The 144,179-nt window shown below is 46.2% G+C and overlaps 1 protein-coding gene across 1 annotated transcript; it reads right to left on the bottom strand.

Annotated features, from left to right (window-relative positions):
• Positions 1 to 72,946: 72,946 nt before the first annotated feature.
• Positions 72,947 to 136,199, bottom strand: LOC147712125 (sulfotransferase 1 family member D1-like). The gene is made up of 8 exons (XM_086922910.1): positions 136,062 to 136,199; positions 122,134 to 122,282; positions 121,725 to 121,850; positions 120,890 to 120,987; positions 98,386 to 98,512; positions 95,920 to 96,014; positions 75,288 to 75,468; positions 72,947 to 73,760 (listed from the first exon to the last, which is right to left on the bottom strand). The coding sequence occupies exons 2-8, from the start codon at positions 122,279 to 122,281 to the stop codon at positions 73,648 to 73,650; spliced, it is 888 nt and encodes a 295-aa protein (XP_086779036.1). The 5' UTR covers position 122,282; positions 136,062 to 136,199; the 3' UTR covers positions 72,947 to 73,647.
• Positions 136,200 to 144,179: the final 7,980 nt, after the last annotated feature.

The raw sequence follows: 144,179 nt of genomic DNA, 5'->3' as shown, positions 1-144,179 counted from the left end.
AACGGCCCTCCTGATACAGAGGCGCGATTTGGCCTTCCTTGAATATCTCTTCTATACAAATTGATACTTTAAGCAGAATGAAGTCTGTTCTTTTACAGACACTCCGTGCCTTTAACGTCATCAAAAGAAACGTATGATCTTCAAGTTGCAAGGACAACAGCAGAGATACATACACTTTTATCAACTAATTGCCCCGTGCATTTCGTAGAAATGCAAAGCCAAATTCTAAATATGTCAGATACCAGTGGCATCGCACATATATTTAAGACAATTTTTTCGGGACTATTAACACCCTTCGAAGCAGTCCTGGGGATCTTTCCCAATTTTGTCCATTCTGTCTTTGGCGGCCTACCACTACTTTTGGGACTCTAGCAGGAATTTAATTTTGACTCTTCTGCTCCGATATGTCAAGCCAAACCACAGACAAGACTCCAGCAACAATGGAAGAAACGATCCTAGCTATACGCTATCGGGACCGCATAACTAAAGTCCTTGGATTAGCCCGGCTAAGAGATCTGAATATGACCTGGTTTCTTTCATTCAGACCTATATGGCAGAATTGCATCTTACCTGTGCTTCGATGTATGCTATGCCGAGAAGAATGCGTGTTGGACACCTGTCTTACACTACAATCAGCAGCACCAATGGATATCGATACTTTGCTAAATCCTGTAACGGCTCATGCATCGTGTTGTCCCCAACGGTTACCAATCCTGATGACGGCATTCGTTGAAACTTCACCACTACGATTAGGTGGCAGTGAAGCACGAGATGAGAGCAACATCACCCAGGTACGACCTTCTGTGAGCATTGCTGATCCTGACATCGATGATAGCAATCATTCTCACGACTGCCCGGTTACAGCATTTTCAACCATGGTTGAACTTTCACCTGAAGCTGTAGACTGTTTTTTTGCACATCTGTTTGAAGTAATGTTCTCCCCTGAACAGAAAGAATAACTTTTTAAGCAAACCGGCACACAGCGTTCCCCTGAACTCTGAATTCGGCCTTCAGCTTTGATAAACAAAAGCTACTGAAAACATTTGGAACTAATTTTCCTCTGAAAACTAAATTATTTTTTTGTCAAAATTCCAAAATATTTACCCTTTTTTCTGTCACATGTACTCTGCTTAAAGTAGAACTATTCTTAAAGAACAGAGCTTCTATTTTTAGTAAATCTAGAGACAAAATATTACCTCAGCCTCTAGCACAAGCACAAGCAATTTCATTTATATGTGATGAAATAGTCTCGACCTTCTTTTCTGTATTAAGAGACATTTCATGTGTAATTTCGCAAATCGTTCAGCTAAATATATATGCATTCCTTTTTTACTGAATGATTACACTGCTTGAAAAACGTACAGTACCAATAATCTTTCGTGTATTTCGCATACACCATTTCAAATGCAAAAATTTATTTTGGGGTGGGTTGGAATACACATGCACCTTTACATGCTTACTATTGCTTAGTTTTTAGTAATGATGGACATTAGATCGTGGAGTGGGTATTGTGTTTTTATCTAGGAACCTGAATCAATATTGCTATTCTATGCCCTTGTACGGATATAATCAATAATATCCCGGCATTTTGACACCCTCTATTAGGGTAATGAGGGGTACGCGTCAGGGATGCCCTATTTCTCCATTATTATTTAATTTGTATATAGAGCCACTTGCTTGTAGGATTAGAGCTATGGATACAATAGCCCCTTTTAGGGCAGGTGAATGGAATAAGAAGATTGGTCTTTACGCGGACAATATTATTTTTCACTTCAAACTTGAAAGAGTCAATGGGAAACTTATTTAAGCTCACTAAAGAATTTGGCAAGGTTTCAGGGTATGAAATCAATGAGAGCAAAACAGAGCTAATGGCATGGAACTTGGATAATGAAGACATTAAATGTAAGAAGGAGATGAGATACCTAGGCGTGAGAATAACGCAGAATATAGCGGACTTAACAAAAACTAATTTTTTTAGGGTGAAGAAAGAAATAGGGACTACATTGCGAAATTGGAGTCATCTACCTCTCACTCTGTTTGGTCGTACTAACCTGATTAAAATGGTGATTTTACCAAAACTTACTTTTCTGTTTGAAACAATTCCCTGGGACTTTGACAAGAATGGGTCTAAGAGATTACAAAGCGAGATGTGTTCTTTCATTTGGGCCTCTAAGGGATCTCGCCTATCTTGGAAGAAAATTAGAAGAAGATGGGACAAGGGCGGGCTGGCAGCCCCAGACTTTTTGTTATATGACTGGGCTTTTCGTTTAAAAAATTTGAGAGAGCTTATGGGAGTACCGAAGGCTACACCCAACGTGTATATCTTTTTGGCTATGTTAAGCTTGAGTAATTATGATGAGGACGGATTCATGTATACATTTTCAGACCCAAAATCTTTCAAAAAGGTGAAACTGAAAACTTTACGGGAAGCGGCAGAGCTCTGGTATAAAATCAGGAAACAAGCAAAGTTGAGTTATTATGGGTATAGGTCGTCTATTTGGGATACACCAGGATCACTGTCTTGGGCAGAGGATGCATTGGCTATCCCGTTGAGAATAGCAGGCTTAAAAACTTGGGGAAACCTATTTCCAGAGGGAAAGCTGATTGGCTGGATACAAGGGGCACAGGTGTGGGGTAAAGGGTTATCTAAATTTAAATACCTGCAGATGCAAAGTTGGGCAAACAAGTCGGACACTGTTATCGGTATCCAGAATGACTTTGAAGACAAAATATTTCTACCACAACCATTTAAGAAGGAAGTTGCGATATGGTACTGGGCAATGGTGGAGATGGAAGATGGCCCGTTCACAATGCCGGAACTGCTATGGGGAGATTGCTTGCCGGACATCGCTACAGAAAACCAATGGCAAATAATGATGACTATACTTTATAAAACTGTAAAATCTGCAAATTTAAGGCGAAATGTTCTGTTTACTATCCATAGAGCCTATTGGACTCCCTGTAGACTATCGAAGTTTAAAGCCGGCGGACGGGTTGAGTGCCCAAAGTGCAGAAATATAAATGTGGACGACCTGCACATGTTCGTGGAATGCTTGAACATCAGGGAATTTTGGGAGGCGGTAAGCAACTGTTTGTCACAATCAATTGGCTGCACGATATAGGTAAGCCCTGAATTAATTATTACTGGGAGACACGATCTACAGGATAATAGAATAAATGATAAAGCAAAGTTAGTTTTCTATGGGGTTCTGCTAGCTCGCAGGGAAATCTGTAAGGTATGGGTAGAAGCTATGACACCGACACTTATGGACTGGTTAAAGAGCATGAGATACTTTGCGACACTAGACTCCAAGGGTCGGATGAACAAGAAGCACAGATTTTGGTCACTTTTTTTGCAACATTTTGGGTAAGGAGTGGGCCTTCGCCTTGCCATATTGTAAGAGATTAGGACACAAAAAGAAAAAATTCTATGATTAAGGCCTTGGCCTATCTCGCAGGCGTGTTGAGCAGGTCCGTCCTTCGTGAAGGCGGAGTCGGAGACCGGGCTCCGGCCTCCAGTAAGGCTGTGCCATTGGTTTACAGGGCGGTATTGAGGGTTTTGGCCCATGCAGGCTGGAGAACCGCATATGCCCGAGTCTATAGCCAGCATATGAGATAAAAGCCCAGGGCGGAAACAATCGAACATTGGGTGGCGTAAAGGCTAATGAGGATTAAAAAAAAAAGAAAAAAAATAATATCCCTATAATGGCATAAGAATCAAACCCATATTTCAGTAAATCGCCCTTGCAGTCCAAGGCACAGCAAAAGCTACTTCATTGGATTCCTAGAAAGCACAACAAGTTCTTTCGACACACCAAACCTCCAGCAACCTGGGAAATCCCCACTTGCGTTGTTTTGATTTGTTATAAAACTCCTGCGAGCACTGTAAGAACGGCCAGTTCTTAGTGACATCTTTATTGACGTCTTATGTCCAAACCTTACGTCAAACTCGGCACCTTTCAGGTATAAATATACCAACGTTGCCTTAAGCAAACACACGGTCGTGGTTTTGGTGCAGAGCAGCTATCTACTTTCCGAGAGCCCAGCTGATGCGAAAAGCCCACGGACGCTGCCCCTCCTCTTTGATGCGCTAAGAAAGACGCTGTCTTTTCTCCTGCCGAGAAAATCCAGCTCAGGCGTTTCCAGCCTACCCTTGCGGGTGACTGGGATATCGAGTCCTGAGAGAGAGATACCAGACCTCCTACATTCTATTCCCAAGGTACAGTGCTGACTAAACCCTTAGAGAGAATTCTTGAATCAGATTCTTGGCAAAACCAACTTAACTTAAACTGCTACTTACTTACTCCTTCCCACGTATTAGGCTTAGGTCAGGTACACCGGGGTAGGCGTATTTTAGAAGCACCAGTTGAGCATGTTAGTCAATGTATATATGTATGTATATATTTTATCCATTTTAAAGTGTCTTATGGCTAAGAAACCATATCAATGCTTTTACAGTATTATTTCATAATACTCCTTTTACTGTACGTACTTTACTTTATATTAAGTATTGCAATTGTGGCAATTCATTTCTCTTGCATGAGAAGGAAGACTGCTCAATAAATAATATCTTTTATTGAAAACACCCGTCTGTCTCTTCTCTGCACTCTGGTGAAACTAAGAACGCACTTCTGACTGAGTGAAATAGCTGTCTATTGTTTTCACACAATTCTAGAGATTTACTCTTATTCTGGGGGAGCAAAGTTGTCATGTTATATGGTTGTCGGAAGCTGAATCCCTTCTTGTCTGAGCCAGGGAATCTTATCCCTTCCTATTCATTCAAGAAAGTTTCCAGTGACCTCTGAGCTAGCTGGCGCAAACCTAAATTAAGTTCAACATAGTCAGTAGAGACCTAGAAGACCTCAGTCCTACGTCTACACTGCTGTTTATGTTATTCCAATGCGCAGAGCCTATTGGGAAAATAGGAACTACACTACACTTTCTCCAAGTTCTTAGTCCAGCTTGTCAGCTGGTTATATTTGAACCTTGTAGTTTCCCATCCGTGCTTTTTTCAAGAGATTCCCAACTGACCAATATCCCTGCTTGTATCAGCTGACCCCATTTTGTTATACTTGCTTGTTTAATGGGAATCGCTAATGTGTCTTTCAAGCATTCTGGTGTGCCTGGCGATTCCCAAATTAGTGCAAAGGTGCTGGAGTAAGGTATTTATAATATTCTTCTAATCTGATGCCAGCTAACGCAAGCGGTGCCTAGGACCTTCAACTTAACTTTTTTTAAAGATTTTGGGGACCAAATTTGTATAAGTAGAAATTGCCTCCTAAAATTGATTTGTAATAGGAGGGATAGGAATGATGTTCTTTAAGTAAGACTCTAAGGTTTTTTAATTGGAAGGCTCTGAAGTAAAACAAAAGGTCTGGACTGGCTATGCCCAGTGTTCTTTTTTCCTGCGTAGTTCTTTCCATGCTATTCGTACACCTTTTGATGCCCAAATTATACTATTCTCCTCGCTTTGTATTTTCTTGACCCATTTTATCTTGGATTTCAGAGGGATAGTGTTAAAGATAAAAGTTAATTTTGGTAGGATCATCATTTTTATCGCAGTAGATATTCCCATAAAGGACAATGGTAGTCCACTCCAAGTTTTCAAGAGTTTCCTAGCCTCTTTCACCTTTCTGTCAAAATTTGTTTGTGCAATCTCGTCAATATCCTGTAAGATCTCTATTCCTAGATATCGAACTCTGTTTTTGTTGAGGGGTGTGGGAGTGGGCAGTCCCATTCAATGATTTCAGGTTTTAGGTGGTTAACTTGGTACACCGAGACTCACCCAAAGTCATCTAATAGTTTAGAAATATTGGGTCAAGATATTGTGAGTTTGTTTGTAAAGACCATTAGGTCATCTGCGTATAACACCACTTTTTTCTCCCATGCATGAGAACTAAATGGAACAACTCCCTGTGATGTTCTTATGGAGTAGGCCAACATCTCAATATATAAATTGAATAAAGACGGAGAAAGTGGGCATCTTTGACGCGTGCCTCTTTCAATCCTGATTTCTTTGGTCAGGGTTCCATTTACAAGTATTTTTGCCACTGGAGACTCATAGATATTCATAATCGCATTCAGAAATTTGTCACCTTGATTGTATTTGCTAATTACCTTACAAAGGAAGACCCAGTTCACTCAGTCGAAGGCCTTAGGGGTATCAAAGTGAGGATTGCAAGGGGGGTGTTCTCTTGCGTGGCTATACCAATTGTTTCTATCAGTTCCTGTGTTCATTCATGTAATTGCCTGCCCTTAATAAAACCTTTTTGATCATTGTGGGCAAGCTTATTTGACACCTGCCCCAGTCTTGTTGCTAAAATTTGTGAATAGATTTTATAATCATTATGCAAGAGGGAAATGGGTCTGTACGATTCACATATGAAAGGGTTTTTCCCTGGTTTCAAGAGTATGCTAATAGTGACATCATTCCAAGATTCAGGTAACTTGAAACCATTATAAAAGATCTCATTCAGCATAGTCACAAATATAGGGCCCAGTAGGTCCTTCAGGTAAACGTACAACTCATTCGGGAGGGCATCTGGACTGGTTGCCTTCCCTTTATTTAACCTCAACCAAGCCCTGTTAACCTCTTTGATTGTTACTTCTGCATTGATTAATTCCCTGTCTTCTTCTTCTAGGCTAGGGACCTTTATTTTCCTTAGGTAGGTCTCCACCTGATCCTCCGAAGACTCTAGGTCTTCTGCATTTAAAGACTGAAAGAAATCAGCGAAGGCATTCTCAATCTCCTCCTTGTCTACTATTTGCTCTGCTTGGTTTCCTGTCTGTATTGCTGGTATTCTATTTCTATTCTGTTTAGTCTTGAGTTTCCAAGCAAGCAGTTTACCACTGCCTTCTCCATATTCGTAATTAGACAGCTTGCTAGCTTCCTACTTTTTCCGGATTTTGGAGTTTAGTATGTTGGTTAACTCAGCTTTCTTATTCAATATTTCTTTCTCAATTATTTCCTGAGCTTGATTAGGCTCAACCACCTCCAATTTCTTGATCTGGTCTAATATTTCCGATTCTAGCTAGCTGATTTTTGTTTTTTGTGATTTTGTTCCTAAACACGGATAGATTAATTAAGGCCCCCCTAATTACAGCTTTATTAGCATCCCAAACTATCAAAATCGGTGTTTCCTTATTACTATTATCCTTAAAGTATTCCTCCGTAATTAGTTTAAGCTTATCTACAACCTCCTGGTCTAAGAGAAAGAGAAGTGTACGATCTAGAGTCCATCTGGGTGTTGCCTGGTGCCTATCAATTTTTAATGCCAATGTGACTGGGGAATGGTCTGACAGATGGGCTAGGATGTAGTCTACACTGACTATGCTGTTGCTTAAAGTCTTGTCTAACAGGTGAAAATCAATTTTGGATGCATGTCCATATGTTTTGTTTCTCTAGGTGAACCTATTCCCTGATTTACTTTTCTTCTTACTCTTCCATATATCCACAATCTCCAGGTCTTCTATGTATCTATCCTGTCAAGGATCAATCAGTATATTAAAATCTCTACCCAGTATAATTGGGGATAACGCTTCTATTAACTGGGAATACTGTGCCTGAAGGGGAGGTGGGTCATCTGTATTTGGACCATAATATCCCACAATTGTGTAGTAATTCTTTTCTATTTTTATTGTTGCTATTGCCCACCTTCCCCCTAGATCTGTTAGCTCTTCTATAATCGTCACTTTTGCAAATTTTTGTAATATGATTGCCTCTCCCTTAACACAACAAGACTGGTGTGTGCAAACATAGCTACCCACCCATTTTAGATGTTTCATGATTTTATCCCACTCTTGTTACAAAAGGTGTGTTTCTTGTAAAATGATCACATTGCTATTAATAACTTTTAAGTATTCTAGAATCTCCTCACTTTTCTTTACTCTGAGACCATTCACGTTCCAGGAAGTGAAGTTCATTTTATTATTTATCATCCCTTTATCATCTCAACAAGGATCCTGTTACCTCCCAGGTTCAAGAGTTCGGACCAGTCTTCCTATGCATGATGCATGATGGACAAAATTCCTTTTTCTTCACTTTTTACCCGTATGCTCCCACACCTCGTGTACTTGTTTATGCTGCATGCCCCCCTCCCCACCCTGAAGAACCCTCCCTGTTCCTGTTGGGCAGATCGGATTTGCCCTTTTTGAGAGTCACCCACTCCGAGCTGAGCCAAAATCAACTTATTTTGTGTTTCCCCTGAATGTCTCATTACTTCTGTGCTGATTTAAACTGATCTATCAGTTTTACGACCTCATTAGGATCCCGAATATTATGCATTTGGTTTGCCCACATGATTTTAAGTGAGGCCAGGAATCTCATCTGGACTGTTGCCACCAGAATCTAAGTTCTTGCGTATGGTTCCCGAGCTCCCATTGCCTGTCCTGCGTAGCTTTTGATATATCCGAGCAAATTCTTAATTTGTAATCTCCTCTGGTGAATACTCCAGATTTCACGGCTTCCTTCAAAATCTTCTCCTTGATTGTATAGGTCTTAAAATTAATTATAATTCTCCTCTGGTTATTCCTGGGTTTCCCTGATTTAAAAGCGGCTCTTTGAACCCTTCGGCTCCTCTTCTAATGTCTTAACATTCATTCCAGGGATGAAGTCTTTGAAAAGGTTAATCACAAAGTTCTTGGTATTTTGTCCTTCCTCTCCGTCAGGTATATTTAAGATTCGAAGATTATTGCGCCTTGCGTTATTGTCTAACGACTCAATTTTATCGTTAAGTGTAGGAAAGACTGGAGGACTCAGGGAGTTGAAAGTAGCAGGAGTTTATTGGGAACACGTCTTAGTAAGTCCAGTGCATCAGTTCATAATGGCATAGTTCTAAACCACAGATCTCAGCATGCACATTCAAAAGATGCAGTCAAAGGCATGTGCACAACAGCCAGAGACTGCCACGAGATGTCACAGGAAAAGCCACGTGCCATCTCGTGGTCACAGATAACAACAGTATGTGCAGTATACAACACAAAGCTCCCTCTCATTTGCTCTCAAAGTGCGGATCTCCACTTGATTCTCGATTGTGTCTCTTTCGAGTTTTTCTATTGTTACTTCCACTGCTTGTACACGATCCATCAGGGAGTTCACTTTCAATTCAAGAGCCCCGCAAGTTGCTTGAATCTTCTCCTTTTTTTTTGACTTGGCAAAATTAGCTCTCATTTCAACAATTAGAGTGCCCATAAGTTTCCCCATCTCTGACTGAGTGGATTGATCTGGGGGCTAACTTAGTCCAACCTCTCTGTACTCTTCTATCACTGGGCCTTTCCTTGACACTCTTCCTGAACATGACATACCTACTTCAGTGGCTTCTGTGGCTAAGGCTTGGTAACAATCTCCCTTCTCTTGGGGGTATGGGCATCTCCTTGCATTTATGTTTTGTTGCTTTGCTTAACCCCTACCTACTTATTTGACTCTCCAAGGGATAGATTTGGAGGTGATTATTTATTTTGGATCTTGAAATAGGAGCGAAGACTCCTGTTTACCTTGACTCGGGTTAGGCAGTGAGGAGGTGGTATCCCCACCCCCCGGCTTTGGTTTATCCCTTTTTTCCCCTCCTTATTGCTACTTTTAAGGATTGTAGGTGTTCTGATCAGGTTTTTATGTGTGTTGCCAAAACTGGGATTTTCTATGTCAAAATGCCTGCTTCTAAGGCAATAGCTGGCCCCATAAACTGTTGCCTCTCACCTAATTAAACGTGTGGGCTGATATTGTCCCTTCCATCCCTTCTGTGCAAACTTCTCCGGTGTTGAAGTAATTTTAGGGTCTCTGGGGGTTTTTCTACTACTCTTACCCCTCCCCTGCCTCTTACCGGTGTCATACAGGGACTCCTGCTCTCCTTCTCTGCTTTGTTCTGATTCCTGTTGTCTTCTGTGCCATCTGTTCCTTTTAGCCTTCACCCAGAGCAGCCTGCTGCTCCTCTGTGCCAAATTCTGGCAGCTGCCATCTGCGAAGGCCGCAGCCCAACCGCTGCATCCGCCCACACATTGCAGCCAGGAGTGCGCACTCCCCCCTATCTCAGTATTCTGCTCGCTGGACTGCTCTTGGCCCCAGGGACTCGTCCTCCACAGAACCATTGGGTGCGGCCAAACTCTCCTGCGACAAACAGAGAGGAAACAACTTTCTTCCTCAGGTCAGTGGGACGTTTCTGTCATACTTTTATTCCATGTGATTATGGCCCATGCATTGTTGCCAAACAGTGGGGGGAGATCTAATAATGAGTCATGGGTCTCTCTCGCTCACTCTGGCGGGTGAACGCTCCAGACCGGATGCTTCAGTCAGCCGGCTGCCATGTTCTTCCCGCCTAGCCCAAGAAACAGTCCAACGGGCCAAGCTTATGCAGATTTTAGTGGGTCAGGCACTCTGCAAAATACTAAGAGAATACCAAAACACCCAACACAGTTCCGCAGGGCGATCCTCAGCAAAACTGGTGTTGGAAAGGACAAGCAGGACGAGATTGCTCCAGATGGTGGCAAAAGTGCCACCAGAGCACAACACCATTGTCGCACAAGATCAAGAGGCTAAGAAACAAATGAAACAATACGCAGATGCACTGTAACATGCCACGCCATAAACCTGAAGCAAGGAGACTCAGTTCTGGTGCCTCAATGAAAAAAAGGAAGTCAGACAGCATCGTCTCCAATGAACTGCTAACAATAACAAATGTTAAAGGGCCCTTGATAACAGCAGCAGCAGGTCCCTACAGGATCACCAGAAACAGCTCACACACTTCAAGGAAGTAAGGACATCAGATGAGGAAGAAGGAGAGGCAGCTCATAGGAGCTGCACAAAACCCGTCAAAGAGGAAGTAATAGACAGCATGGAAGGGACAGCACACCGCAATGAGAGATGGGACCAGGTTGAAAGGATACTGAATGAAGGAGCTGAAATATCCTGCCCAAAGAGAGTGAGCAGAAAACAAAAGAGACTGATCGAAGAAATATAGTGATGGAGGTAGCAAGTAAGCATCACCAGCAGCAAAGAAAACAAGGATGACAGTGCTTTCTGTCTTGTGACCTGCCAGTGTGTTTCTTTTCGCTCTCTATCTCTCTCTCCATTTCTTCTTTTTTTCCACAAAAGGGGGATGTTAAGAAGTACTCTGCAGACTGAAGTAGTGTGAAGTAGGATTTATTATAACAGCCCCACACGGTGGTGATGCGTGGGTGAACGGAACATCAATAATGACAGTTGGTGTCAACGTAATCAGCTGGGGTTAGGAATGGAATGTGGGGGAACCAATGGGAGGGGGAGAAGCTGGGAAGGTTCACGCGCAGGGGAAAGGAAGGTACCATGCGCATGGGTGCAGGGGGGGTGGCATGGGTAAGATACAACACATCTTCCTCTCTATAGAGTATTGGCAACAGCGCCACAGGAAGGGGTGGCAAATAAACAGGAGGTGCAAAAACAGTAGGGTAGTTAGTCACACTCATAATCATCCAAACGTTTAGGTCTGCGGATGGTCCTACCAAACCTTCCAGAGGTCGCTGGTAAGTGTGGCGCACATTCGGTGTCCGAATGAGAGTCAACGTTGGATCTGCCGAACCTGCCACTGAATCTGTGACCATCAGACACCACTTCAGAATCCGAATGAGGGTCATCCTGACAACTCCGATTACAAGTCGAAGTGCTGGGATGGACACCTGCAGACCGATCTGTCGATTGGCCATCATCAGAGTCAGAGTCGGGTTGGAGGTCACGTGTGCTGTTGTTTCTGGGCCAATTATCCTCATCAGTACTAGATCTATCAACATCTACCCACAAATCATTGCTAACGGTAACATGCTGCTGGTGACCCTGGGCCTTGTCACTGGGATGATAGTTCGCCAGTCTGCTCATGTGCCAGACCTTCCCATCACTGAGTCTTGCCGCATTGTTAAACAGTTCGTCAATGTGAAGTGGGGCGGTAAATCTGCTTTCTCCTTTCTTTACTTTTTTCTCCAAACGAACTTTCACCAGATCGCCAACCTTGAATGAATGATCTTTTGCACTGTGTCTAGAATCATACCATTCTTTGTAGTACTTCTGTGCTTTGATGATGTTCTTTCTTATGTTTTCCGGTGACCATTCAATTTGTTTTGATTCAGACATCCATCCTAGATCAACGCTCATGGGCTGTCTGCTTCTCATGAGAATGAATGGTGCAGTGCGAGTGCTTGCACAAGGAGCAATCCTGAATGCCCAGATGAGTTTGTATATTTCCTCTTCCCAGTTTAAGTTTGCATTTCTGGATAGTTGAATGTGTCCCTTCAAGACACGGTTAAAGCGTTCAGTGAGGCCGTTTCCTTCAGGGTGATAAATTGACGTGGTGTGGTGGGTGATGCAGTTCCTAGCAAGGAATGACTTGAATGCTTCGGAACAGAATTGCCGGCCATTATCGGTGAGGACGGATTTTGGTAAACCTTCACTGAGAAAGAGCTTGTCCAAGAAGTCTATACATTTGAAGCTGTCAATTTCCTCTACAATCTTAATTTCTGGCCACTTGGAGAAGTGATCTATTGCCACCAAGATGTACTTGATTGCTCCATCATGTCCTTCTACAGGCCCCACGATGTCCAAACCTAATTTCTCCCATGCCATTTGCGGGGGTTGAATCGGAGAGAGACTGACTTTTGACATCTATTGCCACCAGCTTCGGAACAGACTCTGCATCGATCTCAGGGACCTCAATAAGAACATTATTGTTGATCAGTATCCCCTACCACGTATTTGCGAAATGTTTAGTGCCACCAATGATATGTGTGTATTTTCCATAATTGACTTAAAATCTGCATATCACCAAATACCCCTGCACGCAGACAGTAAAAAATTCACTACCTTTATCTCACCCTTTGGTTGCTATCGGTTTACCAGAGTACCATTTGGTTTAGCCTCTGCCGCAGCACTTTTCCAGAGGGTCATGACATCCATTCTGGAAGGTGTTGAAGGTATCAGGTTTTTCCAGGACGATATCCTGGTCATGGGCAGCAACCAATCGGAACATGACACACGCCTTAGACAAGTGTTTTGCAAACTGAAAATGCATGGGTTAACAGTAGAACTAGACAAATGTAAAATTTCACAGGACAAAGTGGTTTACCTTGGGCACACTATCAGCCGTGATGGGATCAAACCCAAACAGGGTTTGGTGGATGCCATCCTCAATGCTCCATGTCCCTCAAGCAAAGAGGATGTAAGAGCCTTTCTCGGCTTGACGGAGTATTACTCCAAATTCATAAGAAACTTCTCTGAAAAAACCTACAGCATAAGACAACTATTGAAAAACAAAACCAAATTCGTCTGGTCATCGGACTGTCAGAACACTTTTGTTACCATCAAGAAAGAAATCAGCGAGGCGCCCTTCCTCAAAGGTTTTGACCCCAAAGCAGATATTTACCTGATGCGTGGGTGAACGGAACATCAATAATGACAGTTGGTGTCAACGTAATCAGCTGGGGTTAGGAATGGAATGTGGGGGAACCAATGGGAGGGGGAGAAGCTGGGAAGGTTCACGCGCAGGGGAAAGGAAGGTACCATGCGCATGGGTGCAGGGGGGGTGGCATGGGTAAGATACAACAGGGGACATATTGTGATGTGATGCAGAGGGCACGAGGGCCCTGCACCCGGGTGAATGGAGGGGCCAGCCACCGAATACCAGTTCCGGTCAGGGAAGGGGCTGGGGGCAGTGCCAAGCAAGCAGGGAGGAAGTAGGACTTGCCTGCGAGCACACAAGCAATAAGGAAAAAGAAAGAAACTTAAGACCATAACTATGTCCTGGTAATACTTGGGGGCTCAGGTATATGTGAGACACGACATATAAGAAGAGTGGTCTATCGAAATTGATTGATTTTGCAATAAGACAATGAAAAAAATCCAATGCTACTGGGAGTATGCTACTGAAAACCTAGTCAGCCTTATGCCAATATGGCCGCCTTATTTTAAGTAAATAAAGGCTGAGGGCATTGAGCATTAATTTTACCTGTTACTTTTTTTGCATTGCCCACAAGGAACTCCACAACATACTCAAAGAAAAATAAAAAATATTGATGCATTCTCAAGCCTGGCTGCGGTTGGTAATGAGGTTTAGAGTCCACACCCTCCCACCGCAATAAGAGCAATGCAAAAGAAAGCTGTGTTCAGATTCTCCGGGCTATTAATAAAACTAGCTGGGTGGTGCTGTGGAAGGATATTGCTGTAAAGGCTGCTTCTCCGAGCAATTTATAATGAGGCGAGTATGCAAAGATGAAGAGAAAGATGTCCTACTCAATTTTTGCAGCAAGATATACTTGCACTGCAAATGTCTTTTTGTAACACCAGACTTTGCACTGATTTGGGAATTCATGATGTTCACTTTCACTCAAAGAAGCCAAAGTTTGACATTCTGCTGTGCTCTGGAACTCTACTGTTGCACTTGTAGAACTAGCAAACCCCACCCCCCCCCCCCTAGTCTTTGCGGGTGCGGCAATGCTGGAACAGCACTGAAAATAGATGAGTTGGACAAGCCACGCACAACAATATGAGTGCCTACAATTATTTCAGAAGTAAAAAAAAACAGAACAAGGAGTTTTGTGAGCCATGCCCAACAAGACGCGTGGCTGTCATTATTTCAGTTGTAAAAAGAACAATTGATGGACAGAATGCAGAACAATGTCATACATTCACCCCAGTACAGAGATCTGGGCCTAATCCATTGTTTTTTTGCTCAGCATGCCATTCCAATTTGGACCCAGCCATTTGCAAATCAGTCTTGACACAGGCTGACCCTAATGATCTTAACAGCCTCAGACCTATCTCTAACCTCCCATTCCTTGCAAAAACATTAGAGAAATGTGTTCTCCTTCAACTCAATAATCACATTAATAAGTTCAACCTGCTTGATGCCTTTCAATCTAGTTTCAGAAAAGGCTGTAGCACGGGAACAGCTATGCTCAACGTCACTGATGACATTCACAAGGCCCTAGACGAAGGAGATGCCTGCCTACTCATCCTTATTGACCTATCTGTGGCATTGGACACGGTAAACCATCCAGCCCTTTTGGAGACCCTGCCGAAATGGTCCGGCATCAATGGCACGGTACTAAAATGGTTCACCTCTTTCCTTCAACACCGCTGGCAACAAATTAAAATTAACTCCTGTCTCTCAAAACCAACTAAAGTTACACTTGGGGTCCCGCAAGGCTCGATCCTCTCCCCGTCCCTCTTCAATCTCATCATATTGAAAAAAGCCTGAGTGAATTACCACCTTTAACCTTACGACTCCAAAATCTATTTCAAGATCAAGTCTCCCAGCGACATCCGACTCCTCAATACCAACATAACCGAGATCCAAACTTGGTTCTATGTTAACCAATTAAAGCTCAACCCAGACAAAACGGAACTAATCCTATTCTCTCCAAAAGTAACCATCGCCCAATCCAAGAGTGACTCAAGAAGCTGGTTGCCCTAAACTGCCCCTTTAGCCTATTCGACTCAGTTAAGTCTCTAGGCATCACCCTTGACAAGAACTTATCAATGGAGGCCCACATCAAAAACTCTGCAAAAAGTGCACTTTTCTCTCTAAAATACCTCAAGAAACTGAAAACTTTTCTACCCCATGATGACCTCAAGACAGTAGTCCAATCTCTAGTTCTCTCCAAAATCGACTATGGGAACGCCATCCTTACAGGGACTCCGAAAGCTCACCTAGCCGCTCTTGGAGCAGTGCTGAACATTTCCGCTCAACTTGTATCTGGAGTTAAAAGATTTCAACACATCACTCCAGCCCCCAACAGCCTCAATTGGCTTCCCATTGAAGGGAGAAGTATCTATAAATTGGCCTGCATCACACACAAAACCCTTCACTCTCCTGCCCCCAACTACTTAAACAACAAACTGATTAGAGCAGGCCTATCCAGAACACTTAAGAAAGTCCAACTCACTCCTTCTTATTCCTCCAAAAGTGAAAAAGAAAAAAACCCAATACCGATCGTTCTCTGGCAACGCTCGCAGGATATGGAACGCTCTCCCTGGAGTCCTCAGATGCAACCCCTCCTTCTCCTGGTTCAAAAAGGACCTGAAACTCCATCTCCTAAACAAATACTTTCATGACCAACGTCAACTACCCTAGTCTTCTTTATCCAAGTTGTCTCCCCTCTCCCTGGACTTTTAAGAATAGTGGGTGACCGGACTATGTCTTTCTCGCCCTTTCTTTTTGCTTTCTCCCCCTCCGCTGCACTGCTTATTTATTCCCATGCTGTATTTTGGTCTGTGGTTTGCTTCCTTACTGCCGGCCTACTATGTAATGTATTGTCCTTCTGCTGTTTTACTGTGTGTATGTAAAGCGCTCTGATACATAAGGTTCGAGCTAAACTTTTAAAATAAATAAAAAACAAATAAATAAAATGTACTAGGGGCGCGTTTTCACAGTGGTGAAGGGAAGGGACGGGGTCTGGCATAGCAAGTGTGCAAACAAACCTCCAGTCACATTATAAATTGGGGTATTAAGTCCCCTTCAATCCTGAGGGTCCCTAGGGGCAAACTAGCCCACTAGGTACGTTCAGTGTGCGCCAGGGAGCTGTGTTACAGAGAGGTATTGGGAGGCCACATCCCTTTTTATACCACTCTGCAATGCAGCTCTGTGGCGCTTACTGGAGGTAGTTGGTGGGCTAGTTGGTCCCTAGGGACCCTCAGGACTCAGGGGGATTTAATCCCCCATTTACAACACTCCAGGGGGCGCGATTACACAGTGGTGCAGGGAGAGGGCGTGGCCTGATGTGACAAGTGTGCAAATGTGTGGTCCTTTTAAGTTGGGGGATTAAGTCCCCTTGAGTTCTAAGGGTCCCTGAGGGCAAACTAGCCCACCAGGTACCTCCAGCAAGCACCGGGGAGTTGAGTTGCGGAGAGGTGTTAAGTGGCAACACCCCTTTTTACACCTCTCAGCAAAGCAGCTGTGTGGCGCTTACTGGAGGTAGATGGTGGGCAAGTTGGCCCCTAGGGACCCTGAGTATTCAGGGGAATTTTATCCCCCAATTTACAGGGCTCCATGGGGCTTGCTTGCACAGTTTTGCAGGGAGGGTGCGTGGCCTGATGTGACAAGTATGCAAACAGGCCCTTGGGTGTGTTTTAAGTTGGAGGAGTGTGGTGCCTTTTAAGTTAGGGGATTAAGTCCCCTTGAATCCTGTGGGTCCCTGGGGGCCAATTAGCCCACCAGGTACCTCAAGTATGCGCCAGGGAGCTGTGTTGCAGAGAGGTGTTCAGAGGCATTGCCCCTTTTACACCTCATTGCAACGCAGCTCTGTGGAGCTTACTGGAGGTACCTGGTGGGCTAGTTGGCCCCCAGGGATGATCAGGACTCAAGTGGAGTTAATCCCCCAAATTAAACAGCACCAGGGAGCACGTTTGCACAGTGGTGAAGGGAGGGGGCGGAGCCTAACATAGCAATTGTGCAAACACACCCTCTGGCACATTGTAAATTCGGCGATTTGTTCCCTTTCAATCCTGAGGGTCCCTGGGGGCAAACCAGCCCACTAAGTACTTCCAGTATGTGCCAGGGAGCTGCGTTGCAGTAAGATTCTGGGAGGCCATGCCCCTTTTTACACCTCTCTGCAATGCAGCTCTTAGGCACTTACTGGAGGTAGCTGGTGGGCTAGTTGGCCCCCAGGGACGCACAGGACTCAAGGAGATTTAATCCCCCAATTTACAATGCTCCAGGGGACGTGTTTGCACAGTGGTGCAGGAAGGGGGCGGGGCCTGATGTGACAAGTGAGCTAAGTGTGGCACATTTTAAATTGGGGGATTAAGTCCCCTTGAATATGAGGGTCCCTTGGGGCAAACTAGCCCACTAGGTACCTCCAGTAAGTGCCAGGGAGCTGTGTTGTAGAGAGGTGTTCAGAGGCCACACCCCTTTTTATATCTCTCAACAACGTAGCTCTGTGGTGCTTACTGGACGTACATTGTGCATTAGTTGGCCCCCAGGGACCATCAGGATCAAGGGGAATTAATCCCCCAACTTAAAATGCACCAGGAGGGGCGTTCGCACAGTGGTGAATGGAGGGGGCGGGGCCTGACATAGCAAGTGTGCAAACCCATCCCCTGGCACATTGAAAATTAGGGGATAAGTCCCCTTCAATCCTGAGGGTCCCTAGGGCTGAACTAGCCCACTAGGTACTTCCAGTTTGTGCCAGGGAGCTGCGTTCTAGAGAGGTGTTGAGAGGCCACGCCCCTTTATGCATCTCTTTGCAACGCATGTCTCTGGCGCTTACTGGAGGTAGCTGGTGGGCTAGTTGGCCCATAGGGACCCTCAGGACTCTAGAGGATTTAATCCCCCAATCTCCAACACTCCAGGGGGAGCGTTTGCACAGTGGTGCAGGGAGGGGGCGTGGCCTGATGAAACAAGTGTGCAAACAAGCCATGTGGCGTGTATAAGTTGGGGATTAAGTCCCCTTGAATCCTGAGGGTCCCTGGAAGCCAACTAGCCCACCAGGTACTTCCAGTAAGCGCCACAGAGTTGCGTTGCAGAGAGATATAAAAAGAGGAGTTGCCTCGAACCACCTCTCTGCATCGCAGATCTGTGGCTCTTACTGGAGGTACCTGGTGTACTAGTTGGCCCCCAAGGTGCCTCGGGATTCAAAGGGAATTAATCCCCCAATTTAAAACCCACCAGGGGGCACATTTGCAAAGTGGTGTATTGTGTACTTATGCAATCATCAAACTCAAACACTTATAAATTCACCATGTACTCTCCTTGCAGCACTCTAATCATCCAGTCACTACCCATGCACTCATGCACTAACTCAGGCACTGCTACAATACCCTGAGCCGTACCCATGCAGTACAGCCATTTCCCTGTCACTACCCATGGACTCCTCCAATCACCCAGCGAGCACCATGTACTTATCCAATCACTCTTCCAAGACCCAGGCACTTATAAATTTACCATGCATTGTCCTTGCAGGACACTAATCCTCCAACCAGTACCCAGGTACTTATGCAATGACCCCAGCACTAACACATGCACTGCTACAATCCTCCGAGCACTACCCATGCAGTGCACACATCGCCCTGTCAGTACCCATGCACTCTTTCAATCACCCAGCTAGCACCATGTACTTATCCAATCACTCCACCAAAACCCAAGCACTTATAAATTCACCATGCACTCTCCGTGCAGTACTCTAATCTTCAAGTCAGTACCCATGTACTCATGGAATGACCGAGGTACTAACACATGCACTGCTACAATCCCGTGTGCAGTAACCATGCAGAGTTCTAAAAACCTACACAGTAGTGATTCACTCCTCCAATTATCCAGGTCGTACCCATGCACTCCAGAAATCCATCTGTCACTACCCATGCACTCCTCAAACCAGCCATCCAGCATCATGTACTTATCCAATCACTCTGCTAAAACCCAAGCAGTTATAAAATCACCATGCACTGTCCTTGCAGCACTCTAATCATCCACTCACTACCCCTGTACTCATGCAATGACCCAGGCACTAACTCTTGGCAAATACAGAGGAGGTCATGCTAATCACAGGGGTACCACACAGCATTGTGTTCCCTAGTGTTGTAAGTGTTTTCACTGTATACTAAGTGTCTTTTAGCATATTACTGGCTCCGGTCCTGGTTAGTCAGAGTCAGTTACCACCAGTACCTGTCAGTAAAAAAATGGGGGCACAGGAGGACCGTTTGCTCCTCTTTTGGCGCCCCCTCAATGCACTGCTGATGACGTCACATATTACATCATTCATGACATCATCAATGACATCACTGATGACGTCATCCAGTGACTGTGTGTTCCTGTAAAGTTTAAATATGTTTTATATATATATCGGCCAAGGTGTATTGAAGAATGAGTGGTTGTATGAGTGTCTGAATGTATGATTTAATAGGTGCGTGACTGACTGTATAAGTGAGAGATTAAGTCTGTCTTAATGATTGAATGGGTTAGTGACTGATACAGACATTCACACAGTTTAGTTTGTCAGTTGGTGTATAAATGGTTGCAAGGGTTTGTGAGTAGCTAAATGAGGGTCTTTATGTGTTATTGATTGGTTGTCTGAGTATCTGTATGGGTGCCTGAGTGGTTGTGTGGGTGGGTGGGGGGGTGTGACTCTGTGCATAGATGTGTGAGTGAGTGATTCACTGGGTGTATGGGTTCAATAGTGCATCTGTGAAGGGATGTATGGGTAGGTGAGTGTGTATATGGGTGTGTTGGTGAGTGAATGGATGACTCAGTGGTACATGTGTGAGTAACTGCATATGTGAAAGGCAGAATATGTGAGCTTTGGAGTATATCAACGACTATATGTGAGAGTGAGTGATTGTGAGAGTGGCTGTATGGATGAGTGTGTGCTTGTATTAGTTATTGTATGAGAGTGTAAGTATGTATTAGTATATGTTTGAATAAGAGAGGTGGAGTGCGTATAACTGTAGAGGTGAGTAAATAGGAGTGCAATTGATTCTTTGGATAACTGAGTAGGTGTGTGAGTCTCTCTATGGATGAGTGGCGGTGTGTGAGTGTCTCTGTATAGATATGTGAGTGCGTATGATAGTGCCGTATTGATGGTTGACTGCATGTATGAGTGACTGTATGGGTGAATAAGTGGATGTGTGTGTAGACCTAGAAATTAGTGAGTGGGTATATACTAACTGGTATTGGTGTGTCTATGGTTTCAAAAATTGTAGTCTGTGTTTTAGAGTGGGTGTATCAAAGGTTATATTAGGGTATGAGGAGGTGAATCAGAATATCACATGGATGATGTCAACAGTGATGTCATTTGAGATGTCATCAGTGATGTCATATGTGATGTCACTGACAATGTCATGAATGATGTAATATGTGATGTCATCAGCAGTGCATTACGGGGGCGCGAGTTATAGTGGGCTGACCTAACTATAATGTCTGAATTTCTCTGGTTTTGTACAAGTGAAATGTCCAACTAACTAGTGAGGTCCCTGAAACCTGTGTTTTTTTCAGTGAATGTCTAAGGTTTTTTAAATGCTAATTTATAACTGTAACCTCCCTGAAACCTATGTTTTTTTCAGTGAATTTCAAAGGATTTTTAAATACTAATTTCTAATTATAACTTCCCTGAAACCTGTGGTTTTTTTCAGTGAATTTCTAACTGTGCCTACAAAGGTAGGACATGTGCAGAAAGAGAAAGAAAGGTGCAGAAAGAAGCAAGAGAAATGCAGAAAGAGGCAACATAAGTCCAGAAATACGAAGAAAGGGGCAGAAAGAAGGAAGAGATGTGCACAAAGAACAACAGAGGAGCAGAAAGAGGCCTGGTTGCAAAGTCATCCTGTGCCCCCAACTTTTTGCTGGCGGGTATTGGTGGTAATTGACTTTGACTAACCAGGCCTGGAGCCAGTGTTGTGCTGAAAGACACTTAGAATACAGTGAAGATACCTTCATACACAGTGGTACACTATGGGTTGGGGTACCCCTATGATTGGCATGACGTCCCCTGTAAGCCCCTAGTACATAATAGGGCAGGGGATTAAACCCACCTCTAACTAAGAGGTGCAGAAGGAGGCAAGAGAAGTGCAGAAAGAAGTAACACGGGTGCCGAAAGAGGCAAGTGAGGTGCAGATAAAAGCAAGAGCAATGCAGAAATAACCAACAGAGAAATACAAAGAGGCAAAAGGGGTGCAGAAAGGGGTAGAAAGGTGCACAAAGATGCAAGAGAGCTACAGAAAGAGGTAGGAGGGGTGCTGTGATGACCGGATTTTCAGACCAGATAGAATCAGCTCACCAGAGCACCACCAACCCAGCCGAAACACAACCACCGCCTTCCTCAGGACCCATCTATCCAGGCACCTGGGTACCTACCTGAGGATGGGGAACTCGCAATATACAAGCTCATATCATCAGAAACACCACTAAATCTATAGGGATTACTAGGAATACTCACTGATTACTAAGGACGTCCATGCCCTACACCACACTCATACAATATAGTCTCACAGCAACTCAGGCCCAGACTAATCTACCCTAGGGCAGTTCTGATTAGCTACCATTACACACTGACCACAATCAGTGCCCTCCCAAGCCACGATCCTGTGGGATATATGCACCAGTTTCCTCTCTGGTGTTCTCTTACTTACATCCCAAGCCGCAATCCTGCGGGTATATGCATCAGTTTCCTCCCTGGTGTTCTCTTACTTACATCCCAAGCCGCAATCCTGCTGGTATAACGCCGCTTACAACGACGATCACTTTCCTATGAATACCTTCAGCTCTCTCTCTCTCTCTCTATGTTGGGAAGTTTCTCTCACTATTCACTAGGGGTACAATAATATTATGGAATGGCCAAATTACTTAGTCTATAACTTATTCTCTTAGCTCAAGGGCTCCTAATTATTCAGTTGTTACTTACCTGATCAGGGATAGCATCTGTTCCGGTTGTAACACCTGACTAGAAGAACAGGTTACCTTGTCATATAAGAACAAGAGGCAGACACTGTATGCAAAAGTTATTCCCTGATTTAAGCGCTCCTATTCCCTTTTGATCCATCAGTTACTATACAGCATCTGGTTAGAAGAAAGGTTAGCTCTATCATAAGAACAACACATGCACACTGGTTCACTAAGAACTGGGGTATCTTTATTACAATAACAATAAAATGGGAATAGACACATACACAGATCTGCGGGGTCTCTGTAAAGCTTTAATACTATACCACATCCACATGTAACTAACAGGGACTGTAAATAGACTGACCACATCCACATGTAACTAACAGGGACTGTAAATAGACTGACCACATCCACATGTAACTATCAGGGACTGTAAATAGACTGCACACCGCTGAAAGAAAAAGGATTAGCAATACAGTAGGGGGCTCTAGCCTAGGAAATAAAAGACAAGATTAAGGTGTAAGTGTAAAGCAAACTAGTTTAGAATACCTCACCCTATTAGAAGGAATGTTTCTCTCTCTCTCTGGTGGAATCAGGGCTCTCTCTCTCCCTCCGTCACCACAGCTTCACTCCTCTGGCTCAACTGCTCCAGCTGGCAGCTTCAACTCCTCCATCTGACTGGTAACTGCTTTAATGCATTCTGATAAACTGGCAGCTCCAGCTGACAGTTCCAACTTTGTTCATCTGACTGCTCTCTCCAGCTTCAGCAATTATCTGCCTTCTCTCTCCATTCCAGAAAACCAATTGAACTGAACTGTTCTCTTCAGCTCCAAAAAACCATCTTACTTCTCTCTCTCCAAGAACCAAACTGACACACCTCCTCTCCTGCACTTCGCTAATCTGGAATCCTCTCCCCTCATGGAAATTTCCAACAGAGGGCTGCCACGAACCGAATTCCTGTGCCAGCTCCAGGGCTCCCCGCGCAACCGCAGTGCGCATCTGCATGTTACGTCTGGGCCCAGGAGACAAACACATTCTTCCGATAAGAACCAGTCTCGGCTGGTTTTCCCCTAGCGAGCAACACCTTATAACTAAAACATTACCTTTACCCTGCAAGCATCTCAGTTCTGCAGGGACAGAAAGCAAAATGGAGTCTCTCTAGTTCTGGGCCTTGTAGGCCTAAGAAGGATGAAATAACACTTAGCTCTGTCAGAGTACATACACAAACCATACCAATATGTAATATAAAGTCAGGACTACAGGATCCACCCTCTACTATAGGTAGGATGATGAAAGGACACATAATTATGTCAAAGCCAATAGGCAATAGATGGATTAGAGTCAAGAATAAGGGATCTATCATCATATAAAGCAGCTATCCTCTAGTTTATGCTTCTAGGTCTGGAAAAGGGCCTTAAAAGGACCAACACAAAGCAAGAATAGAGATTCAAGATGGTAGCAAGCTTAAAGTCACCATCACTCAGAAATAGAGCCAAAAACCATGTCAGCACAGGTGCAAAAAGAAGGAAGAGAAGTGCAGAAAAAGGCAAGAAATTGCTGAAAGAAGCAACAGAGGTGTAAAAAGAAGCAAGAGTAGCTCAGAAAGAGGCAAGTAAGGTGCGGATAGAAGCAACAGAGGTACAGAAAGGGGGAAGAGGGGTGGAGAGAGAGACATGAAGGGTACAAACATGGTAGGATGGATGCACAAAGAGGCATGTGAAGAAAGAAGCATGGAACGTGCAGAATGAAGCAACAGGGATGCAGAAATAGGCAAGAGAAGGGTAGAAAGGAGCAATTGCGGTGCAGAAAGAGCCAACAGAGCTGCAAAAAGAGGCAAGAGAGGTGCAGAAACAGGAAAGAGAAGTGCACAAAGAGGCAAGCGAATTGCTGAAAGAAGCCACAGAGGTGTAGAAAGAATCAAGAAAAGTACAGAAAGAGGCAAGTGAGCTCCAAAAACAGGCAGGAATGGTACAGAAAGAGGGAAGACGAGTACAGAAAGAGACAACAGAGGTGCAGAAAGAAGCAAATGAGGTGCAGAAAAAGGCAACATACGTGCAGAAAGAGGGAAGAGAGATGCAGGAAATGCCCAGAAAAGTACAGAAAGAGGCAAAAGAGGTACATAAAGAAACAACAGGGGTGCAGAAAGAAGCAAGACAGGTGCAGAAAGTAGCATGAAAGTGCAGAAAGAAGCCACATGGGTGCAGAAAGAGGAAAGAGAAGTGTAGAAAGGAGCAAGTGAGGTGCAGAAAGATCCATCAGAGGTGCAAAAAGAGGCAAGAGAGGTGCAGAAACAGGCAAGAGAAGTACACACAATTTCTGAAAAAAGCAACAGAGGTCTAGAAAGAAGCAAGAATAGTGCAGAAAGAGGTAAGTGGGATGCGAGAACAGGCAGGAAAGGTACAGAGAGTGGGAAGACGAGTGCAGAAAAAGACAACTGTGTGCAGAAAGAAGCAAATGAGGTGCAGAAGAGGCTAACGCCGTGCAGAACGAGCGAACAGACATACAGAAAAAGGCAAAAAAGGTGCATAAAGAGGCAAAAAAGATACATAAAGAGACAACAGGGGTGCAGAAAGAAGCAAGACAGGTGCAAAAAAAGCATGTAAAGTGCCGAATGAAGATACAGAGGTGCACAAAAGAGGCAAGAGAAGTGTAGAAAGGAGCAAGGAAGGTGCAGAAAGAGCCAACAGAAGTGCAAAAAGAGGCAAAAGAGGTGCAGAAACAGGCAACAGAAGTGCACAAAGAGGCAAGAGAATTGCTGAAAGAAGCAACAGAGGTGTAGAATGATTAAAGAAAAGTACAGAAAGAGGTAAGTGAGATGTAAAAACAGGCAGGAATGGTACAGAAAGAGGGAAGTCGAGTGCAGAAAGAGACAACGGGGTGCCGCAAGAAGCAAATGAGGTGCAGAAAGAGGCAACCGACATGCAGAACGAGCGAACACAGTTACAGAAAAGGCAAAAACAGGGCATAAAGAGGCAAAAAAGGTGCATAAATAGGCAAGAGAAGTGCAGAAAGAGGATAGAGAATTTGCTGTAAGAAGCAACAGAGTTATAGAAACAAACAAAAAAGTACAGAAAGAGGCAAGTGAGATGCAAAAACAGGCAGGAATGGTACAGAAAGATGGAAGACGAGTACAGAAAGAAGCAACAGAGGTGCAGCAAGAAGCAAATGAGGTGCAGAAAAAGGCAACATGCGTGCAGAAAGAGGGAAGAGAGGTGCAGGAAATGCCCAGAAAAGTGCAGAAAGAGGCAAAAGATGTACATAAAGAAACAACAGGGTCGCAGAAAGAAGCAAGACAGGTGCAGAAAGTAGCATGAAAGTGCAGAATGAAGCCACAAGGGTGCAGAAAGAGGAAAGAGAAGTGTAGAAAGGAGCAAGTGAGGTGCAGAAAGAGCCATCAGAGGTGCAATAAGAGGCAAGAGAGGTGCAGAAACAGGCAGGAGAAGCACACAAAGAGGCAAGAGAATTGCTGAAAGAAGCAACTGAGGTGTAGAAAGAATCAAGAATAGTGCAGAAAGAGGTAAGTGGGATGCAAAAACAGGCAGGAAAGGTACAGAGAGTGTCATATGGTTACTGCATTTCTATATATTGTGTTAAGTTAGCATGAGTTTATTCAATGTTTAAACACCATATTTTCCTTCGGCTTCAGTTTGCACACGACACCTAATTGTTATTGTAGCTTTCAACCTAGACGAAAGATGTGATTTATTTGAGAATAATATGTTATTACTCTGATATCAGTCGTGCTTGGTACACTTGGTACAAATGTCTGCACACTGAGAACTGCACCCTCTAAGAATAACCTAACACAAGGTTGCTGAAGGCCTGATCCTCGCACCACATTAGACATAACACAAATAATGTTGCTGCCAACATGGGGCTCTACTCGGGTTTAAGATAGAGTTACACGGAATGAATCAACACACTTGATGCTTCGCATGCAGAGAGCTGGTAGCTGTTGATGTGATCTGCTCCTACTGACCATTAGAGGTATAGGCCCGCCCTGCTAGAACCCAAATGAGACCTTCTTAGATATAATATAATATGCTAAATAGGGTGCGCGAAATATAGGTGATACAGAATTCTATAGATTTTTGCATCATAACATGCTATCACCTTTTGCTTACTATGGATTAGTGACTATGCTGCTAACTCTGATTTTTATAATATGTATGTTGATATTATATAAGATACTGCGTTTGAGAACTTTGCATTGAAAAATAAACATTTCAAACTTGCACGTGTGTTCTTTGCCTCCCAGTTTCGGTTTGTAATGATTATATAACGAAAGAGTGTTCATGTGTTCCACGATACCTGAGGTACCCTAAGTTCATGTTCTGGATTGTCTAAGTCATTGGGAAGTTATTACTACCGATGAGACACTGTAGCTAGCTTGGTAAGGGGATTTCTGAAACTAAGGTGAGTTTTGGGTCACCCTAACTCACCCGGGTTCTAGATCTCTGTGCACAGTTCTGTGGGAGAACGGAAACCCTGCTACATGGCGCCCATACGTTGTTGGCCTTATATCATGACACTCGAGTAGTATATCATTCAAACCTTAACACCTTCATTCCCGTTTCCGGAAAACGGCAGTGTCGGAAAAACCTACCTATTTTTGAAATAGGTCTTTTTCAAGCTTGAATCTATCTGAAAACGGTTTCCTTGAATTACTACCCAGTTGTGCTACAAAGTAATCTTTGTTTTTTTCACTTTCCTGTGCTGACATGGCACAAGCCGTGGACATCCCGCAGCATAGTCGCATTGCGGTGCGTGACCATTTGCGGGCTTATAATGTACCTGTGGAAGGCTTGGCTGTTGTTCTTGTGGTGAGTGCGGAACATGCTTACCCGTACGAATTGTTTTATTCGTGGGTGACATTTCCAGCGGTGAACGCTAATTCTGGTGTTTTCCACTCCTACACTGCTACGGCTGTACCGGCTGCGTATGCTCCGTACAGAGCACTGGAGGTTCCTATTGATGCTTGGCAGCATGGAGTTTGGTTTGGTGGCGCCCTACCACACGCTTTAACCGCTCCGAGGTTGGGTCCTTTGTCCATACCGGGCACACCTTGGCCCGCTTTGGCTGGATTCACTCCTCACCCTAATCGAGCCACTTGTGGCACAGCTGATCTGCGGCAACTTCATGAAGTCGCAGTGGCAGTGGTTAGAGCGCTTGTTCTTTACACAAGCCGTAATGTTCAAGACGTAGCCCCTAGGGGTGCACAGCTTCGTGCAGAACAGGCTGGTTTGAAGATTAATCCTGTCATGGTGAATTCCGTGATGGGCAAGAAGCCACAGGACAAGGATGATTTTCCGTTCTGGCTTGCAGAGAAATTCGGCCAGCTGGAGGCTGTGTTTCCTAATACGAATCCAGGTGATAAGCACAGGATTCTTACACTGAGTTTACCGAAAGATTTGGCACCTGAGCTTGTTGACTGTGAGACCTGGGGTAAGACTTTTGCAGCGGTCTATTCGAGGTGCTATGGCACCCCGTCTGTGACCAATCTGGGTGCGGTCCTTAAACGTGTTCAGGACGAACACGGACCGGAGTCGGCGGTTGAATTGGGTATGCGCCTGTGTGGCACTTTTGATGTAGTTTGCGATCTGATCCTTGCAAATGTCAAGGGAGATGCAGTGAACTTTCAGGTTGCTAACGCTTTAGCGTTGATTCCCGAGGCCGAGAGACCCCGTCAGTTGGCAAGGATTATTGTGGCTGCTTATAAAACGGTTGGCCGCAATGCAAAGGGGCTTAAGGCTTTTCCTGATAAAGAGAAAAAGCAGCCCCAGGGTCAGTCTTCGGTAAGTATGGGCGGAAAATCCGTTCCGCTCGCGGATTTTGCGGATTTTCGGTAAATTCACAATCCGTGAGATTCGCGAATTTCCCGCAAAATCCGCAAATCCGCGAGCAGCGGATTTTATGGCTTGCTCGCACTGTTCGCGTGAGTTCGCGGCTTCCCAGTTCAACTTCGCGCCCCGCGAATAAGCGCTAAATTGCAGAAATACGATCTTAGCAAAACTGAAACTACTTACCAGGTTCAAAAGTTCAAGCTCATCATTAGTAGCCATTTCCTGTAGTGCTTCCTGAGGGGCCCCTCCAGAGTTCAGTTGCCTACTTGCAACTATTATGTGACCCTGCTCTGACCCTCAGAATAGTTACACAAAGGTCCTGAATTACAGCTAAGGCAGACAAGCAGGAGCCAGGCTGGAAGTTCAAATCCAGTGACACATTAATCAGCCCCTAATTCATTATTGTCAGTTGGGGCAGGGCAGGTGTTGTAACTAATTTTGCAACAATGAAAGCACTTAGAAGGTGCCAGCTAAAAAAATATTCTGTGACACATTAATCAGCCCCAAATTAATTCAGGTCACTTGAGGCAGGGAAGGTGTGCTTTGCTTTGCCACAATAATGTACACTGGACAACCAGAGGGTGCTGTGATGAAACAGAGGGTGGCATGGGTGGGCCAGAGGGTGGCATGAGTAGTCAGAGAGTGGCAGTGGTGACAGAGAATGGCAGTGATGAAGAAGAGTGTCCCAAACAGGCTGGACACGTAGAAACAACAAGTTCGCAAAACTTGCGACCCGACAGGTAAGTTCGCGTTTGCAAAATTGTACAAAACCCTCGCGAACTGGCAGAAACCCGCGCAAACACAAAAAAAAAATCTGCAAATTCGCGAGAATTCGCGGATTTTGCGGATTGCGAGTTCGCAAATCCGCAAAATTCGCGAACGCGAGATTCGCAAAATTCGCCCATGCTTAGTCTTCGGAAACTAGTGGTCAACCTAAGTCCAAGAAACAGAATTGGCCTAAAAAGCAGAATCAGGGTAAGCAACAACAACAACAAACACAGGTTTCTGCTCCTGCGTCTCCGTTGCCTGCGCAGTCGGATCGTGTTTATGATTTGCGCGACCGCGCGATGATTAAATCGCCTGAGAGGTTTCCGGCTTCTGACCAACGCTCTCCTCATTCCTTTCAGGACTCATCGGCTCCGTCAACCGGTGGTGGAGGGGGCGGCAGGGGCCGGGGTGGCCAGCAAGGATGTGGTCAGCCCCGCCCGCGTAACGGTGGAGAGCAGCAGGAAGGCGCTACGCCCAATAGACCACAGTTTGCCACGAAGAAAGTCGCCGCCCTGACAGCGCATCGATATGCCCCGGATAGTGAGAACGCGGCTTCGGAATCTGACGTGGGCTCTGACCTTGCTGGACAGCGCGGCAGAGATTACCATAGTGAGAGAGGCCCTCCGTCCACTGTTGAAGGTGACAGCGACTGACACTTATGTTGTTATTGAAACAGCTGATACGCATGTTGCTCCCCCTGAACGTCTGTTTGAAACTGTCCTGTTAATTGAAGGTGACATGCAGCGAACTGTAAAAGGGGTATTTTGGGAAAATCTCTCGTCTACGTATGACATTTTGCTTTCGGAGGCTGACTGACCCCCACCTTTTGTTCTCGCAGCTCCGCGAGGGGAGGAGGTGATCCTCCCCAGTTTCGCGCACACTGTATCGAGAGTGGAAGCGCTGCATTTTGCAGAAGAGTGGGCTCTGGCGCTTGCGCCGGCTGTGTACCGTAATCAGTGTGGCTGGGATAAATTGTCTCCAAGCCACGAGATTCCTTTACGGTCTCAGCCGCAGCCTCAACCTCAATATCCCATACGGCGTGAAGCCAAAGCTTCAGTCGCGGCTATCCTTGAACAATTGGAATATCAAGGTGTAATTGAAACGTGTGTGTCACCAATGAATAACCCCCTTTTTACTGTAAACAAGCCGGACGGCTCATATCGTTTGGTTTTGGATTATAGGCATTTGAACTCGCATTGCCGTAACTGCGCAGTACAAAATACTCATGGCTCTGCTTTAGTGAATAGTCTTGAGCGTAAACGGTTCAAAACCACGCTTGACATTTCCAATGGTTTTTATGCCCATAGATTAGACGGTCTAAGTTCCCAATGGACCAGTTTTACATGCGGCGGTGTGCAAAAAATGTTTCGGCGTCTCCCAATGGGCTATAAGAATAGTCCTGGAGTATTCTCCGCCCGCATTGTCTCTCTTCTGGAGGGCATCGACCCAGTTGCTTGTTCGTATGTGGATGACATTTATCTCACAGACGACGATCTTTGGGAGCATCTGTGTCGAGTAAATAGCATAATTTGTAACTTTGCAGACATAGGTTACAAGTTTAACTTTGCAAAGTCGCACATTGCAGAGTACACAGTGTTGTTTCTCGGCTACGAGCTTAACAACGAGGGAAAGGGGTTAGCACCTCACTTCCTGGAGAAATGCGCACAGTTGCGCTCTCCGACAACACTGAAAAAATTACAATCTTTGCTGGGCTTTTTGAATTTCGGGAGAACTTACATTCCGGAATATGCCCAGCGTATCAAGCCATTGTATGCTTTGATACAACCATCTTTTTCCAAATCATGCTGGCTGCCTGAGCATTCAGCCATTCTGCAGTCTTTGCAGGCTGATTTGCTCGCTTCTGAATACTTACAGACTCGTGATAACCAGACCAACCTGGTGATAAGAATTATCCCTGGGGCGGTGGGTTTCACGTACCTGACTTTTAATGAAGGTGATACAGTACCTATTGCTTACAAGTCACACTTGTACACTTCGGCTGAATTGCAGTTTTCCACTGTGGAGAAAGTTTTAACTGCTGTACAGATGGCAATTCTTAAAGAACGTGCCCTGTCACAAGGAAAACGCATGTTGGTTGTTACCCCGTGTCCTGCCTTGGAGGCAGTTACGAAAGCCAGTGTACCTAATTCCAAAGCTTTGCACCCTAGGTGGATTCAGTGGGCTGCATCCTTGACATCCCGGGATGTCACGTTTATTTTTGACGGCACTTTACGGTCGCAGGGGTTTTTACTGTATGAATTTGTTCATCCTGCTCCTTTAGCAATGCGGCCGTTGGAGGATTCCCATTGCATCATTTACACTGATGGTTCGGCGCAGGTTGCGCATGGCTCTGAACATGCCTACGTTTCCGCTTGCCATTGTGGTCGGTGCCATGGTGAACAATGAGTTCAAGTCCAGTGTCGTGCACACGCAGACGCTTGGGGACTGCACCGCACAATTAGCAGAGCTTCGTGCTCTGATGCTTGCATTGGAGTACGCAGATCCTAGTGTGACGACTTTGATCGTAAGTGACTCTTATTACTGTGTCCAGTCTTACAATGAAAACTTGTTCTTTTGGATTCAGAATGAATTTCGTGATTCCAAGGGTAGCACAATAAAACATAAAATGATCTGGGTCCGAGTAGCGGAACTTAAAGAGAAGTTGCCACTCGTGTTTGTGATTCATACTCTCGGTCATCAGCGCGTGGGGGTCCACGCTGTTGGCAATTCGCTTGCTGATGAAGCAGCAAAGTCAGCGGTATCGAAATACTTAGTTGCAGCAGTCACGAGGTCCAAAAGCAAAATAGATGATGACATCTTGGCAGCTGTTGCTGCAACCGAGAAGGGAGGTAAATATCCTGCGGGGTTCCCTTCTAAGTACACATACCACTTAAGTCCCGATAAGGTTCCTTATGTGAAAATTCCTGATGTTGGCGAACGGCTAGTTCCCAACTCGGATCGCAGGGCTGCTTTGATTACAGCGGCTCATGAAGGTGTGGCGTCTGCGCATGCGGGCGTCCCAGCCACTGTAACTCAGCTACAACAGAGGTTCTGGTGGCGGGGACTGTACAAACAGACGCGCGATTATGTCCTTCAATGTGACATTTGCCAGCAGATTAAACCTTCGACTGCTGCACGTCCACCTCAGACACAGTTGTACATCTCTAATAAACCGCTTGGATGCGTTTATTTGGATCACTGCGGTCCATTTTCTTCTGATACTGCATACAAGTACATCTTGGTAGCAGTTGATTCATGCACACGCTTTGTGTGGGTATGGCCACATCGGAGCGCTGATTCACGGACTGTCATCAAGGATTTGCGAGTCTTTATAGGGATTTTTGCCTGTGGTACCTTCCATTCGGATCAGGGTCCGGCTTTCGCCTCTAAGGCGTATAAGGATGCTATGGTTTCGTTGGGGGTCCAAGTCAAGTTTTCAAGTCCGTACAGACCCGAGGGTAACAGTGTAGTGGAACGAATGAACCGTGACTTAAAGCAATCTTTGACAGCCCGAGTTATAGGCACTGGCAGAAACTGGTTAGCCCACCTCAATGGCGTGCAGTGTGCACTTAATAATCTCCCTAGAAGGTCTCTGGGTGGCGGACCCCGTACGAAATGTTCTTTGGTATCAAGATGTACGTCCCTGACCTCGATGGTTTAGACTGCAAGGCCCAGGCCTCGGCCTTTGACGTAGATGAACATTGCAATGTTTTACAGGATCTACAAAAGACCAGAGACAGTCTAGCAAAGGAAAATTTGCCCTCCACATCGGATGATGCGTTGCAGATCCCGGTAGTTGGCTGGCTACCCCAAGTTGGAGAACTGGTTTGAGAGAAGATCGATAACAAGAAAGAGTTTGGTCCCTCATATCGTGCACCGGTTCGAGTTCTTGGAGTGAAGGGCACAAGAACAGTCATTTTACCACCACTTCCAGGTCGTAAGGAAAACAGATTTTTTTCTATTGACAATGTCAAGACACACAGGGTGGCCGATTCTTCATAGCATGACACCGGCTGTATCCTGTCCTTCCATGGTGAGGCACTCTGTGCTGGCTATTACATCTGGTGCAGAACAGGAGGTGTACCTCGAGATGCCTGCCATATCCAGTCCTTTATTAAATACTATTCCTGTTACTAACATTGATGAGCTGAACTACACCTATCCTGCTGATTTATCGATGCCTGATTTGCAGACTCGTTTGGCCGACCAGTCCAGATTCTCTTTTGACTCTGTTTCGGAACTTTCAAAGAAACCCTCAATTATTGCAAAATATGCCACGTTGTTTAAAAAACATTTTTTAATTCCCCCTTGGACATACGTTTGGTTGATCCTATTTTCATTTTACCTTTTTATGTCAATTGGTTTTGTGTTTTACTTTTTCCGCGTGATCGATGGTCACTACGTTAAAGAAAGAACAGGAATTCGGTACCTTAATGGAACATTGGCCCCTCTTTCCTCTTCACATTCAGCACACAGACTGAAACGAAACTTGAATACAGTTAACATTACTGCTTGGCCTGTCCTTGATGGGATTGTGTGGGATGCGGTTAGATTTCAAATACATGGGCCCACTGAAGTGATTAATGTTCCGAATGTGCTTAGAGTAAACATGGGAGATGTGATTAAACAAAATATACGTTCTGATGATTGGGATATTCAGGCCGTAGAAGCATTATTTTCTGATTTGAAATACTATGGGGCTTTTGATGCTGAAGACTTATATTTAGATTCTATTAATTATGGTGATTTATTTTGCTTCCAACATTATGGTAATCATTTTCTCCATAAGACAAATTCCAGGAGGGTTGCTGTGAATTACACGCAATGGGAACATTGCCCAGCTCCTATAATTGGAAGCTCCAGTACATTTCTGAAAAAATACAGTTATTTTACAGATTTCAATCAATCAAATCCTGAATCCTTTTATTTCAGAATGACAGAAAAATCCATGTCCAAAGTTAGACTTACCGATTCGAAGTCCTTTCTAGACAAATTGGCTTTAGATGGCTACGAGATCTGGAAGGGAATTATTGACCTTAAATCGGTTTGGGGCACCAAAGATTGGCAGGTACAAGGCACTGAGGCTTTGCACCGTGCATGTCTCATCCCAAATCACATGTTGTTTCTAAATTCTACTATTTCCCAGACAACATGCTTTGGATTGGCTACTTCTAAAAAATTAAATACACCAATAATCCCCGAATTAGAAGAATATTCAGGATGGGGTAATTTTTCTGATTTGTCTATTCATGAGATACAGTCTCTAATACACAATTCGTCCTTTAATGTGTCCAGCTTGGATCCAAAAGGTTGGCTGTTGTGGCAAAAGAGTTCTGATTCTTGCCAACGTCGATTTCTGGGGTTGGCTGAAGGGTTCACACAAGTGCGACCAGATCCCCGTTTTGAAACTGATTATACTGTCACCACTTACTCTGTAGGGAAACTGTGTCAGAATTGGTTACAACATTCCACGTTAGCTGCAGTTAAACTACATCTGTCTCAGTTAACTGAAAATGTGGATTTGAATGATTTTATAAAAGGCCCAGCTAAGGGTAGATCTAAACGGTGGATTTATGCTGTTTACAATGAAATTCGGAAAGTGCCTCAAATTGAGGCTGCTAAGCGCCTAAGGGCAATTGACCAAGCAAATTTGGAAAAAGTACTTGCAGTGGTCGATAACAGTATTAACACGCTTTCTTCCCGAATTTACACATTAAACAATATTGTTTCTTCTGTTGTTGACATTGTGCATGATGAAGTGTCCGTATTATATCATGGTCAAAATCAATTGCGTTCTGTTATGCAGTTTGCCTGGACACTACAGACTCTGAAGGCTGGTCGAGTGCCTGGAAGTTATATGAACGTCTCATCACTATTTGCCCCATTTAATTTGACTGACAAGCAGCGCATGCTTTCCATGCGAGATGCATCATTTTCTATGTTACACATTGAGAAGTTAGAATCTTTGCCCTTCTCTGTGGCTGCGGCGGCTGCTGCTACATGGCTTATCCATGGTATTATTACTTTACCATTTGCTCTGTATAAATTTACAAATTGTATGAGATATATTGCTATAGGGCGATATGAACCACTGGGAAGTGTTTTCCTACATGAGACATGGTCTTTACCATATACATACAGATGTCTGAAAGAAGGAAAGGAAGTGAATCTGAATGGTGAAGAATGCACACAGTCACCTGACCATTCACTGATATGCAGGCACATCCAATTACATGGTTCTTGTAATCAGGACAGACCAAATTTAGCCTGTGTTTTAAAAGGCACACCGGTTCCTGCAATATTTCCCACATTCACTTTGTTGTCTAACTGTAGTTATTTACTTTTGAACAACGAACTGTGTTGTGGGTTAATGGTCGGTATCGCATATGTGGTTACTGTATCAGAACGTGTGGTGTGTTGCAAGAACGTGTTATATCCACCCACGCATGGGAATTCAGATGTTTCCATTTGGCCAAGAATACCAACCTTGAGAGCGGAGTTCAATGGTTTGAGCCGAATAAGAGCCCTATTGTCTCAAAAAGAAGTGGCCCTGAGCTCGGCCCATGAAACTTATGTCCTTCACATAGCTAACACACGCACAGAGGTGCAGGCGCTTTTAAATACTGATTTGCCGTTTCATTTCTGCGAGCTGGTTCATCAAATCTTTAATGCCTCCTCCACAACTGGCCTAGCACATTTTTTTAAATTGGTTAGCAGTGGTCTCGTGACTACGTTTGAAAAAGTATTTGGTATTATCCCTGCGTTTTTTCATTCTATATTCGCAAGCTTGTTTGGCGGATTCCCTGTTTTGCTGGCTTTGGCTGCAGGCGTGCTGGTGATATTTTGCTTTATTAAACATGGATGCCCATCCTGCGCAAGAAAACGCTCAGCCCCTACTGATGCTGTTTCGCAACCGGATGCTTGATTACTATGGCTCCTTGCCGCTTGCGACTTTAAGCACGGCTTTTGGATTATCATTTCGATTTTCCTATTTCACATGTGTCCAGCCTGTGTTTCATTGCCTGAGCTGTGATTTCGACTGGGCCATTGATTTGTGTCTCTGCTTACCGACTTCTCCTGAAGTCGATTTTGATCAGCTGATGAGCCCCGTAGTTGCTCACGAGTTGGTTTGTTCTGGCGAAAGGGTTATGGCCTTGGCAGCGATGCATGGACTAATGGGTCAGTGGGACATATTCGCAGCGGCGCATGACTTTCTGGCACATAGCGTTCTCGAGAACCCACTGAGTTGTCCTCTGATGTTGCTAGAGGATTCGGTGCTGGAGGAGCACGTATGTTCTTTCCCATTGCTTAATTGGATGGCTGAACTGTTTTCGGATGATGACAGTGATTTCATGTTGGAAGCTGTGGCTACCTATTTTGCATATTCTATCCACCCATGAGTGGCTTTGGAGACTTTCACTATAATGGCACGTGACTTTTTAGTAATTCTGAATGGTGCCTTTTATATTAAGAACATTGGACTTTGATATGTTCTGGGCCTATGATTTTATAAATGGCCTTGAGTTCAAGTTTTTTTATATATATATATATTTTTGTGTGGCCACTATAGGCATTCATACATATTTTGTATTATTGATTTTTATATACATTTACATACATTTAGCTTGGCTCAATATTATTGAACTCTGCTTTCATGTTTTGCCTTTCTTACAGTATTGGCTTAATTTTTCCTTTTTTGACCGTCCTCGGATCATTGGGGGGGTGTCATATGGTTACTGCGTTTCTATATATTGTGTTAAGTTAGCATGACTTTATTAAATGTTTAAACACCATATTTTCCTTCGGCTTCAGTTTGCACACGACACCTAATTGTTATTGTAGCTTTCAACCTAGACGAAAGATGTGATTTATTTGAGAATAATATGTTATTGCTCTGATATCAGTCGTGCTTGGTACACTTGGTACAAATGTCTGCACACTGAGAACTGCACCCTCTAAGAATAACCTAACACAAGGTTGCTGAAGGCCTGATCCTCGCACCACATTAGACATAACACAAATAATGTTGCTGCCAACATTGGGCTCTACTCGGGTTTAAGATAGGGTTACACGGAATGAATCAACACACTTGATGCTTCGCATGCAGAGAGCTGGTAGCTATTGATGTGATCTGCTCCTACTGACCATTAGAGGTATGGGCCCGCCCTGCTAGAACCCAAATGAGACCTTCTTAGATATAATATAATATGCTAAATAGGGTGCGCGAAATATAGGTGATACAGAATTCTATAGATTTTTGCATCATAACATGCTATCACCTTTTGCTTACTATGGATTAGTGACTATGCTGCTAACTCTGATTTTTATAATATGTATGTTGATATTATATAAGATACTGCGTTTGAGAACTTTGCATTGAAAAATAAACATTTCAAACTTGCACGTGTGTTCTTTGCCTCCCAGTTTCGGTTTATAATGATTATATAACGAAAGAGTGTTCATGTGTTCCACGATACCTGAGGTACCCTAAGTTCATGTTCTGGATTGTCTAAGTCATTGGGAAGTTATTACTACCGATGAGACACTATAGCTAGCTTGGTAAGGGGATTTCTGAAACTAAGGTGAGTTTTGGGTCACCCTAACTCACCCGGGTTCTAGATCTCTGTGCACAGTTCTGTGGGAGAACGGAAACCCTGCTACAAGAGAAGGGAAACGAGTGCAGAAAGAGACAACTGTGTGCAGACAGAAGCAAATGAAGTGCAGAAAGAGGCAAACGACGTGCAGAACGCGCGAATAGACGTATATGAAAAAGGCAAGAAAAGTCCATAAAGAGGCAAAAAATAAATATAAAGAGGCAACAGGGATGCAGAAATAAGCAAGACAGGTGCAGAAAGAAGCATGTAAAGTGCCAAATGAAGCAACAGGGGTGCTGAAAGAGGAAAGAAACATGTAGAAAAGTGCAAGTGAGGTACAGAAAGAGCCAACAGAGGTGCAAAAAGAGGCAAGAGAGGTGCTGAAAGAAGCAACAGAGGTGTGGAAAGAAGCAAGAAAAGTGCAGAAAGAGGCAACTGAGATGAAAAAACAGACAGGAAAGGTACAGAAAGAGGGAAGACGAGTGCAGAAAGAGACAAGAGGGGTGCAAAAAGAGGGAAGAGATGTGCAGAAACAGGCAAGAGAAGTGCACAAAGAGGCAAGAGAATTGCTGAAAGAAGCAACAGAGGTTTAGAAAGAAGCAGGACAATTGCAGAAAGAGGCAAAAGAGGTACATAAACAGACAACACGGGTGCAGAAAGAGGCAAGAGAAGTATATTAAGCAGCAAGTGGTGTGCAGAAAGAGCCAACAGAGGTGCAAGAAGAGGAAAGAAAGGTGCAGAAAGAGGCAAGAGAAGTGCACAAAGAGACAAGAGAATTGCTTAGAGAAGCAACAGGGGTGTATAAAGAAGCAAGAAAAGTGCAGGAAGAGGCAAGTGAGATGCAAAAACAGGCAGGAAAGGTATAGAAAGAGGGGAGACAGGTGCAGAAAGAGACAATGGGGTGCTGAAAGAGGGAAGAGATGTGCAGAAAAAGGCAAGAAGCATGTAGAAAGAGGCAAAGGAGGGACATAAAGAGACGGGTGCAGAACAAAGCAAGACAGGTGCAGACAGAAGGATGGAAAGTACAGAATGAAGCAACAGGGGCGCAGAAAGAGGCAAGAGAAGTGTAGAAAAGAGCATGTGAGGTACAGAAAGAGCCAACAGAGGTGCTAAAAGAGGCAAGAGAGTTGCTGAAAGAAGCAACAAAGGTGTAGGAAGAAGCAAGAAAAGTGCAGAAAGAGGCAATTGTGATGCAGAAAGAGGCAACAGACGGGCAGAAAGAGCAACCAGAGGTGCCAAAAAAGAAAAGAAGAGTATAGAAAGAGGCAAAAGAGGTACATAAAGAGACAACAGGGGTGAAGAAAGAAGCAAGACAGGTGCAGGAAAAAGCATTTAAAGTGCAGATTGAAGCAACAGGGGTGCAGAAAGAGGCAAGAGAAGTATAGAAAGGAGCAAGTGAGGTCCGGAAAGAGCCAACAGAGGTGCAAAAAGAGGCAAGAGAGGTGCAGAAATAGGCAAGAGTAGTGCAGAAAGAGGCAGGAGAATTGCTAAAAGAAGCTACAGAGTTGTAGAAAGAAGCAAAAAAAAGTGCAGAAAGAGGCAAGTGAGATGCAAAAACAGCCAGGAAAGGTACAGAAAGAGGGAAGACAAGCACAGAAATAGACAACAGAGATGCCGAAAGAAGAAAATGTTGTGCAGAAAAAGGAAACAGTGAGGTGCAGGAAAATCCCAGAAAAGTGCAGAAAGAGGCAAACGCAGTACAAAAAGAGACACCAGGGGTGCAGAAAGAAGCAAGACAGGTGCAGAAAGTAGCATGAAAGTGCAGAATGAAGCCACAAGGGTGTAGAAAGAGGAAAGTGAAGTGTAGAAAGGAGCACTTGAGGTGCAGAAAGAGCCATAAGAGGTGCAACAAGAGGCAAGAGAGGTACAGAAACAGGCAAGAGAAGTACAGAATAAGGCAAGAGAATTGCTGAAAGAAGCAACAGAGGTTTAGAAAGAAGCAAGCAAAGTGCAGAAAGAGGTTAGTGAGATGCAAAAACAGGCAGGAAAGGTACAGAAAGAGGGTAGACAAGTGCAGAAAGAGACAACGGTGTGCAAAAAGAAGCAAATGAGGTACAGAAAGAGGCAACCGACGTTCAGAGAGGTACAGAAAAAGGCACCAAAAGTGCATAAGAGGCAAAAAAGATACATAAAGAGACAACAGGGGTGCAGAAAGAAGCAAGACAGGTGCAGAAAGTAGCATCAAAGTGCAGATTGAAGTCACAAGGGCGTAGAAAGAGGAAAGTGAAGTGTAGAAAGGAGCAAGTGAGGTGTAGAAAGAGTCATAAAAGGTGCATAAAAGGCAAGAGAGGTGCAGAAGTAGGCAAGAGTAGTGCAGAAAGAGGCAAGAGAATTGCTGAAAGAAGCAACACAGTTGTAGAAAAAAGCAAAAAACTGCAGAAAGAGGCAAGTGAGATGCAAAAACAGGCAGGAAAGGTACAGAAAGAGGGAAGACGAGTGCAGAAAGTGACAACGGTGTGCTGAAAGAAGCAAATGAGGTGCAGAAAGAGGCAACCAATGTGCAGAACATGTGAAGAGAGGTACAGATAAAGGCAACAAAAGTGCATAAAGAGGCAAAAAAGAGACATAAAGAGACAACAGGGGTGCAGAAAGAAGCAAGACAGATGCAGAAAGAAGCATGTAAAGTGCAGAAAGAGGTAAGAGAGGTGTAGAAAAAAGCAAGTGAGGTGCAGAAAGAGCCAACATAGGTGCAAAAATAGGCAAGAGAGGTGAAGAAACAGGCAAGAGAAGTGCACAAAGAGGCAAGAGAATTGCTGAAAGAAGCAACAGAGGTGTAGAAAGAAGAAAGAAAATTGCAGAAAGAGGCAAAGGAGGTACATAAAAAGACAACAGGGGTGCCGAAAGAGGCAAGAGAGGTATAGAAAGGAGCAAGTGATGTGCAGAAAGAGCCAACAGAGGTGCAAAAAGAGGAAAGAAAGGTGGAGAAACAGGCAAGAGAAGTGCACAAAGGGGCAAGAGAATTGCTGAGAGAAGAAATAGAGGTGTATAAAGAAGCAAGAAAAGTGCGAGAAGAGGCAAGTGAGATGCAAAAACAGGTAGGAAAGGTACAGAAAGAGGGAAGACTAGTGCAGAAAGAGAAAACAGGGGTGCAAAAAGAGGGATGAGATGTGCAGAAAAAGGCAAGAAGTGTGCAGAAAGAGGCAAAAGATGTACATAAAGAGACAATAGGGGTGCAGAACGAAGCAAGACAGGTGCATACAGTAGGATGGAAAATGCAGAATGAAGCAACAGGGGTGTAGAAAGAGGCATGAGAAGTATAGAAAGAAGCAAGTGAGGTGCAGAAAGAGCTAACAGAGGTATAAAAAGACACAAGAGAGGTGCAGAAACAGGCAAGAGAAGGGAACAAAGAGGCAATAGAATTGCTGGAAGAAGCAACAGAGGTGTAGAAAGAAGCAAGAAAAGTGCAGAAAGAGGCAAGGGAGATACAAAAAATCAGGCAGGAAAGGTACAGAAAGAGCGAAGATGAGTGCAGAAAGAGACAACAGAGGTGCAGAAGAAGCAAATGAGGTGCAGAAAAAGACAACAGATAAGCAGAAAGAGGGAAGAGAGTTGCAGGAAAGCCCAGAAAAGTGCAGAAAGAGGCAAAAGAGGTACATAAAGAGACAACAGAGGTGCAAAAAGAAGCAATACAGGTGCAGAAAGAAGCATGAAAGTGCAGAATGAAGCCACAAGGGAGCAGAAAGAGGAAAGAGAAGTAGAGAAAGAAGCAAGTGAGGTGGTGAAAGAGCCAACAGAGGTATAAAAAAGAGGCAAGAGAGGTGCAGAAACAGGCAAGCAAAGGGATCAAAGAGGCAGGAGAATTGCTGAAAAAAGCAAAAGAGGTGTACAAAGAAGCAGGAAAAGTGCAGAACGAGGCAAGGGAGATGCACAAAATAAGGCAAGAAAGGTACAGAAAGAGGAAAGACGTGTGCAGAAAAAGACAACAGGGGTGCACAAAGAAGCAATTGAGGTGCAGAACGAGGCAACAGATGTGCAGAAAAAGGCAAGAAAAGTACAGAAAGGGGGAAAGAGGTCCATAAAGAGACAGCAGTGGTGCAGATAGAAGCAAGACAGGTGTAGAAAAAAGGAATGCAAAGTGCAGAATTAAGCAACAGGGGTGCAGAAAGAGGCAAGAGAAGTGTAGGGAAGAGCAAGTGAGGTACAGAAAGAGCCCATAGAGGCGCAAAAAGAGGCAAGAGAGTTGCTGAAAGAAGCAACAGAGGTGTATAAAGAAGCAAGAAAAGTGCAGAAAGAGGGAAGGCGAGTGAAGAAAAAGACAACAAGGGTGCAGAAAGAAGCAAAGGAGGTGCAGAAAGAGGCAAGAGAGGCGCAGAAAAGCCAATTAAAGTACAGAAAGAGGCAAAAGAGGTACATAAAGAGACAACAGGGGTCCAGAAAGAAGCAAGACAGATGCAGAAAGAAGCATGAAAGTGTAGAATGACGCCATAAGGGTGCAGAAAGAGGAAGAAGTGTAGAAAGGAGCAAATGAGGTGCAGAAAGAACCAACACAGGTGCAAAAAGAGGCAAGAGGAGTGTAGAAACAGGCAAGAGAAGTGCACAAATAGGCAAGAGATTTGTTGAAAGAAGCAACAGAGGTGCAGTAAGAAGCAAGAAAATTGCAGAAAGAGGTAAGTGAGCTGCAAAAACGGAAGAAAGGTAAAGAAAGAGGGAAAACGAGTGCAGAAAGAGACAACAGTGGTGGAGAAAGAAGCAAATGAGGTGCAGAAAGAGGCAACAGACGTGCAGAAAGAGGGAAGAGAGGTGCAGAGGGTAGCAAGAGTGGCTTGCACACCATTAGTACTAATTTAACACCCACATTTAGCAATAAGTGACATGTGACTATTCTAGACTTGCAAAGGGCCTTCCACCACACTGTAACACTTGTTGCTGCATTTTCCAGTAAAGTTTGACCCGTTACAGTTAGAAACAAGGCTTTTTTGTTCAAATCTGCAGATTAGGGTGCAGATGATGAATTATGTAGCTAATAAAGAAAATGTGTAATTTTGCGAAAGTCGCTGCAAGCAAACAGTCACATAATTACAGTGGCCCTGCTCATACCTCTGACTAGGTCCACAAGTGCTCCTAAGTGATTCCATCTTTTTTTATGTCTCACTGAGTTAACAGTTGAGCTTCAATGTAAACGAGAAAGACTAAACCTGAGGTTACCACCCTACAACACAGACTACCGTACCACATAATTACTCTCTATAACACATAATCACACTCTACATAATTCCTGTGCCATAAATATCGCATACTTTCTACCCACATAATGTCACTTCACAACATATCACTTAATTCTACTACACACAATTTACATCCACTCCACTCCAAAAAACATTAGTAAAAACATTTGCATTTACAACGCCAATAGCTCTAATTCTTACAAATGCGAAACCTATTACATTGCAAAAACTTTTTTAACTAGTAGTCGTGTTTGCAGAGTGGTGGAGAAAGGGTGCAGGGCCTCCAATCAGTGCTCAGGAATTCCGGTCTGTAGGGCTTACAGGAGGTACCAGTAGGGCTTCTTGGCCCCCAAAGTACCACAGGAGTAAATTGGACTTCATCCCTTACCAGTAGTCTGCCAGGAGGCGCGTTTGCTGAATGGTGGAGAAAGGGGGACATGGCCAACGAAGATGTCTTAGCAATCACACTGTGTGGGACTTACCAGAGGTAACAAGAGGGGTCGTTGGCCCCCAATGACATCCTTGGGGGCCAACTGCCCCTCCTATCAGCTCCAGTAAGTCCTACACAGCAGCATTGCTAAGTTCGAAGAGCAGGCCACATCCCCTCTTCCCACCACTCTACAAACATGCTCCTTGGTGTGCTCTTGGATGGGGATTGAAGTCCCCTTCGCTGCTGGGGGTCCTTTAGGGGCCAATTAGCCTACCTCTTACCTCCAGTAAGCACCACACAGTGGGATTTCTGAGAGGTGGACAAAGGCCACACCTCCTTTCTCCACCACTCGGCACAAATGCCCCTTGGCGTGTTCTAAGTTAGGGGATTAAGTCCCCTTGAATACTGAGGGTCCCTGGGGGCCAACTAGCCCACCAAGTACCCCCAGTAAGTACCACACAGCTGGATTGCAGAGAGGTGTGAGACTTACTGGAGGTAACAAGAGGGGTAGTGTGCCCCCAAGAAGGGGTACAAAAAGAAGGAAGAGAAGTGCAGAAAGAGGCAAGAGAGTTGCAGAAAGAAGCAACAGAGGTGTATAAAAGAAGCATGAGAAGTACAGAAAGAAGCAAGTGAGGTGCAGAAAGAAGCAAGAACAGTGTAATAAGAACCAGCAGAGGTGCAAAAAGAGGCCAGAGGGGTGCAGGAAACAGTAGGAGGGGTGCACAATGAGGCAAGAGAGATACAGAAATAGGCAGGAGGGGTGCAAAACGGGGCAAGAAAATTGCTGAAAGAAGCTACAGAGGTGTGGAAACAAGCAAAAGAAGTGCAGAAAGAGGCAAGTGAGGTGCAAAAAGAAGCAAGAGCAGTGCAGAAAGCACTAACAGAGGTACAAAAAGAGGCAAGAGGGGTGCAGAAAAAGGTGGGAGGGGTGCACAAAGAGCCAAGAGAGGTACATAAAGAGGCAGGAGGTATGAAGAAAGAAGGAAGAAAAGTACAGAGAGATGCAAGAGAATTGATGGATGACGCAACAGAGATGTAGAAAGAAGCAAGAGAAGGGCACAAAGAGGCAAGTAATGTCCTGAAAGAGACAAGTGATGTGCAGAAAGAGGCGAGAGATCTGCAGAAAAAATCAACAGAGGTGCTGAAAGAGGCAAGTGAGGTGCAGAAATAAGCAAGAGAGGTACAGAAAGAAGGAAGAGAAGTGCAGAAAGAAGTAATTGTGGTGCAGAAAGAGGCAAAAAAGGGTGCAGAAAGTCTTAAGAAAGGTACAGAAAAAGGCAAGAGAGGGACAGAAAGAAGGGAGAAGGGTGCAGAAAGAGGCAACAGACGTGCAGAAAGAGGGAAGAGAGATGCGGAAAGAAGGAAGAGAAGTGCAGAAGAAGTAACAGATGTTCAGAAAGAGGCAAAAAGGGTGCAGAAAGACATATGGGGGTACATAAAAAGCAAGAGGGGTACAGAAAGAAGCAAATGAGGTGCAGAAAGAGGCAACAGATGTGAAGAATTAGCAAGAGAGGCGCAGAAGGAAGCAAGAGTGGCTTGCACACAATTTGTACCAATTTAACACCCTTATTTAGTAATAAGTAGCAGGTGACCATTCCTGGTTTGCAAAGGACCTTCCACCATGCTGTAACACTTGCCGCTGCATTGTTGGTAACATTTGAGCCGTTTGAGCTAGATACAAAGCTTTTTTTGTTCAAATCTGCAGATTAATGAGCAGATGATGAATTATGTGGCTAATGCAGAAAATGTATAAGTGTGCGAAAGTTGGTGGAGCCAAACAGTTGCGTAATTCCAGAGGCCCTGCTCATATCTCTGACTAGGTCCACAAGTGCTCCTCAGTGATTCCTTATTTTTTTTGTCTCACTGAGATCATAGTTCAGCTTCTATGGAAACGAGGAAGACTAAACTTGACGTTACTACTCCACAACACAGACTACCATACCGCATAATTGCGCTCTATAACACATAATCACACCCTAGATAATTCCTATATACTAAATACCACATACTTTCTATCCACATAATTTCACTGCACAACATTCCACATAACTCCACTACACACAACTTACATTCACTCAACTCCAAAAAACATTAGTAAAACGTTTATATCTACAACGCCAATAGCTTTAATTCTTCCAAATGCCATACCTATTACATTACAAACACTTCTTTAACTGTTTGAATGCTCATGACGAGCTGAGCTCGTCATGAGCCACGGCGATCCGGTGCTCATGACTAGCTCAGCTCGTCATGAGATGTGGAACGCTCGCATGCAGGGATAATTCCCCTGCTGTGCTGAGTGTTCCACGGGAACGGGTGTGGCCGTGACGAGCTGAGCTCGTCATGAGCACAGGAGCGCCGTGCCTCATGACGAGCTGAGCTCGTCATGAGCATGTGAGCACTGTGCGCGCCCCCCTCCCCCAGCACAGCGGGGGAATTTCCCCTGCATCGAAGGGGTTAACTAGTAGTTGCTTTTGCTGAGTGGTGGAGAATGGGTGCTGGACCTCCGACCAACGCTTGGGAATACAGCTGCGTAGGACTTACTGGAGGTACCAGGAGGGCTCCTTGGCCCCCAAAGTCCCTCAGGAGGAAATTGGACTTTATCCTCCATCCCGTAGTCTGCAGAGAGGTCCATTTGCAGAGTGGTGGAGAAAGGGGGGCATGACCTCTGAAGACATCTTAGCAATCCACCTGTGTGGGACTTACTAGTGATAACAAGAGGGGTACTTGGCCCCCAAGACATCCTTGGGAGCCAATTACCCATTCTATTACCTCCAGAAATTCCCACACAACAGGATTGCTAATTTCTCATAGCAGGCCATGCCCTCTTTGCCCACTACTCTGCAAATGTGCTCCCTGGCGCGCTCTTGGATGGGGATTGAAGACTCTTCGCTGCTGGGGGTCCTTTAGGGGCCAACTAGCCTACCTCTTACCTCCAATAGGCCCCACACAGTTGAATTGCTGAGAGGTGTACACAGGCCACGCCCCCTTTCTCCACCACTCTGCAAACATGCCTCCGGGCGCGCTCTTGGTTTGGGGATGAAGTTTGCTTTCTTCATGAGGGTCCCTGAGGGCCAACTAGCCGACCAGGTACCTCCAGTAAGCCCTACATAGCTGGATTGCTGAGAGTGGTCCAAGGCCACGCCTCCTTTTGACACCACTCTGCAAATGCGGCTCCTGATGCACTGCTGCTCGGGGGATGAAGTCCACTTGTGTCCTGCGGTTCTCAGGACAAAAGTGGAACTCATCGCCCCACCAGCAGTGCGCCAAAAGGCATGTTTGCAGAGTGGTGTAAAAAGGGGCATGACTTCGGACCACCTCTCTGCAATCTAGCTGTGTGGCTCTTACTGGAGGTACCTGGTGAGCTAGTTCGCCCCCAGGGACCCTCAGTATTCAAGTGGACTTAATTCTCCAACTTAGAACGTTCCAGGGGGGTGCACTTGCAGAGTGGTTCGGGGAGGGGGTGGGGCCTCAGGATAGATAGGCTTTTTTTCCTTTGGCTTGTTTGAAGGGGGGCTGTGTGGGCCCCCTTCTTTCAGTCCTTTTTTAGCCCCTGGTGACCCCATCTCCCAGGGCCTGCCATATTTAAAAAAAATGGGAAGGGGCCGCGTGGCCCCCCATCCTGAGGCCAATTACAGCCCCAGGGACTCCAACCCCCAGGACCTGGCCAGCTTTGTTGTTTGTTAGGGAGAAACAATGTGGACCCCTCCAGAGACCTTTTATGGCCTGAGGACACCAACCCCCGGGGCATGGCCTCTCGTTGAGGACCGTGGGGGAAGCCCCAATGCCCCCATGGTCCCGTCGGCTCCTGCGCTCCTGCAGGAGCTGGCATTGCTTTTGGGCAAGGGGAGCTGCTAACATGCAGCTCCACTTGCCCAAAAGCAACCTGCTTTGCTTTTTGGAAGCGAGAGCAGGTTTCCTACTCTCGTTCAAAAAAGCATAGCAGGGTTTGCTGTGGCAGGTCCTGCCCTGCCATATCAAATAGCAATGTCCCGGTGGTGGGCACCCCGGGACAATGTAGGAGCCGTCCCTAGGGTGTGGCAGTCCATGGGGCCATCAAAGGCTCCAGTAGTGGGGCTACCCTCCCTTCATTTGCACAGCCCCAAGGAGGTGGTGGTCCACGCGACTGGGAGAGACCCCAATATTAGCATATTTAAAGATCCAAGCAGGTAGTGGTCCCCAGGGCAGAAGCCCCTCCTCACACTTTTTTTAATTGAATTGGAGCCCCGGAGAGGTGGCGGTCCCAGGTGCATGCGGCACCCCGGCCCCAATTAAAACAAAGCCCTGGGGAGCCCCAATGCTTTCTTGGAAATAAACCCCGGTAAGGTGGCGGTCGACAGGACTGCGGCGTCCTGCTTGTCCCCGCACATTATGCGGAAAGCCCCGGGGAGGTGGCAGTCCCTGGGGCTTGGGGCGGCGACCAGGCCCCCTGTCTGTATTGAAACAAAGCCCCTGGGAGGTTGTGGTCCCTGGGGCAGTGGGGGGCTGACAGCCTCCGCACATTATGAAGCAAGCCCCAGGGAAGTGGTGGTCCTCAGGCTGTTGGGGCCCCCACAGATCCCAACACCATAATAATAAATTGTCCCCTTGACCTGGCCCATCCGGGGGCTTAAAAGAAATGAAACAAGGGAGCCTGTGCTTGATTTTTTTAAATTTTTTCGTCCGGAATTGCAAACCCATCGAGAATTCGTCCGTTTAAAAAAAATAAATGCTTTTTTTGGCCCTGGGGTTCCTTGTGGGACCCCCTTAGCAGGCCTAGGGGGTCAGGGTATTTGTACCCTGCCCCCTTTTCTTATTTTTCATCTTCTTTTTTCTGATTTTTTGTGAGTGAGTCACAAGATGGCTGCCAACATTTAGTGGCTTCCCTGTGAAATGGACCCACAAAAGAAAAACACTCTTGCGAGAAATGTCTCGGATGGAGAGAACTACAAATTTTAAATATGAAAAATAAATGCATAGGGGGGCGTGGCTTGGCGGGCGAAGATGGCGGTCGCAGCTTAGTAGAGCTCCCGCCGGCCCGACTTTACTTCATCAGTTATCCTGGCCCCCGAGCCCGCAGGAGATTCCTAGCTATCGACACCGATCCAGGAGTGTGTCCTGCTCTCTCCGGTGACGAGATCCCGCAGCTTCGTCTCCACCGGGACCCTGAGGCGCCGACAGCGGTGTGCGGCCCAGCGACTGGCCGTGAGCCGCGGACCTCGAGTTTGGTGACGCCGAGTGGCAATTGCCGGAGCGCTGCCGGGGGTGACGCCAGCGGTGCGGACCCCAGACGGCCCTGAAACACTCGGACCCCGGGCCCGTGGGTGGTGCCTGGCGAGCGCCGTCGGTCCTGAGGTGGGCCCTGTCTTCCCCGGTGCCTGGATCTGGCGGCTCCATCCCCTCTGGGACCCTGAGGCGCCGACGGCGGTCTGCGGCCTAGCGGCTGGCTGGAAGCCGGGGACCTTGATTTTCGGACCGCCGAGGGGCGGCTGTGGGCGCGCTGCTGTGTGGCATCGGCGGCGCAGACCTAGGCCGTGCCTTGCAGCATTGGTTGCCTGAGGATTACGGAGGTGCCCTGCCTCCTCTGGCTCCTGAGAACATTTGTGGGTGACACGGCGTAGTGGGGGCCTGTCCGGTCCTGTGAAGCCGGGGCCTCGAGTTTCGTGACGCCGGGGCCGCATTGGCCTGCCACAGTTTCCTACACGGCCACCAGATCCGACGTCCAGAAGCGGGGCCAGAGGCCTCCTGTGCCCATTGTAGTGGACTTGCTGCCCAAGGCCTGCTGGACCTGCCGCGGGCGGCGCCCTCCCCGTCCAGTGTGAAGACCCGCTGTGTCCGTGAGCGGCCATGACTAGGGGTGGTGGAGGGGGCCCGCCTAAGCAGGGCCCCATGGACAAGTTTGCCGGGCCCAGTGGCGGCGCCGGGACATCTGGCGGCGGGGGCGGATCGGGGCCAGACAACGCGACTATCCTGGCGGCCATTACCCAATCCAGGGACATGCTAGATGCCAAGATTGGGGCAGTGGGAGCGGACGTTACACTGCTTCGTCAGGACCTCCGGAACGCGGTGGCGCGGATCACTGAAACTGAATCTCGCATCTCGGTGACTGAAACGGACATCGGCGCCCTAAAGAAAAGAATGGCAGAGGTGGAATGTGTCCAGAAGACCCTTGCGGCCCGTGTGGAAGATGCCGAGGGGCGCGCACGGAGAAACAACCTCCGTTTTATCGGCTTTCCGGAGCGGTGTGAGAAAGATGGGATGGAGCGGTTCCTGACCCGCTAGCTGGAGAGCTGGGTCCCCGAGGGGACACTGTCGGCGTGCTTTGTGATTGAACGGGCACACAGGGCCTTGACTCAACGGCCGCCTGAGGGGGAGCGTCCTCGGCCGGTCATTGCCTGGCTTCTGAACTATCATGACCGGGATGCCATACTGCGGGAGGCGAGGAACAAGGGTTCGCTTACTTATGAAAATCACACCATAATGATCTTCCCGGACTACACGAAAATGGTTCAGCAGCAGCGACAATCCTTTGTGGCCGCCAAGGCTAAATTGCGAGGCCTGAAGCTCCAATACTCTCTCCTGTACCCGGCCCGCTTGCGGGTGGTACACCAATCCCGGACGCACTTCTTCGATACACCCGAGGAGGTATTCCGTTGGACCGACGAGACGGTGCGACTTCGGCCACATGCCCAGCCGGGGCTGGACCCTGGCGGGTCCCAAAGGTCATCACCGGAGCGGACGGACCGTCCTAACCGGAAGGGACGACATCGAAGGTCCAGATCTAAGAAAAGGTCAGCCTCCGCTAGTGCGACGCAGACGAACGGCGCTCTGGACTCTGAACACTCTGATGCTGGCAGTTGAACCCTGGTGGAGCCTGGACATTGGTGTTGCTCTATGCTGGAATGGATCGGCTGGTGAGACTGTTCCTTATGACTCTATTCGTGCTTATCTTTATGCTCCTGAGACACTCTGAGGCTCTGGGTTGAGCCACTGCGGGGCTCGGGTGGCGGTTTCTATGGGCCTTAGACCCACACGAGTAGTGGGATGTTGTTGGGGGGGTGGTGTGTGTGTGCTAATGGGAGTGTTGGGATCCATTGGTATGGCGGGCCCTGGGTTCTCTGTTCTGGACCCGGGTCTCTCCATGCCGCGACAGATACTTCAATGTTTTCTGAGGTATTGGGGTTGGGGGTGTGGGGCGCAGGGGGGGGTTGCCTTGTTGTTGGCGTTTGGGGTAGTTCGGGCTTGGGGTGGCCTGGTGGGTGTTGGGGTGCTGAGTGTTCGGGCTGGGGGGGTGGGACCGCACGTGTATGTGGCTTTTGATTTTGTTGCTATGTAGGGTGCGCCGGGGTGGGGCGGAGGGCCGGATACTGGACACTGTGTTGATAATGGCTGATAATACGACTTTGTCTCCTCAAAAGTCCCTGCGGGTTGTGACGTGGAATGTGAGGGGTATTCTAGATAAAATCAAGCGTGGGGCTGTGCTGCGTTGGGGGAAAAGAGAGATGGTGGATGTGCTGCTACTTCAGGAGACCCACATGCTGGGCTCCAAGGCCCTTAGCCTCCAGAGGTTCGGATTTCAACAAGTGTACCATGCGGGCTTCACGAGGGGCTCGCGGGGAGTGGCTATCTTGGTGCACCGCAGGGTGGCTTATGTGCATGAAAAGCAATGGATTGATCCTCAGGGCCGGTATATTTTCATCAAAGGCCTGTTGGGTACCGAGCAGGTGGTTTTTGGTAGCGTGTACGCCCCCCCCCTCTGCAGTGGGCCTTGTCTGAGCGGCTGTTTGCGCTGTGGGATTACTGACCATGGTGGGAGGCGATTGGAACGAGGTTATGGATGTGGGCCTGGATCGCCTGAGGCGGGTGCCTGATGTTTCAGATCCCCCCCCTGCTGCTGTTCCCACCAAATTGCGTGCGACTGTGAGTGGCCTGGGCTGGGTTGATGTGTGGCGACACTTTCATCCTGCTGTACGTGAATTCACATATGTGTCGGCGGTGCATGGGTCCTTTTCGAGACTAGATTATCTGTTCGTGCCGGGTGCCTGTCTGAGTCGAGTCCGTGATGCTGTGATACTCCCCAGGGGCCTGTCTGACCATTCCCCTGTCCTGGCTACTATGACCCTCCCCTCCGCAAAACAGCCGTTTCGATGGCGGATGTCATCATGGCAGCTGCAGCGGCCTGAGTATGTGCATCACCTGCGCGAGGCGATCGATCACTTCTGGCGCGAGAATCTGGTGGGGGATGTGGACGTGATGGTGGTGTGGGAGGCGCTGAAACCTACGCTTCGGGGCATTGATATAGCTTGGTGCGTGGCTGCTCGGCGAAAACATCGGGAGGCTATTGTGACCGCCGCGGCCCGCGTGGAGGAGCTGGAGCAGCGTGGTCGGCTCGGGGGCGACGAAGGTATTGTGAGGCAGCTCCTGCAGGCCCAACAGTCATACGCCTCAGTCCTTTACGAGGAAGCCCGGCAGGCGTGGCTCGCCACGCGCAGCAGGGTGTATCAGTGGGGCGACAAGTCCTGTTCTATGCTGCATAGGTTATGCCAGGCGACCTTCCAGCCCCTGGTGTTGCCGGGCCTTACGGCGGATGACGGCTCGGTCATGACCGACCCGGTTTCGCTAGCGGCTAGTTTTGCCCGTTATTACGAGGCGCAATACGCTCCTCGTGATCACTTGGAGACGAGCGAGATATCCACGTATCTTGATGACCTGCTACCGCAGGCCATCCCCGATGAGACCAGGACCGCCCTGGATGCCCCACTTACGGCTGAGGAACTCGGGGAAGCCCTTGGTCAATTGAACACTGGTAAGGCGCCCGGCCCGAGTGGCTACCCAAGTGAATTCTATAAAAAGTTTCACGTCCAGCTGGGGCCCCACTATCGCCGCGCCCTGGAGGCGGCACGGGTTCAGGGAGAGCTGCCACCAGATTGGCGTCATGCTGAAATTGTGGTCTTTTTGGCTAAGGCCTTGGCGAACCGCCTCTTGCCCCATATCGCCGATCTAGTCCACCCCGACCAGGCTGGATTCATGCCTCGCAGGGCCACCCGGCATAATATTCGGCGGGCGCAGGCAGCGGTGGACGCCATGGGTGCTAGAGATGAACAGGCGGCACTCCTCCTGGCGGACATGGACCGAGCCTTTGATTCGGTGAGTTGGGCATATCTGTTCGCACTGTTGGCCCGCCTCAACCTGGGGCCGGTTTTCTTGTCGTACGTTCGTCTCCTCTACACTAATGTGATGGCCTCGGTCCGTGTGGCCGGTGCTACCTCTGGGCGCTTCTGTATAGGTCGCGGTACTCGGCAGGGTTGCCCGCTGTCCCCATACCTGTTTGCCCTCGCCATGGAACCCCTGGCGTTGCGGATACGAGCAGATGCCCGGTTGCGTGGTTTCGTCTGGAATGAGGACCTGGTGGATAGGATTGCACTGTATGCGGACGACGTCCTCCTCTTCCTTACGGATCTACGGCGATCGGATCCCCGGGTCCTGGAGATCATGCGGGCATTTGGCGAGGTCTCGGGTCTTCATCTTAACCGGAATAAATCGACCCTGTGGGTGCTGGGTGGCGGAGTGGTGGCCGACCCCTGGGCTGCGGAGTTGCGAGTGGCGTCGGATGGCTTAAAATACCTTGGCGTGTTCCTCTCAGAGTCACGGGCGGTGGCCTGGGCACGTGGAGTCTTGCCGGTGTGGGAACGGGTCCAGGCTGATGTCAAGACTTGGTCCAGAATGCCGCTCACTATCTTTGGGAGATCGGCCATATTCAAGATGGTGGCGCTCCCGCGGCTCCTATACCAAATCCAGAATTTCCCACACCCCATTGGCCTGGAGTGGTTCCGTCAGGTCAATTCCGTGTTGGGCCGCTTCTTGTGGGGTGGCGGTGCGGCCAGAGTGGCCTTGAAGACGTGCTTTCTGTCCACATATTGTGGTGGCCTGGCCACCTCGGACCTCCTCACCTACTACCAAGCTTCCCAACTACTTGTCCTTAATGAATGGTGGTATGGGGATACGGGCGACCCGGCGTATGCTCTGGAACGACTGCTCATGGGTGATCGCACGCTCCACACCATTCTTTATTCAGCTCGCCTGCGCCGTGGGTTGCCATCGGTCACTGGGGTGGTCTTTGCGGTGTGGCGACAGTCATTACGCCGCATGGGATGGTGGGGCAGATTGACGGCTGAGACGCCGCTTTGGCATAACGGCCTGCTCCCGGAGCTGGCGGCCCTGACCGGGTTTGAGGGTTGGGAAGCCATTGGGATTACACAACTGGGCCAGGTCATGTCCGGCACCACCCTCAAATCCTTCGAGGAGCTCCGCACAGAGTTCCAAATGCCTCAGTCCCAGTTCTTCCGCTACCTCCAGCTGCGGCATGCCCTCACTCCGAGCATCGCCGGTCTCGACTCCTTGCCGGAGTTTAGCCCAGTCGAGGCTAAAGTGTTTATGGGGGACCTGGGGGACAGGAAGGTCTCCAGGATTTACCAGACACTTGTTATTCATTGCTCCTCCACCCTTCACTCCCTTCGGGAGGTGTGGGAGGTGGACGTGGGCCCCCTGGATGAGGACGATTGGAGGGAGGCGCTGGAAACCCCACGTGGAACCGCCATTGCGGTCCGGCTCCGGCTGATTCAATTCAAATACTTACATCGTGCTTATTATACGCGTGAACGGTTGTGGAAGGCCGGTTTGATTGCATCCCCGGAATGCCTGCGATGTGGGGCGGTGCCTGGCTCCTTGATGCACACAGTGTGGTCGTGTGGCCGGCTGGCTGGATTCTGGAGGGGTGTGTGGAGTTGCCTGGCTGAGGTCCTGGGCTGGGACCTTCCTCGTACCCACCGGCTGGGCCTACTGCATGTTATGGAAGGGATTGGGGGCAATGTGTATAAGCGCCACTTGTTGCTCTTGGGGCTGGTCGTGGCCAAGCGGGACCTGGCCCGGGCGTGGAAGTCGGTGAGGGCTCCCCCTCTGTCTGCATGGAAGGCTGGGCTGGATTATTTTATGGGTCTGGAGAGGCCGATCTTTGAAGCGAGGGGCTGCCCGCGCAAACACTACAAAATCTGGAAGCGTTGGGCCGACTATCGTGGTCTGTCCTTGGACCCCCCGGCGGAGCAGGAGGAGGACATTTGATTACAGTGACAATTTTGGCCTGATGCAGCGACGCCCGGGTGGCATTGCACCTGTCTTTATATTTTTATTTTCTCTGTTGCTTCTATGCACGTGTGGTAAGGGGGGTTGGGGGGGGTATTCAGAGCGGGGGGGGTAGTGTTGTGGGCTAGGGTAGGTTGCTGGGGAGTTTCTATACTGAGCTTATTCTGAGTCTGCTCTATCACTTGCTGCCTATATAATTGCTGTATTGATATTGTTGTGGTGTTCTTGGTGTGTGGAGATGCCACATTCTTGATGCTCATTTGCTCAATAAAATTGGTTGTGAAAAAAAAAAAATGCATAACTAAATAAAGCGAGACAGAGTGGTTGCAAAGTGGCCAGATTGGTTTTATTCACATCTAAACACATCAGCCTCACTTTACAGACTTTGCAGAGAAGTGCTACTTTTGTTTTCTCGTCTTTCTTTGAACAGCATTTGTTGTTCCCAGGTGGGGAAGTGCACCATTCTGGATGTATTGCAATACCTGGTTGATGGGTGGATTGGAAAACAAAATGTTTACCATGGCTCTGTGTTTATGGATGTGGTCTTTTTAAACCATACTGCTTACGTTTTGTAAGGATATAAGCAATGGACATTGAAACAGTTCCCTTCAGGACACTGTAGTCATGTCCTTAACTTTTCAGGTAAAACCACTTGCTGATTTCTGAATAGTGACTGAGAGATCGTTAAGGCAACCATGTTGTTTCTGCTTACATTTCACATGATTTACTTAATCTTGCATTCCCTATGAGTGTTTGCTTTTACTTTTTTTTAAGGCATTAAATTACTCTTATAAAGTGCATAATTTGAATTGAGCCACACCCAAGTGAATATAGTGGGCACAATTAGGTTGTAGCTGAAGACAGTGCGAGTTTCTCTCAGTGGGGCAGTATGGTGTTCACTGGGGGAGAGGATGTGGCACTATGGCCAGAGCTGTCAAATTTGGAACTGGGGAACCGGGTTCAGCCTTTTCGACCAGTCCACCAGACCACTCTAATGAGGGAGCATATCATCATGCTAGACCTTAGAAGGCCCCACTACAACTTAGAAGGCATGATGTCTTAGCACAAACAGGTGTACCCTAGTGGTGTAAAATGTGGGTTAACCTTGAAAGCCTGTCCACCACAATCCATACTGAAGTTCATCTCCAGTCTTGTGGCCAGACATACGAAGCAGCACACCCTAGAGCAACAGTGATCCAGTTACTGGGACTTTGTCACTGAGGTCACATGAACCTTTAGCAGGTTAGAGTGGTGTGAACTGTGTGACCTCACTGGGTACCTATTTCCGGTGTGTTCGTAGTGTTTGCAAGTTTATTATGGTTTAAAAAAAACTTGCTGCCTCCTTCCTGACCTCCAGAAATTTTCAGCAACAATAAAAATGTCATGATAACTTCGGTGAATAATGTTCTTCCTAGAGAGAGATCAGAGTTTTGTCTAGTGGAATGGTTGACTCGTGGAAAGGTAGCACAAAGTGTTAATGTGCCTGCTGCAAAGAACATGTACCATGCAGATCACAAAGTGTACATAATGTTAACTAGGTTAGTAGGTTACTGCTTTTGTCAGAGAGATCCTTTAGTTATTTACAGTTTATAAGCTAAAATCCTAACATAGAACAGTGAGCTATTAAACAATACTGCCTACTAGTATGGTTGTCATGTGGCGTCTACACCTTGTAGTCCTTTGTCTTATGCAAGATTCGCTATACAGTGATTTACACACTTATAAATGATTGTCTCTGTGTAGTGTGTGTGATGAAAAGTGCTCTGACACCATATGAGTGGGGCTGTAATTCAAATTAAATGCATCTGAGAAAGAGTGTGGTTATGGAGACTTGAGGGGGACTGGTAAAGGGTGACAGTGAGGGAGGCTGAGGCGTAGGTGATCATTGGGGGCACCAACAAACATTGTTGCACCGGGCGCCACCAGCACCAAAGCCGGCCCTGCCATCGAGGCCAGTCCGCCTCACCCATTGGTACCTCCATTGGCCTTGTTTCAGCAGTGGTAGCTGCAACTCACCAAGGACTGGCAAAGCAGGATTCGAAAGCACACCAAACTAAGCTTGCAAACTTCACAGTCTCTCTGCTTCATGCACAAGCACTTTTAACATGTGCTACCTGCTCTGGAGCCACTTGAATTTTGCAGCAATGGGGGACAAAATCATGCCGCAGTGTTGACTAAATTATGCAACAAAAAAAAAGGCTGCAGCATAACGCAATATATTTCTCATACTTTATTATTTAGACATTTTTACACATGTTAAATCTCTGCAAAGATTCTGCTTCATTAGTATCAGTATAACATAGAAATGCAGCAGTGAGAAAGGTGATCAGTCAACCTCTGCAAAGGGCTGTCCACTTTGCAGCAACTCAAGTCACGTTTTTTTAGTAACGTTTTATCCGTTTGAGCTCCAAAAATGATTAGTTAAAACTATAAGATAATGCAGTGGATGATGTATTTTGTGGCAAACATGGCAGAGCCATAATTATATAGGAAACATTTGCAAAGTAGGATATTTTGCCATTCATGTTTCAACTGCTCTTGTGGAAGAAGGGGGGAGAAGTGCTAATGAGAGAAACTGCATGGCTTGGAGACAAATGGCTTGTGATTCCACTTTTTATGTTTAAATTTGTTTTATTGGTTTCAATAGAAATGACAGGTAATACAATGTAATATGAAGGCCCCTGGAAGGATCAGCATGCAATCCGGGCAATCATGGCCGTCCATTTAAGTATATTACAATCGGAGCATTTGGGCCCCCGCTGGACATTTAGAAATAAACAACCTGCATATAGCCTGTGGAGTGTAAACAACCATAAAAAGAAAATCCAAACAAGCCCCCCCCCTCCGACCTCCCCCTCCCCAACCAGTGTGCTGGACTCTCAAAAAATCAATCGTAGCAGTCACATCACTCTCAGTGTGTGCCTTCATCAGACCTAGAGGGATCAGTCTTGGCCTCTGTCAAGCGCAGTAAGCGAAGATACCTAGGGCATGTGATTTCGCTAAATTCTTTAGAAAGCAGGGTAAGCAGTGGTAGCCAGATGTTGTGGAATGTTGCTGTTGATTGTGTGAGTGTAGCTTGGATGCACTCCATTCCCAGCGTGAACCAGATCTTGTGCAGCCACCCCGTGTGTGTAGGTTTGGTATTTGTCCCCCAGAGTGATAAAATGTGTTGTGACGCAGCTTGTATGACAGTGCCCATTTGGCGCCCGCGAATGGATTTCAAGGGAAAGGTGAGTGTATTCGGAAGGCCAAGCAGGGTGTAGGCTGGGAACCTTGGGATTTCAGTGTCAAATGCGCTGTCTATGTCATCAAGCACCGCTGTCCAATATTCCCTGACCGCCATGCAGTCCCAGAGTAAGTGAGTCAAAGTTCTTTGTTCCCCACAACCCTTGGAGCAGGATGCACTACGGATCGGGTTGCCTCTATGAAGCCTCACCGGGGTGAGGTACCAATATGTAGTCCGTTTCATCGTCGTTTCCCTGCCTGCTGCATTACGTGCTGTGTGAGTGGCCCTGTAGTAGATCGAACGCCATTCTCGACAAGACAACGTCCTCCCCAACTCCGTCTCCCAGCGTCTTTACCCAGCCGCGTGTCACGCCTCGGGGGGGGGGGAACGAGGGGGGGGGGGTGAGCATCCTGTATAATTCTGTGATGAGGCCCTTATCCGATTCTTTTGTCACGAGCCACTTTTCAAAGCCAGTCATGTATCAGCAAACTAATGGGGCATTTTCGGGTTGCGTGAGCCAGTGTCGAAGCTGAAAGTATTGAAAAAGCTAGGGCGAGGTGATGTTGTATCCCTGAGACAGTTCTGAAAAGGGGAGAAAGCCTCGCGAATCGAAGAGATGTCCGGCCGACCTGCAGTTAGATCCGTGTTACTGTGGAAAAGCATGGTGGTCAGTGCCTGGTGGGAACTCAGGATTGTCTAAGAGAGGAGTGAGTGGGGAAGGGAAAGTTGTAAGGAGGGTAAGCAGTGGTAGCCAGATGTTGTGGAATGTTGCTGTTGATTGTGTGAGTGTAGCTTGGATGCACTCCATTCCCAGCGTGAACCAGATCTTGTGCAGCCACCCCGTGTTTGTAGGTTTGGTATTTGTCCCCCAGAGTGATAAAATGTGTTGTGACGCAGCTTGTATGACAGTGCCCATCTGGCACCCGCGAAGGGATTTCAAGGGAAAGGTGAGTGTATTCGGAAGGCCAAGCAGGGTGTAGGCTGGGAACTTTGGGATTTCAGTGTCAAATGCGCTGTCTATGTTGTCAAGCACCGCTGTCCAATATTCCCTGACCGCCATGCAGTCCCAGAGTAAGTGAGTCAGAGTTCTTTGTTCCCCACAACCCCTCGAGCAGGATGCACTACGGATCGGGTTGCCTCTATGAAGCCTCACCGGGGTGAGGTACCAATATGTAGTCAGTTTCATCGTCGTTTCCGTGCCTGCTGCATTACGTGCTGTGTGAGTGGCCCTGTAGTACCCTGTAGTAGATCGAACGCCATTCTCGACAAGACAACGTCCTCCCCAACTCCGTCTCCCAGCGTCTTTGCCCAGCCGCGTGTCGCGCCTCGGGGGGGGGGGGAAGCATCCTGTATAATTCTGTGATGAGGCCCTTATCCGATTCTTTTGTCACGAGCCACTTTTCAAAGCCAGTCATGTATCAACAAACTAATGGGGCATTTTCGGGTTGCGTGAGCCAGTGTCGAAGCTGAAAGTATTGAAAAAGCTAGGGCGAGGTGATGTCGTATACCTGAGACAGTTCTGAAAAGGGGAGAAAGCCTCGCGAATCGAAGAGATGTCCGGCCGACCTGCAGTTAGATCCGTGTTACTGTGGAAAAGCATGGTGGTCAGCGCCTGGTGGGAACTCAGGATTGTCTAAGAGAGGAGTGAGTGGGGAAGGGAAAGTTGTAAGGCCCCTCTTAACAGCAACCGCATCCCATACCCGCAGAGTGGTGCGAGTGATAGGAGAATTCTGGATGTAACGCGGCCGGTGGACACAAAAGAGGAACTGTATCTTCCATAATGATGCCTGGGCTATGGCCCGATCTTGAAATAGCCATCTCTTCTTCGATTCTGGGCGGTACCAGTCAACCAAATAGCGCAATTGTGTCACTTGGAAGTATTGTTGGATATTGGGAATCCCCAGACCTCTCTCATACATCCCTCGGTACGCCAGTTGCTTGTGTAGTCGCGGTCTTTCCCCCCCCAGATAAACTGTTGGAGGGCGGCCTGTAGAGTCGCTATAGTTCCGGGTGGCGGGGTCACCGGGATAGTTTGAAAAATATATAAGATCTTGGGTAGTTCTGACATTTTGACCGCTGTAATCCGCCCTAACAAGGAGAGCGTCTGTTTGTACCAGCGCGCTAAATCCTTACGGATTTGGGACGTGAGGTTGGTGTAGTTGAGGGCTACTGTTTGCTCTGTGGACGGGATGAGGGCAGCACCCAGGTACGGAAGCTGTGATTGTGTTCGTAAGCCTCCTCCATATTCAGGCGCTCCAGGAGGTAATCAGGCATTCCTGCCCAGTGGTAGAATCAAGGATTTCCCCCTGTTCATCCGGAAGCCGGATATCTCTCCAAAGGACTCCACTTCTGCTAAAAACATGGGGACTGAGCTCTCCGGCCGATCGAGAGCAGCTATAATGTCGTCGGCATATAAACCTATGGCATGCGGTTCCCCACTGAACGTAATGCCTCTTGTGCCGGGTTATCACATACCTTTTGTGCCAATGGTTCCACATAAAGCGCGAACAAGAGAGGTGACAGGGGGCACCCCTGTCTAGTGCCACACTGGATTTAAAAGGGGCTAGAACGCAGACCACCCAGGCATACCCGCGCCCGGGGGTGGTGGTAGCAGCTCGCGATCCAAGCCTGGAAGCGGGCGCCCACGTTGAAATGTGACAGGACCTTCTGCAGGAAGCTCCAGCCGACCCGGTCCAACGCCTTTTCAGCGTCTATGGCTAATAAGACCGAGTCTTATTGCTGGAAGTGGGCCTCGTCAACTAGGTGGAGAATCCGTTTGGTGTTGTCGCTACATTGCCAGCCCGGGACAAAGCCCGATTGGTCTGGCTCAATAATCCCGGGTTAGCACGGCCCGAGACGCGCAGCCAACACACCTGTGAATAGTTTCAGATCTAGGTTCAGCAAGGAAATGGGTCGTAACGCTGAGCATTGTGTAGTGTCCTTGCCCGGTTTGGGCAATACCACAACTTCGGCTTCCAGCATATCCGGTGGAATGGAGCCTGTGCCTTGAAAGGAATTAAAAAGTCTAGTGAGGACAGGGCCGGGCAGCGGGCTGAATGTTTTATAGAAGCCGGCGGAATAGCCATCCAGGCCAGGGGATTTTAAAGGTCGGAGGACAGATATGGCCCCCAACACCTCATCAAGTTGGATGGGGGCATCCAGGGCGTCCGCGCTCGTCTGGGATAGCGCCGTGGTGGTGGCACCTTCCAGATAGACGTCAGTGTCCTCCCCAGAGACCGCATCGGCTCGATGTAATGAAGTGTAGTAATCCGGGAAAACTTCTGCGATCTGTGCCACCTCCCGGATTTAGTCGCCGTTTTCATCCCGTAAAACCTGAATCTTTGAGCGCTGGACCTTTGCTATCAGAGCGTTGGCAAGGAGGCGACCAGTCTTGTTCCCCCCTACATAGTAAGTGTGGCGGAGGCGAAGGGCAGCATATTCGGCTCTATCTGTATCAAGTCGTGCTAACTGAGCCCTGGCTGCTTTTAGTTGCTTCACGACCCAGTTCGACTGTGAACCCTCTCCAACTCTAAGACTTGGGCGGTCAAGACCTCGGGTTTGACTTTATGGTCCCTGGACTCCACCACTGCTATCTCAATAAGTTTACTGTGCACCACCGACTTCAGGGCCCCCCGGGAATGTCATTGATGGTCAAGTAGTCAGTGATACACTTGCGGAGTTGCTGAGCCACATCTGCGCATTGCAGGAGGGGTTCTTGTATTCTCCAACCACCCGGTGGTCTCCGAACCTTAGGAACTGTGAGTGTAAGTTCTACCGCGTCGTGATCTGAAAGAGCCGCCGGGGTGATGCATACATCGACCATCCGGGTCTCCAATTCCGAGGGCCCGATAAAGTGATCGAGTCTAGCATAAGTGTAGTGGACATGGGAATAGAAGGTATATTGTGATGTGCCCGGGTGTTTAGCCCTCCATAAGTCCACTAACCCCCTTTGCTATAACCATGCCTTGCCTGCCCCGGAAATAGCGCCAGCGCTTCTGTATCTGTGCCCGGACCTGTCCGCGTTGGTGTCCATCACTAAATTAAGGTCCCCCCCCAGAAGCAGGAGAGGATTCAATCAATCAATCAATCAACAAGATTTGTAGAGCGCGCTACTCACCCGTAAGGGTCTCAAGGCGCTGAAGGGGGATGGGGGGGAGTCGCTACTGCTCGAACAGCCAGGTCTTGAGTTGTTTCCTGAAGGAGAGGTGGTCCAGGGTCAGCCGTAGGTGAGTGGGGAGGGAGTTCCATATATTGGCCTCTAGGTAGGAGAAGGATCTTCCTCCGACGGTGGATTTGCGAATTCGTGGGACGGAGGCGAGGGCGAGGCAGGCAGATCGGAGAGGGCGGGTGGGTGTGTAGGAAGTGAGGCGGCTGTTGAGGTATTTCGGGCCCATGTCGTAGAGAGCTTTGTGTGCGTGGGTGAGGAGTCTGAACGTGATCCTCTTGCTGACGGGGAGCCAGTGCAGGTCTTTCAGATGGGCAGAGATGTGGCTGTGGCGAGGGATGTCCAGGATGAGTTGTGCAGAAGCGTTCTGTATGCGCTGGAGTCTTTTCTGGAGTTTGGCTGTGGTGCCCGTGTAGAGGGTGTTCCCGTAGTCCAGACGGCTGGTGACGAGGGCCTGGGTGACCGTTGTCCTGGTTTCGGTGGGGATCCATCGGAACATCTTTCGGAGCATGCGCAGGGTTTTGAAGCAGGAGGATGAGACGGCGTTGACTTGCTTGGTCTTCGTGAGGGAGGCGTCCAGGATAAAGCCCAGGTTGTGTGCATGGTCCGTTGGCTTGGGTGAGGCGCCCAGGGCAGGGGGCCACCAGGAGTCGTCCCAGGCAGAAGGGGATGGTCCCAGGATGAGGACTTCTGTCTTGTCTGAGTTCAGTTTCAGACGGCTGATTTTCATCCATTTTGCGACGTCTTTCATTCCTTCCTGGAGGCTGGCTCTGGCAGTGGCGAGGTCGTTGGTGAGGAAGAGGATCAGCTGGGTGTCGTCAGCATAGGAGATGATGTTGAGGTTGTGTTGGCGTGCGATGGCTGCGAGAGGGCTCATGTAGACGTTGAAGAGGGTGCGGCTGAGTGAGGATCCTTGCGGAATACCGCAGAGGACTTCGGTGGCCGTGGATCGGAACGGGGGGAGGCGGACTCTCTGGGGTCCGGCGAGGAACGAGTTGATCAACTCCAGGGCCGCTCCTTGGATTCCAGTGTTGCTGAGGCGCTGTATCAAGGTGCAGTGGCATACGGTGTCGAAGGCTGCTGAGAGGTCTAGGAGGATGAGGGCAGCTGTTTCCCCGTTGTCGAGCAGGGACCTGATGTCGTCGGTAGCTGCGATGAGGGTGGTCTCGGTGCTACGGTTTGCTCAGAAACTGGACTGTGAGGGGTCGAGGGATCCGTTGGTCTTGAGGAAGGCGGAGAGTTGTCTGTTAACGGTCTTCTCGATGACTTTGGCAGGAAAAGGGAGGAGCGAGATGGGGCGGAAGTTCTTGAGGTCTGTGGGTTCCGCTGTGGGTTTCTTCATGAGGGTGCTCAGCTCGGCATGTTTCCAGCTCTCCGGGAAGGTGGCGGATGCGAAGGAGCTGTTGATGATGTTCCGGAGTTGGGGTGCGATGATGTAGTCGGCTTTGTTGAAGATGTGGTGTGGGCAGGGGTCAGTTGGGGAGCCGGAGTGGATGGTGTTCATTAGGCGACCGGTGTCTTCGGTGCTGACAGGGGTCCAGGTGCAGAGGGTTGTGGTGGGGGGCGTTGGTTCAATGGTTGGGTGTGTGGTCAGCGCGCCGAAGCTATTGTGTATGTCGGCGATCTTGCGGTGAAAGAACGAGGCGAGTGAGTCGCAGAGGTCTTGCGAGGGTGTGATGTCGTTGTTGGAGAGCTCTTTTACGATGTTGAAGAGTTCCTTGCTGGTGTGGGTGTTGTTGTCCAGTCGTTCCTTGAATGTTGTCCTCTTGGTGGTGCGGATCAGCTGGTGGTGCTTGCGGGTGGCGTTTGCGGGTGGCGTTCTTGAGGGCTGTCATGTTTTCTGTTGTGTGGTTGTGGCACCAGGCTTTCTCAAGGGTGCAGCAGGTTTTCTTGGAGTTTTTGAGGTCGTTGGTGAACCACGAGGCTTTCCTGCTGCCGGGTCTGCTGGGAGGATTCTTCAGTGGTGCGAGGTCGTCGGCGCAGTTGGTGAGCCACTATGTGAGGTTGCAGGCTGCTTCGTTGGGGTCCGTCGTGTTGTTGGGCGTGTTCTGGCTGAGGGCGGCGGTGAGCTGGTCGGCGGTGATCTTGCTCCAGCTTCTGCGGGGAACCTGTTGCGGGTGGTGGTGAGTCGTGGTTCTCCTGAAATTGAAGTGGACGCAGCTGTGGTCTGTCCAGTGTAGTCCGGTGGAGTGGCTGAAGGAGATGTGCTTGCTGGAGGAGAATACGGGGTCAAGCGTGCGGCCGGCGTAGTGGGTGGGGGTGGTCACCAATTGCTTGAGTCCGAGGTTGGCGAGGTTGTCCAGTAGGGCGGCGGTGTTGCAGTCCTTGTTGTTCTCTAGGTGGAAGTTGAGGTCCCCTAGGAGGATGTAGTCTGGGGAGGTGAGGGCTTGCGGACTGACGAAGTCTGCGAAGGCTTTGCTGAATTGTGTGCGTGGTCCCGGGGGTCTGCAGATGAGGGTGCCTCTGAGGGTGGTCTTGGGGTCAGTGTGTATCTGGAAGTGAAGGTGCTCGGCGGTGGTGAGAGTGTCGTCGGAGTTGGTCGTGATGCGGATGGTGTTTCTGTGGACGATGGAGATGCCTCCTCCGGTTTGGTTGATGCGGTCCCTCCGGGTGATCTTGTAGTCCTCCGGGATGACTATTGCGATGTCGGGGCTGAGGAGGCGTTCATCCAGGTTTCTGTGAGGAAGGCGACGTCTGGTGATGTTGTGTCAAGGAGGTTCCAGAGTTCGATGGCGTGCCTGTGGACGGAGCGGGTGTTGAGCAGGATACACTTGAGGTGGGTGTTGCTGGTGCTCGGCTTTGTGGGTGCGGTGCAGGTTCAGAGGCAGGTGAATTTGCAGGCTTTGCAGGTGAAGGGTCCGTGGGTGCGTTTAGGGGTGGCTCGGTAGCAGGCGGGGATCTGGCCGGCATTGAGTGTGTGGAGGGTGGCGGCGCCGTAAGTTTGTCGGGTGCTCTGGCATCGCCGAGGACCAGGGGTCCTGGCGCTGGGCGCGGTCCAGGCACGGACGGGCGTAGACTGGCTTGCCTTTGGCGCACAATCGGCGCACCCGCTGCACGTACGCACGGGCTCCATATGAGGCCAAGTGGGAGGGAGGAGCAGCTGGGAGGTGGGAGCGGGGCGACCGATGGGGGATTGGAGGAGCGCAGCGCTTCTGAAAGTGCGTTCTGTTAAAATGCCTCTTGTATGCAGAGACCCCACCGTTATCTGTTGGCCCCCGATCTGTATGCTGTGGGCTAGCAGTCTACCCTTGATCTCTCCCACCTTGTCTTTGATCTGCCCCCGGAAGCGATTAGACACTAAAATCGCAAACCCCGCGTTTTGATCTGGTGTGGAAGAGAAGAATTGGTGAGGAAATGCTCGGGACCGCATCCTATGCCAATCTTTCATTAGTAGGTGAGTTTCTTGGAGCAAGCAAATCTCAGCCCCCGAGTTCTCCAAGTAGGAAAGCACTGCCCTCCGTTTAATGGGGTTATTCAGGCCTTTCACATTTAGGGTCAGAATCTTTAAGGTGGCGTCTGTCATCGCGAGGGCAATGGGCATAGACTGCTAAGTAAGGCTAGTGACAACTCGGTATGGCTCACATCAGAGCAGAGACCATGCCAACATGCTAGTACCCCTCGACACGCTGGTTCCCCCCCGTCCCACCCCCCAAACCCCTGACCAACTCCCAGACCGCCATCCCGCCCTCCCTAACCCCAACAAGGAGCCCCCAAGTAAATGTCATAGTCCCAGGCCTATTCAATCTCAGTTCAGGCCTTTGGTAATGTTATGTTGAGGAGGAAGTGGCTCTGGCGACCCCAGAGGCCCTCCGCCCGTCTCCCTATCGGACCCGCATGGTCCTAGTGCTGTGAGGAACCCCTCTTACGGCTGCATCAGTTCGGCTTCGTAGCTTCCCCGGACACCTCCTGAACAGCCAATGCCTGTTCCTTCGCCATTGTTGCTGGATCTGGTTTAAGATGAGCTTTAGGTGAATTTCTACGACCCACTCGTTAACAGCCGTCACAGAGGGGTCGCGAGGACTTCTCTTGCGAGGATCGTAAAGCGTCATCCTTCGGTGTTGAGTCCTCATCAACTGCAATGCCGAGCAGGGTACACGTGTCTTGCAGGGATTGAAGTTGTTGCAAAGCTCCGTTCCATTTAAAAATCAACCGGAAAGGATGGCCTCAGGAGTACGGAACTCCTTTGTCATGCAGGAGTGTTTTAACTACCCTGAAGGTCTTTCTCTTGTGCAGAGTGATAGCCGAAAGGTCCTGGTACAGCGCCACCTGGAACCCACGGTATTGCAAAGGCTGTTTCTGGCGCGCTTCTCTCAGTATGCGTTCTTTCAATGGGAAGTCAGGCAGGAAGGCCAGAATGTCCGGAGGGGGGGCAGACACTCGACGCGCCAGGCCCACTCTATGCGCCCTGTCGATGCGGATTTCAAAGTCCTCTGACTCCCCCAGAAGCTCCCGGAACAGACCCCGCAGGAAGCTGGCCACGCATCCCTCTTCTGCTTTGGGTGGCACGCCCCGGACCCGTATGTTGTTCTTGCGGGAGCGGTTTTCGAGGTCCTCTGCGTGTGCTTGAAGGTCAACTTGTTGCTCGCGGAGACGGAGGACTTCCTGCTGCAAATGTTCCACCTCCTCGCACCTGGACTGCTCTGCATCCTCCATTGTCACCACCCGTTCACCTAGGCCATCCACATCGCGTCGGAGCTCTCGATACTCCCCGGCCATATCCTGCTTGAGCGTTAGGAAGTCCTCACGCAGGGAGTTAAATAAGGTTTCCAGGAATGCCTTGGTGATAGGGGCCCGCTGTCATCTTGCCCATTGGATTCTTTTGCCCCCGCCGGGAATGAAGGGCCCTTCTCACTCTTAGGGGCGCCCTTGGTCAGAATGTCCGTGATAGTGCGCCCGCCGCGGCGCCCTGCATGGGCCATGGTGCGCTGTGTGCTTGAGTTCTGGGGAGTCCTTTCCAGCGGCCCTCTCGGGGGGGACCCTCAGGGGGGTGGATGTTCTAAAAAGAGGCAAAAGGCGGGGTTGAGCTCTATGCCTTTACTAGCCCCCCGCTCCTCTTCAGCCGCTGCTATCGCCCATCCACGCGCACCAGGGCCCACAGTGGTCAGTTCCTCGGGGGCGCCCAAGCAGCGTGGGTCGAGCCGCGCACCGACAGAGTCCGCCTGCTCGGACCAGGCTCCAGCCCACAAGGAGTCCCACAGTCTCAGTCCCACCAAGCCGGCTAGGCCTTCTGTGCCCCTTCTCACCATTTTGGCACGCTTTGGGCTTCCTAGCGTGGCCAGTGTGGGTGGTTAAGCTGCCCCCAAGGTCACGGTCAATCAAGGCTCCTTCGCAGCATAGGGCCATCAGCTCCCCACCTCTCCATGCGCAGCCTGCTGGGAGTGTAGCTTGTGTAGGCCCCAGAGCCCAATTTTCATGCCTGCCACGCTTCTCGCCTCTCCGGCCGCCCCGTCGTAGTTGCACTCGCACACCTGGGCTGCCCCCACGGAGTCCTTTGCCGGCGCAGATCTATGAAGGCTAGTGATGCCTCTAGCTTGGAGGCGCCCGGGTGTCACACTGTTCCGGCCAGTCCTCCACACTGAAGCTCCGGCAGGGCCCAACGTATCAGTCCGGTGTAGGCCCCGAGACCAGGGGCTCGATTTTTGCGCCTCCCTCTTTTAGCACCCACAGGGGTCGTAGCTACAACCTGCACTGCCCCGTGCTGTCACCGCTGCTGCCAGCGCGGCTCCTCACTGTGTCGGAGCCCGGTCTCCGTGCCTGCCACTGTTTTCCCAGCTACCAGCCGCCGGGGGATCCTCCGTGACCGCAGTGCGGGTTCCGCCTCCCCTGCCTCAGGCCACCATTTCTTCCCGACTCCAGTCGGGTCTACGCACCACGAGGGGAGGACGTCTCTGGGGACCAATGCTGCAGTCGCACCGCTTCAAAATCACGGGCATCCACCTCCATGGCCCGGCAAGGCAAGGTCCTCTTAATTTCAGGGGGTTATGTGTCAGTTATGGGCCACGATGGGGAACAGGGCCGGGAGCCATGCGATCCTGCGTCTCCTCAGGTCGCCATCATAGCCCGGGATTCCACTTTTAAGTGTATTTGGGACATTGTGTGATTGGAAATATATCCCACTTTGTGAATGTATTTAAATAACAATAACTCCTTCTAAACCTCAAATAATCAAGTGTATCCATTGGTTGAATTAAATAAAACAATAAGCTGTAACTGGTCGCTGAAATGCCAAACAAATACTTAAAATTAGGATGTATGGCACATTCGGGCCACACCTCTGACTCCTGCCACTGATCCAATCCTTGGGTTATCCTGGCCATCTGAGTCTCCGCCCACAGTTCCCCTACTTTTTTTCCCCCACTTTGACCACTGGTTGCAGCAGATGTAGTGCTCAATGCAAACAGCATTGTAGGGAATTCGAATGAGGCTTCACAAAAGGGGTGACGAGAACACAATTTTTTATTGTGCTGTGCGCCTACCATGGCTATTCACTATCATCGACATCCCATTGATGGTCAGGATCCTGTGGCTGCTGGAGGAGTAGGACGGGAGGCTCTCCGGTGCTGCTTCGTATAATCCAAGCACTGCAGCCCACACTGCCAAAAGGGAGTCACGGTGTGAAACTTGGCTAAAATTAGTTTTTTGCAAGCATGAACAACGACAATGGTATATAGCCAATTCAAAACCTTTTTGCCAAAGTTATTTTTTTTATTATATTTTTTTACAAACAATTTTACTAAGGAATTCTTTGCAATAGTGAAGAAATAGAAGGGGTCTGAGGGGTTAAATAGAAAAGCACTGCCACCGATAAGAGAGAGGGCCTGAAAAAACAACACATTTAAGCTGCCACAAGAAATCCAAAACATGAGCAACACGCTTTCGGAGAGAGGTTGTGAGGATAGGATCAGAAAACCTTCTGCCTCTGTCCGTGATGTGTGCAGGGGCTCCAGGGATGTCGGTGCTACCTACATCAAGCAACCCAACAGCCATGGACACATGGGGAAAGTGGGCAACGGTGAACTGCTGCCAGTAGACGCACAGCGCCGATGTTAAATAAAGTTAAAGCATACATAACCAAAAAAACATGCCCGTCTCCTAGCATGTGCTGAAGAGATATAAAAGTAAAGCAAGACGTCCATGAATTGGGCGCCGTGCTAAGCTACGAAAACACTGCACAGTGAAACCAAACAAGGAGCGATGGGCAGGTCGCACTGGGAGGGGGGAGACACACAGAGGGCTGGTGGCGATGTGGGGGGGACAACGACGGAGGGAAGGACGACACAAACGTGCATCAAGCACTGCCACAAGCATGAAGCAATGCAAAAAACACAGAAAAAGTTCCCTCAAATAGCAATTACGCTGTCTAAGCGTAACAAACATGTTCTTGGTCGGTGCTACACAGGAAAAAGATGAAAGTGATGTTGGCTGCCTAAACCAATTACACGCAGCAGCAAAGAAGACCGACACTGCCCGGAACAAATGGAAAGCAGCAGACAGGAGCTACCTCAGTTTACTGAATACTTCAGGTCTTGCAACAGCGCATGCGCTTTCTAGACTCGACCTAAAAAAACAAATATTTTATTCTACGAGGTCCAGCTTTCTTATTTTTATAAATTGAGGCACTCTGCATTTGGATATTTCCTAGTTATACAAACATGAGATAAATTTGAAAATATAGTTTTTCTGCTTTTTCTTGTTGCCAGATTCAAAATCAAAATATCCAAATTACTGACAAAACATTGAGAAAGCTTCATCCACACATGCAGCAATCGTGCCACAAAAGAGTTATTGCACATTTTGTGCATGTGCAATGTTTACATTAGCTTGCATCAAGAGAACAATATGCTAATTTATTTTTTAATTTAATTTAACAATAAGTATACCTTTTTAGGACGAGCCTAGCGGCAGCGCGCAGGCTCCGCTTGCTCTGCGAGGCATCTTGTAGAAGGGTATGCTGTGGAAGCCTCGTCCACTCGCCGCCCCCATCTCTCATTGGCTTTTTGTCATTGTTCTTCTTAAATGCTGGTTTTAGATTGGTAAATTTGCTTTTTAGTCCCTCCTTGGTACCGCCTTGTCTCCATTTGTTACCGCCCATAAGGACTGGACCTTTTATTAGTCATGCTACACGGTCTGCTTTATCATGGCTAAGAGCACTATTTTATTTATTTTATTTTATTTGCAGCGCAGTCCGCTTTCAGTTTAGCAGCCGTGCATGTTTATTTAATTAATATGCAACGTGGGCCCTTTCACTTTTGCGGCCGCGCATATTTATTTAATTATTTCCTGTGCTGTCCGCTCACTTTAGCGACCGCGCTTGGTTATTTAATTAATTTGTTGTTTTCTTCTGCGTGAGGGGAACAGGTGGGGCTGGAGCCCGGCACGTCACAAGAGGCTTGGTTCTGTTGTGTGAAAGGCAGTCACCTTTACCTAAACAAGCATTTGCAATGCAATAGGTCTCGCATTTACCGAGTTTGAGCTATTGACATTGCAAATGACTATGTCTTTTATTTTTGTTTTTGTATTTAAAACATAATTAAAAGGCATTGTCATTTACAATGCCAATAGCTTAAACTCGTGTAAATGCGAGACCTATTCCTCTACCCTAAGTCTTATGTCCTACAATGATTTAGGCATAGGTTTTCTGGAAGATTTGGTAGGTTTGGCCCCTATTCTGCTGTGGATCAAAATTTGGTCTACACCTGAATTGTGTTTTACACTGAGAATAGTGGAGGACTGTCTGAGTCAAAGTTATATGTTAGTGATCCCATGGATCATATATGTTTAAAACATCTTTCGAGACATGGGATTGAATAGCCCCTTTGAAAGCATGGATAATAACAGCTCACATTCTAAGAAGCTGGGCAAGAAAAGGTTTTATGTACATAAAGAAAAGGGTAAGTTTATGAAAGCACTTGACGTGGTTAAGATTCCATTTTATGTGCCACTCTCAACCACCCATAGCATATATATAATTTGGTTAAAGGCACCCAAACTCAGAATTTATCCTACACAGCTAAGAGTTAACATGAAACATTGTCTAGGGGCCTTTCCTGTAACAAGCACCTGGTTTGCTTCACTACCGTGTTGCCCGTGTCTTGCCAGTCAACTAAGCACTGTAATGTATTTTGCACACTGTACTCCCCTTTTAGATTATGGTTCCTTCACCACATTCTAAGGGGAGGATTATTTAAAACACATAAAGAGGGTTTGATGTTCCTTCAATGCCTTGAGTCCCCAGCGACTTCCACTTTCACTAGTAGTGTGAAATGATATTTCAGGGTAAAAAAGAAACAATCTGGTGAAAGGAGACTTACCCAGCTCCCATTATCTCGGCTTGGACAGCAGCATGCCAGATGCCACCCTTTTGGCTGTTCTCAATTTGTTAAATCTAAACCCAGTTCGTCTCTGAGCTCCACGAATCTCAGGGGACTATTTTCCAAACCAAGTTATTCTTTAAAGCTATACCACATTTGCGTTTCTTTAGAAGGGCTGATGCAAACATTGTACAGGAGCACATGCGTGCGATATAGCTGCTATTTACCTATTGTACCTGGACACAAAATGACACCGAGGATCCATCCCCAATATGCATATTTTGCCCTCGCTTGTTTGCTGATGCTGCTGCTTTAGTGTTTTGCTCCTCCGTGAATGTGTATTATTAGTGACTATAATTTTGTTTTTAGACAGCACTGTTCATTCATGGCAATTTAAGTCGGCGGGAGTATCCTGTTTCCTGCTCTGGACTCAAAGCCTTGCCTTAAATAATTGCAATCAGCACACGGATTGTTGTGTTCAAGCCTTGCAATTCTAGGTAACCGGTGACCGTCAGGTGCTCTCACTTCGCTGACACACACACATGCACATGCACCACCCACTACAAAACTGAAAGATCTGAGGATGTGCTGAACCATGGCTTCCATGAAGGTGTACACAAGCACACAATGCCAACGGAATCAGACAAATGATTTATAAAAACACTTCTAGTTGTGAGGTTTGGCAAAACTTTTATTTTTTTTCAGAAAAGTTCAAAATTGTGTCATTTAGAACGGTGTGAACACTGAATATCGAATCCAAGATATCCAGGCATGCTGCCTCGGGTTAGGAATAGTAAATCTATAATTCCTTATATGCACTTAGCTTTCGTTATTTTGTCCCTCGATATTCTGGCCACGATATTCTTGTATATCAATATATTCTTGGGCTCGATTTTCAGTAGTACAACTATTTAGATCACTTAAGTACCAGTACATTGGCAAAAACAAATTAATTTTGTTACATTTGTTTGCACTGTTTGATTGGCAGCAGCATTTCCCCCTAACTACCCTTCTACTCTTTCTGATCCCAATTTCCTCCCAGGTTCTGGTTAAAGTTGTACTAAACCAACCGCAATAAGAGGGTCCTGTATACTAAATGGGAGGAGTCGACCAGGGGAACTATAAACTAACCAACACAAAACACAATTCCTCTCTCACCACACTCCTTTTACAAAAGTTCATAGATCTCAGGAATAAATATATCAACTACATCCACGTTGACCCAAAAACATCATAATCTGTCTTGTTACTCATACAAAAACTGATTTTTATGGATTATCATAAACATATTGTCTTTTAAATGACTTTTTTTCTTTAAGATATGATTTTTACATTGTTCTGGACATCATTGTAAAGCATTCACCCATTGGTCTGACCATCTCTCTTATTTATTTGCTCACAATTTTCGAGGTACTCAAACCACCCATCCTTTCTCTCATTCATACTCATACATCCATATTCAGTCTCCCTCAAGCACATATTAAAAAACATTGCAAAGATGGTCCTAGTGAATCACCCAAAGAAAACTAATTTTAAATACAATTTTCAAAAGATGACTTATTTCGACGTATAAGCGCACACTTTTCTATGACAGGTGGACCTCTTCATAATTCATATGAGTAAGTAACTACCATGGTTCTCAGTCTTGGCACAAAGACACAGAGCCAGGCTTGGTCAGCACCGGAGGGCACATATGCAGGGGTGTATCAAAGAACCCTGCATCCCCTGCGGCTTAGGGAAGCCAACCTTTTAGGGGGCCCCCGCCCCATCAAGAGGCCCACACAATAGCTATCTGTGAGATATAGGATACTGCGGAGACCCCAACCCACAATCTGCAGGTGGGCCCTACCATTTTGCGTTATGCCACTGCACATTTGGCACACAAGCAAACACTTGGCTTACACTGCGAACACTCTTCTTTATGCACCTCTAACTTTGAATGGCTTTTATATACTATGCTTGCCCATGCAACTAAAGTTGTTATGTACTGTAGTCTTTGATCAATATTTTCAAGAGTGTTTTAAATCAACAATATTTCAAAGTGTACAAGCACACGTTAGACATGTAATAATAAATAATAACAAGCATTAGCAATAGTTCTGGCTTGCATTTTGAGTCCTGACTAATTCATTTTAAAACGCCTGCAGCAATGAAAAAAACATGACAAAACCAAAAATTATTGTTTTCGTATACAGTACATCTATGAACTAAACAATGTATTGTGTGATGATTCAGTGTGTTTTGCAGTGAAAATGGTCCCTCACGCATTGCAAAGCAAGAACTCCAACATGATGAGGTAGGAGGGAAATACTCCTGTGGCTGGAGCCAAAACCTACTCTATGTATGTTTCAAAAAATGAGAACATAAAATAAGGTAGACAACTTCACTGTCAGTGCAGATTTAAAAAGGAAATTAAAATATTACTATTTGGTAATTTTCTACAGCAGTGAATTGGAGACCTAGCATCCTTAACTCAAAAATGAAATGTATCTATGAATGGTTTTCTTATGCGAAAAGAAAATGTAATTTGCCATAATGTTGATAAATAAAAGGTGAAGAAATGTATACGAGGTAAAAAGGAGCAACTAGGAGGGAGATTAGACATTTGATCGTTCGAGAAATATTTATTCTTCTTATGGATTTAAGCTAAAAAATATTACAAGTCACTGAATCAATATCTAGTCAAAATATGGTTGTGGCCCTCATATCTCTGTCCTGAATCGCAGCGTGCTCCCTGCCATTTTCCTCTCATAATCTTCATCAAACGTCTCATTCTGGGCAACCGTGAACATGTTCTTCCAGTCTCCGGTAATCCCTGTGTGGAAAGACAGAGTCAATGGACAATACAATGTTACTTAGTACGCCCTGTTCCAAAGGCTTTTGCAGTATTTTTGCATTGCTCCAAGACAGGGTAGGACTGGGACAGAAAATAGGCTCAGGCACCAAAATAAAAGTGACACCTATTAGAGAATCCGATAGGTACAAGAATGGCCCACATTTGCAGATCAGGGCAGTTCAGAATTTATACAGATGGGTTGTATAGGTGTTTTGCTAGGTATGGGAGACTGCATGCATTTCAGCTTGCAGCAGGCAATGTTTGTGGTAATATCAGGGAAATCAACAGCACATACCAGTCCACCAGACCATAAACCAGGCTCACAATCAGCAAAGAAAACAAAACTGTCCGCACACTAACTCATTAGATCAGCCCTTAAGGCACTGCTGGATCATCTTATAGGCCAGTCCAAGCATCCACGCAATAAGTGTTGTGGTGTTGTAGATGCCCTCAATAAGCAGAAGCAGTTCTCCACCTAAACATGGGACATACCTATAGAACTTTTTATATCATGAAAATAAATTCCCACAAGCCTTCTGTAACACAGCCCTCGCCTACTGTCCGTTTTGGTTTGTATGCATTGCATCCATCTTATGCACCAGTACATCACACATATGGTCTTAGTGGTGCATGAATGCCAGGTATGCGTTCAATTAAGTTATTTGACAGAGCTTCCTCATGTACTTGGTGACAGGAGAGGCAATTAAGTCATACTCATCTGTTATTCTAGGAAAATGGAGTTCACTAGAATAACCACTTTTTGGCCATTCTTCTGGGTATGCTACCAGAAATACCTGATGTAAATATTGCATAGTAAATATCTTTTTCGGAAATATCATCTCATTGAGTTTAGATTTTCTAATATTATCTATCTCCTATGGGGCTATATTTTTGTAAACGATATTTAGGACACAATATTTACATCATGAAATAATATTGACAATGATATTCTGGCATATAACCTGTTTCTGTGTTCCAGATAATTCAAATAAAAGGAGTTATGGGCTGAATTGGGAAATACTAGGTTTTAGAGAAATCACAAATCCCATTTTTCTCATAGACTTATCAACTGCTAGTAACAGGTGGAATGGGCAGGAATGAACAAAAACAGGCGAGAATAATCTCAGAAACACGTGTTGTTATTCATAATTTCGGTTTGAGTACCTCAGAAGGGACCGGTATGCCCACATCCCACAATTACTGATAACCGTGGGCCAGCACATCTGGGTGCAAATATACCAATCCAAAGTTTTAGCAAAACTTATATTTGGGCCCTAAAAGATCTCTGCCATTTGGGTAGTAATGACTTAACTGGCAGGCAATAGAAGCCTAAAGGACTCTTCTCCTGAGGATTCATTTTCCAATAGTTTAGTAGCACCAAGGAAAAAGAATCATAGCCACAGAGACTAGAAAGTCAAATGGAAGAAGTCTATTTTGTGTACCGTGTGTTCTCCATTTATTTTGTCCTGCTGCTTTGAGGTTAGGTTAGGCTTTGAATCGTCTTACCTTTTCTCATGAAAGGAGACACATTGTGGTCCATGAGCGTGTCTGGGAAGGCTCTATAGTTTGCCATGGGGTTGCTCTTCATCTCTTGGAAGGATGTGTGGTGCAAAATCTTCTCCAGAACTTCATCTGAGACTTCACGCTCCAGAAAGTGCAGCACTTTCAGGACCTCACGTCTAGGATCCTGAGAAGCCGACACGGAAATTGTGTTAATCAGCAAAGCAGGTTACAATATTACTGGGACATTAATCACCAGAAATTATCTGGAGAAAAAAATCATGGTCGTTAGTAAATACAGTCATCCATTTTGGGTGTAATCTGGGAAGAAAGCATTCTATTTTGCTTGTTCTGATCCAGCATTTTTCCTATTCAGCCTAATTCGAAAACAAAACAGACTACAGTTTTGATCTGACACTAAAATAATAGACAACATATTTCTATTTTAACGTGCATACATCATTTGAATGTCTTATTGCTCATTTAAAGTTTTCTAGATGAACATTTTTTGCTAATTATTATAGTACTTGTACAGTATTTAAAAAATACTTCTCCTAATGAAATCCACTAACGTAGCGAGATTTTTAATCTTCGTGAGATCGCAAAGGGTGTTATTTACACATGATATGAATCATGTCAACATAAGTTTGACACATGGTTCATAACATTTACACGGGCGATTGGCAGGGACATCTTAAGGATTTTGGGGGCCCGGGGCCAAACGTATTTTGGAAGCCCCTGTTGGAAACAATTTATGACCCAATTTCATCTCTTTTATGACCTCTTTGGGCAGGTCACTGACAGGGGCCAGGCACATTAGTCCACATTTCTAAATGTGTTTACATCTAATAGTCAGAGATAGTGACCTGTGTTTTAAATATTGTAACACAGCAGCAGCTAATTTATATTACTGGAATTAATCTCAGGGACACCCATTTCTCATATGTGAGGTCCTGTTTTGATCTATAAGAACCTTTTTTATGGATTTTGCATGAAACATAAAGACATTTCTCTGCAAAATGCCTGTAGGAGACTCTCACACATTACCCACATTAACAAAACTTAAAGGAAAACAGTATTTAAAAAACACTTTTTAAAGAATTATTCAAGGTCATTAGGGCAAGACTCTGCAGAATAGATGGCTTTGTAAGGGAGCCCTCTTAAAGGCTGGAGCCCACTTTGCCCATGCCTTAAAACGTCTTTGGCGATTGGAGGGGAACAGCTGCAGCGGAAAAGGTGTAATGTACAGTACAGCCTTAGAAACATGTTTATCTTTAGTGATGCTAATAGGAGGAATGTTATCACACACAATAAAGCAGCCTATCTGACAGACAACTGTACAGTCAGCTGGTAATTGTCAGTTCACCCAATGGGAAGAACAAGTCCCACATTACAAAGTGTAAAGACAGACGATCAAAAGTTTCAAACACAAAAGACACATCCGCTAGGCAGCAAAATCATGTTTTTATATGCAGCCTCTTCTGCCCCTCCCAAACACGGACATATTCGTACAAAGGGAGTATACGACTTGAATTATGCGCAAAGATTGAATGGTGTTCCCCCAACCTTTTAGCTAATCTTTTATTTTTTTAAATTTTTTTTGGAGTTTTCTATAGCGCTGGCCAGACCCGAGGGTATCGGAGCGCTTTACATTTAGTCCGGGAAAAACAGGTGCGAAGATAGTACAGTATAACATAAACAGGGTTCGTATAAGTTCATAGATTAGCATAGAGGTCTTCCGCCTGGGGGGCGGTTTTGAGGTAGTGTTTTCGAGGTAGTGCCAGTTCCATGTTGCGCTCTAGAGGTAGAGTTCGGGAACGCGCTGTTGAGGTAGAGGGTTTTTAGACGATTCTTGAATTCTGGAAAGGAGGGGGTAGTTCTGATGTCCACTGGGATGCAGTTCCAAATTTTTGGGGCGTTGCCGGCAAATGAGCGGCTGGCGGTTTTTTGTTTCCGGGTTTTCAGGGGGATGAGTAGTAGGGAGTTCGAGCTTCTGAGATTTCTTGATTGACCCGCTTTCTTGAGCTTGGAGGCTAAATATTCCGGTTTCCCTGTGTGTAGGGCTTTGTGTGTTAGGCAGGCTGTTCTGAAGTTTGCGCGCATTTCCACTGGGAGCCATTTAAGATCTTTGAGTGCGGGGGATATGTGGTCAAATTTCCTTGCACCTGATATCATTCTGGCTGCAGCATTGAGGGTGGTTTTCAGTGGCGCTAGGTGGGATTTGGCTGTGCCGGATAGGGTTGCGATCCCATAGTCCAGTCTGGACAGGACCAGTGCTTGGGTGGCTTGTTGGAGATCTTTTTGTGGGATGTGAGGTTTGATTTTATTGAGGAGTTTCAGGTTAAGGAAGGCGCTTTTCGCGGAGCTCTTGATGTGGTTAGACATAGTTAGTTTATGATCCAGGGTGATTCCAAGTGACTTTACTGAGTTGGTCAGGGTGAGATTTCCTTTGAGAATGTCGATGGCTTTCACCCATTCGGTCATTTGGGGGTTGTTGTCTTTGTTGGAGATGAGGAGGATCTCGGTTTTTCCTTGGTTGAGCTTGAGGTGATTCGATCCTAGCCAGTCTTGGATTTCTCTTAGAGTGTTGTTGAGCCTTAGAATGTCGTTATAGGAAGTAGCTTCTATGTAGATCTGTGTGTCGCCCGCGTATAGATGGAAAGGAATGTTGGCTTTCTTCAGTATGGTGGTGAGAGGGACCATGTATATGTTGAACCGTTGAGGGGAGAGAACGGATCCTTGGGGGACCCCTCTGGTCACTGGGAGAGGGTCGGATGTGAAGGATTTTATTTTTACTGTTTGGAAGCGGTTCTGAAAGAAGGAGTCAAACCATTTCAGGACCACGTCGTCCGCACCTACTCGTTCTTTGAGGGCCTTGATGAGCAGCTTGTGGTCAACCGTGTCAAACGCCGCTGACAGGTCAAGGAGGATGAGTATGCAACACTGATCCGAGTCAAGGGAGTTGCGGATGTCGTCTACTATGTTAAGGATTGCGGTTTCGGTGCTGTAGCCTTTTCTGAAGCCTGATTGGTTTTGATCAAGAAGGTTGATGTTGTCGAGCTGGTTGTTGAGTTGGCGTAGTACGCACTTTTCTAGGATTTTGGCTAGGAAGGGTAGACTTGAGACTGGTCTGAAATTGTTTAGGTCGTTGGGGTCTAGACCTTGTTTCTTTAGGAGGGGAGTGACCTGGCCGACTTTGAGGCAGTCCGGGATGATGCCAGATTTTAGGGAGCTGTTGATGATTTTACACCAGAGTGGAGCAAGGGTGAGTTTGAAGTCTTTGGCCATTTGGGCGGGGATGGGATCCAGGATGTGGGAGGAGGGTTTGGAGGATGCGATTAGATTGAGGACCTCGGCTTCATGGACGGGGTCGAAAGAGGACCAGGCGGTAGAGGTTGTGTCTCCAGGGATGGTGAATGTTGTAGTTAGGTTGATGTTGATGGTCGGGGCAGGGTTGATGTTTAGGGATAGTTCGATCTTGGCTATTTTTTCATTGAAGAAGGAGACGAAGTTGTCACATAGGGTTTTGGAGGGTTGAGCATGGACCGTGGAAGGCTTGGAGGTTTGTTTTTTGATGATATCAAAGAGTTCTCTTGGTCTGTTTTTTGCCTTTTCTAGAGCATTGCAGAAGAAGTTTGTTTTTTCATTGTTGATGTGGTTTTTGTACCTTCTTCTCATTGCTCGGAGTTCCTCGTGGCATCTAAGGGAGGGGTTCTTTCTCCAATGTCGTTCTGTGGCTCTGAGTAGTCTCCTTTTCTCGTTGATGTCCTTGTTAAACCAGGTTCTTGATGGGATGTTCCTGGGTTTTTTTTGTTTTAGGGGTGCCAGTTGGTCTAGGATGGCGGATGTGGTGGTGTTGTAGTGTGAGATGAGTTCAGTAGTTGAGAGGCCTTCTGTGGGGATTGGCAGAGAGGAGGCTATTTTTTCTTCTAGATCTTTTGAGTTGACTTGTGATAGATTTCTGGACCACGTGCTGGCGGCTGTGATTGGGGGGAGGGATTGGATCTGTTGTGTGAGGTGGAATAGGATTAGGTGGTGGTCCGACCAATCTACCGGGAGGATGTGTTCAATAGAGATTGTGTTGTTCCTGGCGATGATGGCGTCCAGGGTTGCCCCTTTGTTGTGGGTCTCTTTTGAGCAGTGTTGGGAGAGGTTGTTTGCGTGGAGGAGTTCGTTTAGGGATTTTATAGTGGCATTGTTTTCGTTGTTCCAGTGCAGATTAAGATCCCCTAGAATGATGGTGTTAGACTCTTTGAGGGAGCAGTTGGCGATGAGGTTTGACAGTTGTTCTGCGAATATAGCGTTGTTGCCTGGGGGGTGGTATATTAGGTGGCATTGGAGTAGGTTGTTGTCGATGGTTTTGATATTGGTTGTAAGGCATTCGAAGGCGTTGTAGTTGAAGGCGTCGCATTCGGCCACTGCGAGGTTGTTGTTGTGGATAATAGCCACACCTCCGCCTTTTTTTTGGTCCTTCCTATCTTTGTTGATGATGGAGTAGCCAGGGGGGACAAGCGTATCTAGGATAGGTGTGGAGGATTCGTCAAGCCAGGTCTCAGTGATGAAAGCTAGGTCTATGTTGTGGTTGAGGATGGTCTCTGCTAGCTCGGTCGAGTGTTTGGTGGCGGATCTGCAGTTTATGAGCAAGCAGTTGGTCTGGGGAGATTCTTTTTTCCTGGGTTCGGTGGGAATGGTGATGCGGGTGATCGGGGGTCTGGGGGGTTTGCGTATGGGTTGTTCGTATCTGAGACCAGTGACTACCTGTATGGAGGACTGGGTGGGGAGGGTGGTAGGTGTTGTGTAAGAGGCGGCCAGTTCTAGCGACTTTTCCCAGGTCATGGCTTTCGCCGCTCTTCTAGGTCTCCAGGTCTGGGACGGTGGGGGGGGGGGGTGAGTTGGTGTGGGGTGTTGAGTCGGTTGGTCTTGCGGGGCGTGCGAGTCTAGGGGGGCGGGTTGGGAATTTGGGTGGGTGTTGCGGGGGTGTCGAGGTTGGTGAGGATAAGGTTCAGACCATGAATTATAGTGTTTATTTGGTTTTCGATGCGGGTGAGGCGGTCGTGTGTGGCCTCCTGCGGGAGGGGGGGTTGGTTTACGGAGACGTTGTGGTTAAGTTGGGTTTTGTGGTCGTTTCGGATGTCCGATTGGGTTGGGATGCCTGTTTGAGTCATGGGCTGGGGAGGGGGGGTGCGGTGGGTGGGTTGCGTCGGGCGGTTATTCATGACAGGGGAAGGAGAAGGTTGGGTGTGGGGGGGCTCAGGTCCGGCCTTATAGCGGGCTGGGGCTGCTAGGAGGGTGTCTTGTACCGAGTGTGTTTCATTATAGTGGGTTGTGATGTTGGGTAGGACGGTGACTATGTTTTCCTGGGCCTTTGAGAGGGGTGGGGGATGTATGGGTGAAAACTGTGTCTCCTGTAAAATGAATGTTGCCCTCATATAAGGATCTAAGGATTCGTCAGAACTTGTACAACCCACTTGTACTGCAGGAAGTTGAAGATCAATATTGCCTGCTCGTGGAGCAGTGTTAGTTCATGACAATGCAGATGAATTGCCATCCTGCAAAGCTGGCAAGTCACCTTAATGGGTGGAGCTATCAGCTGGCACTGGCGTTTTAGCCAACAGAAACTTTGCATTCTGGGGACTTATAGTTTATTTGTAGGACCTTGCCTATGAGGAAGTTGGCTAAAAAAGCAAGAAATAGATTAAAGTGTCGCTCTTCCTGCTAAATCTTTCCCCTTACCTTAAGAAGAAGTGGGAAGGGAAGCCTTGGAATAAGATATTTGCTACAACTTAAAAACTAGCTAGCTGGGAAATAATCAGTAGACGTAAATTTAGTCCATTCTAGTCTTTGATAACTGCTGTTGTCTTTGTGGGCAAATCTCCACCAGGAAAAAGACAACAATGTAAATGTGCGGCCAGGCATGCAGCTGGTCTTTTTTAAATAGGACACCCTATTTGCATGCAAGCGTACAATGCTGGCATTCATAACCAAATTATTTATTGATCACAAAATGAGCTGAAAAGGAAGCACGCCACTACTCTAGTTCTGGAGTTTGAGAGAGATTTGGGTCTTGGGCAGCAGTCGGCGCACAAGGTGTGTAGAACATTCACAGCATCCATTTTAGGACATCCTCATTACTCACACCTCTTCCCTATTTTTTATTCATCATTCCTTCGTTTTCTTCCATTATCCCTGCTTTTCATCCCTGCTTCTCGTCAATACTGCTCATACATCATCCCTGCTTGTCAATCCAAATCAAATCTTTATTCAACACTTAAAAATTTCATAAAAGTTTACATTGATAAAATATGTGCATACATAGGACAAATCCAATAAAATGGCAAAATACTTTAAAACTACATCTCATTAAAATTTAAAAAAACAAAGCAATAGAAACTGATGAATAAAGCTAAAAGGATCTGTTTTAAAAGTTTGGTGTTCATTACGGTTTCTTATTTTCAAGGCACCTTTAATAAAATTAAATTTTTCAGTGCATGTCCCGAAAGAGGATAGCCTTTGTAAAAATGTCATAGTGGGCAAATAATTTTTTTAACCAGCTTGGTGCAGTAAACGTTTTAGGAAAACAGATTCTGGGCTTACATACAGGGGAAAAAACAGGATAACGTGAAATCTGCATTGTTTGACTACATAATTCCAAGACATGGTGGCAAATCGAGGTTCCAGGTATATTGAATGGGAATGTAGACCTTGGCCTTAAGGAGGACCTTCAATGGGATATTTCACAACTAACACTAACTCCCATTAAAAAATGGACGGAAGCTGCATTACAGCTAAAAGTATTATGTCTGGAGCACGGGTTAAGGGCTGTAAATGGGAGGGTGAAATCTGATAAGCAGGGCTCTCCTACTTTTAGCAACAGGTTGCGAAGTAGTCGTATAGACTACATACTTCTCAACAAGGAACATTGGTCCTCTCTAAAGGACATGGTTGTAGTCAAAAGGGTGGAAAGTGACCATAACCCCCTGGTACTGTCACTTCACCTGGAAGGAAGTTACATTGCACAAAGCCATCTTGAGGGTATAGAAGTACAGCTCAGTAATGATGCAAGGAGAGTAAAATGGACGAACTGTTAAAATAAAGAGGATCAATTAGAGGCCATGAGCCAGCTGGTTGCAAAGGCATCCATAGCTCTCCAAAACTGTGTTACACAGCAGGAAATTGAGTCCAAAGTTATCTCCATCCATACCAAACTTTTTACTAAGCTCAAGGGCTTTTTTATAACTAGTATACAGAAACCCAAGAATTATGTTAAACCCATGGTCAACACATGGTACAGGAAATCATGTAGGGAAGCTTACAAAGCATTAGCAATGGCGATAAGATCCGAGAACAGGGATAGAATTAAAAATGCGAGGGTGGAGTATAAGCTAGTGCAACAAAAGGGAATGAGACGAGAAGTATTGGAATGAGCTGTTCCATGCAAGTGAAGATAGAAATATGGTTGCATTTTGTATTTGGTTAAATGGGGCAAGGGAAAGCCCAGCCAACCACCTACTAACCATGTAGCACCCGAACTCTGGGTCTCATATTTCAAGACGCAGTTTGCCACTTCTGCTCGAGAACTCGAACCGTCCTATGGTTCTCTCCTTATCCCTGTAGGCAATCCTCCTTGCACTTTACTAAGCAGGAGGTCGATACAGCACTTAACAAGGTCCCGAGAGGTAGAGCGCCCGGGCTTGACTGTGTACCTGCTGACCTGTTCTTGTATAATAAGGCTGTGTGGGTAACTTACATTCAGTTTCTAGTGAACGCCATTGCAAGCGGCTCTCCTATACCTGAATCATGGATGGGTGCTGAGATTATCCCGATTTTTAAAAGGGGGGATCGCTCAGATCCTGGTAATTACAGGCCCATAAGTTTAATCAATTGTATACAGAAGGTCACTGCTAGGCTTGTGTTGAATAGGATCCTAGGCTGGATTGATGAGTTTGATATTCTCTCCCCTCTAACAGGCCGGGTTCCGTTCACACATGAGTACTATTGACCAAGTTTTTAGATTTGTTTTAATTTACAGGCGTCTGGTGATCCTTAAAGGTGGTACATTATATGCTGCATTCGTAGATCTCAAGTTGGCTTTCGACCTAGTTCCGCGTGCCAAGATGTGGAGTATTCTGGCGGAACAGGGCACGCCCTTGGATCTGCTGACCTTTTTAAATAAACGCCATGATGCAAATTTTGCACAAGTTTGATGGGGTCAGAAAGGGAGGGTGACAGATAGATTCCCTATCACCAAAGGGGTCCGCCAGGGGTGTGTACTGGCACCAACGCTCTTTTCCTTGTATATTAACAGGGTGATCCAGTACTTTACAAACCACGCTACTGAAGCCCTTACCCTTGATGGCATAAAGATCCCTCTGCTAATGTTTGCAGATGACACCTTGTTAATCTCTAAAATGCAACAAGGTCTACAGACGGCGATTGCGATATTTGAGGTGTTCTGTCGGGACCATGGTCTTATAATTAATGTGGACAAGACAACGTTCATGGTGCTACATAAACAAAAGATCGTCAGAGGGAGGGTAGCCATGAATTAAGTCACACTAGAGCAGACCCAGGTTTTTACCTACTTGGGTATTACCCAAGGATGCAAACTAAGTTGGAAACCGCATATAGACCAGTTGGTCCTCAAACACGCACAACTGTCTGGTGCCTTAATAAAGGAATAGCGCCTTTCTCACACTACGCCGATTGCCCCAGTGCTAAAAATCTACAACTAAAAAATTAGCGCTTCGGTCCCGTATGGGGCCGCACTATGGGGCTTTAGCAATCTAGCGGCATTGATGACCTTCCAAAACAAATTCATGAGCGGCATAACTGGTCTTCCACAATCTACCCCACTATTGCCCCTCTATTATGATTTGGGATGTCAGTCTCTAGAGGATGTGGCACGCTATAGACCTGTGGCCTACTGGAGGAGGCTATGGGTTACCCCCGAGCTCTCCAGTACGCTCAGGCACTACTCAAGGTCAGGGATGCAGACAGTGCGTGTAAAATTTTATGGCTGAGGCAGGTAAAGGCCACCTACAACGAGTTGGGCCTCAACTTCTTGTGGCAAATTCCTGTAGATAATGTCTTTCCATCTAGAAAGGATTTTAAGGAGCTATATTGGAATATGGTCACCACGAAACGCTTTATGTCATTAACCAGGCCCTCTTTATCAAGAGAGTTTTTGGAGCTTAAACACGATACCGTTTAGGAAGGGTACTGGGATCTTATCATGGTTCCTAGTGATAGGAAACGATATCACCAATTTAGGGTGGGTACTCTCCCAGGTAACTCATTCACTGGTAAATGGCACTCTAAGACTAGCATGAAATGTCCATTTTGCCCAGCTCATACTGAATCTTTAGCACACATTCTGTTTATCTGTCCAGTGCATACAAAACCGAGGCATACATGGTTGAAGCCCATTTGCTTGATGAAGGGCATCAATACTGGCAACGAAGCACTAAGGATTCTGAAAACGGACTGCAAGGAATCAATTGTAATTGAGGTTGCCAGATTCTTACACTGGATGTGGGCAGTTCGTGCACACAAGCTGAGCCTGACTTAAATTGTTTTATACTGCTATTACCTGGTCTTCTAAAAATTTCTTTTAACTTAGTCACAACCATTCTGTGGTATTATTGTATTATGGTCTGGGTTTTTTTGACAGTTTTAATCATGTTTCAGGCTAATTTATTGTATATAGGGATGGAGCAACTTGTAGATTCATTTTTCTATTATTTCAGTTTTCTACTATTCTGAGAATGGAATGTTTAATATTTTAAATGTAAATGTCTTTTATGATTATGTGTATTGAAATAAATACTTATTGAATCGAATGGGAAAGGCCAATATAATATGTATAAGATTAAGTCTAAAAAGGGTTTAAAGCAAATTATTAAAAGTGTTTTCAATCCAGCACAAGTATGGTTCAAGGCTTTTAACTGTCACAATGGGGATATAATCTTTCACAGTCTTCATATTCCACATCGTACATAATCTTTTGTTGACATAAAATTCCCGAATGCTCAACTTCACTGTGTCTCTTGAATGGCTGTTAATTGATGATGATTCAGTGAACATTTCCTGGAGGCCTACATTATCAAAGAATGTTTTTAAATATGTCAGCCATGGTATCTTGGACATGTTTTGAAGATAGAAACCATCAGATATACACTGTCTTATCAAACCTTCCTAAGGATTTAGCCAGCATTTTAAATAAAGCAAAAGTGGCACCACTTTGATTTCGTCCTCTAAAAATGAAAGGTCCACTTCTTCATGACAGAAATGTGCTACATTTTATGGGACTGCCAGCAGCCTGTGTATGATGCTGTTTTCAATACACCCGTATTCCTGTCCCATAAATAGGAGCTGAGATGCATTTTGTTTTAAATAAAGTAATCATCTCTAGCAATGGTTTTGTATCTTTGAAAAACGGAAAGTGGATTCTATATTTCTTCCCATTTGTTAGGCTTTCATTTGAATATGTACCTTCCAGCTACAGCTAGAACTAAAAGTAATCCCAAGATAATGAAAAACTTTGGCCTTACTGGGCGTGGTCCCCCAAGCTTAAAAATCTAGGTTTCATGTTTGAGGGTCCACATGTCTTTGTGTAGGATTTGGACTGGTTTATTTTAAGACCCTGCCCCTCCATAAACTCAGTAAAATAACCAAGCAGTTTCTGGAAGCTTATGGGTGTGCGGGCAAGCAGAATTGCATCATCAGCACATAAGAGTATGGGTAGTGAACAGTCACCTACCCTTGGTACATCTACTGCAGCTCTTGATAGATGTTCTGCTATACCATTTATGTAAATCAAGAATAGAAATGGGGCTAAAATGTAGCCTTGTTGTAAACCTCTATGAGATTCCATTAATTGGGTTAGTTCTCAATGGGGGCCAAAGAGCATCCCTACTTCTTACCATCATCCCTACTTCTCTTCCATTATCCCTGCTTCTCATCCCTACTTCTCTGCCATCATCCCTAATTCTCAGCCATAATCCCAACCTCTCACCCATCATTCTTACTTCCCATCCCTACTTCTTATCCATCACCCCTAATTCTCATCCATAGTCCATACTTCCCATCAATCATACCTCATCCCCACTTCTCATCCATCATTCCTACCTCTCTTCTCTACTTCCCATCTATCTTCCTTACTTTACATGTATCATCCATTATCCCTCCTTCTCACCCATAATTCATGATCCCTACTTCTCATTCATCACCCCTACCTATCAGACATCTTCCTTACTTCTCATCCATCATTCATACTTTTCATCCATCACTCATCATCCCAATCACTTATCCCTACCTTTCATGTTTCATACAACATCCCTACGTGTCATCTCTTTTTCTCATACATCATCTCTATGTCTCATCCCTACTTCTCATACATCATCCTCCATCCCTACTTCTGATTCCTCATCCTCATCCTCATCTGATGGTTTGGAAAAGAAAAGGGTCTAGCTTGGGCCATATTTCAACACTTGGAGACAGGGGCATACAGGTCATGATAACATTTGTCTGGTTTCAGTTTGATATTGTAACAAAGAAAATGTTTAAACTCAACTCTTGGAGATGGTAATACAGTTTATCACAAACCTTCTTAGTTTCAGATTTATTTGTAACAAAGAAAATATTTTCATCTTAGGCTGTCTTTAGCTCAGAGAGCTGTGTTTTTTCTTTCCTTGCATTTTGCAGATATTTTGGGCTGGACTTCAGTTGTGTAGGGAATCAGGAAGAGCAAGACCTGGACCGATTTGTTATATATGAAACTGTAACCAGAAAATGTTTCCCAAGGAACTCTATAGCCCTCTCTCCAAGAGCAGATTTATGGCCCAGGTAGAAGGACCTTTGTCTTCTCCAATCCATTAGAGCTTTCCACAGAGGCCTGCGTAAACAGAAAATAACTTACTTAAGTGCAATGAAAAGCTTTACAACTTTGGATTAATTGGAAGAAAACACCAGCAATGAGAAGGCAGTCGTTTTCCACAGCTAGACCAATAGAATGCAGCCCTCTCTTAAGTCTGATTGGCTGGTGCCAACCAATCAATGTGAAGGTGTGTTGCACAACATTGAAAGTGTGATGGTATGACTGAGGGACGGGGAGCCCATCACTGCTGCCAGCACTCTGCACTTTCTTAGGGGGACCACAGCCTCCACCAGGGATTGCAACAGGTGCCGCCCACATCCTTCCTTCGTACAAGGAGGCACTCAAAAGCCGCTGGAAGCCGGTCATTGCTGCCAGCACTCTGCACTTTTTTGGGGGGACCACAGTCCCCACCAGGCATCATGGCAGGTGCCACTCTCATCTTTCCTTCATGCCAGGAGGCACTCAAAAGCTGATCGTGGCTCCCGTGATGTGCAGGCGTTTGCGGTGAGCCAGGGCAGCGCCCGAGCAAATCTGGGCCAGGGCTGGCCCATCTGCGCCCGTCAGCGATGGGCAGAGGCTTGGCTGGGCCACCCCTCTTTCGTCCATACTCTAACCACCATGGGTAAGCATAAACAACCCTGCAGTTCTGATCTGGGCAAATCCAAAGCTAAACTTCCACGGAATTCTGCCTCTATGATTTCGTACCTAACTACAGCTGTAGGAGCATTAAAACAAGAAATCCAATTAGCGGAGGAACAGTTGGGATTGAGGGCTGAACATTTAGTGTTGAGTGTACCACTAGCTGACCCTCCTTTGATCGTAACCCCATGTGAGGCTCCCAGAACACCACAAACCGGGTTGTCTTGGCACAGGGTTCCCAGGATCCTCTACGGGGGTCCCAGACAGTAGAGCGAGGAAATCTGGCCATGGCCGCTTTACCTCCACCACATTTGATTGTGGCCTCAGTAAAAAAGAAAGGGAAGCAGAGAGACACAAAATCCAACACTGTGCCAGCCGAACCCCCTCTGTGCTGTGACTGGGGATGGAGCTCAGAGCCACTATTCTCTACACTTATTGAGGATACCTCCAAACTTTTTAAAATAACGGTAGAAGAGTTGGTGGGGAAAATGACACAAATAGAGACTCTATTGAGTCATGATCATGTGATTATTAACACGCCTGATGCACCTTCTTTGCTAAATATGGCCTCTAGCAGTAAGGGGGGGAGAAAACGAGGCCCGAAGGTAAGAGCACCCTACAAATCAACGTAGGTATCCAAGGAAAAGCTAAGCCGGGTAACATTTTAGATGTAAGCGCGGCTAATAAGAATGGCAAGTACATGGGAGAACGTATCCCCCCAGATAATCAACTCCCTGCTGGTCAGGACAAGATAACCACAAACAGGAGTGTAAATGGGATTGTAAATAGCTGCAGCCTACATTTGCCCCCTGAAGCCACCCCCTGATAGCAGTTTTAACAGGTGTACCCCTGCTCAAAGACACATTTACTGAATCAACTGAGGAGCTTATAAGCTAAACTAAACTCTGATGTAAACAATAGTCAAGTAATGGGGCCTTAGCGTTCGCCCATATTATCAGACAGGTGAGCTGGGTGGGTAGAAGGCCAAAACAAGAAGATGTCGATTGCATTATCATCAATTTTGACCAGATCGGTATAGCAGGGAAGCTGTTTCAAGGAGGTCCAAACCAGGGCAATGGGGGTATTAAGGCTTTGCTGCGTGGCTTTTTTTACCCACCACTAGTGGGCCCTCAGGCTCAGAGCCTGAGTGAATCGGGGAGCTTCGCACCGGAACCAGTAAGGGCCCGACCGATGCATAGATCAAGAACCAGCGATAGCCATCCTCTCCTGCCCAATCTGCCTATTCTTCTTATTCCACCCTCTAATATAAGAGATTTAATTGGGAAGGATGTAGAGGAGAGCAATCTATTATCCACAAACAGATTCCTCCCTCCGAGCCAGCTGGACAATAATGACTCACTGGCGTCATCCCCCCACAGCCGAATCATAGGTCGGTTGATCCAAGTTTTGCCACTTCCCGTTCGATTTGTAGGAAAGGCGAGGAAGATAAATCACACCAAAGGGTTCTTAGTTGGAATATAGCCAACCTGAGAAACGAAATAAATGACCCTAGTTGGTCTGATAACCTGAGGGAGTATGATGTGGTGGGTTTACAAGAAACTTGGAATGGGGATAACTACTTTTGGCTGGACGGGTATAAGAGCTACTGGGAACCTGCATGGCCTGCCCTGGCTGGTAGAGCTAAGGAGGGATTAATAACTCTTATGTGTATTAAACTTCTAGGAACACATTCTATTATAGATTCTGGTGCCTGTAACTGTTTAGCAATAGAAATAACGCCTGCCCATGCGCCGAAATTATGAATTGTTCATTTTTCCAACTCCTCTGAAAGCAGTTTCATAAATAAACATTTATGTAATTCAAAACGTTTTTTAGAAGTATATAGGGAGAAGCAAAGCACTTTTTATTCGAAAATACTCTTAGGCAATTTTAACATACATCTATGCACAATGAATTGTCACGTCACAGATTTTTTGGGTTTTGAACACTGTTTTAGCTTGCAGTTTGAACATATGCAGCAAGGGGGGTTCCTCGAGGACCTACTGGCTGAATTTGATCTCGTACAAATGTGCATAAACCCCGGGAGATCTCAGGGTCCCCACATTTAAAGGGAGAGGCCTGAACTCCATAATTGACTCCATCTTCATTTCCCCAGGTCTGCTAACTCAGGTGGTTTCCTATAATGCATTGTGGTCACACTTTAGTGATCACAACCCTATCCACCTTATATTGGGTGGGGGTATGGGACTAGTGGGTAAACCTGGAGAAACCTCCATTGGTAAATGTCTAAAGCTAACAGACCAGGGTCGCAGGCTGAAATGGAGCAAGGTAGACCCAGGCCCTTTTCTCCAAGATCTATGGGATACCATTAAGGAGGATATTGTGGTTTGTCTTGACTATACCAAGATGGGGGTAGAAACCCTCTTAGCCTTTGAAGGGTTTGTGAATGGGTGGCTAGAGGTCTCATACACCCAATAAGAAACCGCAAGGAAATAGGCGAGAGATGGTTCGTTTGCAAATGCACGGAAGCCCATCAAAACCTTTTATTTGCCTTAAAATAAGTACCTCAAGATAAATACCAAAAAGCGGCACTTAGAAAGACATATAAGCATGTCCTAGAAATCCGCAAAAACGAAATGAAACAAGAAGCCTGGAATGATTTACTTTTGGTGGATGTGCTTAAGAACAGAGCCAGGTTCTGGGACGTTGTAAATAAACTATTGTTAATGGAATTAGTAACTCCCCGTTGGAATGTAATATAACTCAGGATCAATGGTTCACTCATTTTAAACTCACATATGATGACCAGAAAGACGTGGGAACCTCTAGTGCCCCTTCACCAAGTATGGGTACATACATTCTGGTTTTTAACGAAGAGGAAGTAGGGTTGGCAATTGTGCAGATGTCTAGTAATAAGGCCCCGGAGCCAGATGATGTTCCAGCTGATCTATATAAAATGAATGAGACACTCTGGGCAAAAATGTTAACCAATGTTTTTAATGCGGTAAGTCAGCATGGGTTCCCAATGTCTTGGTCCCAATCTATTATTATACCGGTATTTAAAAAGGGCCATATGGATGATTCGCGGTGTTACAGGCCCATATCCCTGATTGATTCTGCAGTGACGGTATTAGGGAGAGTAAATCTCAGCAAACTAACAGAATGGTTGGAAGAGTGTGGTGCACTCTCAAATCTGCAGTATGGTTTTAGGAAGGGAAGGAGCACAATCAATCAGTGCTTAAACCTGCAGTGGTTAGTTGGGAAATACACAGCGGCCAAGCCCGGGACATTACATGTGGGCTTTATGGACCTTTCCTCAACATTCGATCGAGTCAATAGATCAAAATTATGGGTTTTACTAAATGACATCGGAATGGACCGTTGTATAGTTAATTTTTCGACGGACCTGCATAGAGATCTCTCTGCGAGGGTGAGATTAAACCAGAGGGGTAACTGTACTGAACATTTTCATAACGCAAGAGGTGTAAGACAGGGTTGCATTTAGCTCCCCTTCTTTTTACTTTATACATAAACAACCTTGACACCTAGCTGTGCTCAGTCAGCCAAGATATCCCTCGAGCGGGGGTTCGTCAATCCCCGCTCTTTTATATGCAGATGATGCAGTTCTACTAGCGCGCACAGCAGTGGGGCTCCAGAGTGTTCTGGACTCTTTTGTGGATTTCATGAGATCCATGAATTTAAGTGTTAATATTTCTAAATCGCACCCTATGGTCAAGGGCCAGAGAGCCCAACAAAAAATAATTATTCTGCTGCAAAGGAACTGTACTAACAAGGAAGACCTCATTTACATACTTAGGGGTACTATTTGATAAGAGGGGATCTTGGGTACCACAAAAGAAAGCAAAAAAACATGCCATGTTAAGATCAACACAAGCTCTCCTTGGTTGTGCACAGAGACTCGGGCTAAGCCAATTGAAGCTATGTTCAATATTTACTGTTCTAAATGTATTGCCATCGCTAAGTATGGGTCTGAAATGTGGTGCTACAAGGCGGTAGAGGAATTACAAATAGTGGAAAGCAAGTTTTTCAGGAATTTACTCTCGGTTCAGCAATCCACTCCCTCATATATTATTCACCAAGAATTATGCACTGGCGTTGTTTCTGACCTGATAGGACTGTCTCCACTCGTAAATTGGATAATGATCTGGATGAATCAAGAATTGACGATGAATTGAGAGATTGCCCGAGATTGTCTATCCTTGGATAGAGCCAGTTACATCCCGTGGTTACAGTATGTAAAGACTGTAACAAAGAAATTAGGGTGTCACAATCTCTTTAATTCTCCAAACAATATCAGGGAAGAGGATCTACCCTGGGTTAAAAAAAATGTTTTAAACATGATGTACACTGAGAGAGAGGCAAATGAGATAATGAAATCAATGATACAAGCCTACCTTTGGCTGCAAACATCTCCATTGATAGAACCATATTTGTAAGTAGTAACAAAGCTATATCACCACTTTCTATAAACCCGATTCAGATTTCATCTTTTGCACTATATGTTGGCTGAACCGCAGGGTTGGAGAAATGTGAAAGATTTAAGACCTTGCACATGTCATAACTTCTCCACCCAAGACACCATGCACTTTATCAAGTGTTGTGACCACTTTCATGAAATTTGCAGAAGGTTTTAAGCGCCTAATTTAAAGGGAAAAGGTTTTTTTCAGGGACGGTCTGCATTAGTGTACCTAGATGCTGAGTAACACATGGGAGATTTTTTATATTGCCAGTTTATTAGTTGCTGCTGTTAGGGAAAGGAACAGAAGGCTCATCATGGCAAGTCCTGTTGCAGCTCTTTTATAATCCTGACGATCTGTGTTTTAAATGAATGCCGCTTAAAATGAAGTTTGAATGTTTGATTGTCCCTTGTGTCCTAGAGAAATCTCAAAGACATCTTGCATAGACTGTTTTATTGATTAAATCTAAAGGCTGAGGTCAGTCTTTATTCAACTCTATGAAGCTGAAGACCAAATGTTTTTATGGTGCCTAAGATTATTTTAATATGTCCTTTGTATATGTTTTTATGTCGTTGTATCTGAGGGTTGTTGTGTACATTTATGGGTTTTATTATCCGAACAAAGTGAATTTGACAGACTGAGGGGCGATTAATGATAAGAATGGATGATGGATGAGAAGTAGGGATGATGGATGAGAAGGAGAGATGAGAAGGATGTGTCTTAGAAGAGAAGTAGGGGTGAGAACTGAGGATGATGACTGAGAAGCAAGGATGATGGTTGGGAAGGAGAGATTATGTAAGAGAAGTAGGGATGATGCATGAGAAGTAGGAATGAGAAGCATGGATTATGGATGGGAATTAGGGATGGTGGAAGAGAAGTAGGAATGATGAATAATAAGTAGGAATAAGAAGCAGGGATGTGAAGTAGGGATGATGAATGAGAAGTAGGCATGATGGATGAGAAGTAGGAATGAGAAGCAGGGGTTATGGATAAGAATTAGGGATGATGGATGAGAAGTAGGAATGATGAATGAGAAGTAGGAATAAGAAGCAGGGATGAGAAGTAGGGATGATGGATGAGAAGCAGGGATGAGAAGTAGGGATGATGGCTGAGAAACATGGATGGTGGATGAGAAGTAGGGGTAAGAAGTAGGGGTGAGGGATGAGAATAAGGGATGATGAAAGAGTAGTAGGGATGATGGAAAACATGTAGGCATGATGGATGAGAAGTAGGCATGAGAATAAAGGATGAGGGATGGAAGTAAGGATAGTGCAAGAGAAGTAGGGATCATTGATGCGATGTAGGGATGAGAAGTAAGGATGATGGATGAGAAGTAGAGATGATGGGAGAGAAGTAGAAATTGTGGATGAGAAATACAGATGATTGATGATAAATAGGGATAAGAAGTAGTGATGAGAAGTGAGGAATGATGACGTTCTGAAATGGTTGCTGTAAGAACAGCAGCTGTCCTGCCTGCCCCCTCTTAATCTTCTCAGCCCCGAATCTTCAGCTCCAGCCATTGGATGCAGAACACTGGGATCTGCACCTGAGCACCACCAGCATCAGGAGAGAGTGTACCATCCAGCAGGGACCAGGACCTATAACAGGTCCTACTGAAGAAATTATTCAACACGTTTCATCAGGTGCTACAGGTAGCACTTTTGCTTCTTGCATCCGATTGAGGCAGACAGAGCAGACTTTAGTGGGAGGAAGTGTTTGTAGGTATAGACAGAACAGCTACAACAATGCTAATTTACAAGACAATTTCCAAAAGTATGTTCCATGTGGCAGGCTGGCAAGGTTAGCTTTCAATAAGAATCAAAAGGAGAGGGAGGAAAGGTACTGAGCCAGTTCACTCCCCCTGGTACATATGTTTTATTAAAGAGAACTAGCTCTGGAGTGGGTGCTTCTATTGTATGTTTGTTTTGGAAAAGAAACACATTATATTTATAATAAGGCCCTTATCCACCAACCAAGTTGTGACATGCTTCATCTTCGGGCTCCACCCTGCACCTCAGGTGTGCTACAACGCCTGGATACAGTGGAGGTGGAATTGTGCTATGAGAGTGCAGTGAAAGGAAGTGAGTGAATGTTAAAAAAGCTGTCCCAAGGATCCCTGGGATAAAACATGACTATTTTAATGAGTGGGCCCTTGGCAGTTAATAAAAACGAGAGTCAGATATTTAAGGAGATCCTAAGGTTCAGCCATGCTCTCTGTTAGTGGTATGGCTTTCCTCAGGACATATGTGTAGTGCAAAGTGAGTGGTCTAAAAACGTGTTATTGAAAGACCATACATGTGACACACGTGCTAAGATGTGATATGTGGTAGAGGAGAATTTCCTCTAGTGGCGGTTTCCTGTGAGGAAGGAAAAGACAAACAAACATACAGAGAAAAATGTAACATACTAATATAGTTGTTTCAGGAGCGGAGTGTGCGTGCTTTTATGCGGTCAAAGGCACAGTGAGGACGGGGTGTGACGTAATTAGTTATAACAGACGTATGATAATTTATGCGGTACCGAGTGGTAACCAAGATGCGTATAACGAAGGTTAGCTTTCGAACAGGTAGGGGGTCAAACACCAAAGACATTTAAAACAAAATTACAATTAAGTTGATTTAAAAATTTCAAGACATGATCTACGTTAGTTGGAAGGTCCTTTTGTGCCCTCCTGTTGTCCAGCTGGGGCAAAAGACTGAGTCCTTTGTGTGATTGCGAGTGGCCTTAACCACAGTGGGTACTTATGTTTGGCCATATGCAGTGAGCAATGATATGTCGTCTCGAATGCAGAGAAGTGAATAATTATACATTTAAGATTCTGCTGCCAGAGTTCTACATCGGCTGATTCATTATTTGAGGTAATATGGATCTTCAGTCTAAATGCATTATATGTGTGACTTTTGGCAGGGATGAGTGTATATTTCAGATGTCAAATAGACCCTTTGGAATACATTAGAAGCACGTCCTAGTAGGTGCAATGATACACCAAACAGCCAATAGCATTAGGTGATAGGTGTACACTATTTCAGATGATGACTGACGGGGCTGACCTAAAGCCTGCTCTCTGCACATTGGGTTCAATTCATATTTCAGACATCCATGCAGTCAAGACACACCTAATTAGAAGTGAAGAGAACTAGTGTATAAAGTAAGATGGCACAGAAGAAGTAGACAGTAGGATTCAAGTGGACATGCAAATATGTAAAAGATTCTAGGAAGGGGAGGGAAAGACTTAATAGCAGATTTCAGTTAGGAGCATGTATGGAACCAAGCTCTGAATTGCCGCCAGAGAGGATGAAATTTGAGTTGGTGGGCATTTATTTTTTCCTATTGGTTACAATTAATGGCCATGTTATGCTGGCTCGTGTATTCATCATAAGTAGAGTGGGAGTGGCCCGCTGGACAATTGGGATTGAGTTCCATAAATGACTGGAGCAAGATCTGTCAGATGCCAAGCTCTCTCCATTTTTCAGTGACACCAGGGCTGTTGTTGGGAAATATCACAATTTTTAGTAGACCAGACTTCCATTCTTCATGAGTTTCTTTCATGGCAACAAAACTATGCTCTAATATGCTGAAATAGTCTCCCTTATTTCCTTGAATGAGTCAGAAAACCTCTGCATTAAAATCTCACTGGTGTCATAAGTAGGATTCAAGATGGCAGCTTCTATCCTGCAGCACTCACCTCCTTCATATCCTCATAGAACAGATAGAGTATAGGGTGGTCGCGCTCCTTCTCCCACCAGCCTTTCACATGGTCGTACCAGGAGCCACATACCACTAGTTTTTAAGGGGAGGTGGCAGTTAGAAAATTAAGAACTCAATCACTAGCACAAAAAAGCATACAATAAGAAAACACAACAGTGACAACAACTCATAATTACATTTGAGGTGAAGATGAAACCCAATAAAAAATGTAACAAAGGCAGGCCAGGGTTTAGAAAATTTGGCAAAACACCCAACTGGCCAGCACTTCCAATAGCCTTGCAGGACTGAGTCCTCCTTTTACTCATACTCAGGTTAGACCGTAAGTGGCATAGTGGAGAATCTGATCTAATTCTGCGCACATTTTCGTAAGTTTCATTTGGTTGCCCTCTGTAAAGAAACTGAACGGACCCCCTACCCATGTAACAGCGGCCCCAGGAGTAACTCGCCATTCAGGATACAGATCATAAGGGACAGGAACGGACAAACTGGAAATATTATGGTAAACTGGCAACACAAATCAGGCAAAGCCAAAGAATAAGCAAGAAGCACATGAATGTAAGCAGACAAGAAATATGCAAATATAATGTAAGGTAGAAGTGTTCTTAAAGGGTAACATTTTGATTCCACACGTCCTTGAATATGAATACAACTAGCCCAACATCTATGATGTATTTATTGACTTTAGAGTGACTTGAAAAGGATACATTTGACTGAAAATGTGGGACCCTGTTATTGATTCATAGCCTACCTGAACTAAAATGTGACTCCTCATAATTCGCTTACACACATGCAAATCTTCATATTGGCACCACGGCTAAATATCAACATGGCTGCCCCTGGATTTTCATGTTAACCATCAAAGATTGTCAAAGGAAAAAGGGGTTTTCCGTTTTTAGGTCCTTTACATAAACAAAGGCATTAAAAAAATAATAAGGTATAATACTGACTCGGTAATAGCCTTCTGAGTCTCCCTTGTCCTACACACTACATTGTCAAAACCTGCGATCTGATCCTAAACATAAGAGTGTGCCTGCCACCTCTAGGAGTCGCTTGTGTTAATGTGGGACATGATGGGACCTTTTCAGTAAGGGTGGGCGTAGTTTGCGAAGTAGCGCTACACGAAGCTACACAAAGTGCACTTCGCACTACGCGAACTTCACGTAGCACCACGCGAGCTGCGTGGTAGCATGTTCGCACTGTGCAAGATGTGTTTTCAATGATTGCACAGTGCGGACAAGCATCCGGCACTGTGCAATCATTGAAAACGGCATCTTGCACAGTGCGAGCTGTAGTTTTCTGCTGCTCGAGTAGATTATTACTCGACCTGCAGCTTTCTCAACGCGAACTGGTAGTTTCTCATTGAGAGCGGTCGCGAGCATGCACAACCACTCACAATGAGAAACCTTACCTCCCCGCGTTGAAAATCTCGCGGGATGTAATTTTGCTTGCTGGCGGTCGCGAACATGACGTTCAGGACCGCGAACAAGCAAAAAATGAGCGTTGCACTACGCGTGTTCGCACTGTGCTACGTGCAGCTCGCGTAGTGCGAAGTTGCGAAACTTCGCAAACTCCGCGAGCGTAGCGTAGTGCTTCGCCCAGGCCTACTTTTCAGGTGAGTTTAGCTGCCTCCAAATGCTAAAAGTGGAATATGGAAAATGCAATTGACAGAGTTTTGTAGGGGATTTCAACTCTCACTGTCCATGCCCTGTAGTGAGAGATATGGAAAACTGGAAGGTGATGCTGGATACACCTGCCACATTGGTGATGGTGGAGGAGGCCATATAATTATTACATCATTAGTCACCCAAAAGGATGTGGGAAGCACACTGGCAGCAGCAGAAGAGGTCAGACTATGGCATATGGACAGTACATAAACAACAGTGGAAACGGTCAGCCTGCAGCACGTACCCTTTATGAGACCAGTAACGGTAGGGTCAAAAGGCAGAGAGATGCATCGACTAATATTAAATACCCGTTACAGCAAACCGTGTTAGGTTTTTCCTATGGCATATAGTTATTACAAGGGTGGCACGGTGGGAGGGGGCAGTTTATCACACACGGGCAGTATCTGTGTGTGAACTGAAGGGGTCAGGCTGCTTCAGTGTTATGGCATGTGGGCAACAGTGGCGGTGTCAGCTGGTAGCGCATGGGTGGTACATGGGCTGGTGAGGGAAGAGGCAGCCAGAAGCACGATTAGTAAATGACAGAAGTGATGGGGAAGGTCTGTAATAAATAAGCAGTCATGTGGAAGGCTTGCATTACATGTTCAGTCCTTTCACATACGCGGAGAGGTATGTTAGTCTATGCCAAATGTTCATTTTACGACTACATAGTCAAAATGTGCTTCCTTCCTATACTGCTGGTGACAGTAAATGCTAACATCAATAGATTCTATGTGCGAACGCTAAGATCCTTCTACACAGTCCCCTGCTTAGCTTCTCACCATCTCCAGCTATAAACTTTTCCAGGTACTCTGGCCATGTGCCAGGCTCTGGAAGCAGCTTCGCCATCTTCTGGAAATGGAAGTAGGACACAGCTGTATCCTTAGCGTTGCGTGCCATATAGATTATCTGTGGTATTTTGAGAGAGAAGAAGAACATAAGGTTAAGAGCACCCTGAAAAATTCTTCAATACATTAGTAGAAGCCAAAAAATTACAAAACTTGACATTTCTTCCTAAATTCTGAAGCTGCCCTAGGTCGACATTAAAAACTCCCTCTGACCTACATCCCCCTCGTTAGTAGATATCTTTCTTTTTATTTATTTTTATTGAGCAGAGCATACGGCAATTGATACAATATATAATATTCAATCATTTAGATTGTAGAGAGTCCGTTTTTAAAAAAGAGACAAACAAATTCTAGTAAGAACCTTGGTCGTTAAAAAACATTATCGAAAACCAACAGACAAGAACGAAGTTCAGCTACCAAGCTTTCTAAAGTGCTAACAGTGCTAGGTGTTGAAATACAGCAGATTTGGTCATAGCATGTATTATTATTATCGTTGGCCTCGATCCCTCAATGGAGGTCATCTTCAATTAATACATAGTCATTCTATCTATTCAAGAAACCCTGCTACATTAAAATACAATCGAGTCATTCTTGCAAATAAATAACCATAAAGTGCCACATGATACGAATCCTACCGTTCTAATTTTCAAAAGTGCTTACAATGCTCAATGCTATACATTGCAGGGTTAGATATCATTCTTATTGTTTATTTGCAAGACCCCTCCAATATCGTTTGTATTAATTTAACAAATAAACACTCTACCTTGAAAAGAAAAAAGGCTCGCAGCATCAAAGTGCTTATGAGGATATCCCTAATTATATAATAGTAAAGTGTCGAGTGCTAAAGTGTTAAAAATCAGACAAGGAGTCCCAGCTATCAGAGAATCTCCAAACATTAATAAACTTTTTCATTGCCCTCACTCTTTTTGCGTAAGCCTCTTCGAACCTCCTTGTCCTTTACATTTTGTATATCCCTTTTAGGTAGGATGGTACCTCCTCAGATCCCCAATTTTGGAGGATTAGTGAGCGAGCTACTAGGGAACAGATTGCTGTGTATGTCTCTTCGGCTTTGGTCAAATCTGACCTCTTTTTAGAAATGGCAAAGAGAGCTACTTCGGTCTCAGGGTCGAGCATCTTGTTTAAGGCCTGGCTTATTACAGAGAAGATCCTACGCCAAAATATTTCAAGTTTTGGGCAGGTAAAAGTATATGGAGCCAATCGCCCCTGCCTTGAGTCTGACAACGGAAACATTTATTTTCCACTCCCGGGAAGCATTTATTAAGAGCTTTTAGGGTAGATAGACCAATCAGTGAGATATGAAGGCCATCCAAAATTGGCTGATCTGAGGGCCTTACTTCCTAGGTGAGCTATCTCCTCCCACTCCTGCACCGAGAAGGAGCAATTTGTTTCATGGGTTATTTTGGCCAGAACTCCTACAACCAGGGGAGACTCTTCACCCTTTCTCAGTAAGGTGTACCAATTTCCCACCCCATTCAATTTGGCTTTGTATAGCGCATTGGCCTCAGCTGATGGTAGCTCGCCCAACAACAGATTATATTTCTTTATAATATTTACAAACTGGAGATACTCCAAAATCCCCGGTTTTAGTTGATTCCCAGCTCTGTCTAAGATCCCCTATTAATTTTCTTTGGCCCCGGGGAATGGGGTCCAGCGGTTCATTTGGGCTTGGAAAGGTGGGGTGGTGGAAACTGAAAAAATATGTAGAACCCAAAATCATAACTCCGTAACAACCACTTAAGTAAAATAAAGAGAATTTATTTAAAGTGCACGGAAGCCTCAGATGGGTGCTGAGTGCTTGAATAGCAGAAGAAAAACACAAGCATTTATAGACACAAACCACAAGAGGATGCAGCATCATAATAATACACGTAGCACAAATTACGCATGGCCTACTTGACCAATTAGCAAAGGCCTAGGCTGCACTATACCATTTATGGTCTGAAATATACTGTTGCTGACCACGTGTCCCAAGTAGGCAGCTTCTGGGACTTTCCAATGTAACGCGATGTACCAGTAACGACAAGTTATACAGAAGTGATTTGCGACATCTTTTCTAGTACCCTGCACATAGACTGTGCCACTTCCACATTTGGTGTGTCCATATGCATGTGGCTAAGCTAGAGTCATGTACTGTCTGAAAGTGGTTCTTGAGCAAGAATTGCGTTACAAAAGCATCATTACTTTTAGCAGCGTCAGTAACTTTTATTTAATTATTTGGTATCAACGTTCTACGGGCCTTTAAAGTAGATATTTGGTATCACATTATAAAGGCGGCTTCTACAGGGCCACCCGCCCCTCCCCTAAAATAATTGTATTTGGCCCCAGGGCATGGGGTCCACAGGGCCTCCTAAGGTTCAGGGTGGGGGCCACCTCCCCTACCCTATAGTTAATTTATGGCACCACAGGATAGGGTCCCCGGGCCCATTTGGACTCAGGACGGGTGGAGCATGCTCCCCTTATAATAAATATGTTTGGACCTGGGTATGGGGCTTCTTCAGGCTTGGAGAGGGGGTACACGCACCTGCTCCTCTATAATTATTATATGGCCTCGGGGATGAGATCTACATGCCCCCTTCCCCCAATACAGATATATTTGGCCCCAGAAATGGGCCTTCTCGAAAGAGATGTTGATGGCTTTCCGGAGATGGGGTGCGATGGCGGTGCTGGCTTTGTTGAAGATGTGGTGTGGGCAAAGGTCTGACGGAGATCCGGAGTGGATGGTGTTCATGATCTTGATGGTGTCGTCGTCGTTGATGTTGGTCCAGGAGAGCAGGCGATTGGTGCGGGTGGTGGTCGTGACGGCGGGTGCCTCCGTGGTGGTTGAGGTGGTTGTGGCGTTGAAGCTGTTGTGGATGTTTGCGATCTTGAGATGGAAGAAGGTGGCAAGCGAGTCGCACAGGTCTTACGAAGGTGGGATATCGTTGGTGTTGGAGCTGGGGTTGGAGAGTTCTTGCACGATGTTGAAGAGCTCTTTGCTGTTGTGTGCGTTGTTGTCTAGGAGGTCTTTGAAGGAGGCCCTTTTGGCAGATCTGATGAGGTGGTGGTGTCTGCGGGTGGCATTTTTGTGGGCTGCGTAGCTGTCCGGTGTTCGTTCACACAGCCAGTTCTTCTCTAGCTTTCAGCAGGTTTGGTTGGAGGCCTAGAGGTCTTCAGTGCACCGGCACTGAAATTCTTGCTGGTGTGGCTTTTGGAGGGTTTCTTGAGCGGGGTGAGGGTGTTGGCGCAGTCATGGATCCACTATCTGAGGTTGCGGGTGGCTGTGTCTGGGTCGGTGGGATCGGCAGGTGGGTTCTGGGCGAGGGTGGTTGTTAGCTGGTCTTCTGTGACTTTGCTCCAGCAGTGGTGGGGCATCTGTTGGGGGCAGGGGTGCATAGTGGGTTTCCAGAAGGTGAAGTGGATGCAGCGATGGTCGGTCCAGTGGAGTTCGGTGGTGTGGCTGAAGGTGACGTGGGAGCTTGTGGAGAAGATGGGGTCAAGCGTGTGGCTGGCGGAGTGGGTGGGTGTTGTGATGAGTTGTCTGAGTGTAGCAATTTCCTGCCCATATGCCCATATCCTATCCCATCCTCGCACCATTTCTAGAGTAATTCCCCGTTTGAGAGCGCATAAATGTGTCTGGGACTACCACTACCAGCCGGCCATGGTGCGAGCCAGAGTGAGGCACAGGGCGGTCTTAATATAAGCACCTCCTCCACAATGGGAAGGTGCCTGACAATCTACTCTTCATTTTTGAATGGCGGATGGTGAGTCCCCGCCGGATCCCAGCGTGAAGATTGCAGCCTTGGTTATCGTTGAACTTTGTTCCTGCTCGTGTTTCAGCGATTTCAGCCCCTCCGGAGGTTGCTCCTTTGTATTCAGGTATTCACGGAAGGAGCACGGGGCTCGTCTCCTCCGCATTCAGAAAGTGTTCACTTTGTTAGACGAGCCGCTGTAACTTGAAACGCACTGTGCGCGTTTAATTTGTTGCGCGAGTTCGGAAGAGAAATTGCGGCGTGTATGCGTCTGATATTTAAAGATGCATACTCGGCAATTCTCTGTTCAGCAGTCTTTGTTGGGTCTCCGACACTTGGTGACGTGCATTATCTGTTTCAGCGCCTTGCAGCAGCAACTGCCTACTTCAGATTAAACGGAAATCCCAGGCATAGACTGCTCTCCTTTTTACGCTCTGCTCAGTACTTTGCCAGGCCATAAATATTTGACATTAAACGTTATACCTAGTTTTGTTTTCCACAATATTAAAGCAGTACTTCAGATAAGACCCTAGTTCTTGGTGTTGTGAGAATTAACAGCATGAGCTACTGGGGACGTTTATATTCGTATCATATTTGGAAACTTGTTCTAGTACCTTCTCCTTACGATTTTCTCCAGCATTGGATGTACTTTGTTACGCTGCTTTACTTCAGATGTCTACTCCTGCAGGGTAAAATTAAATACTCTTTTCTACCCTGAACAGTGTAGGCATAGATACATTCATTTCGATCCTAAGCTGTATAGATATTATGGTGAGTAGAATAGAGTGACAAATGTTAGAATTATGTTGTAGTAGGAGAAGAGCATCCATCATTCCTGCTGTCTTGTCATCCTGTTCTGCAGTGAGTTTCAGCCTTCCTGGTTGCCGTGCAGTATCTCAGACCAGACCTTGATGGAACCACAGCTTTACAGCTAGTTTATTATTTTATCCACTTCCCTTTTCCCCTGGGCACAATTTTACGCAGAAGGATTGCCTTCCTATGCTGGGGGGTGTGTTAGGGGGAATTTGGGGGGGATATACTCGTCTCTGCTGGTCACAAGTAAAGGTTAGTGGCGTTTCCATTATTCTTGCGCTTCTGACGATCCCGACAGATTGTCAAGCCCAAGTCTAAATGCCTAGCCCAGATGATGGATATCAATGTGATTTTGGCCTCTTTGTTGGAAAGAGTGACTGCTTTGCAGCAGGAGGTTCAAACCTCACGATCAGAGAATCAGAATCTGCATAGAGAGATGGGCACCTTATGCCGGGAGGTAGCAGGCCTCTCCCGCAGGGGTCAAGGAGAGGGTTCATATATCAGACCAGCCACCTTGTCTCCTCCTGTATCAGCTACACATACACATTCCCCAGGCTCTCAAAGGGGTGGTTTTTTTGCAGCTACTCCCCCTACCCACACCACAACTGACGGTTCATGTGATACACAATACAGGTATTCCCTTGGCTCCACCTGAACGATTTTATGGGGACCCAAAAAAGTTCGAGACCTTTTTGAACCAATGTCGTCTACATTTTTTTATGCAAACCTGTTGTGTTTCATGATGAAACTGCAAAAACAGCCTTAATGATGTCCTACATGGGTGGCAATGCATCAAGTTGGACTATTCTCTTAATGGAAAACAACGATCCAGTTTTGCACAATTTTTCCGAGTTTTGTTTGGAAATGAGGAAAATTTTTGATAGAAAATCACGCATGATGACCCTAGATAGAGAACTGCTAACCTTACGCCAAAGGTCACAAGATCTGTTGACATATATCACATCATTCAACCGTCTAGTGGTCGAAACAGACTGGCCTTCTGAAAAAAGAATCACCTTGTTCTATCAAGGACTAAGGGGAGAGCTCAAGGACGTCCTAGCTCAGGTAGTACAACTCCCACAGGCATGCAAAGAATTAATAGATCTGACTGTCCAGTTAGATCATCGACTCCAAGCGAGGAAAGGGGACAAGAACAGAGGAGACACCCGATATGTGTATCCGAGATTTAAAAGCTCAGTAGAAGAACATCCCCAATCCCTTAAGGAACAGAACCAATGCAAATCAGAGGAATATGGGGTCCTCTCACCCCTGAGGAAAAAGACAAGAGGCGAAGACTGAAGCAATGTCTGTATTGCAGAAAAGGAGGACATTTTATCAAGGAATGTCGGGCTAGAATTGCCCTTCCAGGAAGACCCTTTGTCCCACGAGTACAAGCGACTACGAAATCTGGTGAACCGGCGGAAAACTAAAGAACCTGAATCAGTAGGAGATCTCTGTTTTGGGTCGTCAACGTATAATGATCTCACCAGTGCTTGCCAATACTCTCCATCCAGCTGTGGCCCACTTGATTATTAGTGTTTCCCTATGGATCACTTCCCAGGATGCATTGGAGATAGAAGCTTTACTCGATTCCTGCGCCCCCAGTAAATACATAGATCAGGAATTCACTTTGAAAATAGGAATTGCCTGCGAAAAGAAGGAGACCCGTGAGCTTGTGAAAGTGGTAGATGGGACTGTTCTGTCCTCCGGTCCTGTGGCCTATCATACTCATTCCCTCCTGATGACATTTGGTAATGATCACCATGAATATATTCAGTTCGACCTCATTGATGTGCCCCAATTCCGTCTCATTTTGGGGATGCCTTGGTTAACGCTGCATGACCCCATGGTTAGTTGGGCAGCCTGCACCGTAACCATGTCATCAGATTATTGCAATGAGCATCGCAACAAGGGGAAGATCCTTCTCGAACATCACGAAAAGACACCCTCTGCGTATCTGGCGACTGCTTGTCCCCAAGAATATTATTGCTGTGTTACGGTTCTTCCGGAGGAGTACCATGAATACCATTCTCGGTTTGATAAACAGATGGCGACCCAGCTACCACCCCATCGGGTTTATGACTGCCGGATCAAATTGATGCCTGGAGCCGACATCCCTTGCAGTCGGGTGTATGCCTTGACTGAAAAAGAGACGCAATACCTGAAAAACTATCTTAAAGAAAACCTTGCATCCGGATTTATTAGACACTCCAAATCGCCTGCTTCCTCCCCTCTTTTCTTCATTCTGAAGAAGTACTGTGAGGAATTGAGGACCTTCATTGATTATAGGGCCATCAATCGAGTAACCATTAAAAATCGTTACCCTCTCCCTTTGATACCGGTGCTCTTGGACCAATTGAAGGGCGCTCGTTATTTTACAAAACTCGACCTCCGTGGATCTTATCATGCGGTCCGAGTACAGAAGGGCGATGAGTGGAAGACGGCTTTTAGAACGAAGTTCAGTCTTTTCGAGTTTAAGGTGATGCCTTTTGAGCTTTGCAACGCCCCTGCAGCCTTTCAATTCTTAATGGATGAGGTATTGCGAGGCTGCCTGGAGACATTCTGCATCGTCTATATTGATGATATTTTGATTTATTCTCCAACCCTTCTAGAGCATGTACACCATGTGAAAACAGTACTTGAAAAGCTCCAACAAAACTCATTGTACGCCAAGCTTGAAAAATGTCTGTTCCATGTGCAGGAAGTCGCTTTTCTTGGTTACATCATCAATGCCCAGGTTTTTCAAATGAACATGAGCAAGGTTGAGGCGATCACAAACTGGAGTACACCTCAGAACATCAAATCTGTGCAGAGTTTCCTTGGTTTTGCCAATTACTACAGGTGATTCATCAAAGATTTCTCAAAGATCATCCAACCCATTTCTAGTCTACTACAGAAGAATGCCCCTTTTGTGTGGGGTGAAGAGGCAGCTAGGTCGTTCCAGATCCTGAAAGAAAAGTTCACTCAGTCTCCCATCCTTCGCCATCCCGGCCCACAGATACCTTTTGTTCTTGAGACAGACGCCCTCTCAATATGCTGTGGGAGGGGTTCTATCTCAACGTCATCCTGTAACAGGACAACTACACCCAGTAGCTTACTACTCAAGAAAACCCACTCCCTGTGAAATGAAGTACACCATCTCCGACTAGGAATTATTGGCAATAAAATGGACATGTGAAGAATGGTGACACTATCTTTTGGGAGCATTGCACACAGTAGAGATATATACGGATCACAGGAACTTGCTGTTTTTAAAAACCGTATCTCCTCGACAACTACGGTGGACTCTCTTCTTTTCCGATTTTGATTTTGTGATAAAGTTTCGACCAGGACCGCAAAATGGGAAAGCCAATGCACTTTCCCGTCTAGGAGAAACAGAAGAAGAGGGCGTGACCATCACAGCTGAACCCCCTCTGATCCTAACCGAAGCAGGATATCTAAAGCCGACTCTAGCCTTACTAACTTCACAGGATTTCCTCGAGGAATTGAAGGTAGTCTTAGCTGAGGTGGATTTACATGCCTGGGTACAGGAAGACCCAGAGCATCGCACCCAGAAGGAGGACCTCGCCTACCATGACCAAGCGTTATATATTCCAAAAGAGACACTGCAACAACAAGTATTAGCCTGGACCCATGATTCAGTGTTGGGCGGACATATGGGAATATACAGAACTATTGCTAGTGTGGAGCATTCCTTTTGGTGGCCGAGTTTACGTAAAGATGTCCAAGAATACGTCAAGAATTGTGCAATCTGCGCACAAGGGAAATCCATCCATACAAAACCTACAGGACTACTAAGACCATTACCTACGCCTCCACAGCCTTGGCATACACTATCAATGGACTGTATAGTGGAAATGCCGCCTTGCGAAGGAAAAACCGTCATATTAGTAGTAGTTGATCATCTAACAAAGATGGGACATTTCATCGCCTTAGTAGGTCTGCCTACATCTGCATAATTGGCAGTGGTATTCCTCCAGCACATAGTCCGGGTCCATGGGATTCCTTGTGTTTTGATCACTGATAGGGGTACCCAGTTCACATCTCAATTTTGGAAGGCCCTTTGTAAGACCATGAACATAGATGCTCGGCTTTCTTCTAGCGACCATCCCCAAACTGATGGGAAAACAGATCGTCTAAACCAGACACTGGAACAGTTCTCCGCTGCTTCACCCTGCAAAATACTATAGACTAGACCATGTTGTTATGGATGGTAGAATTCGCCTACAATAATGCTACGCATTCCACCCTGGGTTGTTCACTTTTTTTTGCTTACATGGTCACCACCCCAACATGCTTCCTTTTGAATGGCCTGTCCGCTCTCCCTTACCTAGCATTCACGAACATCATGGACATCTCAGAGCTGTTTTAATAGCAGCAAAGCGAAGTCTTAACACTGCTCAATCCACACAGAAACATTGTGAAGATAAGAAAAGAACACAGGAACCTAACTATCAGGTAGGGGATAAGGTATGGCTTTCCACACAAAATCTCCATCTGAGGGGAGTAAACAAGCTGAAGCCTAAATTCATAGGGCCCTTCAGTTTAGAAGTATAGAAGAGGTCATCAACCCTGTAGCTATGAAGTTATCGCTTCCTGTATCATGGCAGATCCATCCCGTATTCCATGTTTCCCTACTCCAGCCATGTCATCCTAGTATGAGACTGCCAGAGAAACCCCTTCCTATTGAGGTTGATGGTCAGGAAGAGTATGAGGTACAGTTAATTCTTGACTCCTGTATAGTTACTGGTAGGATCCAATACCTCGTGGCGTTGAAAGGATATGGGCCGGAAGATAGGACATGGGAACCTGAAAACAACTTGCATTGTCCTGATTTGGTCGACCGTTTCCATTCAGAGCACCCTGGTAAACCTGGACGACCGCCGGGTCGGCAGTCCTTGAGAGGGGGTTCTGTAGTGATTTCCTGCCCATGTGCCCACATCCTATCCCATCCTCGTACCAATTCTAGAGTAATTCCCCGTTTGAGACCGCATAAATGTGTCCGGGACTACCACTACCAGCAGGCCATGGGGCGAGCCAGAGTGAGGCACAGGGCGGTCTTAATATAAGCACCTCCTCCACAATGGGAAGGTGCTTGACAATCTACTCTTCGTTTTTGAATGGCGGATGGTGTGTCCCCGCCGGATCCCAGCATGAAGATTGCAGCCTTTTATATCGTTAAACTTTATTCCTGCTCGTGTTTCAGCGATTTCAGCCCCTCTGGAGGTTGCTCCTTTGTATTCAGGTATTCGCGGAAGGAGCGCGGGCTCGCCTCCTCGGCATTCAGAAAGTGTTCACTTTGGCTGTTTGAGTCAGACATGAGGCAAGATGGCCGCTGAGGGCTTCAGCGAGTAAGTCGCACACTTCACTTCTCCCTACCACTGGATAGATGGATGGCTGAATTAATGGTGGAGCCTGGCTTGGAAAAGAATATTTTTTGGTACTCCATACAGCTTCAATGCGACAGAAATCACAGGAAAAGCGGATTCACATTTAAAGAGTTAAGTGCAACTAAACGAGTTGCTTTGAGTCTTTGGAGGAATTTTACAGCAAACACCAGGCTGATTTTGAGATCCTGGTTCAGAATGCCGCCTAGGCTACAGCGGGTAAATGAAGCTAAGGACGGCAAAGAAAGCAAAAGCGGAAAGCTTTGTGAAACAGATACTAACAAAGGTCAAATCTTCAAAGAGAAAGCCAAGACTGATACAAAATTGGAAACAAAGACAGATACAAAAGTATCACTGAATGCGGCCCAGAAAAGCGGAGCTATCGCTAAGAAATCAACCCTGAAAAAGCCAGGCGGTGATAATCCAGTTTCAGTTTCGGCGAAGGAGATTGGAAATAATAAGAAAACAAAAGAGAGCGCAATGCGTCAGCCCTCAGTTACGGAGAGCTTTTCAAACGTACCTTCGAATCCAGGCGGAAGCAGCTGCGGTGGCAAGTTTGGGTACAAGACTGATGTCCTCCCGGTGTCTGCTGCTACAACGGCTGGCGGGAAAGCGGGCATGTCAGTGAAGCCCATAGATCGGCTCCGGCATCGGGAGAGAAGGCTGTAACGGGCGCCAGTGCTGGGACGGAGGTTGCTAAGCAACAAAGTGAAAGACCCGATGTGGGGAAGCCGGCTGAGGCGATGCCTGCTACCATCGCTAGCGCTGCAGGAGAGACGAACGAAGGAGCTGTAGCAGGTGAGGACAGAGCAGAGGCCGCTTCTGACCCTACACAATCTCTAAATCCTATGCAACCAGGAAAGCATATTGCGCTGCACAAGGTCTGTAGCGGGTTGATTGATAATAGAGCTCTGGGTACACATTTGCCGGATGAGGATAACTGCATGATACAAACTACCGATTCAAATACAGGATTGGTGAGGGGATTGGCAACAGACTCTGATATACAAGTATTGCCTCGAGAGCACATGGGGAATAATGAAAGAGTGGCTGATACTTTATTATGGGCGAATGAATTGGATTCAAACATGGAAAGAGAAGGAGTCAAATCAGGTGGTGAATCTTCGGCTTCTGCTTCCAACTCCACTGAATTACACATTATGTCTGAGGCGGCCTCAGCAGAGAGGTTTTACTCGGTAGAAGAAGACTCCCAGTCACAATCACTACCCACAGGAGAGAGCTCCGATGAGTCAACTGGGGGAGACACAGGTAGTAGCTCTCCGGTCCAGAAAAACACTCAAAAAAAACGTTTAGCCAAAAGAAAACCTTCTTCAGCAAGTAGTACCACTGACCCTACCAAGAAGCTAGCCTGGGATTATTCTACTACCACATTTTCCTTTGTAGAGCAGGATAGCCCAGCTACAATGATTGGAGAGCAGGGATCTACGCAGTCTACACAACCCCCAGTTACTTTGGATTTATTATTTAATACTCTGAAATTGATGCAATCCGAGGCTAGAGGGGAAAGTAGGAGAGCTAGACATGAGTCAAGAAAGGTCCAGAACAAACTGAGGAAAATAAGTCAAAGACAGGACGAGATGGCTGAAAGGGTGGCCCACGTGGAGGAAAGAACTGGGAAAGTGGAGGATGATTTGCGAGAGATGAAATCATATAAGGAAGAGCATCAGAAGGTGGCTGAAGATGTAAACTGGAAACTGGAGGATTTTGAGAATAGACAGCGTCGAAATAACATCAGACTGCTAGGAGTAGAAGAAGGACTGGAAGGGGGGGACATTAGAATGTTTGTTGTAAATCTGCTAAAAGGTGCTTTCCCAGAACTAACAACATGGCAATGGGAATATGAAATCCAAAGAGCCCATCGCTTTCCGTTTTTCAAAAGAGGGCAGGAAGGAGCCCAAGGGGGGAAACCAAGGGCAATTTTGATTTTTGTTGGGAATTTTCTTTTAAGACAGTTGATCCTGGATAAGGCCAAACCTGAGTCAAGAAAGACATTTAACAATGTTTCGTTCTTTGCAAGGCCCGATTTTTGCCATGCTACAGTAGAGCGTAGATGGAGATTGAGGCAATTGATACCGATTATACAGTCCCTGGGCTCAGAAGCTTACCTATTGTATCCTGCTAAGTTGAAAATAGTAACCAAAAGTCAGGTTAAGTTTTTCTTTTCTGAAATCAAAGCAAAGGCCTTCATGATTGAAGTTTTGGGGTACAAGGAGGGATAACTAGAATAATGAAGCTGGATATTTGACATAGAGGTGGTATGAAGGTGGGGAGGAGCGGCGACTGCTGATTCCCTGGCGATCACACATAGGTCATGTGTGACCTATTTGCCTGTAGGGGAGGGTGGGGGAGGGGTAGCTCGGGGTGGGGAAGGGGGGGAACAAAAGAAGGGGGGGAAAAAATGGCACACATCATGCGTAGCAGCATACATACAGAGGTCTAGCAAAAGATTGGTACTGCTTTTAAGTATAAGGTGGAACAAGGAAATAAAGAAAGAAAAAGGAAACTGGGAGAGTAAGATGGTTCTAATTTTTGATATTTTTTAATGGCTTGCCGAATTATTTCAATGAATGTGTGCGGTCTTAATGACCTCCAGAAGAGATTACGGGTCTCTGCTTTTTGTAAGGCATTAAATCCAGATTTGATCTGTCTCCAGGAGACTCACGTTGAGGGAGGTAAAGGTTTTTTGTTAGGGCAGTTGGGGTTTGAAGTATTAGCGTATACTAAACAAGCCTCAAAAACACGGGGGGTGGCACTTTTGGGAAGGGGGAGAGAGTGTACGGTGATTAGGAATAAGGTAGACATGTGGGGAAGATGGGCCATTGTGGAAGTAGTGTTCAGAGGAGCTAGATTTACTTTGGTATCAGTCTATGGTTCAACGTGTGATGAACCGGATATATTTGAATTTTTGGATCAGGAATTGACAACCTGGGTGGAACCTATCGTTTGTTGTGGGGATTTTAATATTAATCGCCCTGCTAGCGTAGAGCTACAAAGGGACCACGGTTATACTGGGCGCAAGAAGAGGGTACATAAGGCAATAGTAGATTTGGCTGCACATAACGCGTTATCAGATGTATGGGCAAATTTAAATCCAATGAGTGACGGGGATACTTTTTTTTCAGCACCCCACAGAATTACTGTTAGATTAGACTATTTCCTAATTTCTAATGTTTTGCTATCCAATGTATGTATTAGAAAGCTACCACGACTGATGTCAGATCATAACCCATTGTTACTGACATTGAATCTCAATGGTATTACCAGAAAAGCTTATAAATGGACATTTGAAAGGGCGTTGTTAAAAGATGAGAGTTATTGTAAACATATGGAGAAGTGGATAACTGAATTCTGGTTTAATAACAAGGGTAGCTCAAGCAGTGGTAACATCTGGGATGCCTTTAAAGCAGGGATAAGAGGTGAGACAATTAGTTTTACAACATTTAGACAGAAGAGTGAAAGAGGGAAGACAGAACAGCAAATGAATTCACTTCTGGCTGCAGAGGCAGAACTTAGTAGACTTATTATATCTGGGAGCCCACTGGATCAAAAAATATTAGAAATAATGGTCTTAAAGAGCGATATTGCTGAAATTGTTACGAATAAAACGGCTGTAAATTATTTCGCAAAAAAGGAACAGGTGTTTGAATACAGTGAGAAGGTGGGTCATATTCTTGCTGTTAGAACTAGGCAGAAAACCAACGCTGGGGATATTAAAAACATGGTAGATAATTTAGGGAATGTGATATTAGATTCTAACGGTATAAGGAATGAATTCTGGAAATACTATACGAACTTATATGATGTTGACAACAGGGTGGGTATTGATGAAATAAGTGATGAAATAAGAGACTATGTGGGAAATATCCAGCTTGATATGTTGGAAATGGAAGATCAGATTAAGCTGGATTCTGATATAACGTTAGAGGAAGTAACATTAGCATTATTAGAACTCCCATCCTCTAAAGCCGCAGGACCAGATCTCATTCCAATTGAATCTTACAAAACATTTTTCTCTTCTATAAGAGCGGAGTTACTAGATACTCTTTTACAAGCCCAGTGGGAAGTGTCAGTCCCAGATTCTTGGGGGGGCACTGAGATTATTGTCATTTTAAAAAAGGGTAAGCCACCCACAGCCCCAGGGTCGTATAGACCAATCGCCCTTATGAACGCGGACGTGAAATTATATTCCAAAATTCTGGCAACAAGGCTGTCCACCGTTATAGAAAAACTAGTTACATCAGATCAACACGGATTTATCCCAGGGAAAGGCACCACTACACATGTTAGAACAGTGATCACTTGTTTTGATGCCATGGAGGTTGCTGGTGGTCCTTTGGCAGCCTTATTCCTAGACGCCGAGAAGGCTTTCGATAGGGTCGCATGGATATACTTGTGGGAAATAATGAAAGTATATGGTTTTGGCAATAAATTTATAAGGGCAATTCAGGTTTTATATAAGGCACCTACAGCCAGAATTAAAATAAACCGAGATTTAACTGCACCTGTACAAATTAAAAGAGGCACTAGGCAAGGTTGTCCTAGCTCTCCCCTCCTTTTTGCATTATATATGGATCCGTATTTGCGTTATCTAAAATCTAACCCGAATATCCCTCCTCTTATATCAAATGGAGTAGAGGTTAATGTATTAGCGTATGCAGATGACGTTGCCATAATCACCCCAGACCCTTCCAAAGCAATGGAGGAGGTTGAGTTGGAGGCTAGTAAATTTGGCAGAATATCTGGGTACAAATTAAACAGTGCAAAAACACAAATTATTAAAAATACAATGGTTCAATACAATGATATTCGGGTGGTGCCAGCAGCAATGTATTTAGGAGTTGAGATATCATCTAACTTGGACACAGTGGTAGGACGAAATATTTCCCCTTTAATTAAGGACGTAAGCGCAGAATTGGCCAGAATAGATAAGCTTAGGCTTACGTTAGTTGGACGTACAAATGTGATAAAAATGATTATTCTCCCCAAATTCCTTTATTTCTTTCGCACTATTCCTCTTTTGTTTGAATCAATTTGGTTTAATAAGCTAGAATCAATATTAAATAAATTTATATGGTCATATGGGAAGACTAGAAGGGCCTACAAGTTTATGACGTTGCCAAGGGTTAGTGGAGGGTGGGGGGTTCTGGACTTCAGGTTATACTACTGGGCATCTGTACTACAATTCACTCAGGGTTTGCTGGGTGCAGGTAATTTAGATTCGAATGTTAGATCCTTTTCGACAATGGTATATTCTATCATAATGGGGGCAGATGCCGCAAACGCTTTTCTAAACCATGCCGACTTTCTTTACTATAAACATCACGTTTTAAAACAGTTAAAGCTGCATATAACATCTGGATAGCAGTAGCAAAGAAATGCGGACTAGGAAGATACAATAGGTATACTAGAATGTATAGGAATAGGACACTACCCCCCTTGATCTTTTCTGATTCTATAATGGCAGACTGGGATATGAAAGGTATTAAAAAAATAGGGGATTTGATGGGGTTGGATGGGAATATTTTACAATTTTCAGATTTGATGGGAAAATATGATATAACAAGAAATAGCTTTTTTAAGTATTTGCAAATCAGGAGTTTTTTGGGTAAGAAAAAAGGAGGAGAATGTGGATTTCGGAAGAGTAATCTTATGGAATCCCTAGCTCAGGGGGGAGAGTGCTCTATACGATTCTTTTATGCTAGCTTAGCAGAATTAAAAAAAGATGATACTGAGAAATTTGGAGACAAATGGGCAGGGAAATTAGGGGTACAGAATCAATGCTTTTTGGATTCATTGGAGTTAGGATGTTCTGTTTTGTGTTCTGCTCCTCTTTAATCGCAGCATTTTAAAACTTTATATCAACTTTATCACACACCGGACCGCATTGCACAGTGGGGGGCGATTACAGGGACAACTTGTTTTCGCTGCAATGCTCCGGCAGCAGACAGTATCCACATCTTCGCACTTTGTCCCCAATTAGATAATCTACGAAAGGGTATTGAAGAATTTATGAGGCATACTCTTGGTTTAAATGAGATTCTAACACCAACTGTTATTATGCTAGGGGTTAGGGGATATAGGGGTGACAATACTGAATTTGTATTCCTAGCGATGGCAGTGTATAGATTATTAATTGCTAGAGCATGGCGGGACCCTATCCCTCCCACAACACAACAATGGATTGCTTTGCTATTGGGGATATTTAACCTGGAAAAAGGTATATATGCCAGGAAGGGTAAAAGAGCAAGGAAATTGGGATTGAAAATATGGAAACCTGTATATTGCTGGAAAGAGAGAGTAAGTGTATGCCTTGGTTAATAATTTGTAGGGCTTGTTTATGTTCTCCACCTGTATATGCGTTTTGTTTATAGTATTTCATACAGTAATTATTTTGGTTAAATTTTGCATTGTGATCTCTGTTTGTACAAATGACCAATTGTTGTATGGTGTGTGCCAATAAAATTTTAAATAAATAAAAAAAATTAAAAAAAACAGAAAGTGTTCACTTTGTTAGACGAGCCGCGGTAACTTTAAATGCACTGTGCGCATTTAATTTGTTGCGCAAGTTCGGGAGAGAAATTGCGGCGTGTATGCGTCTGATATTTAAAGATGCATACTCGGCAATTCTCTATTCAGCAGTCTTTGTTGGGTCTCTGACACTTGGTGACGTTCATTATCTGTTTCAGCGCCTCGCAGCAGCAACTGCCTACTTCAGATGAAACGGAAATCCCAGGCATAGATTGCTCTCCTTTTTACGCTCTGCTCAGAACTTCGCCAGGCCATAATTATTTGACATTATACATTATACCCAGTGTTGTTTTCCACAATATTGAAGCAGTACCTTCAGATAAGACCCTAGTTCTTGGTGTTGTGAGAATTAACAGCACGAGCTACTGTTGACGTTTATATTCGTATCATATTTGGAAACCTGTTCTAGTACCTTCTCCTTACGATTTTCTCCAGCATTGGATGTACTTTGTTACCCTGCTTTACTTCAGATGACGACTTCTGCAGGGGAAAATGAAATACTCTTTTCTATCTTGAACAGTGTAGGCATAGATACATTCATTTCGATCCCAAGCTGTATAGATATTATGGTGAGTAGAATAGAGTGACAAATGTTAGAATTATGTTGTAGTAGGAGAAGAGGATACATCATTCCTGCTGTCTTGTCATCCTGTTCTGCAGTGAGTTTCAGCCTTCCTGGTTGCCGTGCGGTATCTCAGACCAGACCTTGATGGGACCACAGCTATTACAGCTAGTTTATTATTTTATCCACTTCCCTTTTCCCCTGGGCACAATTTCACGCAGAAGGATTGCCTTCCTCTGCTGGGGGTTGTGTTAGGGGGAATTTGGGGGGATATCTTCTATCCTCGTCTCTCCTGGTCACAAGTAAAGGTTAGTGGCGTTTCCATTATTCTTGCGCTACTGACGATCCCGACACTGAGTCAGAGGTTGGAGAGGTTGTCAATCAGGGTGGTGGAGTTGGTGTCGTTGTTGTTCTCGAGGTGGAAATTTAGGTCCCCGAGGAGGGTGTAGTCCATGGAGGCAAGGGCGTAAGAGCTGACGCAGTCGACAATGGAGTCACTGAACTGTGGTCGGGGTCTGGGGTCTGTAGACGAGGGTTCCTCTGAGGGTGGTGTTGGTGTCGGTGTGGATCTGGAAGTGCAGGTGTTCGGAGGTGTCTAGGGTGTCGTCGGTGTTGGTCATGACTCTGAGAGTGTTCCTGTGGACTATGGCGATTCCTCCAGCAACTCCGTTGGTGCGGTCCCTGCAGGTGATCTTGTAGCCGTCTGGGATGGCTATGGAGATGTCAGGTGGCGAGGAGGGGTACATCCAGGTCTCTGTCAGGAAGGCGACGTCTGGGGAGGTTGAGTCGAGCAGGTCCCAGAGTTCAATGGCGTGTTTGTGGGCGGAACAGGTGTTGAGAAGAATGCATCTGAGGTAGTTGGGTTCTTTCCTGTTGGTTGGGTTGGTGGGTCGGATGCTGGTGAAGCTGCAGTTCGAGCCGGAGACGGGCCCTTGGGTGTTCTTTGGGGTGGCCAGGTAGCAGGTTCGAGCTCGTCCGGCGTTGAGGGTGCTGGAGTCGTAGCGAAGAAGGGCGCTGTGACGTTCGTGGGGGCCAGAGCTTCTGGCGCTGAGTGCGGACGGGCGCAGACGGGCTTGCCTCAGGCTCACCTTCGCCGTGCCAGCGGAGCGCCATTTGCGCGCGGTCGCATTTTGAGGGGGTGGGACGATCAGCTGTGAGGCGGGGATAGCGGTGCAGACGGTGGGAAAAAAGGGTGAGAGCAGAATGGGAACAAAAAAGAAGACAAAAACAGAGGCAGTCAGAACGAAATAACACCAGAGATTAGAGTGGCAATCAGGGGAAAATAAATAAAATGAAGTAAAACCAGGAATTACAGTGGCAGTCAGGGAGATTTGAGCTTGGAATAAAATGAAAGCAGAATCGGAGTAGAAGCAAAAGTGAGAGCAGAGAGTAGGCAGGCTTGTACCCTGCACAGGAGGGCTGGCTGGGCGCGAGGCGGCGCAGAGCTCCACTGAGCTGCTGGGGAGCTGGCGGGAGGAGTAAGATCCTTGTACCAAGAGTGATGCAATGCAGTGCAAATCGCTGCATTGCAATACTCTGAGCCAGGAAGGCACTTCCTGGGTGTTGAAAGGGTGTTCTCACGCAACATCCATGGATTTTGAAACATTCACAGACTTACCAAAGTGATAGACATGGGAATGTGCCAAAATACTACACCTTCTCAGGTGAGGCGTAACAAGGAGAAATATCTTTATTTCTGCTTGTTACGTCCTCTATGTGTGCTGCATTCTGGAAAATGCCTCAGGGGATTGTTTTTGTGCAGGTAGGTGCCTCTTCCTGCACAAAAACAATCCTCCTTACAACGCAGGCACCCTTGCACTGTTTTTCAATTGTGTCTGCGTTGGCGCTAGGCAGCCAAAATGGTGACAGAGCAAGGACAAAGGCAGGAATGCGCTGTATTCTTTTAAATATGGCACATTCCTGCCCTTTCCCTGTCATTCAGCGCAGCATGGCAAGGTGACTTGCTGAGCTGCATAACTTGCTTACAAAGGCCCCTACATCTTGTTTTTTTTATGGAAGTAGAAAATCTCCAATAGGACACAACTGCAGGCTGTGGACAACGAGGGCTCCATGAGGCCATATACCCCTTCTGTAAGGAACCGCTGAACTGGATTTGCTGCTGTGCAGAACAACATAGCGGGAGCTACCATGATGTCATGCCAACCAGCGATGCACCTTGGGTGGATTGGCAAACAGGTAGGGTCCCTGCCTCCTCTCAGTTCTCATAGCACTTTTTGGCTGAACATTTTTTAAATGTCAAGTTTTGGATATGGTTATCTGGGAACCGTTAGCACCTCTTCCAAGGGTCCAGGACTGGAGGGGACGTCTTGGTTCATTGCAGGTTTAAGATGTTTGGATCCATTCCTGTCCCTGCAGTTCTGATCAGGAAGCTAGCTAACTACCCCATAGAGTCACTATAGAAGTCTTGGGTTCAAGCAGAAAAACAGGTTTCAAGCAGCAGGTCATGCCTCTAAGAGCACAGGGCAGGCATCAGGCCACAGGGCAGTTCTCTTGATGCAGCAGGGCAGTTCTATGACGTACACAACAAGCCACAGGCAGTAGGGCAGTCCCCTGAGAGTCCCTCCAAAGGTCCAGAAGAGAACTGAAGATTGGTTCAGAGGGTCCTAATTTTATACCTGATGCCAGTGTTGAAGTGAAAGAAACTTGTGGAGTTTTTACCCCTCAGAAGTGCCTGGAGTTTCCTGCCTCCCTGACCCGGTTACAGACTGCCTGCAGTCACAATAGTCTAATATGAACTTCTTTGTGTATGAGCTTAGGCAGTGTATTTGAAGCGGGCTGTGCACAGCCCCACCCCCTCATTCCGCCTGGATAGTCCATCCTGCCTACACCTAGTCCATTTATTGTGTGACTGTCTGGGAGGCATACCCAAAGGGCAACTGCTTCTACACCTGCCCCAGGAAACAGACTGCAGGCACTAAATGGTTAGGACAAGAAATTGTCAACCCTCTAAAAGTAGCATTTTCAGGATAGTGACTTACAATCTGACTTTACCATTAAATAAGATTTAAAATGACAATTCCATGGACACCAAACATGATATTTCCACCTGTTCCCAAACAAAGGTTATGACTTATTAAATGTAATAAGATAACCCATTGTTATCCTATATGAGATGTGGCCTCGCAGCAGTAAAAAACAAATTTGAGAATTTTTCAATAACCGGACATGTAAAACTTAAAAAGTACATGTTCAACTTTTTAAAATACCATGCACCCTGTCCTATGGGCTGTTTAGGGTCTAAACTAAGGGTGAATTCATTTTATTAAGAAGAGAGTTTACAGGTTGGCAAAAGGGTTATTTTGCTGTGTCTAATTTGCAGATTAAAATAATAGACAGGTTGCAGTGGGGGGCCTGAGACATGTTTAAACTTAGGTGGGTGCCACAATAAATGCTGCAGGCTCACGAGTAGCATTTAATTTGCAGGTCCAGGGTACATGTAGTATCACTTTACTAGAAGCTTCTAAGTAAATTCAATATGCCAGATGGTTGTAAGCCAATGTTACCCTTTTTAAACAAGGGAGCACAAGCACTTTAGCACTGGTTAGCAGTATTAAAGTGCACAAGGATCTAATGCCAACAAATAATTTTTTAGCAAAACAGGAGGGATAAAGGCAAACGGTCTGGGGTGACCCTTTAGTGAATGCTATGAGGCACTGTTAGGCGAAGACAGTTAGAAAAATTAAAAAAAAAATGTTTTGATTTCACACCTGTCTTAATAAAGTGGCCTTTCTTGCTTACTAAGAAGTTGTGGACAGTGAATTCTTGCGCGAGGGGGGCACGAGCCGGTCTCTCCCTGGGTAGGTTTGCGCTGAGAGGCTTGCCAAAGCTGGGGATTAATTAGAGAGGGACAGAAGTTATATATAGGGCTAGCGTAGGGAAGGAAAGGGCTTTACCGGCGGGAGGCGGGCGGCTGTGTTTGTTTTGCCTCACCCACCCTTCCCTCTTTTTTCCCTTTAGGCCTTTTTTCTTATCAGTGCTTTAGGTACTGATTTTGTTTTGTAGGTTTGGCACGCTAAGACAGGTTGAATTTTTCCTTTTGTAGGCGGGTTATTAGTGGGGGGTGGGCAGCCTGGAGCGGGTTGGTCCATCCTCAAGGGGCAGGTAAAGGAAAGGAGGGGGTAGTAAAATAGTTAGTTGCCTTTGGTTTGTTAGGTTTTACTTGGTGGGTGTTTACGCCTTAGTAAGGTTGCTCAGTGAGCTGAAAGTTTTGATTTAATAAATAATTAAATAAATGAAATATGTTGTTAGATGTTTTGGTTTCACACCTGTCTTAATAAAGTGGCCTTTCTTGCTTACTAAGAAGTTGTGGACAGTGAATTCTTGCACGATTGGGGAACTTTATTCAAGCTCATGATTTAGCTGTACTGACTGTTTTTTGTAAGCTTAATTATATACGAACCATGAGCGGCCCAGATTCAGGATATGCTGTTACCTCCAGCCTGCGGTGAAGGGTTACTTTTGGTAAGGCTGGCAGCTCACCGCACAGAGATATTCTCTTTAACCAAGGAGCACGTGAAGCAGAAGCCGGTAAGGGGCCACCTGCTGAAACAAAGCTTGAGCTGCCACGCCTGCAGCTCCTCCCCCCAAAAATGTTTTCGTATTTTATGTACTACAATCACTACAGCTACCTTAAACTTTTCATACTAATGCGTGGATTTCCTTTTCATGTTCAGAAATAAAAAAATTCGTGTTTGCAAAATTACTAGACAAATCATGTCTTCCAATTTCCATCAATAAGAAATTCCAGCTCCCTAGTCATTCTCCTTTAGTAGATGAGAGGGGCACGAACATCTTGTACATAAATACCATCTCATGGCATGTGACCAAGCTCTACATATAGAAAATTATATACCGAATACTTTGTTTATTTCTTACAAATATTAGTCGCCACAGGGCACTTGCACTTTGCCCATTTACCAATGAGAAGGAAAAGAATTAATTCAGTCACCCATGAAAAGGCCATTAATTTTGCCCATTATCTAGGAGATAAAATATCCAGGACAGTTCATTCTGCCCAATAATTTGCACCTAAGGCTACAAGACCGCAACTTAGTCTGCCCATCTTTTTATTTTACAAATAGCCAGTCTGCACAGTTTTGTACAGATAGGAACACTAGACATATCACACCAGCCCATTTTACTACATATAAATATCACCTAGGTCCATCCAGCTAGGCCATACCCATCTCTAACACACTAAATGCCCCCTTGTTTTCCCACTTTATTGCTGCTCTTTTACTGTAGGTGATGCTAGTAGCTAAGTCGCTGCCCTTCCATGTGGCTCTCTTGACCAGCAGTGACCCCATCTTGTTGCCTCTTACGCCATCACTCTACCGTTGACCCATGGCATGGGTTACCTTGCTCTTTTTCTCCCAGAAGGACTTGGGCAGGAGCTGGGCGGGAAGGTGAGTCTTCCCCAGGCGTGGGGGTTTCATAACATTCAATTGCTGCACCCCTAAAATAAAAATGTAGTCACGTAAGAAAACATCAGTGCTGAAATTCTTGAATTAAAACAGTATCATGGATTCACTGGCAATGTCCCTAGTCCTGTCATTAACCCCCACGTCATCCTAAAGTTTTTTTTGAAGAGTCTGGAAATGCGAAGGCAAGGATGGTATCCCAGGGTTGTACCGAGTTTAATTTTATTTAGGCCTGCCATTGTCAGTCATGTGCGTATGCACCCCTAAGTGCAATGCACACTGACCATCTGATGCTCCACAGTTTACCTCCGCCCCAAACCCAGCTTCGGTATGCCCGTTTTAAGAGCTGTGGAGAAGTCACATCCAGATGCACACGTAAACCCCTGACTAACAGCTAGAATAAGCGAGGCCTGCTGTATAGAAACAGATGATGGGGCATAATGAATTGCAAAACACTGTCAGTCGGTGCGACCCACTCCCCTTTAACCCTTTCGATGCTGATGACGAGCTCAGCTCGTCATCACCAAAAGGTGTCGTGTGCTGATGACGAGCTGAGCTCGTCATGGTGCCACTAAAATGGCATTTTCCAGCACAGGGGGGGAAAACGCCCAGCAGCCATGTGGTTAAGTAATGTAAACCCAGTGCTTCTGCACAGCTTGTTATCTGGGACACTTCCACACCTCATCTACTGCCCTCTCTTTGAGGCTGTGGGTCTTCCGAGATCCCCCGCCATCTTCATTCCGCCAGCTGATCTATACGCGTGCAACCTCACCTGTTGGGAGTCCTGGAAAGGTAGATTCAATATGGGCAAAACGGACATGGATAGAGTCGCGTTTGCATTTTTCAGTATCGCCGTTGTTGTAGATCATGTCCACAATTTCACTGATCCAGGTAGTCCCTTAGGAATAAAAAAAATACCTTTATCAGGACTCACTTCTACTGGGTTGTGTGTCAGATCAATAAGGGCTAGGAATGGCCCATGGGATAGCGAACCGGTACCTTTAGTGCTTTTAGAATTTATCTGGTGTGGCCTGCTTTAGGAGCTACAATGTTTCTTGACTCACTGCGGCATTTACTGCATACCTGTGTGAACTTTAAAGGCACGAGTAAATCTTGCATGCTATGATATAGGAGATCAATGCTGCCCTCCTCTCAGGTTTTGAGACCCAAGAGAGACTCACCTGCTTTGCCGTAGGTGGCGATGATCAGGTCATCAGGCCTGGCTTGGGTTGCTTCTATCTCGGGCCAGTTGTCTGCTACAAATTTAAGCATAGGCACCCCCTGCACTGGCACCGGCTTCAGGCGCAATAAGTGGGCGGTGCTCTCCATACTGCAAATCAAGATGCAAACACTTGTCAACCAAGAACACAAAATTAACATTGAAGAAACAATGTCAATAGTCCATTCCATCACCTCATAGGTTAAAAACCCAGAAAAATCAAATACTGAGATCACCTTGAAAGCTGCGATCAGTGGAACTGAGTGGCACCTGGTGACAATTGAAAGTGTTGGGGTGTAAAATTATTGTCGTACTCCACTGCGTCAGGAAAGCATAGCGAGCACCCCGAACAGCCCTCGGGAGTTTGGCATGGTACCCACACGAGAAAGTTTTGAAAAAAGAGTGGACAAATGGTGCATTTTCAAGCAAATTTGAGAAAGCAGGAAGATTAATAAAGCAATCAAAACAAAGTGATGAGAGACAATACACTCTTCTGTATTGCCTCTCATTTTTTGTTTGAATATATTTTATTGCATTTCTTTCATTAGAATACAGGAAAACAGAATAGTACCGCAGTAGTATTGACTAGATATGTCATCATACATACGTTATCTAGATATGAATACATAAAGAAAAAAAGAATTTTACGAATCAGTTTAAAACATAGAATGACAAGGATGGGAAATGCAGCTGTACAAAGATACTTCTCCATGACAACAGTTTGCTGGTATTATAGCTCTGCCCAGTTTCACCCGGTAGAAAACGAACATCTGTATGGCGGGACATTTATAACAATAAGGTAACTGACGAGAAGTGGCTGAGTGCGCCAGAGGACTGACGAAAGAGCACTAAACAGGACAGGTGTAATGCGTCGCTGGTAATAAAGAATATCCAAGCCTCAAGAAGCGTTATATTGGGGGAAAGTCGGGCAGGCAGGGTGCTACCGCACTAATGAAACAAGTGTAGCATTAGTCATCGTCTCCCTGTCGTGGGGTGTGACCCGTACGTTATGTCCCTGAGTGTCACACTTATCCTAAGGGTGTTATCCACGACTGGGTGTTCAACGTCCTCCTATAGGCACCCTGCAGAGCGCTAGAAAGATATCTGCGAATAAACAATATTCAATATCATTTACTCAGAACGTTAAACAGTGATTGAAGAACCTGTGAAAATAGGGGCTGTAAGTCAACGGACGGGGAGAAAATAATACTATGGAGGAAGGGGGGAATATTAACAAATGAAGAGGCTTGCATTTAAACAGATGAGATGGGGCTGCGGGTAGGGGCAAGTGCATGTGTAATTGTGTCTGCAGTGGGTGTCATACAGTGTCGCGCATAGTGGCCGCAAAGGCGGCGGCAATGGGGAGGAACTTCCAAGGGCGGTCCCCGTCTGAGGGAGGGGGGTGGACACCGGGAGTCAATATGTAACCCAGAGGAAGGGAAAGAAGGGAGGAAAGAGGAAGGAGGAAAGAAGGGCAGGGGGGTCAGGCGGCACCCAGTGAGAAGAGCCTCTATATGATCCCACCTTGGATGCACACTTGGTGAAAGGCAACTAGGGTGTCATCCCAGGTCTGAGCTATCGGGTGCATGCGGATCCCTGCTGTTTCTTCCCTGTGCAGGGCCACGCTTTCTGCCTGCGCTCAGGTAGCAAATGAAGTGCGCCAGTGTATGGCCTGGGGAGGTTCACTATTCTTCCAGCGTTTTGTGACAAGGTTCTTTGCCGTTATTAACCCAAGGTCCCGGAAACTAGCCTGGGCTTTCAACTGTTTCGTTCGCTTGTACAGGCCCAGCAGGCAAGCTTCCCATGTGTTTGGTAGGCTTCCCCCGGTAGACACCGCCAGGGAAGACGATACTGCCGACCAATAACTGAGCAAGTGTGGACATGCCCAGAGCATATGCAAAAAGTTTGCATCCACTAGCCGACACCTGGGGCACGCCATCGTGGCAAGGTTAAAATAGCGAATTCATTTTATCCGGGGATAGGTACGCACGGTGTATGATGAAGTACTGGATAGCTTTAAAGCGGGAGTTGTGCAGGATGTTCAACACTCCCGCTAGTACCCTCGTCCATTCCCCATCAGTACAGTCCCGTCCCCTATCCTCAGTCCATTTGTCACGCAAGCGCTGTGAGGAGAACTGGGTGTGCGTATGTAGGGCCTGTGCCAACCAATGAACAATGTGGGAACCATTCTCCATCACATACAGATACTGCATCAATAGGTGGGTGGGTGGCTCCTCTGTGAGATCGCCACAGGCCAGAGAGAATGAGCGTATGATCGCTGCATGCGTAAGGAATTGTCCGACCGGTAGCCGTGAGGTGGCACCAGCGTCTCAAATGACAGCAGTGCACCTTCAGAGAACAAGTCCCCCAGTCCCTCCAGGTCAGCTCGCATCCAGCTACTTAATGGAGCCTCTGCAAGAGTGCCGCCTTCCCAGGGCAGCCCCAACAATAGTAGATTGGGAGCATATGGGTTAATGGAGTTTGTGAGCTTCAAACTCCTCATGTAGCATTTCCGCGCTATCGCTAGGTGTATTTGCTTTGGGCATCTAACTGTGGCTAGAGGGTGGAACAGCGCATGAACCTGTGCCGTTGTCAAAATTATGTCCTCCCTAGCAGTATCTCCCAGATTTTTCCCGCTTAGCCAGTAGGTCACCCATTGTAGCCAATCCACCACTCTCCACCGAGGCATACAGTGTCTTCAGGGATACCCGGGGTCGCCCCATATTCCATATCAGACGCCTGGTTAGAGTCTCTAATTCCCGGAATATTCTGGTCGGGACATAAACAGGAATGTTGGCATAGTAATACAACAATTTAGGCAGCACTATCATTTTTGTCAACGTGATGCGACTTGGGACATTGAGTGGGAGGGAGTTCCAAAATGTTACCTGAGCTGAGAGTGATGAAACTGCCCGCACCAAATTGCCATCCAGCATGTCCGCAGGGTTGCGATACACGTGCACCCCTAAGTAGCGGAAAGTGGTCTGGTACCAGACAAGTCGTTCGCCCAATACCTCTATGTCACATTCTGGCGTGTCGGCAGCAAAGGAATATACTCCGGACTTTGCCCAGTTAACCTTAAGTCCCGACATTTGCCCAAATTCGTGAAATATATCGAAAAGCGCCTGCGGGAAACAGGTCAGATCACTAAGGTAGAGGAGCAGGTCATCTGCATATAGTGATACTGCATGCAGCCCGTCGGGCAAGAGGGATGCCCCAGTCCTCTCCGGAAGCTCGGAGCCGCGCCGCCAGGGGTTCCATCATGAGTGCAAATATTAAGGGAGAAAGAGGACACCCCTGTCTAGTGCCTCTGCACACTCGGATAGGGTCCAACAGCAGTTTCCCCGTGCGGGCTTGCACTGTAGGTTCCCGCTAGAGGAGTTCCACCATCTGGAGGAAAGTATCTCCCAAGCCAAACTTCTCCAGCACCAGCCGCAGGTAGGGCCACTCCACAGAATCAAACGCCTTTTCGAGGTCAAGAACCAGGCATCCCGAGGAAGGCCATTGGGTCGTGGCTAGACTTTGGATTCTGAACAGGCGTCTGATGTTATGTGACGTACTGCGAGTTGGCACAAAACCGTTCTGGTCCGTGTGTACCAAGCCTGGCACTAGGGGGCTAGTCGTTGGGCCAGCGTGGACGCTAGGATTTTTTAGTCGGTGTTGAGGAGAGCCAGTGGCCTATACGAGCGCAGACTGAGCTCATCTCTGCCCGGCTTCAATAGGGACACTAGGTTCGCCTCGTTCAGGGAAGGCGGAAGGGAAGAATCTGCTATTGTCGCCCTATATATGCGCAGCAATTCGGGGATAAGGATAACGGAGTAAGCTTTATAGAACTTCGCGGGCAATCCGTCTGGCCCTGGGGACTTGCCATTAGAGAGGGAAGAGATAACCGTCCGCAATTCTTCCGCTGTGAGCGGTGCTTCCAATTCTCCCCGTTGCTCACCGGTGGCTGCTGGCGATGGCCAGGCCAGCAGATACGCCAAGATGTCGTCAGGCGAGTGGCGAAGACTAGAGCAGTAAAGACCCTGATAGTGTGACGTGAAGGCCTCGTGACTAGCTCTCTGAGTGTAAACAATGGTGTGTAGGTTAGTGCGTATAGCCATCACCGGTGTGGTCTGAGTGTCACGCCTAATTAGCCATGATAGCAATCTACCAGGCTTGTCGCCCGACTGGTATGTTCGCGCTGAGTGGGCAGCATAATTCAGATTCTTCAACCTGTCTAACAGTTGTGTATGTCGTTCCCTGGCTGTCTGTAAAGTGGACGCCGTGTCATTGTTGTCTTCGAAGTACTGCAATAGGCGGTGCGACAATGCCTCCCTATACGGGGCGTCCAGCAGGACGTTGGGTTGGAGCCGCCACTTTGGGATCGGTGGGTGGGGGCATACCCCAGTGAAGTCAAGGGTATGAGGATTGTGGTCTGAGTGAGTACGACCGAGGTAACTGGTGTCTGTGACATGAGGCAATAAGTCACTTGTCAACATGTACCTATCTAACCGGACGTGTAGTGTGTGGGCACCTGAATAATATGAATATACCTTTTCCTGGGGATTATGACTGCGCCAAGCGTCATGTGGGTCCCACTGTACCGCCCAGTCTGTGAGAGCCCTCATCGCCCCTACTACAGGTGCGTTGGCTAGGGGGGAAGGAGAGGTCCAAGGCAACGTCCAAGACAGCGTTATAGTCGCCTCCGAGCAGGAGTGGCATGCCATGCCATGGGGCTAGCACCGTGGATAGGTGAGTAAAAAAGTGAGCTTGGTCGGTATTAGGAGCATATAGGGAAGCAAGGACTATGAATTGGCAGTCCAATCTACCATGGAGTACCACATACCTACCCTCCGTGTCTAGTGTAGAGTGGGAAAGAGCAAAGTGGACCCCAGGTCGTATCCAGATTAACGCTCCCCGTACGAATGCCAAATAACCTGTTGCATGTAATTGCCCCCGCCATCTACGGCGTAACGTTAACACCTCCGGGGCAGTCAAATGTGTCTCTTGCAATATTGCGATTTGGATATTATGTTGTTTGAGGTATGAATGAATTTGGTAGCGACACGAGGGCGTATGCATCCCCCTCACATTCCAGGTACAAAATTTAATCGCAGTCATTGCAAATCCATTTCCTCATCCACCCCCCCACCAGCACCCGGCAGACCCACCCAGTATGGCAAGTACTCACACATGATGTCCAAACACTGTTTCACAAGCCCGTACGTCACAAATAAAATGCAAGGGAGAAGGAAAGAGTCAACCAACCCTGTAAACAAGGGAAACAAAAACACAATGCCAAAAGGTCGACAGCGAAACATGTTGCTGTCCAAACACTCCTATGAGCGAAAGAGTCCTTGAGTTCAATGGGGGTGTGCTGAGCGCCCGGCTCCGATTCTACACAGGCATCTCGTGGTCAAGTTGAGGGTGCTTCCCCCCACAGGCAGGTCCCGACAGTCAGCCCAATCCCAGCAAAGCCTCCCAGTACATGGGGGCCCCAGAGCTCTCGGGTCCGTGGTTCAACCACTCTATAATGTTCCAGATTGGATCCCAATGCTGCACTCACCTCCAGGGGTCCGTCCACCCCTTCAGCGCCACCCCTCAACTCACCGGCGGTGTGTGCAGTAAAGTCACATCCGGACAGGGGGAGCTGGATTCGCAGGATCTCCATCTCCAAGTCCAGTCTCCCCTCCGTGGGCAGGACGGCGCAAGTTGCATCTCAGAGGTGACACACCAACAACAAAAGCCTGAGGTCCCAAGGTGAGGTGAAAAGGAGTCAAGTGTTTAGTGGACAAAGTCAGCAGTTTGCGGGGTAACATCCAGTAGATCCGCCGATATCTGTGAATCCGGTATTCCATAAATGCGCTCATCATCACTCGTGATAGCATTAGGTCTGGCTTCCAGGTCTTGTCCCGCTTCCAACGAGCCGCTGATCACCGCCACCATTCGGAGGGCCTCCTGCTGTTCATTTTGTGCGAGTTCAGGAGTGGGGCCTATCTCTCTCCCTGTGTGTCACGTCGTGCCCTTGATGACATCTCACCAGGGCTTGTATCCACGCCCGAATCCAGCCAGGTCTCAACAGCTTCAGGAGTATTGAAAAAATGGGTTTAGTCCTGTGCCACCACTCGTAGGCGCGCCAGGAAGAGAAGGGAGTATTTCAGTGCCAGGCGGCGGAGGCGTTGTTTCACTGCCAGGAAAGAGTGGCGTTGGCGCTGGACTTGGATCGTGTAGTCAGGGAAGAACATGATCTTAGCGTTCTCGACTGTAATGTCCAAAGGTTTTCTAGTCTCCCTCAAAATGGCATTGCGATCTCGATAATTGAGAATGCGAATAAGCATTGGCCTGGGGTTGGAGCCTGCGGGAGGAGGTCTCGTCGGAACCCGGTGGGCCCGCTCAACCACGAAGTGCTGAGAAAGGGAGCCTTCTGGCAATAAGTCCATGAGCCATTTCTCCATACGCTCCGCCGCCTCTCCCCCTTCCCATTGTTCCGGTAGTCCTATGATGCGGACGTTGTTCCTCCTCACCCTCCCTTCCGCGTCCTCCGCGCGGTCTTCCAGGAATTCTACTCTGTTGAGGAGATCTTGAACATGTCAGTCAATCTGTGTGATCTTTGGCGTGGTATCAGCCATGACGGTCTCCAGAGCAGTTGTCCATTCCAATAGTTTCTTGTGGTCTGCTCAAAGGTGTGTTAAGTCAATGGTTACACTATCAATTTTCGTCTATAGGGACGTGCGTGTCGACTGCAGCGATTCCTCCAGATGCTCCATCGCCGCCAGCATCGTGTCTAATTTGGAGGTGGTCAGGTCAGGCTCAAACGCTTTTGTCATCTTGCCCTTTCCTTGGATGCCGCTAGCGCCAGCCCTCGTCTTGGATCCCCCAGATATGTGCAAAGCAGTATTGTGAGTCGCCAATGTCTCCGCGGAGGCCTTCCAAAGCCTGTGTGAAGTCACAACATGTTGCAGAGCCGAGGTGTATCAGCCCCAGGGGGAATGCAGGGTTACCCCTCCAATGCCTCACACCCACGACGTCACCTCTCGCTGAGAATATCAGCCGCGATTGAGGAGGGGGAGAAAGGAGAACAGCGCATATTATTGCCGTCTGCGTCCCATATCAGTTAGTGTGCGTAAACGGTAGGTGGCATTGCGCTGGGGGGCCAAGGCAGGGATCACCGACCGGCAGCAACAGCCCCCTCGAGGTGATGTCTCGCGTGGCGGGTGATAGGCTCCGCAGCTCACACAGTGCCTCCACCAGTTGCACTCGAAGAAGGGTGTCTCCGCCAAGTGGAGGATAATGGGGGTCAAAACCCCAGCAGTGCACGTGGCCGTATCTCCCCACCAGTTCCAGACATCACCCACAGTCTGCCAGTAAATGGGACCCCTCTGTAGCACTCACTGTGGGCGTCTCACAGGCGCGGGTAGTGGTTGATGGCCATTAAGTAGCAGGGGTGCAGCGTCTCCATGGAAGTCCCTCAGGGCTACTCGGCAGTGTCCAGGCCAAGGATCCAGTAGCAAGTGTGCCGGTCAGTAGGTTCCCCAGAAGAGCGCACAGTAGCAAGTCCTGGGAAGTGCAGCAGGCTTCCAACGATTGCAGCCGGCAGTGTGGCCCACCGTGGGAAGTCCAGATAGGCCGCAGGCCACGCAACTCACCCCCGCAGCAGAGTACCTGCTGAGGCCTCTGTTAGCCACGCCAGTGTCCGGAGGTGAAAAGAGAGGATCTCCACGGCCGTGCACCAAAACTGCCAGGTCTTCTATAGCGATCGGTTCCTCTCTGTGTCCCAGAAGCACTGCAGCGACTCAGCCGCCCTATAATGGCCGCGCCAGCCGGGGGGAGGCAAGTAGTCACCGGGGCTCCGTCGTGCCTGATCGGCCTTTTCCAGCCGTCTCTGGATTGCAGGGGTCCAGCACACACCTCACTGCCGCCCTGGGTGAGAAGGGGGCGATGTCGCAGTTCTCGAGGCCCCAGCGCCTCTGTCGCGTCTCCTCCAGCGGCGGGGCCTGATGGGCGTGGCTCAACCCCTGTCTCGCGTGAGCAGGCGCGCTGGCTGGGGGAGCCCGCCAGGGAGAGTGTCGGATCTTCATTGACTTTGGGGCACTCGAAGCACCATGATCCGCCCCAGATTCAGGTGGGAGGTCGGGGATCGCCCGCAGGAGCTCTGCTGTGGTTTTGGGCCCACGGCGGATAAAAGTGACGGATAAATGACCTGTGGACGGGGAGCTTAACACGGAGCTCTACCCGGGCACGTCCGTCGCCATTGCGTGCTCAGCCACGCCCCCTTCTGTATTGCATCTCATCACTTTGTTTTGATTGCATTATATTTATGACCATGTGGCAGCTGGTCATTTGAGGTGGGCAATACGTGCTTGGATATGTATTAGTGACTAGTCTAGGTGGTGCAGTGTGTATCAGCCTTGCTGCCTATATTTGCTTTGAAAAAAAAGGTTAATAAAGCAATGCGATTCAATTATTATTCATTTAAGAAATTGACAATTTGTATGGGCTATAGTGGAAGATCTTAGCGTATGCTGATGTTATCATTTGCCCATATTAACTTTTGAACACACTGATACACTTGTAATGGACTTAACTATACAATGAATAATACATTCATTGACTGTGCAGTGCTACACATCAATATGATGACACTATTTCCTTAAATTAATTTTCTGTTTTCCTGCAAGAAACGCCATTTACAAAAAAAGTGGAGAAAATAGGATTGCATTTCAAGTACTACTCTGTGTAAAAAATGCCTGCATGTAACAGCAAAGGCTTCCCATGTTATCGTTTCTACTGGTGGAGTTGCCACACACTGAAAAAAACACACTGCCTCATGCAGTCACAGCACCCTAATAAACTTTACCTCTACCGACCTCCCAAAAAACTTGGGAATTGCAGCCGCATTCACCAGTCACCACACGCTGACCACTCGCATACCAGCCACTCCTCTTGCCACACACCCACAGAAGACGCTGCAGGTGAGGGATAACATGTCAGTGCACTCACCACCGTGTTCTGCAAAAAAGCGCTGCTAAGCGTGGATATTCAGATTTATTTAAGGGAGTTTTGGCCAGGGGTGCAATCAGACTTAAATCAATAACCACCAGCGGTGACGCACACAAATAGCGTGTTCCTGCCATGGTTTATAAATTGTACAGCATACAAGGCACGTGTGAACATTGTAAACCGAAACCCCGCTCCGACTAACTGCAAAAAATCACTTGGTTTCCCCTGCCTGGCTTAACTGCCAAACCAGGCTGACACTCGCCTAGGTCCTCCCTTGTAACAAGCAATGCTTACACCCCGGCACTGACATTTAATATACCGAGGGTTCTCAAAGGGAACTGAGCCATTGGTGATAAATGTACGACCTCGTCATGTGAGTCAGGGCACTTTCGTGTTAGGCCCAGTGATAGAAGTGGGCGGGGACGGAAGGGCACGGCGTGCCCCTACTTCTAAAAATTCTTTCAGTCCGTTACCCTACTTCTTAGTTTCCACAAAGCATCCCGGGACGGCAAGAATAGTCCTAATAAATAAAAACGAGAACTTTTTTTTTTCATCCTGATTCCAGGGGCTGCTCGCACTTCTCTGTGACTCCAGAGGCTGCAGCAGCCCCTCCCTGAGCGCTCTCAGCCTGAGGGCAGGCCCATTGTCATTCCGATTGAGGCTGATTAGCCCCTTTCGAATGACAATGCGCCCGCCGCCTACATTTAGCACAGGGGTTCCCAATCTGTGCCGCACCCTGGTGTGCCTTTAAAACTAAACAGGGGCGTCGCGAACAGATGCTATAATTATTAATTATGTACGCCCTCTAAGTCAAAGTCTCGAGTAAACTTTTATCTCAAATTTCACTTCTCATCAGCCCGGGCGTGCTGAGATGCCAACAAATGCATCAGTGTGAAAGGCTGTTTGAACTCTGAGGCAGAAGCTGCAGCACATTCGTAAGGAGTATTTCACTGCAAAATATACGTTATGTTTTTTACCACGCAATATGAAACCAATTGCCTTGAATAGACACCAATAGAAAGTAGGTTGCATCACTCACACGCATAGATTACTGATGCAGTTTGTTAGTCATTTTAACTCCAGCTGCACTCAAATTCCTGATTTTTGTTAATGGCTGAGTAAAAGTGTTTCTGTCTGAAGTCAGTAGAGGGCTGTGTCTTACAGGAGCCAATCAGGCTACTACATGTTGAATGCAGGCCTCATAGACCAAGGGAGGCGTGTGGAGGGCTGGGGTGGGGATGGGGGTGGATGGGAGATTCCAGCAAACGTCTCAGCATGTATCACTAACTTGGGGTGTTATGCACGTACCACCAGAGATGGTATCAATGTTTAATTTGGTAGCTGTGCATGTTGAGGGGGATTTGGGTATGATAAACTGCACAAAAGAACATACACTTCCCTGCTAAGCTCCTAATTGTCCCAAGGATTGTATATGAACAGCAGGGTCTGGAGCTGTGTAGTGGACTGGACAGAAGGCTGTTTGCCTAAAAACGAATTTCAGCTGGTGTGAAATGTAACAGCATTGGGCCAGCGAGCCTAAAGCTACAGCTCTTGAGGTGGATGCTAGTAACTCTGAGTGAGCAGTCTGTACAGCAGTCTCACAGAACTTAGTTACTTCTTGGCACTATGTGAACTTTGCAGGAAAGAAGAGGTCAATCTATCAATCAATTAGGAGTTTGTTAAAGTGCAACTACTCACCCCTAAGGGTCTCAAGGCACTAGGGGTGGGGGTGGGGGGGGGGGGGTGCAGGTTCCGTTCCATCAAGGAGGGGGTCTGTCGAAGAGCCAGGTTTTGCGGTTTCTTGCGAAGATGGGGAGCGATGTTGTCTGTCTGAGGTGGAGCGGAAGGGCGTTCCATGCTTTGGCCGCGAGGAAGTAGAAGGAGCGGCCTCCCGATCTGGTCTTTCTGGTGCAGGGGACCTCGGCGGGGACTGGGCAGGAGAGGCGACTGGGCAGGGGAGGCGACTGGGCAGGGGAGGCGACTGGGCAGGGGAGGCGACGGGGCAGGAGAGGTGATGGGACAGGAGAGGGGACGGGGCAGGAGAAGTGACGAAGCATTAGAAGTAATGGGGCAGGAGCAATGATTAGGCTTGAGCAGGAATGGTAACCGGGCAGGAGCAGTGAACGGTCCCTTTCTCTTCTGAGCCAGCAGGAGCAGTGAACGGGGCAGGAGCAGTGAACGGGGCAGGAGCAGTGAACGGGGCAGAAGCGGGGAACGGGGCAGGAGCGGTGAGCGGGGCAGGAGCAGTGAACGCGGCAGGAGCGGTGAATGGGGCAGGAGCAGTGAACGGGGCAGGAGCGGTGAACGGGGCAGGAGCGGTGAACAGGGCAGGAGCGGTGAACGGGGCAGGAGCGGTGAACGGGGCAGGAGCGGGGAACGGGGCAGGAGCGGGGAATGGACAGGAGCAGTGAACAGGGCAGGAGCAGTGAGCGGGGCAGGAGCAGTGAACGGGGAAGGAGCGGGGCAGGAGCAGTGAACGGGGCAGGAGCGGTGAATGGGGCAGGAGCGGTGAATGGGGCAGGAGCGGTGAACGGTGCAGGAGCAGTGAACGGGGCAGGAGCGGTAAACGGGCCGGGAGCGGTGAACGGGACAGGAGCGGTGAACGGGGCAGGAGCGGTGAACGGGGCAGGAGCGGTGACGGGACAGGAGAAGTGAAGGGACAGGAGAAGTGACGGGACAGGAGAAGTGATGGGACAGGAGAAGTGAGAAGTGACGGGGCAGGAGAGGTGATCGGGTACAAGACGTGACGGGCAGGCAACATGACAGGCAGGTGACATGACGGGCAGGAGAGGTGACAGAGCAGGAGAGGTGACGGGGCAGGAGAGGTGATGGGGCAGAAGCAGTGATTAGGCACTGGGAACGGACAGGAGCGTGGAACGGACAGGAGCGGGGAACGGACAGGAGCGGGGAACAGGGCAGGAGCGGTGAACAGGGCAGGAGCAGTGAACAGGGCAGGAGCAGGTGTTTCCCAGGGCGACTGGAAGGGTAGGGGGCTAGTTTAGTTTGGGGGGACCGGTCTTGTATAAGTGCAGGAGTTCCAAAAACACTGCACATTTCTTTGTATATTCAGCAGGTTTTGGTCAACAATACAAGTGCCAAGATAACTTTGGTGATCAATGTACCTGCTGGAGAGAGATGGGAGCATGTTTTGTCTGGTGGCTGTTTGCCTCATCTAAAGTAGTGCAGAGGGGTAACATGCCTCCTGCAAAGAACATGTACCATGCATATCAAAGAGCAATATGTTATGTGCATAGTTCAGGGGTTACTGCTTTGTTTTCACTTTCCAAATGAAAGGACACTTGAATACATATGGCCTGGCAGTTCAGGCTGGACTGTTCACATTGGGTGCAGGATCAAGACTGATTTGCATATGGCTGGGTCCAAACTGGAATGGCATGGTGAGCAAAAAATGATGGATTTAAGCCCACATCTCTGAACTGGGGTGAATGGATGACATTGTTCTGCATTCTGTCCATCAATTGTTCTTTTTGCATTTGTCACCCCAAGTGGGACAGGTATGGTCAGACATGAGTCCCGTGCTCTCCCTGCCACTAGAATCAAGCTATCCTGGCTGATGAGGGCTGAAAGCCTGAAACCGGTCCTAGGATGCTTGTTTCCAGTCCAGGGAGGACCCTGTTCCCATTGGGTGCAGGAACAAGACTGATTTGCATATGGCTGGGTCCAAACTGGAATGGCATGGTGAGCAAAGAAACAATGGATTTAGGCCCAGATTTCTGCACTGGGGTGAATGTATGGTATTGTTCTGCATTCTTTCCATCAATTGTTCTTTTTGCTATATTATGATTGAGCAGCTAGCTGGCTGACATGAATATGAAGGAGTCTTTGTGGGTTTCCTTGAGTCTAGATTCTCCTGAAGAGTCCCTTTCTCTTCTGAGCCCTGCTTAACACATGTGTACAGGAGGAGCCCTGTATTCATAACCTCAGTGTTTGAGACAAAACATAATCATGGATTTCTGAACAATGAGAGTAAAAGCATTAAGGTAACATGTTGTTCCGGCTTATATTTCACACGCTTTACATAAACTTGTATTCCTTATGAGTGCTTGCTTTTTTCCTGAATTAAACCTCAAATAAACATGTTTATCCATTGTTTTAATTGAATAACATTATAAGCTGTAACTGGTCAGTGAAATGCTAAACGTACTAAAAATGTGTATGTTTTGCTATTTCTAGCCACACCCCTGACTCCGCCCACTGATTCAATCCTCGGTTATTCCCGCCTCCTGATTCTCCACCCACAGTTCCCCTACTTTTTTTCCCACTTCGACCACTGGTTAGGCCATGTGTAAAACGAAGGCCCAGTTAGCGTGAAATGCACGTTCTACATCCCACCTCGCTTCGGGTTTCCAGATTCTGCTCGGAAGGGTACGGTACAGTGAACACGAATGGAACACACCAAAAATATTAACGGGGCAGCGACGCCATGCTCTCTCAAGGTGTTAGGGCATCGGACTTTAAGGACACTGAAAGAAAGGTTCAAAGCTCGACTCCAGGAGCCCCCCACGTGATTAATAAAGCAATGTTCCTAAAAGAGCAAACCTGGACCCCAAATGGGGGTTAACGCGCCGCACAAAGATTTAATGACCCCTAAAACATGTCAATAAACGTTTAAACAGCAATGCGAACGTCGATAATGCAGCCGGTATGTTGTCTTTTGGCACAAAGAGAGCTGGGTAAGAGAGGCTGACAGCACTTTTCCAGCTTGTGCTGCCATTCATTTCCCAGGACATATGCACTGGAACCACCCAGAGGTCCACACAGCGTGAAAGCAGTAGCCACCACAAAAGATGGACAAGTTAAATGAGGAAATAAAGGAATGCATACTGTCTCGAGGGGATTACTTCAGCAAGCAGCAACTATGGAACAGGGAAAAAAAACAACACCTACCTCTGACGTGTGCGCTTCACCACAGATTGCCCTCCAAGTGTTCTGCCAAAGAATGTTGGCGGTCAGCCACCAAACACCAAGCTGCTTGCCCCTTCTCAACGATAGAGTCTGAATCACTGGAGCTTGAACGGAGGCCAGGTACTTAAGCGGTGTCTGTACCTTGTTCAGGCTTGTTGGAGAAGAGGAATTTGGCTGCGATCCCTTCTTGCACCTGTCCAGCTGTAACAACGAACAAAGGTCAGAGCTATATCAACAAGCAATGCCCAACACCAGCAGACCAATCCCACCCAGAAAATGTTCCTTTAAGCAGCAGCGCAGCCAGAACATTCTTTTAAAAGAAATCTTCTGCCTTGTAAGCATGCAAATTGGTTGGTCTCTTTTACTATCTTGTACGTGATTTCATAGGATTTGTAAATTATTTAAGCATGTTTTATTATTCTTAGACTGTTATTTATATAGAATTTGAATTAACTATTCTATGTGATATATGTTTTTTAGCAATCAATTTGTACACAATGGTTTTTAGATATATCATATGATTTCATCCTTTTAGCCATTTAATAACCATTTTAAGGTTTTTTATAGGCGTATTTATGAATCCTATGCTTGTATATATATTTATTGATTAATAGGTATTGATTGTTGAACTTATATGAATGAAACATAATGTCTTATTTTTTAAAAACATGCGTTTTTGCATATTTTCCTATGTAAATCTAATTGGTGGCTTGGTTACATGGTTAACAAAATGGGGCGATTAAGGTATTTTACCGATATTATTCCCTAATCCTTGAAAGCCTAACTAACCATTGGCAGTAAAATCCCTTTGCTGAGATATTAAATCCAACTCTGCTATAGCACTTTATTCTCTCCTTTCCCGATACTTTGCACAATGAATGGACATTAGCAGCATATGAGGCTCCATATTGTTTCCATCGAAAGCATGTGCAAATTATTTAACTGTAATAACGGCAAGTTCCGTAATATGATGTACATCAGTAGCTACATTGCACTTTAAACATCAACTATATTTTTGAAAATTTTGATTTTAGTAGAAACACACATTTTATTTGTTTTGTCCATATCACTATCACTATTTACTTATGACATAGGTTTTTACATCGACACATTGAATTATAACTGTGTTCTCCTATTTTAAAAACATTGTTGAACCCAAAACACAAAGTATACCAAATTTGATAACATGATGAAATAGCTTGTGTAGTTTATGACGTTATACCTTTTCTATTTCAATGCCATTTGTAGGCTTAGATATCATGTGTTAAATGTATTTAAACCAACGTCTGGTGATCAACTGTGTCATGTGATCAAGCGCTCTGGGAAGCGCGAAGCGCGTCGTGATGACTGGGAACACCGCAGCTAAATAAATCACTTTTTTGCACTGAATTTGGGTTCCTGTCCGTACTTGCAGCCTGGAGAAAGCCTGCGCCATATATATATATATATATATATATATATATATATATATATATATATATATATATATATATATATATATATATATATATATATTCCACTCCTTCAAAGAAAGAAGCAGAGGCCACGTAGGGGGAGACAGGAAACACTTTAATTGCAGCTTGACTCGTACACGGCGGATGCATTTCGGCATTAGCAGCCTTCCTCAGCGCCTAGAGTCTTTGATCAGGGTGTGGGCACAAGATGAGGTTAAAGCAATGTCCTGCCGCACACTGATAGGTTCGCCTCTGATCCCACCTCCTGAATAGTCAATCTACTGCACCTGCCGATTCTGAGGCTACAGCGGAGACTGCAGGTCCCAGCATGCAGTTCTGCAATGTGGTGAGTGATGCGGGGGGAATCAGGTGCTTGCGGCGGCTAGGGCTTGTCATCTCCGCTAACACAAATGTCCTGCGTGTAGCTGCTCAAAAGTGCTCCCTCCAGTCCCCTGAACCGCAAACCTCGAAAGTCGATGTAGGAAAATGACGGGGACTCGTCCGGAAATCCAGCTTGCCCTTCGTGGTGCACGAATGCCTCCAACACCGTAAGAATCCTTTTCTTCAACTCAGAGGGTGGACCTGGATATTCAGTAACCTGAAGAAATAAAGTGCTGAAGCGGTGCCAGCAGTGTCCAGCCCAACTTGAGATGCGGGGGCCCCTGTTGCGCGATACTGACAATCGCGCCAAATATACAATCCACTCCTTCAAAGAAAGAAGCAGAGGCCACGTAGGGGGAGACAGGAAACACTTTAATTGCAGCTTGACTCGTACACGGCGGATGCATTTCGGCATTAACAGCCTTCCTCAGCGCCTAGAGTCTTTGAGCAGGGTGTGGGCACAAGATGAGGTTAAAGCAATGTCCTGCCGCACACTGATAGGTTCGACTCTGATCCCACCTCCTGAATAGTCAATCTACTGCACCTGCCGATTCTGAGGCTACAACGGAGACTGCAGGTCCCAGAATGCTGTTAAAATTCCTAGGATTAGAAACCATGTCACTTTCAGAAAGAGGGGGACACTGCGAAAAATTGTTACGCCAAAAGGAGTCACGGCATATTTTGAACTTTCGAACGATGACCCCTTTCGGACTTAACCAGTCGGAAGAACTTTATGTACACATATAAAAGACTAAAGAAATTGAACTTCTCGAAAAACCTCCGAACTATTCTTTTTTTCCCTACCCCCACACAAAAGGTTCATCTGGGGATGAACGCCAAAACAAATCTGGGATATAAGATAAAGTAAACCCACCGGTGGGTGAGAAAGTAGCATGAACAGAAATAGTGTCATACACCAATCGAGAATGTATATGAAAATATGAGCTTCGATGTTTTAAATCATCAATGTCAGCCCACTTGAGGGTTCCAAATGGGAAATAGGGATAGCAATTGGTAAAAATAACCTTGTCTCTCTTCCTTTCCCCCTGCCACTTTCCTCTTTCCTTGCATATCTATTGGATTGCCTAAACAACAAAGGATTGTAGTGGTGAGAAACATTTAAAAATTGTAGAGTGTATGGAATCAATACCTCGAGCATGTTGTAAATGTAAAAGAAAATGTGGGAACAATTTCACTACTACATATTCTAAATAAGAATGGAAGTAGGATTGTAAATTTGAAGACATTTATACAAAAGTAATGAGTTGATTGTGTATGAAATGTAGCTGAACTACATATCCCAGAATCCCATTGTGCAAAAACATATGGATGTTGTCATGTTACCGAGGTGGGCGGGAACTCCCAATTTTAAATCACAACCAGCAAACAGTGTTTTGAACAACCGTGATCAAGGTAGTGGGGAGCTACCGAAACGCGTTGGTTTATGCTGTGAATAAGCTATCAATGGATTCAAGAATAAATTAAGTGTTGTCTCACGAAAAACTCGAGTGGCTGGAGTGGCAGCTTTTTTGGTCTTCCATGGAATATCAGTTTCTATGGGATACATTGTTGTAATATATATATATATATATATTCCCAAAAAGATTTCTCTCGCAATGAGGACACCCTCACAACTTGTGATTTCACCTTCTTTATTTGGGAGGCAGCAGCAAGGAAAGGCAGTCTGTCTCAACGTAAATTCGCACCATCTTTGCCATATGCGTTTCGGAACAGTTTTCCTTCATCTGTGGCGTGGAGCATTGGAGGGACAAGGTATTGCGCATTCAAATGTTCAGGTGATACTTAAGAGTGTTGGCCCCGCCCCACTGGGCTTGTGCGCGCTAAGCACTGTGGTTCTTGTAGTCTTACAGCAAAAATATTATTCTTAGGGATTTGCCGCTTTCTCTCTCCTTCCACAATATGATACCATTGGGTCGTTGGCTGGTCCAACCTTCCTTGATGCTCGACTTGTGCCTACCCCAACAGGTACGTTTTTCCGCTGTTGTGCCCTTTGTGAACAAGACACATGGATCCGCTTGGGACCAGTGGGGTTGTCCTCATGGTTGGAGCAGGCCACAGTATAATCCAAAAAAGTTTGCTCCCGCAATGAGGACACCCTCACAACGTGTGATTTCACCTTCTTTATTCGGGAGGCAGCAGCAAGGAAAGGCAGTCTGTCTCAACATAAATTCGCACCATCTTTGCCATACGCGTTTCGGAACAGTTTTCCTTCATCTGTGGCGTGGTGCATCGGAGGGAGAAGGTATTGCACATTCAAATGTTCAGGTGATACTTAAGAGTGTTGGCCCCGCCCCACTGGGCGTGTGCGCGCTAAGCACTGTGGTTCTTGTAGTCTTACAGCAAAAATAATATTCATAGTGATTTGCCGCTTCCTCTCTCCTTCCTTAATATGCTCCAGTTGGGTCGTTGGCTGAACCAACCCTCCTTGATGCTCGACTTGTGCCTACCAAACAGGTACGTTGTTCCGCTGTTGTGCCCTTTGAGAACAAGACACACGGATCCGCTTGGGAGCAGTGGGGTTGTCATATATAGTTAGGAATTAGCATTTAAAAAACCTATTAAATTCACTGAAAAAACCATAGGTTTCACACCAGTTATAGTTACCTGGAAATTTTACTGACATAAAACCATTGAAATTCCCACGTTATAGTTAGTTGGACTCACTATAACTTGCGCGTGTAATGCACTGCTGATGACATCACATATTACATCACTCATGACATGGTCAGTGACATCACTCATGACATCACTGATGACACCATCCAGTGAATGTGTGTCTTTCTGAAAAATAAATATGTTTTATATATGTATATATAAAGGTCGATGGAAGAATACATGTTTAAATAGGTTTCTTAATGGATGTTTTTAAAAAAAAAAATTGATTGGTTAACTGGCTTAATAAGTGTATCTTAGTGAATACATATATTAGCGAGTATTGTTTAAATATTTAAATGTTTGTATCAGTGTTTCATTTTGTATATAATTGGCTGCATGGGTTGGTGACTGACTCACTGTTTGTATGAGTTTAGAAGACAGCATATGTGCAGGACTGTATGGGTGGATGAGTCTGTATATGTGTGTGTTAGTGAGTGAATGACTGTCACACTAGTATCTTTATCATTAACTACATTTGTTCTAATCTAGTATATGTGAGTATTGATTTATATAAGTGAGTATATGTGAGAGTGAGAGATTGAAAGAGTTCTTGTTTAAATAAGTATGTTTTTCTATAAGTGATTGTTTAAGAGAGTAAGTATGTGTAATTTTCCTTAGAAGTAAGGTGGTAGTGTGTGTATAGCTGTATATGCAAATAAATGGATGTTCAATAGTTTATTTGCATGTGTGAGTATGTGTGTGAGTTACTTTTTGATGACTGTCGGTGTGTAACAGGATGTATAGGTGTATCACTACATATGATGAGTGAGTATATGTATGAGTGACTATATAGAACTATTGATGAATGAATGTGTATAAGGATGGTGATAATACTGAATTGGTTGTAACTGGTATGGATATCTCTTTTTTTGTTGAAAATTTTAGTTTTTTTTGTTGAATATGTGTTTCAAGGGTTACATTACACTGAAAGGAAGTCTGTTACTCTGTCACAAGGATGGTGTCATCAGTGATGTCATGAGTGATGTCACTGACCATGTCATGAGTGATGTAATATGTGATGTCATCAGCAGTGCATTACACGCGCAAGTTATAGTGAGTCCAACTAACTATAACGTGGGAATTTCAATGGTTTTATGTCAGTAAAATTTCCAGGTAACTATAACTGGTGTGAAACCTATGGTTTTTTCAGTGAATTTAATAGGTTTTTTAAATGCTAATTCCTAACTATAACTGGTGTGAAACCTATGGTTTTTTCAGTGAATTTCATAGGTTTTTAATAGCACATATTACATCATTCATGACATGAGTGAGTGATTAAATAAATGTGTCTTACTAAATGCATGGGTTAGTGACTAAACTGTCTGAATGTGTGCATCAGTATGTCTGTTGTGGTGTAAACTGCTGCATGTGTTGATCATTAGCTATACGAGAGGCTATATGTGTAATTGATTGGTTGCCCAAGTATTTTTATGGGAGATTGAGTGTGTGTAGGGGTGGCTGGGAGGTGTGTGACTCTGTGCATAGATGTGTGAGCAGTTGATTCACTAGGTGTATGAGTTCAAGAGTGCATGTGGAAACAGCTACATGGGCGGTTGACTGTGTGCATGAGTGTATTGATGAGTGAATGGATATCTGAATGCTACATGTCATAGTACGTACATATGTAAAACACAGTACATGTGAGAGTTGGCATATATAAATAACTATGCATGAGAGCCAGTGAATGTGTGAGTGGCTGTATGGATCATTGTGAACTTGTATCAGGGATTGTATAAGAGAGTAAATATGTGTTAGTATATGTTTGAATAAGTAAGGTGTGTATAACTGTATAGTTGAGGAAATGGAGGTGAGATTGATTCTTTGCATGACTGACTAGGTGTGTGAGTAACTCCATGGATGAGTGACAGTGTGTGAGTATCTGTATACACTGAGTGTATCTAAGGTTATATTAGAGTCTGAAGAGGTTCATCGTATTAGCACAAGAATGATGTCATCAGTGATGTGATCAATGATGTCAAATGAGATGTCATCAGTGATGTCATCCGTGATGTTATTTGAAATGTCATCAGTGATGTCATCAGTGATGTCATTTGAGATGTCATCAGTAATGTCATCAGCAATGTCACTGACCAAGTCATGAATGATGTAATATGTGACATCATCAGCAGTGGACTGCGGGTGCGCAAAATATATAGTTAGTGCAACTAACTATATATGGGAATTTCATTTGTTTTGTATGATTAAAATATTCACCTAACTATATATGGTCTCAAACCTATGGTTTTTTCTGTGAATTTCAATGGTTTTTTAATAGCAAATATCAATAGCTGTAAAATAGATACTTCATTAAAATGAATAATGTTTTTTATTTTTATTAAATACAATTTTTTTTATGTTTACATTTTTTATTTTTTTTAATTTTGCACCGGTGCGCTCCCGTTACGCGCACCGGGCAGTATTCTTTTGGGAATTATACAATGATCCGCCACATGGAGAGATGGCATCCTAACAATTTGGCACAGGCTGAGGTACGGGACATGGTTCAGAAGAACAGAGATCATCAGGCCAGCACCTCCACAGGTGAAATTTCTTTTGCAGCACCAGAAGGGCGCGAAATGGTGCCAAATATACAAAAGAAATTTGGTGGATATAAGATGGTCTGCATTTATTGTGGAAAGACCATCACCTACGGGCACCTAAGTATATCCCTCATTAATGATGCTATAGACAACCACCACTGCAGCAAGAAAAGAAAGCAGTAGCTTTTTTTTTTTTATTTTTTGCTCCTGTTGAGCCACTGTTAATTCCCAGATTTTTTTTTCTTCCCTAAAAAAAAAGTTCATAAAAACCAAAAAAAATAAAAAATGTTCAGAAAAATAAAAAAATATAAAACAAAAAAATAAAAAATAAAGTTCTTTTCAGAACTACCCTCCAATAATAAAAATTTGCTATCATTTTTTAAACTCTTACATACTTTTTTTCACTTTGGTGCGCTTCCCGGTGCGCGCACCGGTAAGCGCTCCATTCGCTTACCCATATAGGCCTCCTAAGACCCCCTCAGGAAACCTAGGGGGTCGGGGAGTGTCTACCATGCCCCCTTATACCCATTCCCAATGGTTAGCGCTCCGTTCGCTTACCTATATAGGCCTCCTAAGACCCCCTCAGGAAACCTAGGGGGTCAGGGAGTGTCTACCATGCCCCCTTATACCCATTCCCAACAGTAAGCGCTCCGTTCGCTTACCTATATAGGCCTCCTAAGACCCCCTCAGCGAACCTAGGGGGTCAGGGAGTGTCTACCATGCCCCCTTATACCCATTCCCAATGTTGTTACTTTATCACATACACTTTTTTATATTTCTACTTCCAGTCTGATACCATACACTGCCCAAAGATAAAATCACTGTTTAAAAATCCAAACTACCTGTCTAAACTTAAACCCAACAGTGCCCTATCTCTACTGATATATTTTTTTTAAATGCAAATTACAGCACGAAAATGGAAGGAGAGCAAAACATTTCCTTCGAAATTGTTCTGGAGAGCAACAATGAAAAAGTTATTGAACCAAATGATAACTTAGAATTCATGGATGAATCACGGGACTATGAACTACTTCAATGTGTACAATCAG

The sequence above is a fragment of the Lissotriton vulgaris genome, chromosome 5, assembly GCF_964263255.1.
Source record: "Lissotriton vulgaris chromosome 5, aLisVul1.2, whole genome shotgun sequence".
In the NCBI taxonomy this organism is placed as follows: domain Eukaryota; kingdom Metazoa; phylum Chordata; class Amphibia; order Caudata; family Salamandridae; genus Lissotriton; species Lissotriton vulgaris.
The sequence above is the reverse complement of the archived record's forward strand: the minus strand, read 5'-3'. Positions and strand labels throughout refer to the sequence as shown.

Coding starts and splice junctions, on each gene's coding strand:
- LOC147712125 (XM_086922910.1), bottom strand. CDS start 122,281: ATGGAGAGCACCGCCCACTTATTGCGCCTGAAGCCGGTGCCAGTGCAG. Junction 120,988..121,724: donor CTTTCCAGGACTCCCAACAG/GTGAGGTTGCAC, acceptor TTTTTATTTTAG/GGGTGCAGCAATTGAATGTT. Junction 75,469..95,919: donor TCTATGAGGATATGAAGGAG/GTGAGTGCTGCA, acceptor TCGGCTTCTCAG/GATCCTAGACGTGAGGTCCT.